Below are 144,179 nucleotides of genomic sequence, written 5' to 3'. Positions count from 1 at the left end.
TTGGAATGTGTGATGACCCTGTCTGGGCTTTGCACCCAGGTCCCTGGGAGCCAGGGGCAACCCTGAGAACCGGCAGCATCCTGCCCTCCCTTTCCAGGCGCAGTCCTGAGAGTGTGCTGACGGACTTTCACCTTAATAACAATCGTAAATCTTTCCATTGTTTTTTTTTTTTTTTTTTGACCGTGCAGCTGAAGTTTAGATGACCTCATTGAAAAGTGGGGGTTAGAAGCATCGGTTGCCACAGGAAGCAGCCCCTGCCCTTGTGGGGCACACCGCTCCAGAGGGTTGTTTGGGGATGGGATGGATCCAGAATGGCAACTGGCCGCTCCCCAGATCTTCCTTTGTGTACCCAGAGGTTGGGCCGAGCTATGGATGAGTAGGCTGTGAATCAAGAAACCACGAAGAGCATTTCCAGAACAAACCCTTGGCCTGTGAATGCTCCATATGGTTTGCTCTACAAGGACCCGTGAACCTGTGATTTCTCTTCTTTCCACTTTTATTTTATTTTTTTTAATGTTTATGTATTTTTGAGACAGAGAGAGACAGAGCATGAACGGGGGAGGGTCAGAGAGAGAGAGAGAGAGAGAGAGAGACACAGAATCTGAAGCAGGCTCCAGGCTCTGAGCTGTCAGCCCAGAGCCCGACGCGGGGCTCGAACTCACGGACCACGAGATCGTGACCTGAGCCGAAGTCGGACGCTCAACCGACTGAGCCACCCAGGCGCCCTGACTTCTTTCCACTTTTAGATTAGCGTCTGTGTCGTGGGCCTCATCCGCCGGTTGACCCGCCAGTTGACCCGCCTTCCACAGCCTGTGTAGAGCTGGGTGCCATGCTCTCTGGGAGCTGAGTGGCAAAAGATCATGCAACCTGGTGTTTGTGGCTTATTATATACTCTCTGGCTTCCTGAGTAAAAATTCGAGAGATATGCATTCAGCCTTCAAACACATGGATAAATACTTAAAGCCAAAGGCTTGATGTGTTAATAGTATAATTTTAGGTACCAGCTGCAGGTTGGCGGTGCTCGGGGGGTGGGAATTTGGGGACGGGGCAATTTTCCTGGGTTCTTATTAAATCACAGCATTTTGAGAGCCCCTTTTCCTTCTGCAGACAATGGTATGCCTGTTTGGGGAACTGCGCATGTGCATCCCAGTTATCCTACCCAGTTCTCAGACCCTCGGCCCATCGCACCACGGAAATAAAGTACCCGAGCCAAAGAAACCCCAAACAGATGCCTGTAGATAAAACCAAAGCTAGGAGCACTATGTACAGCCCACATATTGTTGTAGTCCTAAAAATAGATTTTGTGGCTTTTGGTTTAGTTGCTCACTCCTTACCCTGTTTCCTGTTGGTTTGACACTGACCAGGCAAGGTGGCCTGCAGACTTGCCTTGGCTCTTTCGGGTGAGTGGCGTCTTTATTTCTGAAAAATAAAACACCTCCTCCAAAAACTCAAGTCAGTCAACATCCCTTCAGATGTTGGGAGGCTCATGGGAGTGTTCCAGGCACTGGAATTGGAGGAAGGTGTTACAAGGACACAGGCCCAGATTGGACCACGTCCGGTCTGGAGATAAGGCCCCGTCCCCACAGATTGTTGTGGGAGGCTGGCGTGTAGGAGGCTGTTGGCTCCTGATGTTTCACAGGAAACTTCCAGAAGGGAGCTGGGACGTGTGGACTCCTAAAGCCCCCGGCCGGCTTCATTTGCTTTGTTTCTGAAACACACTGACCGGTATCCGGATGCGCCTAGCTCGTGTTCAGGGCTGCGTGCTAAAACTTCATTAGCTCTTTTCAGAGCCCTTTTCCTATTAGTATAGAGGTTCCCCTTCACACTGCCAGTTTCCTTGAAAGGTTTGTCAGCTGCTCCTGATAGAATCACTTCAAATTAAAATGCTTCGTTCCAGGGGATATTTTATTTACAGCCAAGCAACTGTAACTAGTGGCCCTCCCCCCGCCAGGCTGCAGTGACTGTAAAGAATCGCCCGATTCAAAACTGGCCCCCGCGGTTCGTAGCTGTTGGTCAGCTTCCTGCCCGGCACAGACGCCCTGTGTCGGTGCACCTTAACTAGTGCTTGAGCCTGATTGCAAACCATCTGGCGAGTCTCGTTAAGGGAATAGTTCTTTCTGTCCCGTATCTCCTATCTAGTAGTCTCGTGTGGCCAGAATATGTACCATCCCAAGCCCTAAGATCAAAGTGTGTCTGTGGGTCCACATTTCATTTTCAGAGGCATGGGACTTTATAGCTGTAAAGGACTGCCTTATGACTTCACTGCTGAAGTCTGCGTTTACCACTCTGCAAGTTCTAAAACCATGAGATCACGACGTGAGCCGAATTCGGACGCTTAACCGACTGAGCCGCCCAGGCACCCCGAGTTCTGAAACTTTATGGGCTGAGCTCAAAGTTACGGGTCCCAATATCAGCTGTAGCCCCTGTCCTCAAGAAGCTCACAGTCTCCCAGGAGTGACAGGCAGGTCACCAACTGGCTCTAATGTAATAAGTACCATGATAGCGGCAAGAACAAAGTGTGCAATGAGAACCCAAAGGAAGGAAGCATGACTTCTGCTTGGGAGGGGAGAGGGTCAGGAAAGGCTGCTCAGAGGAGGTGATATCTGAGCTGGGTCAGATGGGAAAGCTATTCCAAGCAGGGAGAAGTGTGTCGGGAAAGGCATGCTCCCATTTGATATATTTGGGGAACCTTAGGTAAGAGATGAGAGGCCTCCCATGGATGGTGGTTTTCTAGGGAATGGACTAAATAAAGAGCATCTAGCTGTCGAAAGGTTCATCCCAACTGTGATCTATGAGGCCGCAGCCCCTTCCTGGTCAGCATTTATAGATAGTCAAGTGTGTGTAACTGCGCACGGCTTCTCCTTGGGCGCCGAAGGTTGGTATGTAGCCGCCTTCCTTTAAATAGTGGCAACAGTGTGGCAGCCAAGGACGGCAGCTTTGTGGGAGAGAGGAGTTAAATCTGAGAAGATTTATTTTGGTCCCATTACCGGCGGTCCTTTCCTGAGTGAGGCTTAACAAGAGGCTAACTCCTAACGAATTCCTGAGTATCACCGAAGTGTTGGGGGTTGGGTTGAAAAGCCAAAGGAGATGAAAAGAAAGAAAGAAATCAAAGGGTCCTTCAAAAGAAAAGAGGTAGACAGTAATGGCTATAGGATTTGGAATCGCTTCTTTTCTGATTGGCAGCTTGGAACCACACCTTAGCTGTTATAGGGTAGTCCCCCTTAATGCTATTCTTGCTCCTAGACTCTATTCCCACAGGGGGGGGGGCGGGGCTATGTTGGGGAAGAAAGAAAATATTTGATGTCTGATTCACAGGCATGCTGACTGGCCCGTGCATTGTGGCAGAGAAGCAGCGGCTTTATTTTGAAAAAATGTCGATCTTTTCTCTCCTGTTTTTTTAAACTAGAGAAAATCGTGTAACCGTGGTCACTGATGGCCTGCCTTTCACGTGGCTTTATTTTCCACACCTCATAGGCCGGCTGTTTCCTTACCCTAGTGGGAAGCAGAACGTCAACCCCCAACTTGGGGGGTGTGGAGACTCGAGGACCAGCATCCTCCGGGGGCCCCAGCACCCACGATGAGATGGCAGAGGCCACTGTGCTGACCGGCTGGGTTGTTGTTACTGCCCCGTGTCTGCCTACGTTGGACGAGCCGAGAATCTAAACACACAAAGACTGGGAAAGGCCATGGAGAAAAGCACTGAGCCCAACCCCCTCCTTGCGCAAATGGGAAAGCCAGTGTCCAGAGAGGGACAGGGAGTTGCTTATGGTCACACAGCTCATGGAGGCAGAGCCAGAGGAGAAGTCAGGGTTCTCTCAGTCCGGTCCCACAGTCCCTCTCAAGAGCCTGGGCAAGAGCATCAGATTCTTCTCCTGGAGGGGCCGGCCAGATGCTGGAATTGCTGCCGATAGGGAGGGGTGTGGAGAAGAGGAGCAGCCCTTCTTGCCGCTCCCCGCCCTCCAGGTAACTGGCCTCAGTTCTTTGCAGTCACATTTCCCTAGCAGAGAGATTGCTGCCTATTTCATATGCATTGTAAGTAGACAATCAATACACTTCCTCAGTTACAGAGGCGATTCAGGTGGACAAAGGCTTATTATTGATCCAAGCCCTCCTTTGCCACAAGTTTTGTCCTCAGACTTGCATCGTGGGAGGAGGGGGTCTTCTCAGTTTAGGTCTCACCTCCTCCAGGAAGCATTTCCCGATTTCCAAGACGGAGCTGAACAGGCTCTCCCCACCCTAGCCCTTATTACACAGTATGTCATTATTTACATAACCGTCTCCCTCGCTGAACTGTGAGATTCTTGAAGACGGGGACCGCGTCCTGTCCGTGTCTCCAATGCATAGTACAGGATCTGGCCCAAAGTAGACAGTCAATGTTTCTTGAGCGACCAAGGACTTAGCTGCCCGTGGTTACAAAGGGTGACTCTTGTTTCCTCCTCTGGCTTAGAAAAGCAGCCACTCCAGGGGGAGAAAAAGGAAATCCAAATGAGCTCTTTGTTACTTGTTGGCCATAGCGCTTCCTGGGACTCTGCTGGCTCAAATCGTGAATAGCCTTCTCTGTGGCGGTGTGTCTGCCAGGGGGCACCCCGGTACAATCCTACGGTGCGTTTCTTTTGGGTGCCTGTAATTGTAGCTTCCAGAAAACGGACAGGGGTGGTTCACATGGCCCAATTCTTCTGTCCTTCATGGAACGTTACAGGCGAGAGAGGCATCTTCCAAGGCGGAGGTGGGGGGCAGGGCAGGGGTGGGTTGGTAATGAGGAAGCCAGAGCTTTAGGCCAGAATATAGTTCCTCTTTTAACTAAATGACATAGTGGTTCTCTGACCTCCTAGTGAGCCCCACAGGTTTGCATGTAACGGTATTCCGCTTCCTAAAAGCCATGTACCTGCGGGATCCTGGGTCACTGGAGGCGGTGTTCTTGCCTTAGACTCGTTTACTTCAGGGAAGTGAGCAAAGCATCTCCTTTTTGCACCGTAGCAAGGCTGTAGGAGGAGGGACAGCTGATGATAGGTCCCAGGAGACAAGTAGCTTGCTTTCAAATTCTTACTCATCTATGTCTGTCATTCTTAACACTTACTGCACTTCAAAGCCTTTTACAAAAAATCGAAAGTTAATCTAAGATTCTAGATAAGAAATAATAAAAACTGATACCAGAGCTAGAGGACAAAAATGGTACTCAGGCCCTACACAGACCATTTACATTGGAATCTCGAGGGTCAGGCCTGGGCATCAGTTCTTAAAAGACTCTCCAGATGATTCTAATGTGCAGCCCGATTTGAGAACCACCTGCCTAAGTAGAAAGTGATAATGTGTTCACTCCTGAGTCTCAGTTACTTTCTAGAGGGTTCTAAAAAGAGGTCATCCTTTAAGTTGGGACTCTCAGCATTTCCCCCAACTCTGTGAAGGTTTGAGATACTACAGATTGTGAGAGAGATGCTAACTGTGCCCTTGCCTGGCGCTTTGACTCAGTCTGAGTTTTGTCTGACTCGACATCAAACGTGGGTAAAGGTAAAAGTATCTGGCTGGGGCAATTCTCTTCTCATTATGCCTTATAAGGCCACTGGGCACTGATGGGTTTGCCTTTGACTCCACGGGTTAGTCAGAGCATCTGGTTCTTCCTCACAGATTACGGAGTTTCACATGCACTTAAAAACGATTTCCAAAGTACGTTCAGAATAGTACGGCAAAAGCAGTTTTATGGCAAATTTTAAGTGATTTTAAACTGTGGGTGAGTTTATATTTGTTGCCTGCCCTCCATTCATGCATTTCTTTGATCTGAAAGTATGCTGGGCACATGGTGGAAACAGATCTTTGGCTTTGGGGCTTTTGAGGTTTGGGGCTTACAGAGAGAGAGCTCTTGGTAGTGGGGGGGGCGGGGGGGGGCGCTGTGTTGACATCACCCTGAGGCAGCCCGTCAGTGTATGCCGTGCAGTCAAACAGGTCAGGGAGTGCAAAAACGATCCAGCCAACCAAGTGTCGGACGGAAAGGCTATTTGATTGACTGAGCTGGCGGAGTCACTCAGGAAGGCTGAACCACAGCACTGTAGCCTGGGAAGCCAGACAACCAGCTGATGCTGAAAGCATCTGTTTAGCAATTACTGGAGCCTGGTTGGCTCAAGCCATCGGAACCAGATTTGACTAGCGTCATCGAGGGCCCTGAGGCACCATGAGAATGGCTGAATCTTCTCCCTCATCATACTGCAGTGCTTCAAATCGCTGGCGCTGTGCAGCTCGTTACCCCAACGTTTCCTCTTGGCCGGAGGTCCTGATGATTCTGAACGACAAATAATGCCGTAATGAGCACAGCCGCTAAGACACAAGCTTTGGTGCCAGATGGCCTGGGTTTGAATTCTGGCTCCACCGCTTCCTGGCTACGCGGTTTGAACAAGTCAGGTTAAAATCTGCCGGTGGGGGCCACTCCCTTCACCCTGTGTTATAGCTGAAGAGCGAGATCACGTAAGCATCGCGTGCCGTGCCTGGTATAGAAGTGGTCAATAAATGATGGTTACTGTGGTTATCAATCACCGTCATCATCCTGGTAGCTGCTAAGAAATAGCCCTGGGTCTTCAGCCACACCTCAGCAGGCCACGCCCTCTTCCTCCTTGCCATTCCAGCCCCTTTCCTTCAGTCATGCTGCAGCTTGTCACTTTCACCCACAGGGAGTGTGGGTACAAAATGGACCCGAGAACTAAAATGCCCCGGAGCCTGGCCTTCTGGTGACACTACCCCGTGCATCCCGGTGCTGATGCTGAACTTCTTGTCAGCACTAGCTCCGAGGTCCTATTGTAGGGACTGCTGTGAAGCCAGGTCTTCCCCGGCTTCCACCTAAACCTGGATCTACACCCTCAGACAGGCATCGGTGTACATCTGGTGGCATTTACCTGAAATGTTACCGTTGTGTCTAGACAGGACTCCAGAGGGCTTGCCTTGTATCCCTGAGTCTTTTCAGTGTTCAGGAATGTGAGATATGTGTGTGATTTCAAATATTGACCCAGGCTTCATAAAATTCGGAGAATTATTTAGTGTCACGGAAAACCAGATGTCCGTGCGTGACATTTGGATTAACCATGTAATTGTTTCCTTCAGCTGGTGCATAAAAAAACGAGAGTCCAGCTTTGAATGAACAGAAGCACAGACGAAACCCATGTTTGCACCTGCCATTGGAGCAAATTTTGGCTGGTTACTTTGAAACTAAATGAAGATATGCAACAATGGCTCACCCAAATTTGGGAGAATCCTCGTTTGGCCTTTATGTAATGAGTTCTGTAAAAGGACCAGCCATATGGTGCCTTGCCGTGAGAAGAGCCCCTCTTGATAGCTTTGGATTCTGGAACCCATTTCTTACAATGCAACTGACTTTCTGTGCCTTGGGCAAGCCATTGCCTGTGACTGGGTCTCAGTTTCCAGGGGAGTCCGGCCTCAAAGCTTCCCCTTCAGATTGGATATTTGACTATTCTAGTGACTTCAAGAGAAACAGCTGAATATATGGGCAAACTTACGTCTCGACCTTCAGCCTTTGAAAACAAAACAAAACAGAGCACACTGTAGCTAATGGCACATGGTTGGAAATAGCGGACTCCATGTCAGGGTTGGGTCCTGCGCTAGCTCCTGCACGTGCCCACTCTTGCTTAGATCTGCGTGGTGCCGGGCACTGGCTGACCACACAAGACCATTCCATCTCTGCACTGGGTGTGCGAGTCCTTCCTCTTGACTGTGCTCTCTTGACGGATGAAAACCTTTGTATTATACTATTACTACGACTACGGATAGCGCCTATTAAGGACTGACTGGGTACTGTATGTCAGGCACTGTGTTGTGTACCTTATGTAGGTTTTCTTTCAATACTTCTAACACCCGATGGAATAGGTACTACTGTCCTCTTTTACAGAGAGGACGGAGGACTTAGTGAAGGTAACACACAGCTACTTGTGGGCCCGTATGAGGATCTAGGTCCGTTGGGTCCAAATCTGAGGCCCCTAATGACTATTGTATGTACTGATTTTTGCATCTTGGGTAGAACTAGGACATCGTCATCATCTTCATAACTGTAATAGTCTTTCTTATATGCTGTGAGGTAGGTACGGTTATCTTCCTTTTTATACAGGAAGACATGGAGGCTCGGAGGGGTGTGGTCACCTGCTCAACTCGCATACCTAGAAGCATCCACGCTGAAATGAACCAGAGGGCTGAGTGCTTCCAAAGCTGTGCCCTTTCTCCTATAATATGCTGCCCTTTGGGGTTAGAACAATTCTTAAAGGGCCTTGTGAATTCGATTTCCGTATTCTGCTCCAAGAAATTGTAGTTCCCTGCTTTAGTCAATAGTCTTACCAGCACAGCCTGAGCCTTTACCGTGCAGCATCCGCCCCCTGCAGCCCCGAGAAGCACACAGTGCTTACTGACAGTTACGAGCCCAAAGCAGATAATTTTGCCTTTTCAGACACAAGGAAGTAAATCAAACAATACTTAAAATAGAGCAGAGGGAAAGAGGGAAGAAAAGAAGTAGAAAGAAATGCATCCCCCCCATCCTCCTTAGCTAATGTCCACAAAGTCTCCTTGTCTATAATACATAGTCCTTGCTTTTCATCTCCTTGTGCACCAGTAATCCAAGTTCCCCGTGGTGTCCAAAGGCCACTTGTATTTAACTGTTAGCCACCTTGATGTGCCTGTCTCTGGCTTTCAACAGCGGCTTCCTCAGTTTCCCTAGCCTTAGGAACGCTTACCTTTTTGCCTAACCAATGGAGGATTGCCATCAAGTGGTGCATCCTGGGAATTGCATGACTTAAAAAACAAAAAGTCCTGTATTTCTTTTTCCCCCTTTCTAAAGGCAGACACCATCCATTTCTCAATCCTAGTTAAGGGATTATCCATGCCCTTTCTCCTTCTTTTTTTTCTTAGTCTTTTGTCAATTTTGCTACTCATTAGCTCTTATACAAGAAGCAGAGCAGGAGAAACAAATGCAGGGAAACACAAATCACTGGTGGATTTCAGTACACACACCCCCTTTATTCAGTAACCCCCCCCCCCCCCATCGTAAGTAGTTTGCAAGCAGAGAAGCTCTAGGAGCTTCTGATGGGGTTGGGCTCATTCAAAACACCCCTGTTCCTTGGTATTGATGACTCAGAAATGATTACATCTGCGGAGCAGTGTGAATTGTAGGTTCTACAAGAGGCTAATACAAAAGACAATTCACAATGGATTATGTATAAATAGCTGATAATCAAAAGGCAAAAAATCAACTTTCCCAGTGGTCAATGAATTGTAAATTAAATCTGACAATGGAAATTATTTTTACATAAAATTGGATGAGAAATGTTAAAATAAAACTTTGCAGGGTTGAAGAGGAGTCATAAATTACTCACAGCCTTTCTGGAGAACATGCTGGCAATGTGATCAGAGGAATTAAAAACATTTATATGCATTGGCTCTATAGCTTTGCTACTAGGAATTTCACCAAAAGAAACAATCAGATAACAAATATTTATACATCAGGATATTTCTTAAAGCATTACTCTTGATACTTTTGTGAATTGAATCACAGACCAGAATATTACTTAGCTATTTATCAAAAACCACGTTCTTAAGGAATATTTAAGGACTGTAGGTTATACAAAAATGCTTATTAGGTATAATATTTTTTTAAAAATCCTCTCACGATGCAAAATCAACCATATCCCCGTGTTGTAAAATATCTCAATTTTGAAAAAGAAAAAAAATGCACAGAAAAATGGCCGGATGTAAATACACCATAGAAGCAGCAGTCATCTCTAAGACTGAGGATTACTGATGATTTCTTTTTCCTTCTGTGTACTTTTCTATATTATCTGAGTTTTCTTCGAAGGCTACCTACTGATTTTATAATTAGAAAGAAATCCGGTAGATATTTAAAAAACACAAAGTTTGGGGAATGGTCATTCAACTCAAACTCATGGTCACCACAAGAAGCTCCTGAGAAGCCTGTACATTCCCAGCTTACAGAGTTAGAGCTCAAAAGGACCTTGGAGTGCGTCCAGTGTCAACCCCACCAATGACACCAAGACCCCCTCAGTGGCTGCTTGGTACACGTAGTGAACAGCCTCTCCTTAAACAATGTGCCTGAGGAACTCAGGTCACCGCCTCTGTCACACTTCAGAGTATAACACTGGTGATAATTCCTTCTGTGCATCTAGTGATTTAGGGTCTAGGAGGCTTTCAAAGTTACCATTTTATCTCACAACCCGGGGAGGTGGCGGGGAGGGGCCGCAAGTGCAATTATCTGCATTTTCCAGATGAGCATCCTGAGTTGCAGGGACTCCCCCTGATAAAGTGACTTGTTGCATCACTGGTCGGTAGCAGGGACAAGACGGAAAGCCAGGTGTCCTGACTGCCATCGGGCCTGGTCCATCCCTCCACGGTACCCAGCGTTGCATTTCATACAAGTGTCTCCTTTGGTTGAGTTTGCGTGGGCCTTGCTAGAACTCAAACCCATCCCCCATGCTACCTCATATATAGTCTCTTGGGCCCCGCAAAATGTGTTTGGGTGTGGGCTGCATGCTCCCAGAGTAGGGCACACGTGGCACGAGCACAGAGAGGTTGGGGAAACCAGTGACACGCCCTCGCGGCACATCCTGGCGGTCTCCGCTCAGGAACCTGAGACCGTATTTGTGAAACGTTGTTTTCATAAACTGCTAGTTGTTCAATAAGGCATAACACAGCCAGTAGAAGATAGTTATTTGCTCTACAAGATCGTTTTTGCAATACTGCTTCAATGTCACAGCAGTTACTGCTTTTCGTTCTGTTCCTTAAGAGATGGGACACAGTAGATTAACCGTTGAGATCAGAATGCGGAGGTCCCCTTATTGCCGTCGGGAGGCTGGTTCCATCGTTTCCCCACAGTCCTGCATCCTGCCCTGGTCAAGCATTTTTACACTTCCACCGCAAGGTCTAGTCACAGAGCCGTCTGGATTTGTCAACGTCACGAGAAAGCAACAGGCAGGAAGACGACTTTCTTTGACCTTGGGAGGGTGTCTGTGACCTGGGAAAGCACGCCGGTATTCAGTCCATTTTAGCTGACTCCGTGTACACAGATGGTGGCCGTCCCATCCCACGGGCTGCAAGGAAGGGTGAGCAAGACACGGTGGAGTTACCACTCTGGCTGGGGAGGCAAGAGAAACATACGAGGAGAGGAGAGCAAGCTGGAAAAGCCAGTATAGATGCGGTCCTCAGTGTGCAATGAGGCCTCCAGGAGAGCTAAACTCGCTGAGGCAGCCGGGTCAGGTCGGAACAGACCTAGCTCAGTGGGTTTGAGAACAGGACAGGCACTGGCCATGGGAGCCAACACTGAGGCCCTGCTGGCATCTTGCCTGGTGCAAAGGGGCCTACTTCCAGGAACTCCCGTCTCGGGACTCAGCAGGAGGCTCCAGCAGGCCTCCCGTGCCTAATCCGCTGGCTGCCACAGCTGGCACTTCCCTGGCCCAGGTCTGGGGTCTTCACTCTACCCTCAGGGGACAGGGCACGTTCCAGCCGGAGAAATTCCCAAACAGCTGTGCCTGCCCCTTCCGCTGGTTTGACCGTTTTCCCAGAATTGACCTCAGGGATTCACTGAAATGATTCGGAGAAACAATTGGCTGATTGAATCAGAGAGTTAGTCAAACTGGTGTTTAGGCTGAATTCGTTATGGAAGATAGTCTTGGAGGGTCGAGCCTGTGCCATAGTTCTTGACCATCTCGCCCACCATGTTGCTAAAGGTGGAAGGAGCTGGGAGCCACAGGGAGGGCGAACACGCAGATAAGAAGACCCAGCTGCTAGCTGTTGTCTCACTCCCCATGAGCCCAGCTCTGCTCAACAAGTTGTCATGACAGCAACGCATCTCTCCTCTTGAAAGCGCCAGCAAGAGTTTTCTAGCAGATGTCAGGATATGTAAGGGGCCAAGTGACTTGCAGAGAAGGAACTCTGAGGCCCAGACACGGATCGAGAGATTGGCTTTGGAGCCATTTTCTCCACTATGTTCCTCAGTTTGTTCGGCTTCCTGGAGCCCAGGTTATCCTCAGTCTGATTCTTCTGCTTGGCTGCCCTCAGAGTCTAGCTCTTTGACCTTTGCCAAGTGGCACCTCCATTCTGGGGTATTCAGTGTTCCCATCTGTAAAAGGAGAGGGTCGAGTCAGATGAGCTCTGTGGTACCTTCCAGCTCAGCTATTCACTCCGTGGATTTAGGTTTGTCCTCATTTGGTCCAAACTGCATTTCAAGAGTCTAGTCTCCTTTTCATATTCTTAAACGCAACCCTTCCTGTGTTCTTTGCCCCCCACCAATCTGAACATATGGGTCCTTACTGCTTTTTTCAGAGTCTTCTGTTTTTCTCTTCTAATTTTTTTAAATTTAGGTTTATTTATTTATTTAGCGAGAGAAAGAGGTTTATTTATTTATTTAGCGAGGGAAAGAGTGAGAGTGGAAGGGGCAGAGAGAGAGAGGGAGAGAGATCAAGAAGGCCGCACGCTCAGCATGGAGCGCCACGCAGGGCTTGATCCCGTGACCACGAGGTCATGACCTGAGCGGAAATCCAGAGTCAAGACACTTAACTGGCTGAGCCACCCAGGTGCCCCTGCTTTTATTTTCAAGAAGGGCAAGAAGGAGTCTTGTATTTACCTAAGATACTCAGACCCATCACCTGATACCAGTGTTCTATCTTAGGTTTGCTCAATCATTCCTTCATTTATATATTCATTTATTCATTCTCTCGCTCAGCAATATCAACAGCGTGCCTACTTCGCGGCTGGCGCTGGGCCGGGCACCGTGCATGCGTAAGAACGTGCAACACAATCAGTACTGTGAGAAGGGAGGTGGTTTTCAGTGAACATGCTGGAATCTGCACTATTGCCCACCACGTGTGCTGGGGGACCCTGCAACCCACAGCGTGTCGTTAGGAATACAGTCAGCTATTTTATTTAAGACTATTGCAAACACTCTTCCTATTTAATTAATTTATAGGCTGAGCAAACTAGAATCGAGATTGCTCAAAGGATGTTTAACCTAAAGAATAAGAAAAGGTATGCAAATAAGCTAATAGAAGCTACACGTGTGTGTTTTCATTCCCGTGGTGAAACGTGATGCATCGTATCCCACTTAGGAGACTGCATATCAGACCTCGTATTAATGGGGTTATAATTCTGTCCGAGGATTGAATGGGTCAGATGTGGAGTCAGATACCGTCAGTTGCCTTCTCGTCTAATTCCCACGCCTTTCCCATTTCAAAGAAGGGAAACTGAGGTCATATGTGACGTTTAATATGGTGTGTGGTTGATCGGAGCATAGTTGAAATGCTTCAAAGCCTTCTTTTCAGGGAGATGGTGAGTGGTGTTCAATCCTGGATAGCAGGAAAACCCACGGGACCCTCACTGTCTGGTTCTGACTGCTCCTTCTCTGCTGTGTCCTCAGGCCCAAGCCCAGCCATACCCAAATTCCATTTGGACTTCCATAGAATGCCGTCAACGGGGGAAGAAACCATGAGCTTGTGTGCTCAGACCTTTTCAACCTGCCTGGCCCCGAATGCATGATTAACTGCCTGAATTCCTTGTCACAGACTGGATTCTACCACTTGCTATCTTACCCTTTGTTTCGGAACTTCCTGGAGTCTTTACATGTTCTTGACCTCTGCTTTGGCCTCTTGCCCAAGAGGTCCTCTAACAAATGTCTTACTTATGGAGCCCACCTCCTAGCCTGCCTTACTTCTGCTGCCTTGAGGCCAACCCCTTTCAAGTGTGACAATGACCGTTTGGGGCATGCACAGTCCTCCCTTCTGGGAAACTGAAGCACCGAATGACAGCTGTGTATGAGGAGTGGCTCAGCTGACAGCTGATTCAAGACACTGGCAAGATCTCATTATATTTTGTTCTTGTATTTACATCTTTCAAGTGTATTTGAAGAATCAAGAAAACAATACGATTTGGCTTCCCAAATTGAAATGATAATGAAATTGCCCTTTTATTTAGTTACTTTTTATTGTTCTCGTCTTTACTCAGGCCTCTCCTTATTTCCACCACCCTTCACCATCTCCCCACCAACGTTCTCTCTGGAAACACTATACCCAATAGAGCTGATCTCTTCCCACATACTGTATCTCTCAAGGTCTTTCTGTCACTGTTCTTTCTGCTGTCATTTATAGAAGACATAGCTAATGATGGCATCCGGGTTTGGTTGGAAGGGCCAACATGGCATATTCCTTCATACAGATTGTGCTTTGGTTTGCAGTTGCTTTTGCTCCTGTCCCTATGCTTTTCAGGCAGCCTTTTGCCTTTGCTTGTGAAGAGACAGTCCATAGGAATGTGGTCAAACTAGTCAGTGCAGTGTCACTCGGTCCACTGGGCATCCAGGGAAAAGTGGAGCTTCACCCTTATCTTGGGAGCCCATGTGGGGAAAGAGATGTCTTCGGAAAGGGGAAAGGGCCATGAGGCTTCAAAAGAGGGAGTGACTTGACTTTCAGCTGCTTTTCACCACCTGTGAGCACCTCACATCACCTCCCATTTTTAAATCCTATCTTCTCTTGACTTGATTGACATGGTGCTATTTTATGCTCTGTTGTTGTTCTTTTGTAGATTTTCCTTGTCTATACCTCTAACTGGGATTTCTCAGAGACTCAGTTCTCCACCTTTTGTCTTTCTGCCTACATTCATTTCCAGATCTCATTGATCATCAGCTGCTTTGAGGGAAACCTTAGTGTCTCCAGCCCAGGCCGGTGTCCCGAGTTCCGGTTCAAAGTTCGCATGGTCATTCCTATGGGCATGTGATGCCAACCTTCCAATACCGCCAATCTAAAACCAAACTCATCGTCACACCCTTTCTTTTTGTTAATGAAGTGCCACTCTTTTTCAAGATAGAAACCTCTGTATCTTCTTGGACTATTCCATCACCACCTATCTTGCTGCCAGCTGCATATCTAAGCAATTGGTAGGTTTTCTTGATTCTTCTGAGGCTTGACTATATTGGGGCTCGCAGTAACCTTAGGGGTTACCTAGTATGGAGTTTTCATCATCTCAGAGTTAGAGGGTCAGTAGTAAGGCTGAGACTAGAACTCAGGTTTAAAGATTCAAAATATAATTTATTGTCAAATTGCCTTGCATACAACATGATACTCTACATGGAAAACCCGAAAGACTCCACCAAAAGACTGCTAGAACTGATACATGAATTCAGCAAAGTCACAGAGTACAAAATCAATGTATAGAAATCGATTGCATTTTTATACACCAATCATGAAGCAACAAAAAGAGAAATAAAGAGACTTATCCCATCTACAATTACACCAAGAACCATAAAATACCTAGGAATAAACCTAACCAAAGATCTAAAAAATCTGTATGCTGAAAACTGTAGAAAACTTATGAAGGAAGTTGAAGAAGACACACACAAAAATGGAAAAACATTCCATGTTCATGGATTGGAACAATGAATATTGTTAAAATGTCAATACTCCCCAAAGCAATCTACACATTCAATGCAATCCCAATCAAAGTGCACTGACATTCTTCTCAAAGATAGAACAAACAATCCTAAGATTTGTATGGAACCACAAAAGACCCCAAATAGGCAAAGTAATGAAGAAAACCAAAGCGGGAGGCATCACAATCCCAGACTTTAGCCTCTACTACAAAGCTGTAATCATCAAAATAGTATGGTACTGGCACAAAAACAGACACATAGACCAGTGAAATAGAATAGAGAACCCAGAATTGGACCCATAAATGTATGGACAACAATCTTTGACAAAGCAGGAAAGAGTATCCAATGGAAAAAAGACAGTCTCTTTAGCAAATGGTGCTGGGAAAACTGGACAGCAACATGCAGAAGAATGAAACTAGATCACTTTCTTACACCATACACAAAAATAAAGTCAAAATGGATGAAAAACCTAAATGTGAGACAGGAAACCATCAAAACCCTCGAGGAGAAAGCAGGCAACAACCTCTTTGACCTCAGCCGCAATTTCTTACTTGACACATCTCCAAAGGCAAGGAAATTAAAAGCAAAAATGAACTATTGGGACCTCGTCAAGATAAAGAGCTTCTGCATGCAAAGGAAACAATCAACAAAATTAAAAAGACAGCCAACGGAATGAGAGAAGATATTTGCAAATGACATATCTGATAAAGGGCTAGTATCCAAAATATATAAAGAACTTATCAAACTCAACACCCAAAAAACAAATAATCCAGTGAAGAACTGGGTATAAGACATGAATAGACACTTTTCCAAAGAAGACCTCGAGATGGTCAACAGACACTTGAAACGATGGTCAGTGTCACTCATCATCAGGGAAATACAAATCAAAACCACACTGAGATATCACCTCACACTGGTCAGAGTGGCTAAAATGAACAAATCAGGAAACTGTAGACGCTGGCGAGGATGTGGAGAAATGGGAACCCTCTTGCACTGTTGGTGGGAATGCAAAGTGGTGCAGCCACTCTGGAAGACAGTGTAGAGGTTCCTTAAAAAATTAAAAATAGAACTACCTTATGACCCAGCAATAGCACTACTAGGAATTTACCCAAGGGATACAGGAGTGCTGATGAATAGGGGCACTTGTACCCCAATGTTTATAGCAGCGTTTTCAACAGTAGCCAAATTATGGAAAGAGCCTAAATGTCCATCAACTGATGACTGGATAAAGAAGGTGTGGTTTATATATACGATGGAATACTACTCGGCAATGAGAAAGACTGAAATTATTTCATTTGCAGCAATGTGGATAGAAATGGAGGGTATTATGCCAAGTCTTTTACTTTTTTGACATACTTACTACCCTAAAGCACAGGTTGACCTTGGGTAAATAGTTTTCTCTCTCTATGCCTCATCTATGAAATGAAAATAATAATACCTTAAGATATTGTTAGAATTACATGAAAGATATTTAAGTGAAATATATGTCAGTCAGCACTTAGTATTGGCTTGAGTCTGTTACCCCTGTTCCAGAGCCACTGCTGACATTCTTCTAGAAGCTTTCACACTCTGTTAAATCTTATCTAGTCTTTCTAATATGGAACGTTTAGAAGCAAAACTCTGTTCCTGCTCTGAGTCCTATTATCTTAACCATTTAAGGAATTCATTTCTAACTAGAGTTTTGTTTGTTTGGGGACCTTTTATCATTAGAGCAATTTAAGGGATACAAGATGAAAAAGAAACCATTTGTTTTCAAGGAACTTCCAGCTGCGTTGGGAAGACAGGTGTGTCCAACAATTAATTATAAAACCAAACGCTAGTTGAAGAGTTAAAGTAGAGGTAGGAAGATCCAGCTGTGAAGGTAAGGAAGGTTTTGGACCCTGAACATTTCTCATTCATTGTGTTTTCTGGTTCAGAATCCCCATATTGGAATGCTAGTATGGGGTATGTGCATAAGGATTCAGGCAAATTGAACCAGAGTTTCAACACATTCTGAAAGAGAGAGTTTCTATAGATGTTAATACCTTGGATTAGAACAAAGAAAGATAAAACAGAGAACCCATTAGTAAGTACTTATAGGATAGCGCCTGGGTGGCGCAGTCGGTTAAGCGTCCGACTTCAGCCAGGTCACGATCTCGCGGTCCGTGAGTTCGAGCCCCGCGTCGGGCTCTGGGCTGATGGCTCAGAGCCTGGAGCCTGTTTCCGATTCTGTGTCTCCCTCTCTCTCTGCCCCTCGCCCGTTCATGCTCTGTCTCTCTCTGTCCCAAAAATAAATAAACGTTGAAAAAAAAATTAAAAAAAAAAAAAAGATAGTAAGTACTTATAGGATAACTTCCAGAATTCTCCTTTGTTAACTTGGATGGGGAAGTGAAACAGAGACCCTAGTTAGTCTAGACACCTGCCATATGAGAAAGTGTGTGCTGATTGGTTTACTTGTGGGGGTGGGGGGTACTAGCATCATCTTACATAGCCTATTTAACAACCAGCTCTTATTTTTCATTAAATAAAATATCTAGGTCATGTATTGTCAATGAGCAGTATTCCCTTTATAAGCCCTAGTTATATGTGCAGATGTACTAGAGGAACCCTAAGAAGCTGGCGAATGCATTGGGAGAATAGATTTCTGGAACTACAGGGGTGTCTAAAGGAGTGGAGATCATCTTGGAACTACTGAGAAAGGGGCTGGAATAGCTGCCATCCGTCTGGATGAGGGGGAAAGGGAGAGGACAGAGGGAGGAAAGCCAGAGGGAGGAGGTTGCCAAGGAACCCATGGGTCTCATTTCCCTGCTGATTGCTTCACCTAAAGGGCTTAAAATCTTACGAACTGCTTTCTAAGCCAAAGCAGTGTCATTCAAAATCACCTCCAGGGATCGCCTTTCAATGTCTAGAGCTGACAGTAGAAGAGATATCCAATACCTATGAGGAAACTGAGGCCCAGAGAGTAAAGGGAATTGTCCAACTTTCTCCAGTGATTCAGCCTGTAATGGCACAATCAACACTATTTACCTGGCTTTTGTGTGTGGAGAGGGCACAGGTGAATCATTCATATACCTAAATAAATGAAGACATTTGTGTACTTAAGACAGAGAACCAAAGGCTCGATTTTTCTCTTTTAGAGAATGCCTCAACTGGAGTTGCAAGCCCACTTTGCCTGACCTTTATAGCTCTGATAAAGGCAACCTTGATTCATGATGCATGAGCCCAGGTCTTGAAACCGATAAGAAATGGTTTGTCCGTTGAACATGCAAACAAATTACTTTCCAAGGGCTGAAATTTAAACTGACATTAAGCTCCGAGAACATCTATATTTAATTATACATAAAGGCCAGAAAACAATTTGTAATCTTAAAATAGTAAAATTAAAAGAGAAGTCCCACCTATGCAAATAATTTACTGCATGCAATACTACCCTTTAGTTTTGCTGTCATCTGTCTATATTAGCAGAACTGGCTTCCCCAATAATTCCAGGGCAGCCCTGAAATATGAGCTTGGACTGTAAATCAGCAGTCAGAGCAGCTCCCAGGGCAGGCTGGTGCTGTAGAGCCAGGGAGTGTGCTGGCTTCTAACAAAGTTTGCCCCTCTAGAGGAGGAAATAGAATGAAATACAATCTATAATATTGTATTTCTCTTAGGATGGGACTTAGGGGCCAAAATGTCGTGGGAGGAACACAGGCCAGAAAGCACAGAGATACGGGTCCTAAATTTGACCCGGGGCAGAATCAGACTGTTCTCCACTCTGGCCCTCAGGTCCCTCATCTATAAAGTGAGAGGCTTGGATCCAGTGATCAAGTTGGAAGAAGAGGGAGAGAATGTGAAATGAAAAGCATGAATCAAATAAAAATGGCTTGGTGATTTCTAAATACTCCTCAACACCCCTTTACCCGCCCCCCCCCCACACACACTAGTTTTCCCCTTGGATTGAATATAGCCTGGGATTGTGGGAAAAGTACTAGACTAGGGGTCAAGATATCTGGATTCTCATCCCAGCTGTTTCTTGAACTCTGTGTTCTGGGCAAAGCTCTTTCTCTCTCTGTCTCTCAGTTTCTCCGTCTGCTAAGTGAGAGATTTTGGTCCTCATTGGCTCCCCACCAGCCGTGTGCACTCGTGATTCATCCGTGACTGACTAGGATTTCCCTTGGGGCAGGGCACTGTGGTCCTGCGTGTTTTAAATAGCTTCCCAGGGGATTCTGCTGTGCACCCCCATCTCCATGGGCCCTCACAGCTCTGCCGTTTTGGGCGATGAGTGGGAATGTTTTGGGTCCTTCTCAGGTCCTTCTACGGGGATTAGCCCAATGGTATATTCGGCTCACTCCTTCCCAGTAGAGTCTTTTCAAAGGATGGGAAGTTTGTACCGGGCAGGAGGGGAAGAGGCACAAAGGCACACTCTGTGGAGTCACCACATGACAAGGCGCCGAGACGCTGCTCTTAACCTCTCGGTCGTTGCCACGTGGGTCTTTCTTGAACTGTACAGGAACCTGATTAAATGACTTGATTCCTGGCTTTTCAAAAATCCCGTCTCCCGTGGGTTGCATGCTGCTTATCAAGATGTGCTGAGGAAGCTGGCGCCAGCTTGAATTCTTTGTACCCAGGAGGCTGGGGCTGGCTTGATTCAGAGGTGAGTATGGTGGAGGAGGGAAGGCAGGCCGTTGCCTGTTTTTCACACGTGGAGCCTTACAGACCACATGTGCTTGCGACGTGGAAATGAGGCACGCACCTCAGGTGGAGGGTGGCTCCACCTGAATTTCAGAAAGTGCCTAGCACAGAGAGCTCGACAAAGCGCAGCTCGGCCGTTCTTGACGTACAAATCCGTAACCCTGCCTTCCCTGGCATCCTGTTCTCCAAGCTGAGGGGGCTGGGCTGATCGGTTGGACTCAGGGTCCCGAGGAGGTGTCCCAAGAGCTGTCCCAGAGGCAAGGAAGGTGTGGGAGGAGGCGAGCAGGCAGGCCTCAGACCGTGTAAAGCACCCCTTAGGGCCTCAGGGCTTTGCACGGCTCCTGTTCACACTGTATTCTAGGTCAGTGGGCCCCAAACTTTTCGATTATCGGGACTCCTTTATGCTCTTAAAAATCGCTCTTTGGGGCGATTTTGGGACCCCCACCCCAAAGAGCTTTTATTTATATGGGATGTATCTATTTTTACTGTATTTGAATTTAAAACTGGGAAAATCAAGGGGCGCCTGGGTGGCGCAGTCGGTTAAGCGTCCGACTTCAGCCAGGTCACGATCTCGCGGTCCGGGAGTTCGAGCCCCGCGTCAGGCTCTGGGCTGATGGCTCGGAGCCTGGAGCCTGTTTCCGATTCTGTGTCTCCCTCTCTCTCTGCCCCTCGCCCGTTCATGCTCTGTCTCTCTCTGTCCCAAAAATAAATAAACGTTGAAAAAAAAAATTTTTTTTAAAACTGGGAAAATCGCCAAACCATGTACATACTTATGGAAAGTGACAAGAATACACCTATTACCTACTAACATGACTTCTTTTTAAATGAAAATTAACTGATTTCCAAAGCAAAAAAAAAAAAAAATTAGTGGCAATGTTTTATATTTTGTAAATCTTTTTGTATGCCTGGCTTCATAGAAGACAGATGGATTCTCATATCAGATTCTGCATTCGGGCCGTTTTAATATGTTATTTTGGCTGAAGTATGTGAAGAAGATCCGGCTTCACACAAACATATTTGGAAAGGGAGGGCCTGGGGGACCTCTGGGGGTGGGTCTTGGGGACCGCCAGTGTCCCCATGCCACGCTTTTGAGAACTGCTGCTCTGCATGAATGATGTTCCTGGGCTTGTGCAGTGCCCACCCTGTGGAGCAATACATGGCTGCTCTGCTCCTTTCCCCTCTGCCTTCATCTCATCCCCTCCTCAAACAGAGCAACTCAGTTTTTCTGTGTTTTAGGTGACGGAGGTATTGGAGGGTTTTGTTTGAAAAGAGGGTTCTGTTTCTAAGTGTTTGAAACCCGCCACCTAAATGTTAGGTTACTGAAGACCCAAGGATTTGGGAGTTGATCGGGGTCATTGAGATCCTTTCCCTTGGCCTCCTCTTCCCTGAGAATACAAACTCCCAGACTTTGAGGTGGGGGTGGGGGGGGGGCTTTGGGATCATGCCTCTGCTCTTCCCAGGCAGTAGTATGCCATCTTGATAGTGACAGTCTCAGCTCAGGAAAATGGCATCATATGGCTTGAAAGATTTAATGCCACCTCGGCATGGAGCTGACCTGCCCAGGGAGTGGGATGCAGGCTGGAGGAGAAGTGGATTTCACTGTTTGCCGAGATGTCTGATCCGCTGGGGGAGAGAGACAGGCCCTAAGGGCAAGTTTCAGTGATATACTTATGTGTTGTCATCTTCAGAGCTAGGCATTCATCATCATTATTTATTTCCCAGATTTATGTCTGATCTTTATGCCAGGGGACAGGAGCCAGTGCCAAATATCACAGGACCTAAGTGCCCTCACAAGCCATTGACACCTCTTCCAATTTCTTGTCTAATAGAGAAGGCTGTGCTGTTCTTTCCCTTACTGCCAGAATCATTATTGATTTCATGTCATTTCTTTCGTAAAATCATCTCCTGAGTCTGGCAGGGCTTGGCTTATAGCCGAGAATGTTCTCCGCCCACTTCTCTGCTGGGCAAGATGCTGTAAGTCCCACTGATGTGGGTCAGAAGACAGTTCCACAGCCATCCTGCCAACCTGCCCACTTTCCCTTTAGGCTGTGAGCGCGCGCAGAGGTACTCCCAGAGCTGGGGGTGGGGGGTTGTGGTTCCCTCTGTCCTCATTTGCTTTGTTTCTCCCACCAGCCTAAGCATTAATTAAGAGGCCCAGCCCCAAATGCCCGACGTTAGGGTCAATCATTTGGGCTAATTGGGTGTCTCCAATTTAATGGAACTCGCCTCCGGAATGAGAAATAAAACTGAATCTCTGGGCGAAATTGGAACCCTTGTCATTTGCCGGTGGGAACGTAAAATGGTGCAGCTGCTATGGAAAACGTTTTGGCAGTCCCTCAAAAAGTTAAGCATATAGTTACTACATGCTCCAGCAGTTCCCCACTTCGGCGTATATATACACATACCTAAGGGAAATGAAAACATATGTGCACACAAACACTTGTAAATGAATGTTCATAGCAACATTAATCACGATAATGAAAAAGTAGAGTCAACACAGATACTCATCAGCCGATGAACGGATAAACAAAATGTGATGTCTTCACACAATGGGCCATTGTTCAGCCATAAAAAGGTTTGAAGTATTGGTGTATGCTACAATAGGGATGGGCCTCCAGAACTTTATGTAGGTGAAAAAGCCAGACTAAAAGTGCCACGTATTGTGCGGTTCCACTCACATGAATTATCCACATAGGCCAATCCAGAGAGACCAAAAGCAGGTTGGTGGTTGCCAGAGCTGAGGGAAGTGGGGAAGAAAGTGTGACCACTTAATGGGTATGGGTTTCCTTTTAAGGGGATGAAAATGTTTTGGAACTACATACAGGTGGCGGTTGCAGGACATGTGAATGTACCAATTTCCACCGACTTGCATACTTTAAAATGGTCAATTTTATGTTATGTGAATTTCATGCCAATAAAAACAATGCAAAACAAACCAAAAAAACCCACCTGGATCCCTGGCTGCTGCCCTCTCTTGGGCTGGCTTCACTCCCCTGAACGTTTGTGGGATCAGGAACCCAATCCTGGGCTGTGAACCCCTCCCGAGTGGAAAATGGGCTTACCGTAACTTATGAGTCCTGTGGAGCTGCTGTGTATGATGCATGGTCTTCCACACGGCTGTCCCCGCTGTTTGCTCATAGAAGGCGGGGACCACGTCTTGCTCGTCCTTGTATTCCAAGTGCCTTAGCACCTTCTTGGCACACCAGAGACATTCAGTAGATGTTTGTTGACGGACCAATTGGATGTGTTTGCTTCGTCTTCTTATTCCTCTCCATGTACCCCAGTGATGCTAGTTATAGACCCACCATAGCAGGTGCTCAGGACAGGTCTGTAGACTTGTCCAGTGGGTGGCGATGAAATTGTTTAGATGCACCTTATTTGTCTTTTTTTTTTTTTTTGAACTTTGGATATCCATGCAATGGAATACTCTTTGGCCATGAGAAGGAATGCAGTACTGACGTATGCTACAACATGGAGGAACCTGGAAAACGTGATGCTAAGTCAAAGAAACCAACATAAAAGACAACGTGTGAAATGATTTCATTTACTTGAAAGGTCCAAAATGGGAAAATCCGTAGAGATAAAGTAGATCAGTGATGGGCAGGGCCTGGAAGGGATAGGGATTTATGGCGGTGACAGCCAAAGGATACTGGCTTTCGTTTCGAGGTGATGAAAATGTTCTAAAATTGTGGTGATGACAGTACAGATCTGTGACTCTACTAACAACCACTGATTTGTGCACTTTAAGTAGGTTGTGTGGTATGTGAATTGCATCTCAACAAAGCTGTTAAAAATTGAGATATATGTTGGAGGAGTGAAGAATAAAATTTGAATTGAAGACAGATGTGCTCTTGTTTGGGGAGAAATCTCTATCTGAGATCTAAAATAACTTTCCTGATATATTCAGAGGGCTTCTCCAGAGAAAGATTCTTTTACATTGGGCTTCCCTTACAGCAGCAACTCATGTGGGTTTCCAGATCATTACGTACCTGATGAGGGGCTGAGGGCAGAGTAGCCAAAAGCCAGAGTGTGAAGGGCAACCACCAACTGTTGGGAGTTAGAGATTGATCAGAACGTCTGTCAGCGGGAAACCAGGATTCAGTTTACACAAACCTGGCTGCCTGGTGATTTCTCCACTGCCTATAGGATAGACACTGCCCACCTCCCCACCCCCATTTTGATCAGGAGGAATGAGCAAGCAGCCTAATTGATGTGTCATTTGGACAATTAGCAATTCAGCAAGCCCAGCTTCAAACAAGCAGTTCCAGATTCTTCCTCCTACTCCTGGGGACCAGCCCTACTACTTCAGTGCCGATCAGCCTACTTGATGGAAGAGACATCAATATGCTGCTACAGGGCTCCCATAGTGGGGCTGAGGGGAGTTGTGTGTGCAGATGTGAAATGCCTCGTGCCACGTACAGACTTCACTGTCCCCCTTGCCTTTAGGCACCAAGAAACTCCTACGGCATCATCCCACTTAACTGACAGCTTGGATGCCATGGTCAGTGGCTCCTTAGATCCCGGGCAGGGAGCCTCAGCAGCCTGAGGTGGCACCACCAGTTCGTGTGTGTGTGTGTGTGTGTGTGTGTGTGTGTAGCAGTTACAAAGCTGTCTGCGGTTATGAGGAAATTGATAGGCTATTCTGATGGCTCCCTGTGTGCCTCAGGTTCCAAGGCCAAGGACAGTCTAAAGGTGCTCCTGGGAAGCCAAGAACCAGGTGCTGGACAAAGGTTTGTTGGACGTGGGTTTGCAGATGTGCGCTCACCCGATTTGACTTACAACGGCAAAAAAATGAGCACATGACGACTCACTTGGAAGTTGGAGGGACCTCCTTTCTCTTTGGCATGTGGCCAACAGGGAAAGGAGGGGGCCAAAACATAGTTGAGGTGAAAAGCACATAGGCTTTGGATTCAGATCAACCAAGTCCCATTGTCTGAATAACTACAGGACCCGTGGCAGGTGGCTTCCTGTCTCGGAGGCTCAGTTTCCTCACCTGTACAAGAAGATAGGAAAGATCATCTCACAAAACTATTGTTCTCATTAAACAACAAAGCCCAGTCCTCATGCCTGGATCTCCTGCTGCTGGTTCCCAACTGGCCTGTTTACTCCCATCCCTCTAGCCCACCCCTTGCCACCTGCTTGATGTCCTAGGGGAGCAGCATAGCCATGGTGGCATGAACCGTGCGACCTTGGGTAAGTCCCTTCGCTCTCAGGGCCTATATAAAATGCAGAGGTTGGGTTTGATGTTCCCTAAGGGTACCTTCCAGCTCTGACAGGCTTTTAAGCTATGTCAAGGTCAAATTGTTGAGCGACCTGGCCCACCATGCTTGAGGATGGACTCCACCGTTCAGCGAACACAGTTCTCTCCCAAGGCAACAATTCTCCTCTTACTACCGTAATTACGTGAGCCTGCTTGGAATGAGGCATGTAGTATAGCTTCTTCCTGTTTTTATTTCCCCCCTTGGTTATCATGGACTTTCTGGATTCTGTCTCCATTTAATTCAATCACACATCCTATAGATAAAAAAAATACAGGCATAAGAGCAAGAAACAGCCCTCACTTCTGCTCTAGAGAGAGAGGCCTGATCTGTTTGCCAACTTCCTTTTCCCTGCGGGCCCCTAGCCCACCCACTGCTACCTGATTTATGTCGTAGGGGAGCAGCACGGCCATGGCGAAGATTTACACCGGGGTTTCATCTTCAAATGAGCTATTACCTCTCTTCCTTGTGTATTCAAGTGCTTGGCAGTCATAGCCTGCAAGTTTATCCTGGAATTCAAAATGAAAAACGGTCCCATGAGAAGCTTAAAGAGAGGCGCGCAAGGAATCACTTCAGGGCAGTTTACAGGCCTGCACAGTAACTTGTGCAGCCGGCTCACAGCGCAAGTGCTGTTGGCACAGACAGCTTGGATGCGGTCGCTCTTCCCTCATCAGTGTCTGGAGGAGGCGTAGCACACAGCGCATGGGGGAAGGCACAAGGTACAGGGGTAGGGCATGTTGGATATTCCCACCTCAGCGCCCTCACTTACTAGCCGTGCGACCCTGAGCAAATTATTCCCTGGGCCTCGCCTGAGTCACCTGTAAAATGAGAAGGATGCCTAGTACATTTTAGTAGCTAATGAGCTGGGGTGCTGGCACCCTACAACTCTGGATTTGAGTTGTTGGTTGTGCGAGCCCCTCGGAGGCTCCAGTATCTATGCAGTGAGTACAGACTTTCGTTCAGGATAAAATGAGATAATTCCTGCAAAGTGCATGGTGTCTGGCATATAGTAAGCACTCATTAAATCGTAGCTAATAGTGTGATTGTTATCGTTGGCCACTGAGGAATAATTTCCAATAATTTAGAAAAGAGCCCCTGTGTACTCGTCCCGATGATTTGGCAAACTTGTCTGCATTTTGTATTCTTTGGGGCAGAAGCGCACAGGGTCTTTCTGGCACCTGGTTTTGAAACTGCGGGTAAGACATCAAACTAAGAATCTTGCAATCACGGGAGATCTGTTTCCTCTTGAAAACAAAGGGTTTGCCCTAACCGTGGTTCTACACCGTCACCTTGAAACACGTCCAAAGCCCACGAAAATGTTGAGTGGCTCACAAGTTTTCAAAAAGCAACGTATCGGGGTGCCTGGGTGGCTCAGTCGGTTGAGCGTCCGACTTCGGCTCAGGTCATGATCTCACAGTTTGTGAGTTCAAGCCCCGCGTCGGGCTCTGTGCTGACGGCTCCGAGCCTGGAGCCTGCTTCAGATTCTGTATCTCCCTCTCTCTCTCTGCCCCATCCCCACTCATGCTCTGTCTCTCTCTGTCTTAAAAATAAATAAAACATTAAAAAAAAAAAAAGAAAAAAAAAGCAACATATCCATTAACAGCGGGTTAAAAGCTGTGCTTACTTTCGTTTTTCATTTTCATTTCAGTTAGCTAACATACGGTGTTCTATTAGTTTCACGTGTACAGTATAGTGATTCAGCCCTTTGATACGACACTGCGAGCTCATCACAACAAATACACTCCTTAATCTCCGTCACTTATTTCACCCATTCCCCTACACGCCTCCCCTCTCGTAACCATCATTTGGTTCTCTGTAGTTAAGAGTCTGTTTCTCTCTCTCTCTCTCTCTCTCTCTCTCTCTCTCTCTCCTTTTCCCCTTAGCTCATTTGTTTTGTTTCTTAAATTCCACCTATGGGTGAAATCATATGGCGTTTGTCTTTCTCTGACTGACTTCGCCTACTTGGTGCACGTTTTCAACAATGAAGTCCATTGCACAGATGTTTCATTTGCTTGATCCCAGACACCTAGATCTTTAGGAGCATCTGGATAACGAGGGGGGCACTTTTCGCCAAAATTGTGGGTTACGTTACATTCGGCAGGTTTCATTGAGCCCCTGGTTTGGGTCCTCTCTTAGGTATTACTGGAGATCACAAGGAGATCACAGTTTTGTTGAGAAAAATGAGCCTGTAGGTTTGAAGCAATCAAAGGACAGTGGAGGAGCTGGGATTGAAACGGTTCTGTCGGCTCCCGAGCCCGCGTGCCCTCCACTCCATCACATCACCCCTTCACGGACCTGCCACTTCACTGGGGCTGGCTTGACGGAAGTTTCCGACCAAATCCAGTGGCTCCTGCCATGCTTTGACTTCAGCAGACACGGAAGCTCCTTGCCTAGAGTGGCTGGCATGTTGGTCCAGAATGGTCCAGAATATACCATTCTGTGTGTCTGTACTGTCTGATCCTGTCAGTGACTTGGCTGAGTATTTCCTGAGAATGATCTCGACGTTTAGTTTAGGACTGGCTAGGTCAGTACGTGGTAGGGACTTTTTCGTGCTGTGTGTTTCAAACTTGTTAAAATGCGAGCACAGCAGTTACATCTCGCATTCGCAGCTCACCCTGCTTGTTCTGTGTCGGCGTAAGATACGTGGGGGTGCAATGGAGCTTAACGTAAGGGGGATGGTGGAAATCCTCCCGGCTGAGTTGAGCCAGTGCTGAAATAGCATTCGTTGTGGACCTTCTAGACCCCAAACTCTAAAATATGGAAACAGAATGAGAAAAAATAAGCAACACACACACATTTATATTTATATTATAAGTGAGACTTTTTCAGGCCCTTATTAACAGAAAGCAAGCTCTGTTATACCCCCGAAATCTCGACAAGGAACTCTTTCGAGAGTGGATGCACAAGGTCCATCTTTCCTTCAAGGAAGAAGTATATATATGATCAAATTGAGGAAATGCGTGGCTGGAACCTTCCATACAAATGCAGGTGTTTGCCTCTGAGGAACTCTAAAAGGTAGTCGAAAATCGCCGTCAACTTTGAGTTGATGGAGTCGGCCTGCGTCTCTGTGCCTTAGTCTATAATTCACCCAGTGCCCCCACATCATGAGTAGGAATGCTTTGCAGGAGGAAGAAGAAGCCAGATTTTCTTTGATGGCCCTCCTTTTTTTGTTTTTGTTTTTATTTTTTTGTTTTATTTTGCTTTGTTTGCGCGGTGGCAAAATACCCCTTTCACTGCTTTTTGAAAGACGAAATTGTCAAGTAGGTGCTTCAAAGATTCTTTCAGAAAGAATATATCGTGACATAGCCAAGGACAAACCAGAGTTACACCCATTTCTCCCCAAAACAGGAATCCCTCGGTCTCCACATTCTTAATTAGATCAGCACTAGAGGGCACTCTTATGATGCCAAAATGGGAGAATTTTACTACAAACCGGTGGGCGGAGGTGGGGGTGATGTGAGGGGGCCGGTCCAGTAACTAACTGCAGACAACAGACAGTTTAGAGAAGACGTCCTAACAGAAAATTGACTGGCTTGCCAACAGATGAGAAAACACTATTTGAAAAGCATTGTGGAGCAGTCTTCCTCATCAGATCCACTTTGTTTCCCCAATGTGGTCGGTGTTTTTGGCAATACAAGACTCAGGTATTAGGCATTATTTCTCAAACGGGGAGAACATAAGGATCCCCGACTGTTGCCACGTGATGTAGTAGAAGCCTGTTTAGGCAGAAAACAGAACGTGAGAGAGAAGCTTAGGAAAATGTGTTTACAATTGAACAGCTACTGAACAAGAAGTTAACATCCTTGAGGGGTTTTATGGCTGTTTTCCCATTTTTTGCAGCCGTTGCTCTTTGAGATGTGCTCAGGGTTGTGTGGTTGTGTCTCCAGGTGCAGGTGCCTGTTTGCCGGCTGCCCCCAGGCAGTTCTCGGATGGAGGCGGGGTGGGTAGTGTGTGTCCCCCCACCTGGGGAAAGGACCCATAGACTTGGGTCCTGGTCTTAGCTCTGCCACAGCTGTGTTCTGTGATCTGTGATGAGTCCCTTCCCCAGCAACACTAATGGTCCCTAAAGATCACCAAAAAACATCTCTCAGTGACTCGGTGTCTCTGGTTGATGATTGCAGAAAAGAAGTTTCAATTTCATTTGTTTATCAGCCACTTGAGATCTAAATCTAACCTTGGGATAGAAGGTGATTTATGCTCTCGGTAGAGATGGCACTCGAAGGATTTTCCAGCCCAAGGGGCTGATATACGCATGTTAGTTACTTTTTTTTTTTTTTTAGGTTTAGTGCCCAGTCCAAATATAACCTCAGAGGGTTACCACATTTAAGCCGTCTCTAGCCGTCCCCCCAAATTGGCTTATTACACCCTAATTAGGTGACTCATGTCTTCCACACGGGGCACTGACCAGAATCTCTCTGGCCTGCCTCATGCAGTTTCCTGAGAAGCCAGGGGTAGGTCTGGCAATCTAATGGGAGGAAGGGCCACTGAAGACAAACTCGTCCACTCTGCCTTTGGTCCCAGAATTTCTCAGAGCAACTCAAGAGTATTTCTCCCTAGGCCTCCGTTTGTAAGAACCCAGGCTCTACTTCAGAGAAATTCCTTATAAAGTCTTAAAATGTTGTCATGAACAGGAGCCTTTGGGAACACACCGAATCCAACACCTTCACTGTGTAGAGAGGGAAACCGAGAGCCATCTTCCCCACGGGAGGATGGGCTTGCCCAGGGTCACACAGCAGAGTTGTCATGGGCACCTCAGTCTTTTGACTTTTAGTCCAGGCATCTTTCTAACCTTGTGCTGTGTGCATCTTTCCCTACACACACCGACTCCAGGGAATAAGAAATCAGCAGCTATTAACCAAAGAGTTTTTGACATAGCTAGAATAGCTCTGTGTCATATATTATATATATATTGTATTTCGGTGGTATAAATGGAAGGGACAAATCCTTATCAAAAATGTGTCCTCTCTAAATGTCATAAGACTGGAGACTGAACCATCAGAAGGTCATTTCTGTGGGTCTAGAAGACTCAGTATTCTTAATACTGTTGCCCAAAGGCAAGGGTAGGATTGAATCCCTTGTCAACTGGCAGAGAAAATAGGCCAGGAAGATGGGTCTGGAAGCCGGGTTTAGTATCTTGGGGGAAGGAGACGCTGTGGAAGGAGCAGTGAAGACAAACTCAGGAAACCTCCTCTAGTCCTCAGAGTAGCCCTGTGACACACACATTGGCCTTTCTACACAAGTTGCTTTTAGGTGCTTTCTGCTCTGATTGGTCAGTGCCCAAGCCATGTCGTGTGTTCAGTATGCTGAATGTCATTACTGGCGTGGGCACGATACTTGTCCCCATTTTGTAGATGAAGGAGTCAAGGCTGAGAGCTTAAGGCACCTTGGCAGAGTCATGCAGGTAGTAAATGAAAGAGCCCAGACTAGAACCAGAACTAGACGCCTGGGTTTATTCCATGGCCCCACACTACCTCTCAGGCTTGTGCGTGAGCCGAAGGCTGACGCCAAGCATTTTAAGACCAATAAAGAAGACAGGGAGCTTTTGCCTAGGGCCTTAAGAAGCATTCAGGCCTTTCCTCTGGCTTCTCCATTTCCCCCCACCAGTTTGAGCAGGAATTCTTCGCCTGGGGCTTTCTGGGCATTGGGACCCCTATGCATTTAGAGGACCCGATTTAGCATGCAGAATAAGCTTTTTTCACTAGGAGATACTGAATTTGGCCTTCAAAGACTACATGACGAAGTGGCCTGTGGCACAAAAGGAGGTGGTGGGTAATTGAGCGATGGTATGCCAGATCAGACCAGGATGAAGTTGGAGGGGCATCCTAAGTGGGAACAAGGTGGGAAGTCAAGGGCACCACAACTCCAACTCGGGGCGTGGAAGTTGGCAAGAGGGTGAGGAAACCAATCCGGTGTTAGAAACCAGAGAGGCCGAATGGGCCGTTTGCTTGGCAGCTCTGGAGTAATGATAGGTAATTGGTTCCCACGGGGCGTATTATCTGCCGCAGATCTGAAATCAGACCGGAGCAATGTTGGTATGGGTTTTTTAAAACCATCCTTTGAGAAATCTGAGCATCTTTATCTGGGAGCGTGTGGATCTTTCTGCTGATTGACAGTAATCACCAACAGCCCAGGCTCCCGGCCGATGAAGAAGCTGCATGAGGAGAAAGAGAAATGGTGGGGGGGGGGGGGGGCGGGATGGGGGCATCGATTGTGCATCGGTTAGATTTCCATTTAAGTTTCCTTGCATAACTTTTCCATCCTAAAGAACCAGCCGTTGTGTATTTCAAATAAACAAAGCAGTTTCCCCGGAAAGAAAGAGGATCAGCTGCATTTGAGCTCGGCTATTATTGTTTGGGCTATATTCTCATTGACACATAAGCTCAGAATGTTGGGCTCTGGGCTCTCTGAACTCCTAATGGCGTGTTGTACTGAGAAAGTGACTAGAGATTGCTGTACTCTTAACTAACTTGGCCCCAAGGCAAAAGGCCAAACTACTAGAGAATTATAGGAGTATTTGCCCAAGATCAAATGAGTCATTGGTAAAACCAGGATTTAGAAACCAGGGATCCTGACTTTCAGGCAAGGGCTCTCCCATATTTACATCATTGCAGCTTTTCTAGGTCTTAATTTGGATCCCTAATATCAAAGTGACTCGATAGCAGCTTTTTGTATGTGTGTGTGTTTCTGAGGCCCGAAGCAACTGCCCTGAGAATATAAATCCCGGGGAGTAGGTGTTATCATGGGAGGTTTCTGCTTAGCATGAATCACTGTCTGGAGTTTTGGGGCCCCCAAGTCTGCCCCATCTTTCCAATGATATCTGTGTATTACCTTCATTTTCGCCTCTTCTTTCCCTGCTAATTTGACATTTACTCAGTAGCTGTCACTTGAGGAAGATTTAGTCACATCTTCTCAAACCCCAGCCCAGAGGATGGTTACTCTAGATGCTTCTCCATCCAGTGTCTGGGTCTCGGGCATAAAGACCACAGCTCCTTTTATCCACCAACTGTTGCTGCTTTCCCAGGACGGGACTTGCTGAGGGGTGAGGAGTGTGATCTCAGAGTGTCACCAGTGCTGGCTGTTACAGAACACTAGAGCATCCAGTGACAAGAGCTCTATGACACTGCAATATTACAAAGCTGCCATTGAGGCACTTCTTGTTTTTACAGCATCGCAAAGCGCATGCACGTGGGGTTCTGTGGACAGCAAATGGCCCAGCTGAAATGAAGTCTGTCTCACAGCCTTTTGATGGCGCTTCGCACAAGAATTCGTGAACGCAAACAACGTCTTCTCCAATCAAAAAGGCAGTTCTAGTACAGTTGTTGAATCCAATACCATTGGATATGTTCTCAATACATAAGTCAAGACATAAATAAAATGAGGAAAATTTCTTTTCTAGGACTAATAACACACAGTATATTTCTGTGGAAGCCTTCTCCAAGAACTTGGCTTAAAAAAATCTTCCACGAGGTTGTAAATTACATGAAGGCAGGGATTTGTGTCTGTTCTATTCACTGCTGTGTCCTCAATACCTAGCAATAATGCCTATCACATAGTAAATATTAAACGTTTGGTGGGATGATTTTTTATTAAATGTATTTGACATACAGCATTGTATAAATTCGATGTGTACAATGTGTTAATTTAATACGTTTATATGTATTGTAATGATTGCCACTATAGTGATATTTAGCACCTCTGTCACGTTGTACCATTACCTTTTCTTTTTATTAAAGACTCCTTTTAAAAGATTCCATTTGAGAACCTTCCCAAAGTGTGTGTGTGTGTGTGAATGTAAAATGGGTTCGTAAAGTTAATTCACTTTTTCTAATCAGTATGTTTTCCCTTTTTTCTTTTTTTACATATTCTTTCCATGGCCTTTGATTCACTTCTGATGACTGCCCTCCCTTTTGATTGATGCACCTGTAACATCTTCCTGGATTACCATTGAATATTCCATCTCTGGCAATCTGGATTCCCAGGTAAGGCAATGAACTCCCAAAAGTCTTCTCAGTGCAGTCACCAGGCAAACTTTCATAGGCAGTTGGGAAATGTATGTAGAAATTTTTTTTAAGCTCAAGAGATAATAGTCCCCCTGAGTGATGGTAAATTTGGTCCAGTCCCCAGATAAATCAATTCTGTACATACTTCTAGTATTTGAGGATTTCTATTAGTGCCGCAGAATAGAAAATGATGGTTTGGGAATGTGCTACCTATTTGACTTTAGAATTTTCTAGTACTAAGAATCAACATACAGCTTTATGTTTCCTTATTGTTGATTGCTTTTCTTTTAATTTTTCACCCAAAGTCGTGTTGTTTTTTGTTCATGAGGCTGAGTTCAGTGGAAGAGGTCCTAGCCTCCCTTAACTGTGTAGGGAAGCTAAGTCATGGGGTAGGTCAGAATACTCTAGATTGCCTCTTTCTTGCGACTGGAATGGAAGAGGAGCACATCGGGCCTTGGATGGTAAGTCAGCTAACGGGGGTGTCTTGTTTAACAGAGCTTTTGTCAAGCTCACCAAGTACATCACTTTTGTTTCCCATAATGTTAGCTTCTCCAGCGGTCTTAACAACTCACAGAACCGGGGAAGGGGGGGCTTAGCCACACCGGGAACCCACGAGAAGAGTCTTATATTGCTTCCCAAATGATGATGCAAAGGCTCTGCTCCTAGTCCTGCAATTCGAAGTTTCTATTAACTCACTTCTAAAGCCTCCAGACATTCCATGTGAAGAAGCACTTCTCCCAAGAAAGTGTACAGGCTGTATAACTTGTTTTTGGACACAAATGTGTTATTACATTGTAATATCCCTTGTTCTGGCTTAATTCACAGCGAAAAGCTAATTGAGTTCCCCTTGAACCCTCAGATTAGCAAATGACCTGTGCGCAAATTCCCTGCTAACATCAGAAATTCATGTAGTGGAATTAGTGTTTTGTGACTCTTAAGACATATATTAAGAAAACAGCTAAGCATTTTGTTTGTTAGTTTTGCATGGAGAAACATTGCTTACTTTGGGGGATGTCTTGCGTTTGGGTGGAAGGGTCTAGAGTGATGATTTAGCTTATCACTTGGTGTGTGCTTTGCATTTTCATCTGTTGGAAGAGCATCGGCAAAGGCTAATCGTTCTTTTCTTTTCCTTTTGTTATTTGTGTTACATATAGTCCTGATAATATGAAAAAACTCCCTGTAAGTTCCTCATGGGTCTCTTCAGTCAGGTGTTTCCATTTTAGTGATGCCATAACATTTGCTTTGGTTTGGTTTTTGGTTTATTGACTTTTTGTGTTTTGCTTAGATTGCCATCATTTTTGTGAGGGGGCGTGGAATGAACATGACCCAGTGGTCGATCTATCATTCTCAGCCCATAGCCCTCCAGAGGTCAGGCTCTCACGCTGCCCTGCCCCTGTGAGCCCCCTGATTTATAATCCCCCACTCCTTGAGAGGAACGAACGGGGAGCAAAGCGGAGGAGCCATCCATGAGCTGTTTCCTTGCGGTTTGGGAAGCTGGAAAAATACACTATCAAAGCAAACTGGGACACTTTTGTTGTTTTAACTCCTCTCTTACCACGCTCTTGCTAGCACCTGGTTTTACTGTTCCTTTAACAGGTGGAGGATTTTTCAGATTCTAGATGCAGCAAGGTAAGTGACGATGTATTTTTAGTTCAACTGACCCCAAGTAAGCTAGAACGAACAGACTCTGCAGTCGCTTCTTCCTTTGATTTCAATACGATGAATAGTTAGGTTTTGGCTTTTGGACAAATGCTTTCCAGGGCTCTTTTCTTGTTGTTGTTTAAAACAGCTGAAACTACCCAGGCATGTAGTCTCGGGTTTGAAAGCTGACCTAGCGCAGAAGTGGGATGAATGTTCAGGGCCAGCACCCTAGACAGTTGAACAGTTGGTCATTAGCTCCTTTCTCCTTTTGCTGAAATAGGACGACACACTAGAGTGTCTTGTTAAGAACGCCCCACCATCCACAGAGTGGTTTTCACAGTGCTTCAGGCACGCCTGCCTGTCGCTGGGCTGGTGGTGGTTTAGGGAACAGCTGGGTCAGCATTTCATTGAAGGGAAATCAATTATTTGAAAATATCAGGGTGTTTAAAGTGTGTAAATGTATGGACTTGCAAGGTAGAATAATCCCACAGGCGAGGGGCCTTTATGACAGGGACTCTGCAGCAGAGCGAATCTAATCAAACGTGGAAAGTTCCTAACTGGGGGGGAGGGTGGATTATCGAGAATGCTCTAAGACAGCACCTGTGCAGTACCATCATATCGCCACGAGTGCTGAAGAGGCTGGTGGGAATCATAAGCTATCTTGTAAATGTGTGCTCTGGTTGCCTGTGTTTGGACTATCGTAGGCTTATTGGCACCAGAAATATTTACCAGTGTTTTTGCTTTCTCTTCCTATCCACCTGAATGCCATCCTATGCCCTCTGGCCAAACAGGTTAAGGAGCAAAGGTAGCCTTGAGATTCCTCCACTGGGGTAGATTCTCATTCAAACAGAATAGATGGGCCATTTCTTAAGTGCCCAGCTCGCTTTCGGGAGCTGGACTTCCATATTCCCGTGAGGGCCTCAGTGGATTTGCTTGACAGACGAGAACAGTAAATTCGGTCTTTAATTCCATAGGCAGCTTATAATTGGTTGGGGTAAATTGTATAGACACACATAGACCCCTCATCACATAACATTAGTATGGGAGGGCGTTTAAAGATTATAGCCTGGATGTGTCATGGTGGCAAGGGCATTAGATTCTGCCACTACTGGTGGGGTGACTTTGCTCAAGTCCCATCTCTGCTGTGAGCCTTGATTTCCCCATCTGTAAAATGAAAGAGTGGAGGACCATTAAAATAACGGTCAGTAACATACAGACTAGTATCCCAGCCATTGCTCTTATGGGGGAAATGTTGAGAATGTTGTTTTAGTTTTGCTTTAAAATTTACTACATGAGGGAACCATGTATCTATACCGGTTTTGCTAGGTAACAAAGTGAATGCTCTGTTTTTATTATGGTGCTGATCAGTTATTATCAGAGCAATTTATACCTGCTCTGAGTTTGTGAGAAAGGGAGAGAGGTACAGATGGGGCGATGGAGGAGAAGCAGCTTTGGTAAATGTCGCTGGGGACATTTCTGGTGCTTCTGGGCTGAATGACGTATGAAAACTATTTGCAAGGCTAACATATTTTTCAACCACTAGTAAAATAATAAAGCAACAATTCATTTGGTAATCCCCCTCCCGCACATGCAGTTTTAGAAATATACAAGATTATGATGAGCTCTGCCTCATAATTAACAATTTGCATAAATGCTCGCTATTATTTAGTTGTCTGAATGGATTCTGTAATCCAGAGAAAGAAGGGAACAATCAGTGGAAGCCAGCCCAAATGCCTTGTATTATTGTTATGCACAGGCACAATTAACACTGATACTAATTGTTTCAGACCAGAACCTCATTTGTTTTTCTATAGACAGCAAAAACATTAATTGCCAGAGTGTCACTCTCTCTCTCTCTCTCTCTTTCCTATAGCCAGCCATGTTATAAGGTCTGCAGTGGCTGAAGCAAATGACTTGGCTGGATTTTCAGTGCATCATTTGGTGATGGAGTTTCCAAGTTTCTGTTTAAGTTAGCAATCAGTGGCTCGGACAACCAAAGACTATTTGTTATAATATTGCTAACAATAGGCCTGTATGAATTTAAAGAATAAAAGGGTGCTGGCACACCAGCCAGTTCTGCTGCTGCATTTACATTCCACTCATGATTCCGTATCTTTAAAATGATTGGCATCAGACATGCATAGGAGAATCACAGGAAGTCAAGGCTGGAGGAGGCCTTTAGATCACCCCATCAAATTCCCTCACTTTTCAAATGAGTTTGATTGTCAATAATTTGAATGTCAGCAACCACCACCAAATCAATGATGCCACACTTTTTTAAAAAATTTCAAACCATTGGGAGCTATTACAGCAAATACATTTGAATTATAACGAGATGTTTTAGAATCATATAGCCTCAACTTATTTTCTAGGAAGCAGAGTCAGATATTTTTAAAAATATGCCTTCATAAGGTTGCCCGAAACATAGCCGTGATGTTGATGGTGTATGTGGTAAAGGAGATGTCCTGTGCAAAGCACTTGGCAGTAGGAAACGGTCAGTCAATATCAGCTCTTTCACCTTCGTGCGCAGATTACCCAGCTCGCATCAGCACAGTGGAAGTGTGACTTCAGTGTTCTGAGAGTCCGTCTGTCCTCGGGTCTGACTCTGGTGCTGCCATTTTCTTGCAGTGTGACCCTGAGTGATTTATTTAACCTCTGGAGGCTTTCAGTTGCCTCACATGTAAAATGTAGCCACTTTATAGATCTGTTGCAAAAATTAAATTGAGACCAGGCATATCAAGTGTTTAGCCTTGTTCCTGTCACTTTATAAACCACCAGTGAGTGGTAGCGGCTCTTACTGCTGTTATCTGGCACGCCCAGGACAGTCTTATTCGGTACTAATAGTTAATCTTAGGGTAGTTGGGGGTACGTGCATATACACCTATACACGTCCGCCTGTGGGCGCACAGAGTCCACAAGAATGACATTGGAAGACTGCTCTCCTAAAGGTTACTTGTGACCACGGTGACTCAAAATCCAATGGCCTCTTCTCTGGCCTCAGTCTTCCTGAAGTCTTGGAGGTTCTGGTGCTTTTGCACATCGTCTTTTGCTTGAAAGCATTCCTAATTTATCTTGGTTCACCTCCTGTCTTCTTCTCAACACTTTATAAGTTTCCTTTGTTGCGATCTCCTTTAAACGCGCTCGCGCACACACACGCACACACGCACATACACACACAGCCTCTCCCTCCCCCTCGGCCCTTTAAATGGAGCAATTCCCAAGCCTGTCATTGATCTGCTTCTCTTCTCTTTCTGTGTTCTCATTCTGGGTAACTTCATCTCCTCACATAGCTTCACCTTTCACCTCTACACTAATGATTCCCAAATTGACCCCTCCAATCCTTAACTCATTCCGGAGCTCCGGGCTAACTCCAATTTCCAATTGCCTGCTGAGCATCTCCAGGGCAGGATATCCTAGGAGGCTGAAGTGTAGTCTGGCTTTTGTCATCCTGCCTCAAGAATACAGACGGGGGGTGGGGTGGGGGATCTAGCTTCAAGAAGTATTAAGAGTTGAAAACAAGGAAGAAGTGTTGGACATTAGCCTAAGCAGAAGTAAAAGTGGTCTAGGTTAGGAAAGTGGTTCAAAATGAATTTTCCAGGGAAAGCATGACAAGTAAACTGTGAATTTATGTTATTATGAACTTGAAGATGTAAATAGGCAGTTCAGACTTTAAAAGGTATGTGTTTTCTAGGGAGAAGGGGACAGCTTCCCTAATGAAAACTGAGTTCAATTTTGAGGTGCTGGAAGGTGGGCATGTTTGAGGGAAATGTTAATTAAAAGTATCTTTCTAGGGACAATCTTTATGGTCGATCTTGCTTCAGTGTTTTGTTACACAAACATGCATGCCAAGAGGAAGGATGACATTCAACCTGAAGGACGAGAATATGGGGAGTCTTGTGAGCACATGCATGCATAGATACATACACACATGCTGGGTCAGACGTGCCTGAGATTTTTGAATGTTTGAAAATAATTCTGTCAGAGGGTAGATCAATTTTTTTTTCTTTGATTCATTCTGTAAACATTTGCTGAATACCTAGTAGATGAATAGCCCATGCTCTCTGTGGACCAATGGGGCTGTGAATATAGAACATATAAAGGACCTGTCCTTAAGTGCCTCATACATTTTTCTTTAGTTATATTCAAGTACGTTGAGAGTCTCATTTGGTCTAGAAATACCTGCAGCATGTGACAAACTGTGCAATGAGTATAACGTTGCAGATAATCTTAATGACCAAAGAGGAACTTAAGGGAAATAGGACAGCGTTAAAGCAGGAAAGGAATGTGTATAAATTCGAATTAGAAATTGATTGCTTCCTTTAAATTTAGCAAATATTGAATTACTTTGGGATTTTACATTTCCAGTTAGCTTTCAGAGTTTCGGGCCAGAGTAAGAATGATTATATCTAGGGGCGCCTGGGTGGCGCAGTCGGTTAAGCGTCCGACTTCAGCCAGGTCACGATCTCGCGGTCCGTGAGTTCGAGCCCCGCGTCAGGCTCTGGGCTGATGGCTCAGAGCCTGGAGCCTCTTTCCGATTCTGTGTCTCCCTCTCTCTCTGCCCCTCCCCCATTCATGCTCTGTCTCTCTCTGTCCCAAAAATAAATAAACGTTGAAAAAAAGAATGATTATATCTAACTCTAAAACTTAATTAGAGCAGAGGGATAGACAAGTCCTGGTTAATGCGTATAGTATTGTTTGTGATTCTTTGTAGGAGACATCTTTGTAAATGAGCTATTCTTACAGCAGCTACTGACCCAGCCTATAGCTTTAACACAGGGAACAGTAGTCCTTTTGAAGAAGGGTGACCCCATTCCCCGAATTAAGTACCATCCCTCCAGTTGAGTGACTGCCCTGTGGAGTCTCCAGAGGCCATCTTGTCCTCCAAATTGTCATGGTCTCTGGCATCGGGTGAGCTCTTTGCCTTCGTGGGGGTACGCCAGCCTCCTCTTTGGAAATTTAGCATGGCCCTTTATTTGCAAGTCTGAATCCAAGTGTTCTTGGTCCCAGTGGTCAATTTCAAAGTCCCCTTCATGATCACTCGTGGTTCCCAAAGATCCCTCATGGCATTTGTAATCCTGAAAACCTACTTTGATGCCCCAGAGCTCCTGCTATGGGGATGTAGATGGCACCGCTGCCTTTCATTATGCCAGCATCTCCTTCGGGACTCTCATGGCACAAAAGCTCTCATAATAACACTGCACGTATTGACCGGGGTTTATTTTTTGCCCTAAATTAGTTAGAGCCATCGATATACTTCTCTTGTGGTTGAAAGTAGGAATAAGAAAACCGTACTTGAATTCATAGTCTTAGATGTCTTTGTTCTCATGGTTTGCATCAACCATAGTCTGACTTCTTTCACCTTGATCAGATTTACTCATTCTGTATGCATCTACTGAGCACTTACATGTTTCAGGCACTGTTCCAGGCACTGGGGACAGATGGACAGTGTCCCTGTTCTCGTATTTCTTAAGGGGTGTGTGCACCTACATTGGAGGGAAACTGAAAATAAACAAGCATACAAGTAAATGAGCAAGCTCACCTCAGAGAAGGGTAAGCACCATGAAGAAAATATACCAATGGCTGAAGGATGGGTGGGGAGCGAACAGGGTGAATTTTGCTCTTTGCTTGTGTGACGGTTTTGTACAGACTTCACTAACACTTTGTCCAGGGGCTTTGGTTTCCTCTGTTTTGTAGTAGATTTGGTACCAGTTCTAATTTTGCTGCTTCTGGCTTCTCTGTCATTGGGGCCACCTTCCCTTATCTAGTCCTATAATAAAACCCAATATACCCTCTTATTAAACTTCTGTTCCATACTTTTCTTGTCCTTGTCAGCATTAGAATTTGGCAGGTTCACCATCTCCTCTGTCACACGATGTCATTGGACTTACTGATCCCTCAGGGATATTGTACTTGTTCACTCAAGGCAAACTACCTGTTGAAAGAGAAACATAAGCTTCGAAAGTTAGTAGCTGTGGTGGCATTTGCCTTCGTCCACTCCTGTAGAGGGAAGAGCCGAGACTGATGGAACACCCGAGTGCCAGTCTTCACCACTACAGATGAGCTGTATGACCTTAAACAGATCACGTCTTCTCTCTGAGTCTGTTTTTTTCATCTGTAAAACCGGCGTTCAAAGTAGATGATCCCTATGGTTCTTTCTAGCTCTAAAGTGGTACCATTAGTTGTTTTCAGAGACATAGGCCAAGATTTCTTTCCAACATTCTGTTTCGTTTTGTAAAGTGGATACATAGGAACATTTTCTAGTATAATCAGAATTGCTGAGATTAAGCATAAGTTTTCCGGCAAAAGCCAGCTTTACAATTCTTGTAAATGTCACAAGAAGTTAAAACGTTGCTTCTTGTTTTAACCTCTGCCAGCTAGGGCAGCAATTCAACACCAGGGATGCAACTGGCAGCTTCTTATATGTGACTATCTGAAAGTTCAGTCTTTTCAGCTTACCCATAGGAAATCTTCAAAAAGAACCAAATATCACTAACACGAAGGAAGGCATTCTAAGTTGGCTTCAAAATGACACGACACAGGTGTTATCCACAAGTGAGTTAGGTGCCGAGAAGATCGCCTTTGCTCTGAGAAGGCCACTCAGGGTGGTTCCAGCCATCATTGGGCCATCTCCCTCAGCACCTTGCTGAAGCAGTTAGGGACTGAGGTATGAATTAGAAGAAGCCTTGCCTTCCCTAACTTCCCCACACCTTTCCTCCATTGGCTACCCCACACTTTGTGGGAGAAGATGGGGAAGCAGGAAGGGTGGGTTTGGAGAAGGTGGAACAGAAAGTCACCAACATCCGAAGTATCCTTGGAACTCCCTTCTATGTTGTCACTCTCTTTCACTTAGTATTCAGACGCTTGGCCGTGTTCTAAACACAACTCCATTTTATGAATACCATCTTTTAAAAATCCGGAGAGGGGCGCCTGGGTAGCTCAGTCAGTTGAGCGTCCAACTTTGGCTCAGGTCATGATCTCACGGCTCATGAGTTTGAGCCCCACATTGGGCTGTGTGCTGACAGCTCAGAGCCTGGAGCCTGCTTCATATTCTGTGTCTCCCTCTCTCTCTCTGCCCCTCTCCCACTCACTCTCTCTCTCTCAAAAATAAATAAAAACATTAAAAAAATTTTTTAAACTCCAGAGAAAAGCTGGCCATGATTTTGTAGCAAGGGAGTGTGAAGGAGAAGACGATCCAAGAGGGTTGGGAAACTCCAGGAAGCACCCGTGTAATTTCCAGCTTATGAAAACAGGTGAGGAAGACAGCAGCACAGGGAGTTCCTTCATGGCTCAAATTTAAAAGGCAATAATACTGTGCGGCTGAGAAAACAGATGCCTACCGAGACAATGACTTCCCTAAGTACACACGGTTAGTTAGCGGCAGACTCGAGACAAGAACCAGGTCGATCGCATCCTGTCTGGTCCCTTGATTGGTAATTGCCTTTGCCAACTGCTGTCTGTTGCTTGCTGGCTGCCTTCTGCTGTTTAATCCTTGGTACTCGTTCTGTTCACAGCACTTGTAATCCATTATTCCCGAGGAATTTTATCAATGAAGGTGAGCAAAACCCCTTTAGCACATTTTGCTCCGGAAGGTTTGGGGTCAGCTGATAGTATAAGGTCACATAGAGGAGAGAGTGGCTGGATTACAAATGGAGCCTAAAACTGAAGCTTCGCTTGAAGTAAATGAAGAAAGGGAGGTTGTGGCTGTAGGCTGGGGATCCACAGTGCAATGTATGCGTCATCACTTTAACGCTCCTTCTTGATCGCTGCTGAAGCTCATTCTCCGTCAGAAGATGTAAATCTTTTATTTTAGGTTCTCAGTTCTTTGCATCCTTTTCCAGGTATATTTGTTGCCTCTGCCTTATCTTTCTATTTCAGTATTCTAGATTTTTTTTTCATCTGCAATATCTTCCATTAGTCTGGTCTCACTGTCTTTTCCAGGGCATTTGTGGTACAGCTATATATCACAGGAGATCTTACGAGCACGTAAAATGGAGAACGCTATTTCACAAGTTAGAAATTACCAGATTATTTCTGTTCCCCTTCCAGAGTTGAAATATTTCCTACTTGGCAAATGGCCCTTCTTTGAAATCCTAAAATTGCACTAGGAAAAAAAAATGACTGTCACCGTGGCACCATGGGGCTTCCTGTCCCTTCGCTTGCATTGGCTTACCGTCCAATTTGCTCCATTGATTTTCCAGACGCTCAGAATTGCCTCATCAGCCAGACACTGGAATTATAAGGGGCTTCATCAAGGCCTTATGTGGTTTGAAAACTTTTCAAACTTTCATACGTTTGGCCGTGGGTATGCTAGAAACCATGTGTGAACGGCATTTGGCAACACATTGGTCTTTCTTCTCACGGCTTCTACAATTTCCGACTTGATTTCTGCTTGCCACAGGGCACAGTTTACCTTCTCTTCTCTGGGAGCTCTTGTTCATTTGTCAGGAGCTCTAAAAGAAGGCTGCTCATGTACAGTCGTGGAATGTCAGCGTCCTCCCAAACTGACATAAATGGGCCTTTAAATGGCCTTTACTGATTGTTTCTATATTAAAATGTAAATGCACAGAAGACTTTATGAAGAGCCGGTGCGTAGCCTTCCCCCCATTTTTTTCAGATGAACTGATTTGACAATGTCAGAGATGATGCATGAGGCAAAATAAAGAGTCTCTTAAGCCCGTTGCAGCTTGTTTGCATGCAAAAGCATAAAAGCTACAGGGAAGAAATGAACATTATGCGATGCTCTAGGCAGGAGCCATTTTCTGACTCACAGACACCTTTCGGATGATAGCCTACTTTCTGAACCCATGCAGAGGAGAGGGGTCACTGTGATCCTCGTCTGCACAAACAGCCTTTCTTGACTAATTAATGAGAGTTACTTTCTGGTTGCATAGGAAACACAGAGGATTTTCTGAAATTCATAAGGGTGAAATCAACTAAGAGAGCCTCAAAAAATTAATTACTGATAATTGTGAATGCTGGTATCTTTTATGAGAAAATTAAAGAGGATTGGAGGATGGGAGCTGTTTGATGAAGAGCCTCTGAAAATGATACAGTGTTACATAGTCGAAGCACCATGCGATTTCACAGTCCGTGATCATAAAATCTAATGTTAAGCCATCCACCAGGAAAGTTCCCCAAGCTTCATTGGTTCCTTTTTATATGAGCGCCTTCAGTGTCTCTTTCACAATGCTAGTAAAATATTTATAAATAAAATAATACTCCTGAGCCTGGTTTGAAATTCTATACACATGAACTATAGTTTAATGTGAGCACCTGAGCACTGCATTTCTAATCTGAGTGCAAAGTGAAAGCAGACTAGCTGGGGGGGGGGGGGGGTCCTCTATTTCAACCCTCTGTCCCACAGCACTCTAAAAGCACAGGATCTCTGGTGTCCCCTTCCACAAGATCTCAGAGTCCCCCTTCTCATGGAAGAGGTATTTCAGATCTTGACAATAGGTACTCTAGTTCACAATTTTTCATAGCCTGCAATCATGGGTTGGTTGGCACTGAATCATATTGAGACTGAAGAAAACAGGTGAGATGGCCTTCAGTAGATTCGAGGATCCCAGGAGGGAAACTCCAACTTGAGTGATTATCTTGTGCTGTGGTTGAAGATTTACTATTAATTAACTAATGCAATCACTACAGATGTATTATTGAGCATCTACGATGACCCAGCACTATCCTTGGTGCTAAGGATTCGGAGCACTTACGGTCTAGTGGTGGGTCTAGACCATCCAAAACAAAAAAGCATGTCCATATGTGATAGATGTTATGAAAGAAATTAGCAGACTGCTAGATGAAGAATGTGTAGCCTTTGGAATAAACTCGGTGGGGACAAATTTTATCCTTTGTGGGCGTATATGATTTTTGGAAACATCAAAAACGACATGGGATTGATAAAGCTTTGGGCCCCAAATGAGGGTACACGTGTAGTACAATATTTTCGAGTGCCAATGAAATATATTCTATGCTGAGTAATGATGAGCAGTTTTGTGGGTTTTTTTAGTTTTTTGTTAATGTTTACTTATTTTTGAGAGAGCGAGAAACAGAGCGTGAGTTGGGGAGGAGCAGAGAAAGAGGGAGACACAGAATCTGAAGCACAGTCCAGGCTCTGAGCTGTTAGCGCAGAGCCCGACGCAGGGCTCAAACCCATAAACCGTGAGATCATGACCTGAGCCGAAGTCGGACGCTTAACCGACTGAGCCACCCAGGCGCCCCAGCACATCTGTGTTTTTAAATGCGGTGAAAAGATCAAAACAATGGATGTGTCCTTCGGTGTACATTTAGGCATCTGTAGCCACCAGTGGCACTGTCTCTATTTCCCTGACTCTCTTTAAATCTGGGCAATCCTTGTCATCACTGGCAAATGTACTTTAACTATTATGTTGGTAAGATTATCACAGGATCGGGGGTGGGACATAAATATTTAGAGATATCCCAAGCTACGTAATACAGCTATAACAGGTGGGATTTGATGATGACAGCTTATAATTTGGTCCCTTCGTTTTATTAGTCCAAAAAGTGTGAAATTTCATGTATGCTATTTTGAATCAAAGAAACCTATAGAATGCTGATACAGCATTTTGATGAGATACAACAGTTTGAGTGTAGGAAAAGAGAAAACGTTTCTAAGCAGCACGGTTAAGATGGAGGTGAATGGACAAGGGAAGCCATGATAGGGAAACTGAAAACCCTTTGTGTGCTTCTCCCCGTGCTCCGTGCTTTCTACCGCTTCCCTTTAGTGATCCCAGCATGTTCCAGAAATGTCGATTATGTCCCCGGTAAAGGAGAGCTAGTAAAGACGGTTTTGTAAACTGGGAAGAAGCCAATGATTGCCCTTTAATTGCATCTTTGGGGTGATTTTAGTCCCCTGCTTTGAGAAGGACTGATCTGCTCATTGGGTACTCGAGCAACTTCCCTGCCAGACATCGTGCCGGGCACTGGGGATACAGAGGTGAATCAGAGAGAGATCCTGCCTTTGTGGTACTCACAGTTGAACTGGGGAGACAAGGAAACGTGATGGAATATGGTACATGCTAATGTAAAGGTACACAGTTGGTTCCTCAAAGAGTCTGCACTAGATGGAGGTTGTGGGGTCAGGAGCTGCTGAGGGAGCTATTCTACGAGTTGCTATAGCAAGTGATGGAGCAGGTATCCTCATTTTCTTTGCCTCAAGTAGATCTCGTTGCAGCCTTGGCATCGTCCACATGCATACATATTAAATCTGTTTGCCAATTTGTAAAGGCAGATAGAGTGGTGCCATCTAGCTTCCAAACAAGTAGGTTTTAGGAGGAATATTCTAGAGTTTCTCTCGGAATGTGGAACCACACTGGGTCAGAATAACTCTCAGCTGACTTGTTGTGAGGAGCCAGCCTCGATTTTCTTTCTTTCTTTCTTTTTTTTCTTTTTGCAACACCAGCTCCATTTCTAGCAGCAACTGGAGCCAAAACCACAGATTCATTGCCTGTAGTTCTGTTTACTTAAGGCAGTAAATAGGCCCTGAGCAGAGGCTTAAGCTAGCCCTGTCTTCTGGGAGCTTATGATCTGAAACAGACAACAAACTGGAAAGAATATCCATCACACCTGATATGCTCATTTCCCTTCTCATATAAATTCAAAGGAAACAAAAAGTGGCATGTCACATTCTGCAGGATTTGTAAAACCTCTGGAGAGTGTTCACTCTCTTTTTGTGACTTTTCAAGTTGAAAACTCTTTTGTATATAATATGCAATAGATTATAGGGTTATTTTCTAAATTGGGGGTGAGAAAGCAAGCAATATTCTTTCTTTCTTTCTTTCTTTCTTTCTTTCTTTCTTTCTTTCTTTCCTTCTTTCTTTCTGACCATCAGCAAGTTACATTGGAAAGCATGGATCAAATTAAAAGTGGATTCTCAATTTGCCATGGGAAGATATGTGCAGTATTTCAACTACTCTAAGGTCAGGGTCAACTTGGGGGTAGAAGAGGTATCATGAAAATTAATTTAATAAACTAGCCTTGACATATTTCCTAGTTGTAATAACCCCACAGGTGAAAGCAACATCTGTGGAATAATAAAGGTGCTTGGTTCAACCTTTTTAGCAAAAGGAGATATTACAAAACATGACTGAAGCTTGGAGCGGAGACAATGCAGTAAAGTAACGACAGGAGCGAAGTCTTTATGTTATGAGGATGTGACCAGTTGTGAGAAAATGGTGCAAAAGTAGGACACGTGCCAAACTAAGATTTCCCAAAACTTGTGTGTAGGTGCAAGAGACAGAGCCTGAGAGAGGAGCAGAAATGTAGAGCTAAAGAAAGAAAGACCAATGAAGCAGCAAGAGGCTGAGCCAGAGACGGACAGAGACCGAGAACTGAAAAGCAGCCAACCTAGGGTCACATTTCACCTCTGCTGTGAAATTCAATGTGAGGCCTCAGTTAAGTCACTTCTCCCTGGGCCTTCGTTTCTCCATCTCGCCAAGGATGACTCTGTAGAACTTACCAACTCTCTAGTTCTACCCTCGGGTGCTAAAGGGCAGGCAGGTGGGTAGGCAGGAAATATACATAGGCAGGCGTGCAAACAGACCGACTGGCTGCATTCATGCACTGGCTAGCTGAAAACTAGGAGAAGACCGAAACTTATGGTGGGCCAGTGGACCGTGAGTCACAAAGAACACCAGCCGGAGCCACAAAATCATGTCATCCCTTTTGATATTGCCATGGTGAGCTGAGGAATTGGCAGCTTTCCTTAACGTGGCGCTGGCCCAGCTTTCTGGGGGCCACCACTGAGTCATTTTCTGCCTGGATCGGCCATCTTTTTCTTTCCTAGGCTCCCACAAGTAGCTTTTGAGGATCCGTAAATGACCTCCGATGACCAAATGGAAGGAGAAGTCAGACGTCAGGCTTTGTACACGGGACCATTACCTCGGCTTGGAACCTTCCATCAGAGGGAGGGGTGGAAAGTGGCTCGAGGGTGAAGAAACTCAAATAGCCTGCCTTGCATTTGCTGGCCCAGCGTTCTGTCTGGATACCTGTCTGTGTTTCTAAAGCTCTATGGATGATTTTGAGCACACTGTGTTCCCCAGGCTTCCAAATTGTACCACTTTTAAACTTTTGTGAATTTTACTTGCAGGGTCAGGGAACTGATGAGAATAATTAGTACTTGTCAGGCTTCCAGCCAGCGAATGACTTTAGTGAGGAGCTAACAATGTACCCAGCAGACAGACTGATTGCAGCTAAGAGGTGAGGCTTCAGGCGGGTTTTAGTATCTGGTCTCCCCGCCTCCCCCTCCTGCCTTTCATGAGTTTCTGCAAGAAACAAAACACTGTGATTCTCTTGCTTTGCTTACAATTGACCGTCTGCCCCTACAATAATAGCCCAAGAATTCAGCTTGAGGGTACATGGCCAGATAGTAGGTCCCCCTCCGGGTGAATTTGATGTTGATGCTAAGAAGTTTCTGTGGCATCTAGGACACCATTTTGTACTTTTCCCCATTTTCACATTCTGATCCTAGCATATGTTAGAAGAAAAGCAACTCCATCAAAAATATACTTCCTCGGTGCAAGCTTATCAGGATAACAATCTATATCGGACCCATCAGTATAGTGTTTTGCTAACCAGCTTTTGCCACGACTAGAGCTGCCACTTTTGCGGGCCAAGTGAGTCCTGAGAGGAAAGGCCGGGGTGAGCGTGGTGTGTGAGGAAGATGGTGAAGAGGCCAGGCCAGCTGCAGACCAGTTTGCTCTTATACCATCTGGGCGATGGCGCTGGCTGAGTCATGTGGAGCCTGCTTGACGGGGATGCTAAAAGGGGACAGCCTCGGCTCCCATGTACATCTCCAGCCCTCAGCTCTTCCCTGGGCTCCAGATTCGCATGACCAACATCCCACACCACACCTCCACTGGGAAGCTTAATCGGTATCTGGTGGTTCACCTGCTGCAAAACAAACTCCTGACTTTTCCCAAGGACTCGTCCCTCTCTCGGTCTTTCCCATCTCGGTAAATGCCACCTCTGGGCTTCCAGTTGCTCTGGTCAAAATGCTCAGAGGATCTTTCACGTTTCCCTTTCTCTCCCAGGCCACACCTAATCCGTTAGCAAATTCTGTCTACACCGCCTTCCTGACACAGCTGGGATCTGACCACCTGGGCTGCTGAAAAAGGCTCCTGGCTGGTTCCCCTGCTTCCACCGCCTGGTTCACTACAGGCTGCTCTCCTCCCAATAAGCAAGCTGATGATCCTTTTAAAATGCTAATTCAGATCGTGTCACTCCTCTGTTCCAAACTCTGGTGTGATGCCCATCTCATGAAGGATCCAAGATGGACGCCTCCCCCAAGGCCTGCAAGGCCTTGCACAGTCTGGCCCCTGTTCCTGGTCAGACCTCGTATTTTATTCCTCTGCTCGGCGCCCCTTCCTCTCCAATCACACTGATCTCCTCGCTTTCCTTTATGTATACCAGACCAGCTGCCACCTCAGGGTCTTCGCTCCTCTCTTGGCCTGGAAAGCTCTTCCCCTAGATATTGGCAGGGCTTGCTCCTTAAATCAGGTCTTTCCTCAAATGTCACAGCACTAAGATTGCCAAGAAGTGCGATTCTTAAAAAGAGGTCACTGGACTTGGCCAGCAGGCAACCGCTGCTGATCTTTAAGAGGACGGCTGTGTCCGGTCCTGGAAGAGGAGACAGGTTGTTCTCTAACCATCTGCGTCCCTTATTAGCCTGTGTGCTTCCTGAGTTCCGTGCTGCCGTCTCATTCACCTTTGTGTCACCAGCATCAGGCACAGTGCCTGGCACCCAGTTGGTTTCCAGTGAGCATGTGTGGAGTGAGGGCACAAGTCTTATTTTTAAACGGTTGGTTATATGAAAACACATTACATTACATTGCTGAAAACGTTGGGACAGCTGCCTCAGGGTTGTTGTTTTTGTTTTGTTTCTTTTTTTTAACTATTTACTCGCTCACTTCCTTTTGAAAATTCCCCTTTTAGAGGCACTGGAAGGGTTATTTCAATTCATAAGCAATTCTTGGGGTTGAACAAAATCTCAATGACGACAGGAGTGTTTACAGAGTTAACTAACGCTCGGCTGGTGGTTCAAAAAATTATTTAATGTGGATTCTCCCAAAAATATAAATTGGGTCCAACCTTCATTTCCTTTATCTCCCCTCCTTTATTTAGCAGTGGTGCTAATGTTCAAAACAGGCATGGGAATGGCTTTTCTTCTAACACAGTCCTCCCTCTTTCAGGCTCTGACCTCTGAGATCCTTCCCTAAACACCACTTAAAGAAGGTTGGCCTTCCCCGAAACCCTTTGTTCCTAGAGCTGGCTCTCCTTTGCTGTCTGAGAATTATGTATGGTCTCTCCTGCAGCGTGGGCTAACAGAGCCCTCTAGGTCAGTGGCTGAGAAGTCTTCGTGCCTGTAAGGGGAGGAAAGACAGTGTCACAAGTGTGGCCAAAGAGAGGTAGTTCCTCTGCCACCCTTTGAAGGTCGTTTCATGCTTCTGCAAAAGAGGATTTTTCTGTGACTCCCTCTGCTGTATATCAAACGCATACTAAACAGTTATATACCATCCGGATTCATTCAGCAAACATTTGCTGAGGGCCGCTTGGCCTGGATGTAAAAGAGACGGGGGAAATGCAGAGATGAAACACGCTTCGCATACCCACACAAAGCCCACGGTCCGCAAAAGTGGAAATAAAGCTAAACATGTGGACAAATCTTATGATTCAATGTGATAAAATCAGAGCTGAACAAAGTGGAGCCAAGAGGAAAAGATCGGTTTTGCCTGGGGCTGTGGAGAAGACGACGCAACAGAAAAGGTAACAAGTGTAGGTTTTCAAAGAGAAGCAGGAGTTTGCTGGGAGGAGAAGGTGCGAGAAACACAGCCCAAACAGAGGAAAGGCCCAGCTTTTTAAGGGCCCGGAAGCAAGGACAAGCACGGAGGATCTGGGAAGGGCGGTGCCGTGACGTTGAGCGAATGCGTGAGGCTGGCTTTCATCATGAAGGGTCTCGGACACCATGCTGAGCTGCAGATCTGATTTGGTAGGCGGCCCGAAGCCATCTAAGGTGCGCAAGCAGGGAGGGGTGAGATGGCTGTTGTGTCCGAAGATAATACCGGCACAGATGTGGAAGGTGGGAGGGAACGGGCCGACGCCACGATAGCCAGTACATACTCCCATCGCCCCACTGACCACACCGAGACAGCTATTAGCAGGAAAGGGAACATAACACTGAGCATGGGATGGGAGCTCCTTGTTCCAAGGCGAAAGCCCTCGGTAGGAGACTGTTTGTAATCATGCTTAAAATTACTTCATTATTGGAACCCGTGTTTGATCTGTGATTAGGAGCTGGATTAAGAAATCAAGTAATCAGCCCTTGAAATTGTAACCATAAATTGTTCTGTAAACAACCAGCTTCCCCTGCCTCCCCCCCAGCCCACGTAACAAACCTGAAAACAGATGCTTTTCCTGTTTGTTACCTCCCATGGGTATTGGCCAGTGCTTTAGAGCCGCGCACGAGTCAGAGGGCCATGCCCGCCGGCCGCAATGCCCCTTTCCCCCCTCACATGTGGATCACTCATGTTGTACCTTGTCAGACGGAGGCAAGACACCCGGGGAGAGTGGAACCATTAAAAAAACACAAAAAACAACACGCAACTTAACATTCGTTCAGCGAAGGGGAAGAAGATGACTTTTAACAGAACGGAGAAGAAAATGCCTGGAGTTCAAGATGAAGAACAGTTAAAGAGACAATCCTCAGAGACTGTTGCCGTTCGAATGATTTGTGGGAAGTCGTTTTTGTCCTGGAGGGTTTTATTCTAGGCCAAAGGCAATCCAATACCACGGCCCGTAGAGATACGTATTTCCATAAAAACAACCTTAGGGCTTATTGACATTTTCTTGTCTGGGACTGCACTGTGCTTAACCTAACAGACATGTGATAAGTTATTGTGAAGTGTAAGTTAAGATCCGGATTTCGCTTTGGAAAGACTGGCAGCAAGCCGACAATGACGGCGGGTGACGCTGTGCAGGAAAATTTCAACTGCTGCTTAATTCTGTCTTCATAATGCCTGGAGACAACGAGACGGGAACAGCTTGAGGTGTTCCTCCGGTCGTTTTTAACCCGGGCCTCAAGAGGTACCAAGCTTCACTTTTCTCTTTTGTCATCATCTCCGACTCAAGACACTTAGGAGTCAGAACGTGGAAGGGTCTTTAAGGATCTTAGCAAACCCTCCCATTTTACAAAATGAGGACTCGGAAGTTAGGCGACTTACCCATTGTCCTCGGCTAGTCGTCAGCGGAAACCGAGCCATGGTCCGGTCTGTAACCCGGGGTTTGCTTTACTAGATGAGAGCAGGCCTTCATCTGCCCCTTGGGAACAACTCCAGCAGCCCAGGAGGTAATAACACTGGCTCTTTGCCAAAAACTCACTTTGACAATTTGGCATAACAATTCCACTGATTAGAGCTAACACTTGCAGAGTACTTTACAGTTTGGACAGGGCTTTGTACCATGACCTCTTGAGTATCACTGCTAGTGTTATCGGTGGCCTTGCTGGTAGCATTTTAAATGATAGTGTGTTGTAGACTGGGATCCATTTTCTGAAGAGTTTAAATTCTTTTTTTTTTTTTTTTTTTTTTTTTTAAGGAGGACTGGGGAAGGTTTTCATTGATGTTTTCGTCATTTCCAAAAAGATTTGTGAATAAAAATTAAAACAGCCCGTGTGTGACGTGAAGTTACCTCAAAATTGGGATGGATTGGAGGCACAGTGACTCATCCTAGGAGACAAGGTGGTGGGAGATTCTAGGTCAGGAATAAATGCTGTTAATGGATTTCCAGATACTTCTCTTAAATTCTCAGAACACCGTGAGAAGAAACTGTGGTCCCTGGACAAAACAGAAGAAAGAAATAGAGAAAGTGAAGGCAAGAGGTTGAGAAAGGGAGAAGGGAAGAGACAGAGGAGAAACCTTTGTTTGAGACTGGAACTAACACAAGTCGTGTCTCTTTTTTTCCAAACTCATGCATTCACTCGTGTAAACAAACAGCTGATACCTGAACAATAAAGCACCGGAATCTCTCAGAGCTTGCTGCTTGCAAGTTAGTGTCTTGGGAAACTGAACACTCTTCCCATTTCTTAGGGAAGTTGCTGATCTGGGGTTTTACATCAGAGTCAGCAAATTATAGCCCCGGGGACAAATCCAGTTCATTGCATGTTTTTGCATGGCCTGTGAGTTAGGAATGGTTTTTATTTCAAATGGCTGAAAAAAATTACGAACAGTATTTTGTGACGCTTCAAAATTATGTGAAATTCAAATTTCAGCGTCTGTAAAGAAAGTTTCGGCGGAACACGGCCTCGCATTTATTTACATGTTGCCTGTGGCTGCTTTTGTGCTGCAACGGTCGAGTCTGCAAATTGAAAATACTTACTTTCTGGCCCTTTGCGTACAGAGTTCCACCTCCTGCTTTAAACAGAAGTAGCTTCGTGGTCTGAAAGAGTTAAATAACTTCCTCTGAGCCCCAGCTCTTAACCAGAGGGGAGTTGAGACACTGGGATATTCTGGCTCAATACAACTTAATTCAATGACTTGCACTCTTAATCACCATATTTTAGAATCAAATTAGAAAAATGGAATCCTAGGCTCACAGTCTAATGATAAATTGTATGCTGTAGAGGTATATCAGATGTTTGAATTTTCGAAAATGTAATATTAAGTTTCCTGATAATTCCAAATGAGGTTAACAGGAAATTTTATCATTTGCCCTTTGTAATGACCTGCTTCATATAACCAGCAGCAAGCAATTTGGGGTCTGCAGGCTGTTTGAGGACACATTTTGTATTGATTAGCTGTAGCTTAAGCCTGTTGGCCAGGCCGTGGAGACAGGCCGTTATTTGCTCGTACCGACTTCTGGCCCATTACTCATCTAGTCACTGTGGTACCTTTCCCCAAAATGCCATACAGAGCCAGACTTTCCAAGGGCATTTTTATAGTAATGAAATTCAAGCGGGAATTTCGATGCTCACCTAAAGCTCTATTCTGGATCTCATCACTAAGGGTGGAGGAGGGTTGATCCTGGCTTGGAACACAGGCTCAGGAGATCAATGAAGGGGCTGAGGATCGGCCCTGGAAGGTCAGAAAGGCACCTTTTTCACATTGGGACATTCGGCCTACTAATCATTTCTCATGCAGTTAAAAGACATATTTTTGCATTGACCAGCTGTCATTTAAGCCCATGTAGTTAAGGCAGTTTTCTGCTTTCTGCCTCTTTCCTGAGCACCTGTATTAGCTGCAGCTTAGATCTAAGAGAAAGTGGTGTCTTCTCCCAGCTAAAGAGGGTCAGAGGCCTTTCGGCTTTGCGTTCCCACCACTGCCTCTTTAAACTCCATTTCTGTAATGAGTACTGTACTCTGGCATTTCCCCCACTCGTTTCTTGTATTTCTAATCAATAGTTTCGTACAATTATGACCTTACATTTCCAATTACATTTTATTTTGGAGCTCTTGCCATTTTTCATGGGTTTCTACAGTTCTCTTGCTTTGGGCGCGTGTGAAGTCAAGCAGAAAGGTTTCCCCACCACATCCCTTGGTGTTTATGCTCTGCTAACGTCATCAGAGCCAGATTCAATTTGTGTTTCAGGAGGCTTCTCCGAAATCAAAACAGAGCTCTCTGCTGACGGATTGGTTGCTAGACTGAAGATTCATATGAGGATTATCAGGAAGGCTGACTGGTGTCTTCCATTTGGGCACATTACAAACACTGCAGCCTTCGCTGTGGGCCTTTGTATGACCACCAGTTTAAATTGCACACGTTTCACCCGAATACTCTAGATACCGTTGTTTAGTTGATAACCTTGAATGATTTCCAGTCAGCCGTTCCTTCTCCCAAAGGGGTGTCACTTAGGATGAAATTCATTCAGAGAAGTATTGATCTCTCAGCCATCACACTGCATTGATTCCCGCCTCCCCCAACAGAAGAGTGTCCTTCATGGGCCTGGAGTGTTCATATTGCCTCCAGGTACGATTGTTTATTCAGCAAAGGCCTTCATTAAACCAAGCAACACTATAAGGTAATGAGGCTTGCTCTAACAAACATAGCAGAACTTACACATCCAAATGAGCCCGGCTGCCTGGCTCTCCCTTTTCATCATCCTGCTTCTTTTCAGGAGAAAGTAGTAAGTCTAAGTGTCCATTCAAACCTCTCCTACTCTCCCTTAGTGCTGAGTTCCCCCGAGAGACCTGTCCCCAACGCCTAGTCCAGATAACCTGCAGGAGAGATGACAGGCGGAAAGGGAGCATCCCGGCAGCAGGGCAACGAAGCCCGAGGCTGGCAGAGAAGGAGGGACCCCGAAAACAGTGGGTACGACACGTGGCTTCTACTGGCATATAATGGATGCAGAAAACCACATTATTGTGAATTAATTATTCCTTTAATGCTCCTAAACGTACCACGACTGAACGGCAAGGCGCAAGGAAGAGGGCTCATTTGAGGGTCCTAGAATTTAATATTACAACTCAGTAATTTCCTTGAGAGTAGGGAGTACATAATAAGTATTTTTGTATCACTTAGAGCGTGGCCCGTAGCAGGTGGTAAGTGAGTTGTTGTAGAAACAATAGTAGATTGGAGCGGTGGTGAACTTGTACAGTAAGGCCTAGACTGTTATAATGAGTGTAATTACAAAATAATTGAATTGTTATAACCTGTCATTTCCCATTTACCGCCATCATTATTCTGCGAAACCAGGTAGTGAGACTGCCTTGTTTTACCCTGCTTTTCATGTATGGGAACTGAGGCATATGAATCAATTGAGGGGCTGGTACGATGGCTTGGAATGAGAACTTCAGTTCTCCAACTCTCCACCCGGTGCTCCTCTCAACGATCTGGATGAAATCAGGGGCTAGCATCATTCATGGCCGCTATTTACAAAGGTCTAATGAATACCTCTCACTCCCTAATGAGATACTTCTCTTGGCTCCATAGACAAGCAGAGCCAAACAAGTGATGTCAGAATGCCAGAGTGAATTATTGGGCTTGTGTCAACCCAGGCAGGGATGAAAAATCACCCCGGTGAACTTAATCCAGGAGCAATCAAAGGGCCAAAGTTTTAATTAGCGAGAGTTGTGATTTACATTCTCATCTGGCATCCGAAAACTCTACATTAGTCTTCAAACTCCTGCACTCTCCTGGTTGTTGTCTGACGCTGGTTAGGATGGTTAATGTGCTTTTAAATAACATTATGTTTAATGGACCTTTGAAGGCACTGACGTATGGATCTATTTCCTTATGCATCATTTCTAATCAAAAGGAGAATGACGCCAAGGCACTATAGTGAATAAAAGAAGGGAACAGATTTATTTTTAAGAAACGTAGCAGAGTGAATATATGGAAAAATGGTGCTGATTTCTTCATCATAGTCAAGCACAGCCAACAGCTGTAGCACGTTCTGTTGGCTCTGCTCAGTGAGGAGACATCTTTGTTCTTTGGAGGTGGATTAGGTTCTGGGGGTCAGTCTAAATGTCATCAGAAGGTAATTATGCGCTGCTAATTGGGTGATCAAGTGGGGTCCTGTGGTTGGGGCCAAAAGTGAGGCGTGACTACACAGTCACGAATGAGATTTCTCATGTATTTCATAACTGTCTGTGGACAGAGTTCCTAGGGAAGAACTCAGGAAATGTGAATGCCAGCAGCATCCTTGGAATCTGTTTACAGCCTCTTCAGGTGACAACTTTAGGAGGACCGGCATGCATTGGGTCTAATACAGGCCCTGCTTGGCTTGCTAACAATCTGTTCCGAGACTCTGTCACACCGCCTACGCTGACTCCTCATTTGCCAATACCCCTGATCCTGGTTCTTTTACAGAAATCTAATTAATACCTATTCCTTGGTAATGAGTTACTCCTTTTGACTCCGTAGACAAGCAGGGCCAAATTGTGATGTCAGAATTCCCTAGGTGAATCATTGAGCTTGTGACAATCTGGGCTGGAATGAAAACTCACCCCAGGACGTTTAATCCAGGAACAATTAAAGAACTAAAGAATTAATTGATGTGGGTTTTCATTTGTTAAGGTCTTGAAAGAGGGAGGCTTTCTGTTTGCTCTGGTGCCTTTTTTGTGTCCTCTTTGATTACAAGTGAATATGCCGTGGGGGAAAGATATCTGTTTCCTATGGGCCAGAAAGAAAAAAGTGGTGTCCGAGCCTGCAGAGAGCATCACATCATTGGACTTGCAGTTCAGGTGATGAGCCAGTGCCTGCCCTTGAGGAACTGACGGGAGATCTAGAAGGGGTACTGCAAAAGAAGGAGCAGATGATGATATCTGGTGATAGACTTTGACAAGAGAGCAATGCCCCAGGAATCCTGAACAAACAATTAGAAAGAGGCTCAAGGGAAATCAGGAGAAGTGCTTCTTTGCAGCCTTTGGCCAAGTCTCCCTACCTCCCCAAAGAATGTCAACAGCAGATACAACTGCTGATAATGGGGCAAGATCCAGGCAGATGAGGCGTGCTAGGGAAGGAAAGTCACGGAAAGCCCCACGCCCACTGACACAAGACAATTCACTGGGAGCAAGCGTTTCTGCTGTCCAGTGACTGGGTGGTCTGGAGAACCATTGGCCCAAGGCCCGTGTCTAAATGCATGTCTCTTAAGTTTTCCACCCTTTTCCCTGGTATCAGCTTGGGTCACCAGGAAGGCTGCACCTACACCACATTACCTGGGTTGCCTCCAGGTTGCTGCCTCTGGCTTTCCTGCTAATGTGGTGTCCTCAGCTGCTAAACAGGGGTGAGCTTTACTGTATGGAAACTATACTCCATTCAAGCTGACTTTTTAAAAAGCCTATATAAGATACCATCCTGTGGAAAACGCTTCTGGACGTCCGGAAAAATTTGTGCTTCTTAGACTTGGCACCAGGAATAAGTCTGACTATGCTGACAAAACGATACCCTTTCCTTTGATCACAAGTTGAGAAGGCTGTTACCCGGCGTGTGTCCCTTATGGCCTTGGTTGCTAGGAAACTTGGAACTAATCTAGCACTGAATTTTGGGAACCCTCCTTCTGTCTGAGAATGAGTCCCTCTCTTTTTGAAGTATTTTTATGGATCTTGGTTTTTCACCACGGTCGTATTGTAGATGTCCTTTACGATATGCCAGCTGGAACTTGAGGTCGCAGTGGGTCATAAATTACGAAAAATTTTGCCATGGCCTCACGTGTGATGGTTGAACACCAGCCTGCATTCTTCTTGGCCCATGCCCCGAGCTCTGACTTTGTGCTCCCTGGAATAAACTCTGTTTCTGTTAGGCACAGCCTCCATTTTCATACTGGATTTGATGCTTTCCCCCATATAAACCTTTAATCCTAATTTCTATATGCCTCCAAATAGAAAAAGCGGGTGAGGGGCATAGAGCAGCGTGCACCTTCCTTTTGCTGTTGTTGTTGTTTTCCTTATCTCTGGAACCAGTTGTATAAAACTGCCAAGAAGGAAATTTCCTCTTAAAACAGAACCTTCCAGGGGCGCCTGGGTGGCTCAGTCGGTTGAGCTTCCGACTTCGGCTCAGGTCATGATCTCACGGTCCGTGAGTTCGAGCCCCGCGTCGGGCTCTGTGCTGACAGCTCGGAGCCTGGAGCCTGCTTCGGATTCTGTGTCCCCTCTCTCTCTGACCCTCCCCCGTTCATGCTCTGTCTCTCTCTGTCTCAAAAATAAATAAACATTAAAAAAACAAAAAACAAACAACAGAACCTTCCAGCATGGAGTTTGCTGACCTGTGGCAATAACCAGTACTAGGATTGTTTTAGTTGGTGCCTTACTTGACTTTCAGTTTATGGCTGTCACTTGACAGAATGAAAAATTCACTCTGCTCTGTCTGCTCAGTTTTTGAAGGCGATAGCCTGTTCCAGAGGAGGTGTTCTCCAGGAAACAAAGACTCTGTCCTGTGCCCAGAAACCAAAACTGGTCAGGGCCCGGGCCTCCCAATAGTTGGCTTCCTATAGTCCATGGTATCACATAGGCCATGAATAACCTTTCTCTAGAACCATGGGCAGTTGGAAAATGTGCCTCGACAAGCTCTGGCTGAGTTTTGACATCCTGGAAAGCAAGCAGTAAAGGACACGCCCCTTCATTTAAACAAAACTCCTACCCAGGCTTGCCAGGGATGAGTAGAGCAAAAGCTCCTAAGAGAAAGTCGAAGAAAACAATAACAGAACTTTGTGAGAGTAAGGGGGTCTCACTCTCCCTCCCTCCCTTCATCTCCTTCTTGAGTTTCTGGAACTCTGATGCTGAACTGCCCTTCCATTAGCCCTAGACAAGCTGAGAATGTCAAAAGTAACTTTCGGTTAACCGCACTGAAAACAAAAGAAGGAAAACATAATTAGCCTAGAGTAGACAGGTCGCAAAACCCGTAATTCTAAGAATCCAAGGAGAATCATTGAACAGTTTTTCAAAATGCACACTTCTTTTGCCCCTAAGCCACAAATGATTGTTTATATCCCTTTTAGGCAGCTAGCCGGGTGCCTTTCCTCCAAATACTGGCTTTCCATTAGGTAAATGCTGTCTTGTTTCCCTTTAAGGGTCAACTCTGCTTTCCCTGGTTGGAATCTTCTGTGCAACTGCCAGGACTCTCCCTTTCCAGTTGCAGTCTGAAGAACCGGTCTTCTTCACAGGGGCATGATGATTAACTTGCCAAGATGACATTCTTGAGCCTCAGTGAAGGTTCTAGCCCTTCACAGCTTACATCATCTGCCTAGGTCACATAGAGTCACATTTTACAACTCATCACTGGGGGTTCCTGTCCCATATATCCCCCATTGAGGGGGATCTGGAAATGGTTTAATATGGTTTAACATTCATGGCATCCCTTCAAAGACAGTGTCAATAGCAGAGCGAAGGCAGCCATTTTCTCACAAAGGTTGAGGGACATAAGGAACAGTGCAGGCTCTTCCCACAGGACCTACTCCCTGACACTGATGAGGACATTTTCCACGAGGACTTTATTCTTTACTTAATTTAGACTTTCACAGTACTAAGTTTCGTTTCTTCCTTTCATGTTTTTATCACTGTAGTTTTATACCTCTCTACTCCTCCGTTTCTCCATTTCCCCTAAGCCAAGAGGTGCTCCCTGCCAGTGAGATCTTGCACTGTGGTTTCAGTGTTTGCTATAGAGAAATGTATGGACCCCTAGTTCATACAGGTTTAAAGAATTTATTATATAAGAAGTTGATAGTTTAGTGGCTAGGGAGAACCAGAGAGCAGTTATTTCAAAGCACAGAGCCTACCTTACAAAGAGGTGGCAGAGACGATACCATGACTCTCGGGAAGCCTTGGCCTTCCCAAGTGCAAAACAAGTGAAGTTGGCATATGGCTGACCCGCATTCTGATTATTACAGAGCCAAGATTTTCTTGAAGTTTTGAAGCTAAGAAGAGAACAATAGGCCCCATTTCTGATTTTGTACATAATAGCAGAAGCAAATAACAGGAACAGTAATGAAAAGCAGACTAATTGCTTCTTTGGGAGATGATAACTAATTGTTTCTTTGGGAGGTGTATTTGCATAAACTTGAGGACAGTTGCTTTATCTAGTTCAGACACCAAAATGATTTCTTCTTTTATTGATTTTTGTTGCAACAAATAAGGCCAGACTGAAAAAAAAAATGTATATCTAAAGCCTATAATTAAGGATTTGTTTGGTACAAGATGCTTCTTCCTTCAGCATACTTCGGATCATTTGTTCCAGGAATTGATGAGAACAGGTTGCATGTGATCAAGAAGGTTTGCTCTCTATCAGACACTCCTGGCATTAGAAAGGACAGCGTGACTGATGAAACACCACAAGTCATCCGAAAAGTGCACTAGGGGAAAGCAACATGTAGCAGTTGGAAACCCAAGGCAAACAAATGTCTTAGAATCAGCAAATGAGTCTCTTAATGATTGTAACACTCGTGCCCCTAGGTCCAGTGTCTTCTTCGGCTTGCACGAGCCCACTTTGGCCACTCTAGCTTGTCCTTAATCTTCTTCCCAGGCTCTGCTCTTCTCATTCAACACGCTCTTCCTGCGTAATCTCTTCTCCGCTGAGGTTTTCACCTACCACTACTATACTGAAGACTCCCACATCTCTGGAGACCGTTCTGCAGCTAAGATCATCTATACCCAGCTAAGCTCTACATCCATGTATTCCAAGCGTCAACCAGATTCGTAGCCTGGGGGTCTCACCAGCACACAAAACTCAACATAACCCAAAATGAACCTGGTATCTCCTTCATACTCTCCCCCAACGAAAAAAGGCTGACCACCTTTCTTGTAGTATTTATTTTGGCAGTTGGAGCCACAACTTATTCATGTTACTTCATCTTTGGCCCAAAGCCTTTCTGTGTTCTGTACTCTGTGGGGGCTCTGGCCCTGTCTGCTAGGTGCCAGCCAAGTTCTGTCATTAACTTCATGTTACATCCTTGGGTACTTCCATCGGATACATCCCTTCTTTTCTCAGGACCTTACTTTACTCTCTCAAAGTGCTCTTCTAAACTCCCTATTTCTGAGTCTTTCCCTTGACTGGGGTGAGGTATAGTTAATAGAGCCTCAGCTAACTGTCTTGGGTTAGAAAGGACTGTTACTAAAAACTCATATTCATGGGAAGAAGGATATGCATATAAATTATACAAGGCTTAGCATTTAACAGTGATTAGTGGGTGATACACAAACAAGATATATTTTGTTTCCATGAATTGTCAGAGTTTTAATCTTCCACAAACATACACAGTAAAATATTGCTCAGTTTTCCAAATCTTAACAGAAAAATTCCGACTATTGGGTTTTATTCAGAAAAGAAAACTAGTGGTGTCTACACATCATAGAATGGATAACGTTTGCAACAGAGACCCGACTTTGAAGTAGCATGCACTCAAACAAATATCTGAATGACTGATGCTTGAGCAGTTTAGAAATAAAAATATTTTCAAACTTTTAACTGTCCCTCTAAATATAAACGAAGAGAAAAGTGTAAGAACCTTTGGTTTACAGGCTCAGTACTAGTAAGAGATACAACGGAGCACAGTTGAGAGAACTTTTCTTTCTTGACTACCCCAGAAAGCATGATCAACACCATTGTTGACATGGCCCTTCTACTTGCTAAGGACACAGCTGCACTTTTACATCTTGAATATATTCACTTGCTTAGAAAGCACGTAAGATGCCAAGTTCAGCCCCAGGAATACCTTGGAATGCTCCTGCCTTTGGACACTGACATGTAGCTAGAACATTGGAACCCCATAGCCCCAGTGTTAATATATGAGGCCTTGGTTAGTCAGGACCAACGCTGCCTCAATGGCCCAACTTGTCCAAGATCCTCTGGCTATTACAGAGACAGAAAATGAGCTCAGCCCTGACTGATTCCCATGCCCGTGCTCTTTCCACAACTTCACAGTTGCCCTCTGTTAGTTTGGCAACACCTTTCTCCAAAGTTGCTGATTCCCACTGCTTTGACCCTACTTCAGTCTCATATCTGTGGGCACTGGAGCTCAGAAAAGGCACTGTGACCGACTGTCATGTTTTTAGGCATGCAGTGCGGTCTGTCATAAGTCAATTGAACAAACAAACAAACAAACAAACAAACAAAAAACCCAAAGCCACATGACTGCTACTGAACCTCTAACCTGACATGTGTTAGTCAGTTCAATTCAGCAAACATGTTAGAAGCCAAATTGACCAGGATGGTTGTTGGGCAACAGGTATTGAAAACCTTGTATATGACAGATGTTATAAGAAACTTTGTGAACATATATGAATACAATTTGTTTGTATCCTCAAAGAATTTGACATATAATGTGCAGGCAGAATGGACATTCCTGAAAATCCATCAGAACGTACTTAGCAGGAAGTAAAAGCAAAGTGATTATTCACGAGAGAAAAGGAAATGAATACATGATCAGTCCCTCCCCCCTCCAACACCCTTGGTTCATATCACTCTGCAGTATGAGGTCAGAATCTCACTGCCCAATAAATGAGCTCACTGGCTTTCTTTCTTTCTTTTTTTTTTTTTTTTTTCTTCCTGTGTACAAATTCCTGCCACCGCAGCTGGCCTCTTTGGCTTTTCCTAAAAAGTTCACTGAGACTTCTCTGGCCTTCTCTGGGGACTCCCTGATGTCTAATGTTCAGCAAGTAGGCTCCAGTTGTGAATTTTTAATGATGCCAGATCATTTTCAGTAAATAGAACTTCAAGCTCAATTGATGCTGTCAGGAAGGGGAAGCTTCTCCAGAGAAGGGTGTCGGCAGCCCTTTTGTGTCCTCCTCTTTCCCGGCTCGGGAGCAGTAGATGGGGGCACTTGATTCAAGCAGATTCTAATTGCGCTGTCTGGAAAGTAGGGACAACGCATGCGGCTGACTGTTCTCTCTCCCTTGCCACTAAGTGTGGCTGTCTCTCGCGTCTTTCGAGAGTGGCTCCCAGAGTGTGCTGCACAGACCGGCAGCCTCGCCCGGGAACTCGTTGGAAGTGTAAATTCTCAGGCTCCAGGCTAGAGCTGCTGAAGCAGGAACTCTGGGGGTGGGGCCCAGCCGGCTACCTTCTACAAGTTCTCCCGGTGATTCCTGATGTAGGATGAAGTCTAAGAGCCACCGTCGGATAGTAAGGATAGGCATAAGTTCAGTCCATTTTGTGAAAATTCTCATAACCCAAAGTTTCTTTTCTGATTTATGCCTCTTTAGCACAGACAGAAAATCATAATTTTCCTAACGGTGACTCAGCTGTACATCTACCTTCCCCGATTCTCCCAGACATAGGCAGTCACTCCCTGATTTATTTCCCTAGCACCTTTTCCACACTTGACTTCTCCGACTTGGGGTCATGTATCTGTTAACACACTCACCTTCTCCACTAGCCTGGGCCACGTGAGGGCGGGAACCTTGTCACAGTCATCATTGTATCCCCACGGCCCAACACGATGAAGGGCACCCAGGAGATGTTCTTGGAGTGAATAAATTGTTTAACGTTTTATAATTTTCAAAATCATGGGATGGCCTTAAGAAGTCAGACTGTCGGACAAGGAAACTGAGGCCCAGAGAAGTTAAGTGATTCAGCGGGTGGATTACAGACCCAGGACTAAAGGCAAAAGATTACCCCACTTTGGGAAAGGTAATGGTCAGAGCCCCCTAAATACTGCCCTCATGAACTCAACTCCACTTAGGAAGTCTGGGATACTTTGGTTCTTCAAGGGCAAAACCCTTAATTTGCTCGCAGACAGGCTTCCCCTACCCCCAACTGTGGTGATGTCACTAGTGAGCCACAGTGCAGAGACTGAGAATGGGAAAGGGAGTCGTGGTGAAAAATAGGAATAGATTTTAGCATTATCAGAGGTATATCCCCAACTTTCGGTTAGTCCTTGGTAAAGGGGAGCCAAAAGATGTGAGCTGCAAGTGAAACCAAGGTTTCACGCACAGTTTTCCTCATCTGTCAGCGGCACGGAATGTACTTTGTGAGGTGTTTTCGTTTTGGGAATGGGTTGATAAGGATTGTCACTCACCTCACCTCTTGGTGCCCAGCTTACCTTATCACATAAGCAATCTGGCTGGGCGAGGAGGATGGGGAGAAGCAGGCTATGGTCATGGGATGAGGAAGATCACTGGCGCCCACAAGGGTCAGGGTCTGCCTTTTCCCACGTTAACCTTAGCATTGAACTCTACCTAACTAAGTCAACCGGCTCAGGCTGTTTTCTTTGGGCCCCTGGGAGGTAAGACTTCGTAACACACATGTAAATCCCCGTAAACTGAGGCGGACATAAGCAGACGATGGCAGGGGCTGTCTGCCACGCGAAACATCCACCTGTCAGTCACAACGGATCGCTGTCCCATCAGCCCTTGATGCTTATACTCACAGTTTTGACTTCCATTTTGGAGCAATGACTGTACATCTACCCCTGTCTTTCTTCTTAAGCTACCGTGCCATTTCTCTAATTGCTTGCTGGACACTGTCGACACATCAGCACCCTGACTCAGTATGTCCCAAACGGAATCTATCATCTCTCGTCCGGATTCCCTTCCCAACCAATCTGTCTCTTTCACTGGAACCTTGGCTTTCTCAGCCATTCAACTTCCAGACCTTTCATGTAGACTATATTCTCATTCCCTAGATGTAGTCAGTCCCCAAGTTCTGTCATTTCTTTTGATATGCCATGCCTGGTTTCCTTCTTTCCACCCCCATCACTACCGTCACGGTCCAGGCTCCCATCATATTTCGGGAGTCCATCACCCCAAACCTTGCAGTACCAAGAGCTAAGATTTTCCGCTTCTCAATCCCCTATCCGATGGAGGAGCCTAGAGCTCGCTGTAAATGTAACAGCTGGAAGACAAGTTCCAGCGGCCTCCAATAGTCTGTAACCCAGGTCCAAGCTCTTGGGAAAGATGCAAGTGAATAGCCAGTTTAATTGAGAAAATAATATTCATGTTCTTTCTTGATCCCAGTGAGGCATTCAGGGTTGTGACTGGCTTTCCTGGACAGAAACAGCAGGTGCCAAGAGGTGAGAAGGGCAAAATAGCAACAATAATCAATAAGCGTATTGCTCTAGTCCCTGATGCCCCTGGGGTGAGTTGTGAGAGTGGAAAGTTAATGGAAGGGGAGAGGGCAAGATAACGTGAGTGTCCCGCTGCCTTTTCCAAAAGCTCTGCAATTACAAAGCAATTGTGAGTGTTTGTGTGAATGGTTTACCTGATCAGTTTAATTCCCTCTGCCTTATAGAGGAGAATCCTGAGACAGCAAGAAGTTATATGCCTTGCTGGCGGTCAGGATTAGAAGTTGAGATATTTTGAATAAGCGCTTTGAACAGATGAGGTTGCTTCTTAGAGATCGCAGTTAACACTGAACTTCCTAGCAATAAAGATGAGCTTTTCTCTTCCCTAAAAACCTGTCATTATCCACACTTAAGCAAAGAAAACTAGGGAAGGAAGCTAACTGAACGCACAGGTTAGTGACCTGAACTCTCTTTGCCTGATGATTAACAGAATTATAGATAATAGGAACGGGACCCTTAAAGGGGTAGGGACACTAATTTAGACACTCTCGGTAGAAGAAAATGAAAAAAGTTTGGAGCAAAGAAAGAAAACCACTCAGGACATAACCTAGAAAGATAGAAAAATGAAATAAAGAAGACTCATCAGCTCTAATTAAAGGGAATCAATATTTGAAGAGCTGTCTTGCTCAGTAACAGAACAAGGGCAAAAATACTTCGGAAATGTGAGCCTCTTAGAAAATAGAAAAGCAGATTTTCATGGGGAAGCAATCATGGGGAAGCAATCATGATTTCAAAGCCTTTCAAAAGACGACCACTTGGTGGGTATGTGGTAGAGGGGACTCAAGCACCTGTTGGGGAAGCAGATCCAATGAGCTTCTATCCCTGGTACAATCTATATATTTTAAGTGCATTTCTTCATCCTGTGAGCTTTAAGGAGCCTAGGGTCATCTCTAGGGAGCAAAGAGTAGCTACCATTTCCCCACACAGACTTGAAGTAACCCCTCAACAACAGCTTGGGTTTCATCTCAGTTACTGCTTACAATAACACACACTGGAAAACATTAAGAGCTATATATACAAATGCAGTAGGGTTCTCCTTATTCACCCAATCACCCAAGCAAGCTTGCTGGAGAATCCTTTCCAAGCTCACGTGTCTTTGTGGTCCACGTGATGATCAACCATCAGTCCAAGTCTAACTAGACCAGAGTCCAACTAGAATACAGTTCTCCTAGACCATTCTTCTTTAGGAATGGAAATGGAAAATATGTGACATGTGTCACCACTGCCTCTCTTACAAACCAGTGCCAGACATTGATAATCGATCACGGCACTCCTTTCTACGGAGCCCAAAGGCGACTTTTGTTCATTTGTTCAACAGATACTTTGAGTGCCCTCTTAAGAGCTAGTTGGAGAGACAGATACACAATAAAATGTAAGCATATGCTACGTGCCAAACAAAAGACAAGTAGCCTGACTCTTCTGAAACACAGTTTCAATTTCCTAAGACCCTGAGAATTAATTTTTTAAATTTCAGTGCTGAATTGTAGTTAGAACAGCACAACTATTTTTCACGGGTCTGAGATGAATTCATTCCAAAAGGAGCCTACAAAGTACTATAGGAAATGCAGAAGTTTCTGTATTCCACCCATCAAGAAAGGGAGTGGAGTGTGTTTGAAACTGCTAGGTTCTTCTCCCTCAAGTACCTCTCTGATCTAAGAGAAAAATCCAGATTGGAGTGGATCTGATTGCCGTTTTGGGTTAAGTACACTGGATGCCATTTCAGCATCAAATTATTCAATCAGAAACACTTTGAAAATGCTGGAGAGTTGGGTTAGTCAGAGTTTTCCCACCTGAATACAATGTGCATAATACTGCAGATTTTTTTTTCACATTTCTGGTGTTGGAGACATTTGTGGAGCCTGTGGAAAATGGCTTGCTTGATAGATGGAGACCGACAGCTGGCCAGGCAGACAGAAGGAGTGCTGGCTCTCATTAACTTTTCCTATCAGGAGCTCACCTGGAATAGTTTTCATAGGCCTTTGATAGCGCTGGGTGTGAGGGAGGGAGGAAGGGATCTTCTCAGAAGAGGATAGCGCCTCAGAAGGAGTGGAAGAAGCCTGGACTCATACTCTCAGGGATTTCAGGCCACAGCCTTTAAGATTGCAACTCAAAGAGGAGAGCAAAGTGAAGAGGTCTGACAAGTGGTCTAGAGATAAAATAATGACAAGCAGGAGTAGGTCTGTTTCAGATCTGCGGGTTGGAAACTAGCTCAGATTCCTTGCAGCCCTCCTCCATCTCATATGCCCCAAATTATCATCTGTGCATCCTAAAAGCGGAGAGGGTTTGTTCCTGTAAGTCCCTGGGATTGCTGGATGTTCCAGTGGCCGGCGTTCTTTGCAGCATCTTAATCTTGGGGTCCTTGACCTGTGTTTTTCCAGATCTCCGAGGCTCCCAGTCTGCAGCTGCAGGATTTTCTCTTTCTCTCTCATGGGGCACTTCTGGAAAACTCCGGATCCTTCAGTCTCAAGGTTTCAGAGTTACAGCATCTTGTCCAGACTTGGGTACTGAGCCTGGAATTTGGGGGCAGACCGATGACTCTTTTCCCTCAATGTCCACCAAGCCTTTCTATACAACAGTCCTTAGTATATCTACAAAATAAACTCCTGAGATCCAAGCCTGCCACAAATTCTGCTTAGTCCCTACCGCACTTTCAGATACACTTTACCACTGTGAATGGATCTGCTCGTTGCCCGGAACACACATTTTGAGTTATTTGGTGACTTTTACCCCCGAGTCTTGGTGCCATACCTTCCGTGCATGATTTTTCTCTAGGTTTTTGGCTTTATTCCCTTTGGATCTTCACTTACAGGACGTGGCAGTAGGTCAGAGGGGTCCTTATTCCTATCTCTTCAAGGGGTACTGCTCCAAGACCACTCCCATCTAGAGCGGCAGTTAACAATAAGAAGGCTGTCAGTGCCAGCCACCAGCTTTCCCTGAAGTCCTGTCGGTGCCTTGCGTCGAGCTTCAACGGGGTCACTTGTCACAGAGATTATAAAGGACTTTCATGCCCAAGGCACAAACATGGGAATTTAGCGGTGAGAATGGGCGCTCTTGTATTGAAAGGATCGTGGATGCCTGAACTTGATGACTCGGAGTGTTAAATGACCACCTAGTCTGAGCCCCTTAGCTTGCAAGATCAAAAAATCCCTTGTTCCGGGATGCTGCCAGTGAAATTTCCCACTGGCTTCTGTTTCAGTGAGGGGCTAGGAGGAGGAAGGCTGGCGGCCAGTGACCAGGATGTAGAAGTGAGGAAAACTGAGCCCTGCTTGAATTTCACAACACGTAGCCTATTACATACATTGTTTGTATCAGACCGTGCCGACCTGCTGGAAGAGACAGTTTTGAGTTCTTCTGAATTTGCCCAATTGTTTGGTATTCTCTCTTAGTTTCTGAGCTTGCCTCTGGATGAGGAAGGTAGCCGGTATGGTCCCAGGTACAGCTAAGGAGTTCTTTGCTAGGACGTCATTATAGATACTCAAGGGCACGGCAGAGTCGGCAGACCCCACTCAGAATGTAGCCACATTCCGGTGACCCCGTGAGCAGCACAAAGAAACCTCCTCCAGGATAGAATGTGTGCTCACCCTCTCTAGAATGTCTGCCCCCTCCAGCAGGAGGAGAGGAGCTCACCTTGATGTCTCACACTCCCAAGAACTGTTTTTTGGACCTACTGGACACTGAATCCTATCTGTTGGGGCTTTTGTTGTCTGATTAGCCCTTGTCTGTGCCCACATACGTGACCTTTGCAGTCAGCCGGAACCTGTGATTAACTCTGGGTCCAGTCACATCCATGTAGCCGTTTAAAGCTGATGGGTGTAGGGCAGAATATCTTTTCTGACCCTTACCCTACCCCACATATAAGTACTTGTAGGTCCTTGAGGTACTTAAAAGATTCAGAAGCATCTGGAAAGGTCTTTGACATCCTCTGAGACAATATTCTGTGCCTTTGGAAGGCTCGATTATCCTCCTTGAACGCCGAGATATGCGTTTTTCTTTTTTACCTTCACTTCTCATAAAAGGTTATGCTGACGTAGATCTGACTAACAAAAAAAAAAAATCTTTCTGATGAAATCAGGATAAATAATTCCGCACATCATCAAGTGGAGAGAAAAGGCTTTGAATTGGTTTCCATGGAAATCTGAAGACGAAGTAAAGTAATAATTTCAAGGCAGAACAGCTGAATTGAAGATAATGGTAAAAATAGTTTGATAAAGAAAATAGAATAAAGTAATCAAGAAGACTCCAATCAATTATTCCTTTTTGTTTACCTTCAAGTGATTAATTTGTCTGCGTTTATTAACCTGATGAGATTAAGCAGACCTTCCTAGTGATTTATTTCGTAATTGTTTCCAAGGTTTGACATAAGCTGTGGAGTTATTGAAGGTGGAGATTTAAATTCAATTACTCATGAAGCAGGTGGTGCTTCTCCTGAAAGAATATCTGAATTCACGGCCTTCCCATGTTAACATTATGAGTGAAAATTATTAATTCATCTGATAGTATCTCCCAAAGACTTTTAAAAGTCATTTGGCATCCACATACTTCACTAAAAGTCAGCAGCTTCAGAACTGAACTTGTAATACAGACACTCCAGAGACTGGAAATAAAGGATTTTATGTTAAAGACTAGTTATTTTTCCACATTTTTTTACTGGAGCCTCCCTTGGGGCCTGGGCTATGGTGCTATCATTAATGGAATCCACCAGCTCAAGCTTTGAATGCCAAAAGGATAGCTTTCTTTGAACTTGACCAGTGGGTTCCACTCTCTTTACCTTTGAAGGGCACCACTGGATAAGATCATGCTTTATTTTGACAGGAGAGAGAGAGAGAGAGAGAGAGAATACTTGAAAGTGTTTAAATGAAATGACTAATTGCTTTTTGTCTCTGCGGTCACTGTTGTATATATTTTTCTATTCTTTCTGTGGGTATAGTAAGGATAGACGGGGTTCTCCAAACACTAATCCAGGCGCCAACTCTCCATCATCCACAAAGGCCCGGAACGCATCTAAGAGTGGGAAGTAAGTGAAAAGTGTCCCTGTGCATCTAACAAAACTATCACAAAGCCTTGCGCTGTCCTCATTTTGTCGTTCATTCATATTCATTCAACAAAGATTTGTGGAATGCCTTCCATGTGCCTCACACTGGGCTGGTCACTGGGGAATTTAAATGAGTCAAGAATGTGTCAAGAGTATTGGGTATATGGAGGACTATAAAGAAGCGGGAGGAGAGGGTGGGGAAAGTCAGGCTGAGTGTGAAGGCCAAGGACTTCAAGCACTGCAAGATTTGGACTATGTGTTTCATAAATTGAAGAAAGAAGCAGCAACAGCCCTGATTAATCATTTTATGAGTTGCAAAATCCATGAAAATCTGTCTTTGATCCATACCTTAAGGTTTAGGGTTGAGGTAGAAAAATCTGGAAAGCCATTCCATGAATGTCCTAGTTTAAATACATTGACATTGTAACCATATCACTGATTTTTATGGCGTGTATATTCTGTTCCTAGTAACCAGCATGTACCATGTCCTACATGAAACTGTCTTTGTGGCATTGCCGAAACTTGTATTGGCCGAATATTTGTGATATTAGACTGACCTCTTTGGGTTAATTCCAGAAAACAACATTGGCTGGTTCAGCCAATTGGATTCAGCAGAGCATGGCAGTCTGAAACAATGTGATCCCATGATGATGACATACCTCCCGTTAGGTGCTTCCCCTTGGGAGTGGTGCGGCCCTTTGGTGAATGACTTGGGTTCTCTGTAGGCTACGTCTCTCAGTGGTATAGGGCATTGTGCCAGACAGAAATAGAGCCCAGAAGGAGTACCCAGGCTGCATCTAGGAGAAGATGAAAGATGCCTTCATCGTGCTAAAAGCTGTAATCTAGCAATAAGATATGTCAGCACAAGAGCATGGCTTCGCCATGAAAGGTGACTTTGTAATGGTCATATATTTTATGTATTCGGTGTTGGACCATAAATGCTGCACTTTGAATATGATATTATATTCAATTCCCCAAGTGAAAGATCTGCTGGCTGCCTTTTTCCCCCTTTCTTCTCCTCCTGAATACCATTTCAGGTTTGCATAGAAAGTTGAATGTGGGCTATCTTGGAGAATATAAAAAGCAGTGTCGAAGGCTAAATCTCCGAGCACTTATAACTCGTTTCAGTTATTTATCGCCAAACAGCACAATCAAAATGCTGTATAAATTATGAAGGAAGGGAATTGGTGCACACAGTCCCAAGCAGATGAATGTTTCCAAATTAGTCCCAATTCATCGTCAGCGTGCACTCTCAGTGAACAGATATGGCATTGGAGAATCGCTTTTAGCGCCGTGCTTGCAGAAATGGCGGGCCCCGTCCGCGCACCTTGTACGCACCTGTCACACTGACAACTGCAGGGCCCGAGCTGCATTTATTAGACCCTGATGTATTGTAATGGATGCTTGTGATGGCTGTTGCACTTTGAAAGGGGCACCGTTTTGTTCCTTTTGGCTTTGCAGGAGCCTAGTCTCTTACCTTTTGAGTGAAGAATCTCAGTATGAGCCACGAAAGGAGCATTGGTCGAACTGAGTTAAGATGACATAGAGAATGCATACCTAATACCATGCCCAGCTTGTGAACCGTAGGAGGTCCGCATAAATACATCCTTAAGTAGACAATGTGATCCTATATCACGCTTTCTGTATTTGGACACATCCCAAGCTTCTGCCACGATGAGGCCCTCCCTCTTTGCACATCTTAAGCTAGGTGCCTTTTATTTGCTTTGTACGTGACTCACAGATTGAGATAGTTCCTTTTAATTCTTGATTACTTTTGTTGATTATTAATTAAAACGAAAAAAAAGATATCCAGTATCCAGTATCCTCCTCGTGGGTGTGTGTGCCGAGTCCCTTTCTCTTTGTTATATCCCATAAGCTTTCAGGAGGTTTTTAAATTTTTTTCCTCTGCACATCTTCTCCTCAGGATATGTTTTGTTAACACGAGCAGTCTCAATATGGTGAGACTATCGGGGCCACTTTCCATACTGTCTACAACAGTGTCTATCACTGTTAGGCACATGGGTTGTAGTTCAGAGAGGCTAACTTCCCATGTGTTTCCTTGGTTTGGGAGCGTGTGGCGGTGTGAGGTGTGGGTAGGTCGATTTCTGCACCTCAGGGCTTTTCCACGGTGCGCTGTCACAACAGCGGCCATCCAGGGGGCTGTTCTGCTGACTTTCTCATGTTACTTGCCCTAATGGGAGTGAACTCTGGAGCCGTGTTTAAGTTTCTATGCTATGTTGAGGCCAAAAACAGGCTGTAAGGCAGAAGGAATGTCTTTCTCTTCTCTGAAAAGAATCTAGGTCCCCTGTTTTTGAAAGAAACGAAATTTGTGGCTACAAAAACTAGTAGCTAATATGTGTCGAGTGAGTGCTCTCTGAGCCAACCTCTGTACCAAGCATTTAGCAATTTTGTCTCATTAATTCCTACCCGCAAACAGCTTACGAGATAGGCAGTATTATTATTATTTCCATTTTATACATAAGGAAATTGGAGAGGATATTGTGTGCTTCCATAGGGTCTCCACGTGGGCAGTTTTGTCAAAAGCCTACTTTAACACAATAATGGAAAAACATCAAGCATTTACTTTGTGCCATTGTGCTAAACCCTGGGGCCTCCGTGGTCAAATACGAGACACAATATGTACTTTCAAGGTACTCACAGTCTCCTTGTAGAGAGAGGAAAGGGGAGATGACAAGATGGTATTTACAGCAAAGCAGTCACAAGGTGCTGTTGGAGCACAGTCACCCCCAACCAGTGCCAGGGTTGAAGTGGGAAAGACGTCACGTGAGGATATCAATGAAGGCTTCTGAGAAGGCTTCTGAACCCTTTCATTTTCTCCACTTACTCCTTAGGTAGCAAGGCTAGGTCAGAAGAGCAAAATGCAGGGGCGCCTGGGTGGCTCAGTCTGTTGGGCATCCGACTTCGGCTCAGGTCATGATCTCGTGGTTCACGGGTTCGAGCCCCTCGTCGGGCTCTGTGCTGATGGCTCAGAGCCTGAAGTCTGCTTTGTGGATTCTATCTCCCTCTCTCTCTGCCCCCCCCCAACTCATACTCTGTCTGTCAAAAATAAATAAAACATTAAAAAAAACTTTTTAATTAAAAAAAAACAAGAAGAGCAAAATGCATAGTAGTCACTAAGGTAGACAGAATCCTCTCACGCTGATAAGAATAAGTTGGAGCTGTGAATTAGGTCAAAGCTAAAACCAAATGGCCATTCCTGCCCTTTTGGGGGGACTTCAGTCCATTTGAGACCAACTCAGATGCAGTGAAGCAGGCAGAGTAGCTTAAGAAACCTACAGCTTGAAAGTTGTGTCGGTTCTGCTTGCTCTGTTTCATTCCCTGGATCTGAAGCTGGGTAGCCAGCCCCCTGTTTCAGAGAGGAACAGATGGAATGGAAATATCTGAGCAGCAGAGCCAGACTACCCTGGCAGTGACTTTCAGGGAGAAGCATGCAGTTTCTTCTATGCCAATCGTGAGCCAAGTTGACAAGGCAGAAGAAAAATCAGTGCAGAGCCATACTTCTGACGTCAGGAAGCGTAGGTTTCGCAGAGGTTGACCCATGACTAGCCAGGCTACATGTAACCTCACACTTGGTTCCCTTTGGTAAAGTGAATCTGTTTTTCTGTTGAACCCATCATGCCAGAGTTAACCCATGTGTTGACCTAGCTAGGGTTGACTTGCTAGGGTTGTTCCTAGCAAGTACTTAAACGGTCAAGGCTGAGCATACAGGGCAGCGGCAAGGAGACGTTACGAATTTTCATTTTGCATCAGAACATGTTTTAAGGAGACTGACTCTTTTGCTGAACAGATAAGGACACTGAGACTCAAGAAAGGTTCAGCCGCTTTCCTAGAGACATGTATCTAGTTAGTAGCAGAGGTAAGCCTGGAATCCCGGTCTTCTAATATTTGTCCCATGCTCTTTCTACTACAAAATGTGCTACAGTTTTTCTCCCAGATAGCCAGGGACTTCAGCTAGTCACACCAAAGGAGGCTTGGAGCCTGGTCTCAGGATGTCCAGCTGAGTTCTGTGCCCTTCATGTACCATGAAACCTGTGTGGGTGGGCTCAGCCACTGTGAACATGGGGACTTTGGGGAAAAATTAGAATCATTACAATTTTTTAAAAATGTAGCAGTACTGATGATAAAAAGAAATAGCATGCACTTTTCAAACATTTTCCTTTTTCTCTAAACTAACATCATTCTGGTTGTGTTTGGATGTCACCCATTCTCAACATTATTATTGAATGATCTCGAGCCTTTAACACCACTTCATCAAGGAAGCAATAAAGTGAACTTGTAGATCACTACAGCTATTCTCCCGCAAATCAGCCAACCAAGGTTAGGGTGTGTGTGTGTGTGTGTGTGTGTAACATTCAGAGGCATCAATTTAAAAATTAGATCACAGGCAGTTGCAGACAACGATGGAAGTTAATCACCCTCTCAGCCTGAAATGTTTGCCACGTAGGCTCAGGCTGTGGAATGGCAAGGACCAAGTTCAATTTTCAAATACTAGTGGAGGCCATGAATATTAAAGGACCAGGGCGGAGAACCCAAGCACAGCGCTTGGCAAATGATACCATAAATGTTGAATTAAGTACCGTAAATGTTAGCTTAAATGAGTTAAGCCAAGGGAGCGCCTGGGTCACCGAGTTGGTTAAGTGTCCGACTCTTGGTTTCAGCTCAGGTGGTGATTTCACAGCCCGGGAGTTCAAGCCCCGCATCGGACTCCACGATCAGACTCCCTGCTGACAGCGCAGAGCCTGCTTGGGATTCTCTTTCTTTCTCTCTCTGCCCTTTCCCTGCTTGCACTGTCTCTGTCTCTCTCAAAATAAATAAATAAACTTCAAAAAAAAAAAAAGTAAGCCAACGATGGAGGGATGTTAAAATGGAGAAAAAGGAGTACAGAAAGGAATAGGAGGACCAAGTCAACTTTGCTCACTTTACAAATCTTCCCGGAGCCCTACCCCAGTAGCAGATGCCACAGAAAAACTGACTCCAACTGGTCTTTGCCAAAACTGTCCCATAATGAGCAGACCTGTTTATTCAGCAGTCGCTAGATGAGAGCAGATAGGAGAGCTAGATAGGAGCATAATAGCTTCATAAATAAACTAAACACACCAACATTCCTTTGGTTTTGGTTGGCAGGAGCCAAATGAAAAACTTTGCTGCATTAGAAAGAAGAGGTGAGGTCTTGCTTGGTCTGTATGGACTCAGCATGGTCCTGTTACATGTTCAGATTCAGCAGTTTATATGTCCATCCCTGGAGTCCAAACCCTGCACACTGTGAGCCTATGATTATGTCATTTCCTCTCATTGAGAGCCATGCATTTTTTTAACGTTTATTTATTTTTGAGACAGAGAGAGACAGCATGAACAGGGGAGGGGCAGAGAGAGAGGGAGACACAGAATCTGAAACAGTCTCCAGGCTCTGAGCTGTCAGCACAGAGCCCGACGCGGGGCTCGAACCCACGGACCGTGAGATCATGACCTGAGCCGAAGTCGGACGCTCAACCGACCGAGCCACCCAGGCGCCCCTAGAGAGCCATGCATTTTTTAAGACCGTAGTCTGTGACTATTCCTAAAACCCCGTTTTGCATCTGTATATTAAAGTGTGTGTGTGTGCGCACATTGACTTCAAAATGTTGTGTGCTATATGAACATAACAATCAGATGGTCAAGTATCAACTTGTCAAATAATCACTGTAGTTTTATGTGATGATGATGTCAGTAGTGCCTTAGTTTAGCAATAAGACTAAGTGTAACATCACAAAGGCTTGTGACTTAGACTAAGTCTAAAATCACAAAGCATTAAGCTGATTGATACCTCTCTCTGTCTTGGTTTCTGTCTCTCTCTGCAATTGCTCCTCTGTAGAAAAAGACAAATGACAAAAACACAAACTGATGTCAGAATGCATTCCTAAAAATGGCTTTTAGTAGAATGTGCCCAAGAATCAGTTCATTTGTAGCCTAATTGCCTTTTCCTCCAATATTCTCCATCCAGGATAGTATGAGATGTTTGGTCATAACAAAAAAGTCAAATCTGTTCCAGAAAGCACATTCATTAATAGGGCAGGAAAGTAGCCTAGGACACTTGAAAAAGACTTTCAATAACAAAGGGTAAATAACACATCATCTGGACATACTTTGAGGTTTAACCTGTAGCTAACAGCTGCAGCACAGGGCTGTTCAAAGCTGTCTTTAAATAAATTAATCATGCAGCCTTGTGTGTATTTGAAAAGACATCAGCTTTGGAATCAAATAGACCTGGATTTGAATCCTGGCTCTACCACTGATTAACTTTGTACCTATCTCATTGGGCCATTGTGACGATGAAATGTCATAATCTAAGTAAGTGTCTCCCAGTACCTGGCAGATGACAAGTGCTTAATAATGTCACCTAGTGATTATGCTCGCTTCAGCTGCCAACCTATTGCAGCTGGGAACACAGTGACCTGGCCAGTATGATTCTGGCCAAATGAGAGTTCTGGGTGCTGCAGCTTACCTGGTTATCTGCCTTGCCAGCTTGGGAAAGGTGAAAACAGAAGCCCCAGCACCGCTGGCATCACATAAATAATTCTTGTAGATTAGGTTAGTCAAGAAAGTGATAGATCCAGGAAGAAACAGATCAGCCATGGAAACATTTTCTAGCAGGTACATGCATCTCTGTGATGGTTAAGATGAAGAGTATAATTACTAACATAATAAAGGACCCCCAGATCTGACTGTCCATACTGGTCATGGTTCTACAGCTTAATCAAGAAGGATGAGTCTGCTAATGGAGCTTTGGAAAGCAGGAGCCATCTTTCTCCCCTTCTTACCTGCCATACAAAATCATGGAGCCAACATGTTGCTCTCTAGAACACAGGTCCTTGATAACTTTTCTTTTTCCTGAAACACACATGGTTGAAAACTTTCACTTGCATTCCTCTGGCACAGCTCAGAGTTATGTCCAGTTCCCAGGTGCTGGCTAGAATCCCATTCCTGCTGTCCCACTCAAGAAAGCCTAGGAAAGCAAGGAAGAGTGATGTTAAACAGGACTCCCCATTTTCCTCCAAGTAATAAATCTGTCTCTGTCTTTCTTTCTTCTGCCCTCCTTTCTTTCCTCCTCTCTCCTCCTATCTGTCTGTCCATCCATCCATCAGTGGTACATCTGACTTTTCACCCCAATATTGTTAGTCCTCAAACCAGCTCTTTCTGAGCTGACGGAATTACAAAGGCTAAATAAATGTCATCTTCTGATGCCTCCAGGCCATATCTGTGTTTTTCAGAAAACTAACCTATTAAATATGGCCAACTATGGTTTCCAGGGCTAAGAAAGTATGGGAACATGGGACAAAACTGATGTGTTATCCAAATTATTATTATGAATCCAACAGGGGCTAAAAATAAGGAGTGTAGAAGAATTTAGGTGTAGAGCAGAACTTTTTAATTTGATGAAATTCAATTTATCATTTTTTTTCTTTTCTGGATTATGCTTTTGGTATCATATCTAAGAAATCTTTGCCTAACCCAAAGTTGCGAAGGTTTGCATCTGTTTTCTTCTAGAGGTTTTGTGTAGTTTTAGGTGTTACTTTTAGGGCAGTTATTCAATTTGACTTAAGTTTTGTTTTGCACATGGATATCCAGTCATTCCAGTACCATTTCACTAGAAGAATATCTTTTCCATTGGCCTACTTTGGCATGTTTATTGAAAATCAGTTATATATATGGGTGTACTTCTAGATTCTCAACTCATTGATGTTTATCCTTATGCCAATTCCATATTGTTTTGATTACTCTAGCTTTATGATAAGTCTTGAAATCAGATTATGTGAGTTCTCCAACTTCATTCCTCCTTTCCAAAGTGGTTTTGGATATTCTGGGTCCTTTGCATTTTCATATGAATTTTAGAATCAGCCTACAAATGTATAGGAAAAGAAATAAAGCCTGCTGGAATTTTGGAAACGATTGTGCTGAATTTATATATCAAGCATTGGGAGAGGTGGTTTAAGATGGCAGTGTAGGAAAACCATGAGTTCTCCTCCTCCCATGGACACACCAAATCTATAGCTACATATAGAAAAATCATTTGAAAAAGACCTGAAAACAAGCTGAATAGCTCCTTCACAACAGAGGATTAAAAGGCCAAAATGAGATGAGTAGGTGAGACAGAGACCTGGTCTCACCAAAAACCCCACCCCTGGCATGGCAACCCACAAACAGGTGGGATTTCACAAAAACCAAGTGCATCCCTCAGGAGGGAGGGGTTCAAACCCCATATCTGGCAAATGTAACCCTTAGGACCTGCACCAGAGAGACAAGCTCCCAAAACATCTGGCTTTGAAAACCAACAGGGCTTATGTCCAGGAGACCCAAAAGGATGGAGAGGAAAACAGACTGCTCTTAAAGGGCTCAGGTACAGACCCAGTTTCCCAGAAACCCATGGCAAAAGCAGCAGGTTGAAAAATGCCTAGACCATGTGTGAAGGAGTTTACTGGCTAATTTTAGAGTGTCTGTTGAAGGTACAAGGATGTGTTGGAACTCTCTCTGGGGATGGAGTCACTTGAAGGTGCCATATCTGCACTTTCCTTCTACCTTGCTAGTGCTGCATGCCCTGGACCATTGTGCCCCATGGCCCTGCCTCACCAAACCTGTTGGGTGGGCTTGCCACAGTCACATGCTGCCCTGTAGCCCAGCCAAACCCAGTAAGTGCCTGCAGTCCATAAAGGGGATGCTCCTTGAACACCTGGCTCTGGTGGCCAGGGGGCTTGCACTTCTAGGCTTCCAGGGGACTGCAGACAGCATACTGAGACACACTCCTTATTTTACTATGACCACTTTTTCAAGACTGGGAGAAAATGGTGTTTTGCTTAATACATAGGACAAGCACAGAGTCCAAAAAAATGAGGAAACAGAGGAATATGTTCCAAATGAAAGAAGATAAAACCTCAGGGGGAAAAAAACTAATGAAAGGGAGAAAAGTAATTTACCTAATAAAGAGCTCAAAGTAATGGTTATAAAGATTTTCACCGGTCTTAGAAGAATGGATGAACACAGAGAACTTCAACAGAGAGATAGAAAATATGATAAATCACCAGACAGAAGTCACAGAGCTGAAGAATACAATAATTGAAAGGAAAAGTATACTAGAGGGACTCAATAGCAGACTAAATGAAATAGGAGAAAAAATCAGTGACCTGGAAGACATGGGAGTAGAAGTCACTCAAACAGGGCCACAATAAGAAAAAAGAATTAAAAAAAATGAAGATAGCTTAAGAGACCTATGAGACAACATCAAGTGGAACAATATTCACATAATAGGGGTCCCAGAAGGAAATGAGAAAGAAAGGGACAGAAAACTTATTTGAAGAAATAATGGTTGAAAACCTCCCTAACTTGGGGACAGAAAAAAACATCCAGATCCAGGAAGCTTAGCTCCAAATAAGATGAAGCCCAAGACAGCCACACCAAGACACTTTATAATTAAAATGTCAAAAGTTAAACATAAAAAGAGAATCTTAAAAGTAGCAAGAGAAAAAGAACCTGTTATGTACAAGGACCCCCCCCCCCATAAGACTGTGAGCTGATTTTTCAGCAGAAACTTTGCAGGCCAGAAACAAGTGGCATAATATATTCAAAGAGGCAAAAGCAAAAGACCTCCAACCAAGGATGCCTGGCAAGACTATCATTCACCATTGAAGGAGAGAGAAGGTTTTCCAGACCAAAATAAATGAATAAATAAATAAATAAACAAACAAAAACTAAAGGAGTTCACTACCACTAAATCAAACTTACAAGAAATGTAAAAAGACCTCTTTAAGTTGAAAAGAAAGGCACTAATTAGTAATAAGAAAACATACAGAAATAAAAATGTATCTGGCAAAGGCAAATATGTATTAAAGGTAGTAGACTAATCACTTATAAAGCCAGATGAAGGCTAAAAGACAAAACTAGCAAAAATAACTAAACTATGGGGCGCCTGGGTGGCTCAGTTGGTTGAGCGTCCGACTTCGGCTCAGGTCACGATCTCGCGGTCCGTGAGTTCGAGCCCCGCGTCGGGCTCTGTGCTGACAGCTCAGAGCCTGGAGCCTGTTTCAGATTCTGTGTCTCCCTCTCTCTCTGCCCCTCCCCCGTTCATGCTCTGTCTCTCTCTGTCTCAAAAATAAATAAATGTTAAAAAAATAAAATAAAATAAATAACTAACTACAACAATTAATTAAGGGACAGATAAAATAAAAGATGTAAAATGTGACATCATTGTGTCACATGTGTATGAGGGGAGTAAAAAGGTAAAGTCTTAGAATGTGTTCAAACTTAACTTGCCATCAGTCTATGTTGCTAGATATATAGGCTGATATATGTAAGCTTCATGGTAACCACAAAGCAAAAACCTGTAGTAGATACACAAAATATAATGAGAATGAAATCTAAACATAACACTAAAGAAAGGCATCAACTACAAGGAAGGAGAGGAAGAGAAGAAGAAAGGAACAGAAAGGAACTACAAAACAGCCAGTAAACAATTAACAAAATGGCAATAAGTACATGCCTATCTATAAGTACATTAAATGTAAATGGACTAAATTCTTTACTCAAAAGACATAGAGTAGCTGAATGAATTAAAAAAAAAAAAAAAACAAGACCTATCTACATGCTGCCTACCTCAGATAGAAGAGCACACATAGAATGAAGTGAAGGGAGAAAGATGTTTCATGCAAATGGAAACCAAAAGAAATCTGGGGTAGCTATACTTAGACAAAATAGACTTCAAAAAAATGTAATAAAAGACAAAGATGGGCATGGCATAATGATAAATGGGTCAATCCAGCAAGAAGATATAACAGTTGTAAATATTTTTGCACCCAAAATAAGAGAACTTAAAAATATAAAGCAAGTATTAACTAACCTAAAGGGAGAAATCAACAGCAATACAACAATAGTAGAGGACTTTAACACCTGACTTGTATCAATGGCTAGATCATCCAGATGGAAAATCAATAAAGAAACATCAACCTTAAAGGACACATAAGACACATTAGACCAGATGAACTTAACAGGTATATACAGAACATTCCAGCCCAAAGCAGCAGAATACACATTCTTCTCAAGTACACATGAAACATTCTCCTGGATAGAACATATGTTAAGTGATAAAACAAGTCTCAATAAGTTCAAGAAGATTAAAATTATATCAAATATCTTTCCAGACCACAATGGTATAAATCTGGAAATCAGTCACAAAAAGAAAACTAGAAAAATCACAAATGTGTAGAGATTAAACATGGTACTAAACAACCAATGGATCAGTCAAAGGAGAAACCAAAAAACCCCGAGACAAATGAAAATGCAACATACCAAAGTCAATGGGATGCAGCAAAAGCTGTTCTAAGAGGGAAGTCCATAGAAATACAGGCCTACGTCAAGAAACATGAAAAATCTCAAGTAAACAATCTAATGGAACTAGAAAAAGAGGAACAAAGCACAGGTTTGGTAGAAGGAAGGAAATAATAAAGACCTGAGTGGAAATAAATGAAATAGATACTAAAAAGACAATAGGAAAGAGCAATGAAACTGAAAGCTGGCTCTTGAAAAGATAAACAAAATTAATAAATCTTTAGCTAGAGTCATAAGAAGAAAGGGAGAGGGCTCAAATAAATAAAATCAGCAATGAAAGAGAAGTTACAACTGATACTAAAGAAATACAAAGGATCATAAAAGACTACTATGAACAGTTATATGCCAACAAATTGGACAACATAGAAGAAATGGATAAATTCCTAGAAACATACAATATTCCAAGACTGAGTCATGAAGAAAGCAGATTTATTACTAGCAAGGAGAATGAGAATGTAGGACCAGGTGGTTTCACTGGCGAATTACACCAAACATTCAAGAAAGCTTAAACCTTATTCTCAAACTCTTCCAAAAAAATTGAAGAGGAAGGAATGCTTCCAAACATTTCACAGAGATAGAACAAACAATACTTAAATTTGTATGGAACCATAAAAGATCCCAAATAACCAAAACAACTTTGAGAAAGAATAATAAAGCAGGAGGCATCACAGTCCCTGATCTCAAACTGTATTACAGAACTATGGTAATCAAAGCAGTATAGTACTGGCATAAAAACAGATCAATAGAACAGAGAGCCTAGATATAAATCTGTGCATATATGGCCAATTAATTTACAACAAAAAAGGCAAGAATATACATTTGGGAAAAGCATAGTTTCTTCCGCCAGTGGTGCTGGGAAAACTGGACAGCCACATGCAGAAGAATGAAACTGGACCACTATCTTACACCGTACACAAAAATTAATTCAAAATGGATTAAAGACTTGAATGTGAAACTAGAAACCACAAAACTCCTAGAAGGAAACATAGGCAGTAAGCTTCTTGACATTGCTTTTTGTGACTCTTTTTTGGATCTGACTCTAAAGGCAATTGAAACAAGTGCAAAAATAAACAAATTGGGACTACATCAAACTAAAAAGATTCTGCACGGTGAAGGAAACAAGAGAAGATAGTTGCAAATCATCCATCTGATAAAGGGTTAATATTCAAAATATATAAAGAATTCATACAACTCAACTACAAAAAGCAATCCAACTAATAAAGGGGCAGAAGATCTGAATAGGCATTTTTCCAAAGAAGATACTCAATGGCCATCAGGCACACGAAAAGATGCCCAACATCTCTAATCATTAGGGAAATGCAAATCAAAACTACAATGAGACATCAATTCACATGTGACAGAATAGCTATTACCAAAAAGATAAGAAAGAACAAGTGTTGGCAAGGATATGGGGAAAAGGGAACTCATGTGCACTGTTAGTGGGAATGTAAATTGGTGAAGCCACTGTGGATGACAGTATGGAGGTTCCTATAAAAACTAAAAATAGGAGATGCCTGGGTGGCTCAGTAGGTAAAGTGTCTGCCTTTGGCTCAGGTCCTGATCTCACAGTTCGTGGGTTCAAGCCCCACATCTGGAGCCTCTATCCCCCGATATCTCTGCCCCTCCCCTGCTCTCTCTCTCTCTCTCTGTCTCTCTCTCTCTCTCAAAATAAATAAAGTTAAAAAAAACAAAACAACTAAAAATAGAACTACCATATGATCCAGTAATTCCATCACTGGGTCTCTAACTGAAGAAAATAAAAGCTCTAATTTGAAAAGATACATGAAAAGATACCCCTATTTTTATTGCAGCATTATTCACAATAGCCACGATATGGAAACAAAGTGTCAATTGATGAATGAATGGATGGATAAAGAAGATGTGATATATATGTATATATAATGGGATATATAATGGAATACTAATCAGTCATCAAAAAGAATGAAATCTTGCCAATCAAAACAACATGGATGGACCTTGAGGGTGTGATGCTAGGTGAAATAAGTCAGAAAGAGAAAGTCCAATGCCATATGATTTTACTTATATGTGGAATCAAAAAATAAATAAATAAAACAAAGCAAATGAACAAACAAAACAAAGTAAAACTCATAGATGCAGAGAACATATTTGTTGCTGCTAGAGGGAAAGGGGTTTTACAGGTGGACCAAATGGGAGGAGAGGTTCAAGAGGTACAACCTTCCAGTCATAAAATAAATGAGACATGGGGATGTAATGTACAGCATGACGATTGTAGTCAATAATATCATATTACACATTACGTAACTTCATATGATGATGGAAGCAGGGTGACTAGACTTATTGTGGTGATTATTTGCAGTGTATACAAATATCAAATCATTGTGGTGTGCACTTGAAACTAATACAATGTTATATGTCATTTATACCTCAATTAAAATAATTGGGGAGAAACTGACATCTTAACAATATTGAATCTTCCAAGTCATGAACACAGAGTATTTCTCCATTTATTTAGATCTTTTATTTCACTCAGCAGTGTTTATAGTTTTCAGTGCATATGTCTTTCATCTACATCTTTTGTCAGATGTATTCCTAAGTATTTCATATTTTTGATGCTCTGGTAAATAGTATTGTTTTTTTTCAATTTCTAATTGTTCATTTTTCATATATACAAATACAGCTGATTTTTGTTGTATTATAGGATTATATTTATTAATCCCATGTCCTGTTAACTTGCTAATATGCTCACTTATTAGTTCCAGGAGGTTTTTGGAGATTCTTCTGAATTTTCAACATATATGGTTATGGCATCTGTAAATAAAAACAGTTTTATTCTTTTCCAATATGGATGCCATTTTTTTTCTTGCCTTATTGCACTGGCTAGAACCTCTAGTGCAGTGTTGAATAGGTATGATTTTTTTGTTGTGTAAATAATCTCCATCAATTCAACTTTGTAAAAAAGACTTTCATTTAACAATGGAGAGATAGTTGAACAATGGTAGTGTTCTCTAAAGATGCTGTTTTGGGGACAAATGATTAATCTCTGCCTTTATCACATGGCCAAAGCTAGTTTCCCACAGCATTGCACAAAAATTGCATCAGAAAAAAGAGTAGATGCTATTCATGGAGAGGAGGTATAGAACAAAAAGCAAAAAACAAAATGAAAAATAAACCCTAAAGTTCATAGGATCTCATACACTCTTCCCATTATTCTCATTCTCTCATCTGTACTTTCTTTCTCTCTCCCCTCTCTCTTCTCTCCCCTCTGCCCCCTCCTCCCTTCATGAGTTCTTGAAGAGCAAGAGTGTAGTACAATGGTTACAATTGCACACTCTGGAGCCCAGTCGCTGCTTTAAAATCCCAGCACTTCCATGGGCAAGTTAATTTCTCTGTGTATCCGTTTCTTCACTTGTAAAAGAGGATACTAACAGTGCCTACTTGATAGGATTTTTTTGAGGATTAAATTCTCCATTCATTCAAACGTTTTGTTGAGTACTTACTAGGTACCAGGTACTGTCATAGGCTCTGAGGATACAGCAAATACCAGTACAAACAAAATTCCCTGCCTTTATGCCCATTCTGGTGGAAGAATACTATTATTAAACAAATAAATAAAATATACAATATTTTAAAAGGGAGTAAGTCCTAAGTGGGGAAAGGAGCATGGCAGGGGGACAGGGAGTGGTGCATACTGGAAATGCATAAATTTAAATAAAGGGAAGACCTTCCTTAAAGATGACATCTGAGGAAAGATTTCATTTATTTAAATAAAGTAATACATGTAAAGGAAGTAGAACCATCCCTCACATATTGCAAACATGTAATAATGTTTTTATTGCCTACCAGTTATTGAGTGCCCTCTATGTTTCAGACACTTTGCAAGGTGCTTTTCATAACATGTTCAATCATTACCATAGGCCTATAAAACAAAGGTTATTACTAGCTCTTTTTATTGACAAGGAAATCTGAGATGACATTGGATTGTTCTAGGTCATGTAGTTGACAGGTGATGGGGCCAAGACTCTGAGCATGTCTGCACTTGTCCCATGAGGCCAAGTTCATCCATCCTTTCTGGAGATGGCCTTTGTACTTCAAGACTGAGGTAAACCTAGGTTCGCAAAGATTGGAAGGCTGGTCCTGCTGCTGGAGGCCTTAGTCAAAGGGAATAGTACTGAGTAGGTAGAAGGTTCTGTGGGGTTACAAAGTGTGAAATCTCACCTTCTCTGTAGTACTCCAACTTGAAGATAAGGATGATCTTGCCTGGAACCCCGCCACCAGCACTTGGCTCTGACAATTTCATTACTGTGTGTGTTGTGTAATAGGTGGGGAGGACAGAAATAAAATTCCATCATTGGTCAGCGGTTATGACTTCATTATATGACATATTTGGGTTTTCAGGACGGTTGCTTACTAAAGATTAAATGAAAAAGAAAAATGAGGCAGACAGAACTCAGCTCAGTGATGATGAAACTCTAAATTTTGTCTGGAAGAATGCTGGTGATGCCGTAAAATTCAGACCACCATCTGTTGGTGCTTACTTGAAGTAACATTTGTACTGGATGATTAAGATGTCACATGCATTTGAAGCACAAATTATCAGTCACAATGCCTAGCATCCCTGGAAAGATCATGGGTAGTGAACACGGTCCAAGAGGAACATCACGTTGCTCAGAGGATATGTTTATGTGATATCACAAGCCACTGTTTGAGTCACTGCAGTGGGGCTGAACATGGCAGGAGATAGGGATAATTGAAAAAACTAGCTGTTTGAATTGACTGGATAATTTAGTCAAAATGATCAATTGGCTAGTCCTGTGTGGTCTGGCAGACCTGATGTGTGTTTGTCCATCACTGTCTGCAAAGCTCCGATTGAACTGGGGGATACATATGAGGGGGGAGGGAAGCAAGTCTGAGTAAGCCTGAAATTCCTAATAATAAAAATATCATTACTTGTATAGTATTTTATAGTGCACTAAGAGTGTTCTCACCCATGACCTCATGTAATTTTACCAACAACCCTATGAGGCAGAAATTATGTCTCCGGCTTACAGATGAGAAAACTGAGGCTGAGAGAAATGACATATTTTGCCCAAAACCACACAGATAGTAAGCAGCAGAGCCACGATCGAAACCAGGGCCCATTTTTCTCTAAATCCTATATTATTTTCCCTACTTCATAGAGCTCAAGAGCAGGCTACTCTGAATTTAGAGTCAAATAATTTTAGGAACCTGACCAAAAAAACAAAACACAACAGAAACCGTCAAAACATACTTTACGTGCAGGTAAAGAACTGACAGAATGTCGTAAAGACGGCCGTAAAGTCGTAAAGACTGCCAACGGTAACAAGGGCCAGGAATTTGAAAACAATCAGCACCATTTATTGAGTGCTTGCTACGCACCACCATTTTAAGTGCTTTAAATGCATGCATTTTCTCGTTTAATCTGGGAACCACCCCCATGACCTTGGTTCAGTAACTGATCACGTGCTTAGATGGCATGGATCGTACCCAATTTGGAAGGTTCCTTACAGGGTGGATGCCCAGACACCTCAGCAGAAACAATCTCTTACTGTGGCTGGATTGTGGAGCTGAGCCAGGGTGGTGATTCTCCAAGCCTTGGAACATGAAGAGTTTTGCTTTGGAGGCATCACAGATCATAAATGGACGGAGGTAGGAGTGCTGGCTTTGCCTCGCTCGCCAGCAGTGTCTGTCTCATCATCGCTGGGGAGGAGAGGTGTGGTCCCCAGGCTTTAATGGGATGCTCTGTCCAGCCTCTGCATGTTTGCCTCTATTTCCCCTATTCATGACTGTGGAAACTTGTGTTTTGTGCCTTCACGTTAGCACCAGGGCACCTGCTTCAGCTGTGATCTTTGTCAGAAAATAGTATGCTGCCACTCCCCACCCGCACGACTCTCCCTGGACCACTCCTCTTCCTTCTGTGAAGTGCAGATAATCCTTGTCATTTTGCCCAGCATTGCCAAGAGGGTGTGAAAACAAGCAATAGCATGTCTCTAAAGGCCTTGCAGAAAATAACTAGTTACACATACACTTTCCAGTGCTTTTCAGGAATTTGGAGAAAAAGTATGACTCCACATAAGGCAAGTGGACAGGTTCATGTCTTCCCCTGAGAAAGTTTACCCCCTTTACCCCAGGTCTGCAGTGGTTCCCCCTAATACTCATTTCTCCACTCTCCTTTAGCATTTCTATTTTAGGGACTACTTAGACATATCCAGCTTTGTCTTTGTGCACATGTTACGTTTGGAGACCGTGGGTTCCTTTACCTGAGTATCTGGGTCTCTTTCACCCACCTGCTGGCAAGAAGGAAATGCACGGTATTATGGATGGCTGTTTATTTTTTCTTCTTTCTTGTGATATGGAAGTCGGTGTTATCATTCGTTTACAAATGCCCACAATGCCTACAAGGCATGTGCTGACACAGGAGCACCCGACTTCCCGTCCTGCAAATGCCTCCTGGGGGAGAACCTGCCTGTCCAGCATTCCTATTTTGGCTTCTAACGGATGAAACAAAGGCTAACAGAGGTCTAAAGAAGCTACGCGCACTCATAGAGCCATTGCAGTGTACTTACCGTGCCCATCCTCTGTGTAGACCAGTGGTGTTTCCGTCTATGCTCTGAAGAAAGACCTCAGAGTCTGATGAAAGTGGGGGTAATGGGGAGCCTAACGTGGTAAATAAGGGGACTCCAGGCCTCCTCTCCACCTCTTTCTGAGTGACTCCACTGTAATATGTTATATATATTGAGGTCTGACCGGATTGCATTGTATAGAGCCCTGCTCAGAATGAGTTTGATAAGCACTGATATAAAGTCCGCCGGAGAATACTCAGGGTGCGTAGCGTCGGAGAGCAGCAGCCTTTAGCCACCACGGCCCGGCTCCCCAAGGACAGGCAGGGCAGCTCTGACTGTTGGGCAGTCTGCCAGCCCCCTTTCTCAATTCTCCAAGCTCTTAAAAACAAAAAAGAAGAGGAAGAGGAAGAGAAGGAGGAAGGGGATGGGGGAGAAGAAGGAGAAGTAAAGAAAAAAAAGAAATCTTTTCCCCCGTGTGTCCAAATTGCTCTGAACAGATGAAAAGGAACCAGGCTGACAGGTGCCTGTCCCCTGAGACTGCAGCCCAAACCCAGGCCGAACCTGAAATACTCCGATGGAAAATAGTGTGCAGGTTTTGAGTGATGTTCCCCCAGTGGCTCTTGCTCTGGAGACTAAATGAACACACACTATTTCCACCCCATTTCCTTAAACTGGCCTCTGTGCTAGGCGTAATGAAACCTGTTGAAAAAGAAAGGACCATTAGCTTGGGGAGAAAATTATTTTAGTTGCGTAAGGCATCCTGTCTCTGAAAAATAGTCAGGCGGGATGTTCAGGCCAAAGTCTGTGTCGTTCATTTGAATGCCATTAGAAGGCCCATGGGTTTCCTGATATTTCTTCATTGTACGTATTTTATATAATCCTATACACAACTTTGTTATAATTTTTAAACTCTCTCTCTGGTGCCTTACGTTCACTGACCAGTTCAACCCTATCACCACTGTACTGTGTCACCATCAGCCCCAACCCTCCCCTCAAGTTATCCTTGTCTCCTTTAGTTTATACTATTGTGTCAATCTCCAGTGACCTCTGTCCTTCAACTCCACCTGTCTAAATCCTAGTTTATTGGCAAGAGCTCCATCTTTTGAATTAGATAGATATGGGTTTATATCTGAGCTCTCGCACCTTGGACAAGTTACTTAATTTCTTCAAGCCTGTTTCCTCATCTGGAAAAAGGGGGTAATAATTGGACCCCACCCTCCTACTAGAGATTCAGTGAGGTCACTTATGCAAATCTTCTGGCCCATATTGCTGCTCATTAAATGACATTATTGTTATGCCTCATCTTGCAAAACACTATTAATCTGCCACTCCTTCCTTTGTGCCTCTCCTGATGCAGCCCGAGAGCATCCTTCCCTTTTCTTGAACTGTATCCATTTAGCATTTAACCAGGCACTAATACGTGTTCATTAAGTCAGTCAGCAAATGTTTATTGTATGCCTGGTATGTGATGGGCACAGTTCCAGACGCAGGGGTAGGGTGGGAGTAGAGAGGTACACGTGAGAGGAGGGGAGAGGGTGGGGCTGGAGGAGGCACAAATTCAGTTACTGCTTTTAAGCACTTTATTTTCTAGTAGAGAAGATGCTCACATACACAGGTAAGTAGAATCCAAGGAACGAAGTGGTATACTATTCAAGGAAGGTGCAACTGGACACGTGGCTGGGGCACTGTGGATGCTGGGCAGTGAAAGAGAAAGTTCTGGAAATAGCAGCCCTCATTCTTATTGTTAACTTTCCCTGTTGGCTGATCTCTCCTGCTAACTTATCCCTGTGTCTCCCTAAGGAAGAGTGGAGGTAATTCTTTTATCTTCCATAGAGCATCCCAGAGTACATCATGGGTTCTCAGTACATGCATTGCTATGAGACACTTCTGTAAACTGTTCATAGTAAATGGAATAAAGTGTTTTCAACACGCCCCAGGAAAGACCACCTATTCGTCTGTTTCATGGAATTGCAAGAGGAGAAAGGGAGTGCACTGTAACTCAATATGTGAAAGTGTTAAAATGACTGAGCCCGGTTTTTAAATTTTTTTTAATTTTATTTATTTTGAGAGAGACAGAGTGCGCATGAGTGGGGGAGGGGCAGAAGGAGACGGAGAGAGAGAGAGTCCCAAGCATCACCATGAGATCATGACCTGAGCCAAAACCAAGAGTCGGACACTTAACCAACTGAGGCACCCAGGCACCCTAGCCTAGTGTTTTAAATGAATAGATAAAAAAATAAATTCTTCTCCTTGAACCTTAAAGATCATCGGGCTTATTTTAAACAAAGAACAGTTGTGTTGGGGATTTGGGTATTAAACTGAGCATAGGGCTCATTGCACATCCCCCACCCCCCAGCCCATGATATTACAGACAGGCTCAGGAACCACTTCCCGGATGCCCTTAACCCCACAAGCCGCTTTATTTTAACCCACTACTGGTCCCTGACTTTCCAAACCTAGTGTCTGGGAAATTGTGCCTGATGGTGCCTGTGGTCAATGTCAGAACCATCTCATTTCTAACCATCTGGCCATAGCAGATACTGCCAGGCCTGTTGGAAGTCAGATCCCAACCCCCCATCTCAGCACGTGATCCCCTTCCTCCTCTTGATCTTCCTCTCCCCCTCACCGCACAGTAGTCCTTAAGTTCCTTAACTGAGTCTCTCAGTGAATAGTATATCCTCTCTTTAAGGCAGATTCCAATGACTTGGAATTTGTCCTAATCGAGACTGAGGTAGATTTGACAAGCAGCAGTGGAGAATAAAACACAGAGGGTGGAAAGACTGGGGGTCTAGCCTCAGATCTGATCCTCACTGACTCTGCCACCTTGAAAAAAATCACCCTCTGAAGCTCCATTTTCTGTGCCGTTCAATGAAGGGACTGGTTTTGCTGACTAAAGTAGAAACAAATAGCTGGGCAACTCCCCATCACCACTATCCACACAAATAATGGAAACAAGAGATCCTTCCCAGGTAATTCACTACCACAGCATTTTAAGGGTGGTGACCTGGGAAGATGAGTTTTAAAGTGGGGGGGGGGAGTAATTCACATCTCCCAAGCTAGTGTTTATAATGGTCTATTAAGAACACATTTAAACGAAATGGCCTAATTCTGTAGTCTTCTACCCAGGACAACAGGCCAGTTCCACCAAAGTGGTTTTCAAATAGGGCCATAAGCAAACCTCTTTCAGGGAAACCCAGAGCCACTTTGCACAAAGCAGAAAAGTGGAGTTTTCTCCTAACACATTTAAAAATGGTCACTTCACCATTGCCAAACTTCATTACCACTCCTCAGAGCTAAAGCTTCGAGATTAATGATCCTAATCCCAAAGAGAAGGCAATGAATGTTAAAAGAAAAAAAATCACCAACACATGCCATTTTCTACTCTGCATTCTTTGAGAATTAATGTCAATAATACTATTACAACATTTTTCAAAATAAAGGATGGAGTTTTCCAATTGTCTAGTAAAAAAAAAAAAAAAAAACTTCCAAGACCGAATCCCCAGAGGAAGAAAAAAAAAAAAACCCGAGTTTAAATCATTAACACCACAAATCTCTGATAATTGTGGAGTGTTTGCAAGTGCCTTAATCAGGATGGTATGTCTGAGTGGCCCGTTTTAATTTGATCACACTGATTAAGTTTCTGTAAGCTAATACATGTCGCATCTCCAATTCAATTAAATGAGAGTCTCCTGCCATTACTAGCTATTACCAAAATGCCTTGATGGGTGAAGACTAGGCTTGGTATTTTCAGTTGCTACTGACTTTCTGATTATATAATCCTGTATTAAATGAAATCAATGAAAGCTCAAATGAAACTCAGCAAACTTAAGGAGCAAATATGTTTTCCCCATACTTGGGGTATATTTTCACCTTGAGGCGTGGAGTGCATTAGTTGGAACTCATTGATTACCGTTAGTGATAAATTTTACAGGGCTCTCTCCCCTCATACACCAGTTCCTAGAACAGTCTATCCTGTTCGAAGGCACTGTAAATGTGGGTGATGAATAGGCATTCTCTCTATTATATATGTATTTTACTTGTGCCTCCTTGGGCTATAGATAAGAGTTATCTTATGTAAATGCAATTGCTTTGTGAATGTAAATGCCTATTGGGTCATCGATCACCCAGGAGATGGAGGAAACAGAACAATGAGGGGAGGTGTGAAAGAAACTATCTAGGGACCCGAATGAAGAAAATTGCTAAGTGCGGAAGGGATTGAATCTATGAAGCTGGAGACTCTGTGGAGGGGGCTGGGGTGGAAAGAATAGCTTGGAAGCTCCTAGGGGAGGCGCGTTGGAGCAGCCCCCTGGCTTGTGCCTAAGAGAGCCCTCCAAAGGTCTTGCTTTCTTGAGGTCCTGAAGACCGATGGCTGCAAGAGAAATGGGCACACTTCTTGTGGGTTTGGAGCAAGAGGCACTGAAAAGAAAAGCTCCACTAATTCACCGGGATCAGGGCACTATGGCTGCCTGTCTTCCGCCTGTCCTCCAAAGCCTTCCCGCTCTCAGCAACTCACAGAGGCTTGGAGAGTCTTATCTGAAAATAGCCCCTTGGGGGTGACAGTCACTTGTCTCACTCTGGAGGAAGAGGGCACTTGAATAGCCCTAGCAGCACCCTCGAGTCTTTGGGTGGGATCGGCAGGCAGGCAAGTCTGGCAGCGATCACTGGGAGCCCTCTGGGTGGGAGCGCCCCTGCAATTTGTTCACAATATGTTAGGTCCCTTTTATGGATTCTGGATTTCAAAACCTTCTGCAAGCCAAATGTGTGAGTCACAGAGTAATAGAGCCCTCTAAATCAATTTGTAAGACATCATGAAGATAAACAAAGGGGGAAAGGCTTTCTATTCTTGAGCCACTTTTTTTCCCCCTAAGCCGCCTACTTCCAAAAAGAATTTGAAGTGACTTCCAAAAGGCTTTCTTACTCATGCCTAGGAGTATTGAAGCACTGTTTCTTAAAGTTGAGTGTGTGTGTATCGTATAAACAGACAAGAATTATTATATAAGGACATGAATATATCTGGGATCTCTTGATTTATACAACAGGGAAACCTTGGGGGAATCATTAAGCGAGTGCGGTGTTGGGGCACTTACTCTGTTCTTCCCTGGGTATCTTTGGGATCCCCCCCTCAGTATCTGCAGTCTCCAAACAGTGCCCTTTCTCCCGTGGAAAATTTCCCTGTGTACCCCATACCTGGAAGGATATTTATTTACCTTCTAATAAAGCACGTGCTAATAAATACGAGCTAGTGATTGTAGGAAGCTTAATATGTCAGTTACCTTAACGCACAGAGGATTTCCTGCAATGATAGAGATTTGGAGACAGAAACCGTGCTGTAAGAGCGGGCCCCAAACCCTAAAGAGCATACAGCCTAGTTCCAGACCCTCCAAAAAAATCACATGTGTAAAAATTCAGGGGAAAAAGTCATGTGCTGACTCTGAGTGCACTTGGGGCTCGGAGAAGGGAAAGAGCAAGGTCATTTGGATGGAGCCCCATGCAACGTAACAGACTCTCGGTGGTGCCCAAATGGTGAAGGACGGCTGTGAGAGGATAGGAGACATCACCTCTGATAGCCCTTCATCCCTGACACCCCTGACGTCACCTCTTCCTTTTTATTCTATGGTGTCCCCCCTCTGTGCTTTTTGCTCTCCCTTTATCCTTTCTTGTCCTGACTGCCCCTTGGCTTCCCTTTCTTCCCCTCCATCTTCTCTACCTCTCAAGACTTCTACTTCCCTGATTCTGTTTTTCTGAGGAGTTCCGTTTGCTCCCCTATCTCTCAATCTCCCTCAGTCAGTTGGCTGATCAGCTTAAATAAGGCCTAGAGGGGAGCAATGGGACCCAGGAACCCCGAATATGGGTACCCGTAAAGGTTAAGCCTGGGGGGTGGAGGGACAGATGGATCCTCAACACCTCTTTGAGAAATCACTTTTCCTTCGGATTCCCCTGCCAGAGGGGCCAAATGCTCCTAAGTAGGCAGGCTCTTTGCCAAACTGTCTTTGGCACCCATCTCTCTGCCTCCCCCCACCCTTGACCTTAGCCTTGCCCCTCTACCATCTGTTCAACCACTGTTAGGAAATGAATGAAGATAAGAAGTTAGGTGCAGGAAGCTTCAGGCGGGGGTGGGGACAAGAAGAGAGTGCTTTGTAAATATTAAAAACAAGTTTTGCCGAGAGCTTCAAGAGGACAAGAAAGCCTTCCTACCACAGGTATGGGGACACATGAAGAATCCAGGCCACATGTCTGACCAGAAAGAGAGGGCCTCTCGAAAAACAAAAACAAAAACACAACAACCACCTACATAAGGCATTCTATAGCCTTGTGTTTGAGGTTTGAATCCCAGCTCTACCTCTTACTACCTTTGGGAGAGTTGCCCAACTTTTCTGTGCCTCAGTTTCTTCATCCATAGAAAGAGGGTGGTATTACTATCATCTGCCTCATAAGTGGTGATAATAGTTAAATGAAGTACCACATGTTAATTGCTTAGACTCGTGCCTGCTACAGAGTAAAGGGTCAGTGTGCCCTTGCTGTAATTGAGTATGGGAGCTCGATCCATGGGTCCGACTTACACCTTTTGTGCAAAATGTTTTTCTGAACACCTAAAGAAACTGACCCAAGCTTGGCTAGGGAGCCGCTCTAAGCCATTCCCAATATCAAGGGCAGTGGCACCTGTCCCCTTCCCCCCCAGAACCACACAGTTTGAATGTGTACTGCTCCTGGGTCTCAGTAGATAAGGACCAACCAGAAACTGCCCGTAACCTAGCCAAACCTGACTCTGGATGGACAGCTCCCTCACTATGGTCATAAAGATCATCCACGCCCCTCAGCTCAGCTGATTCCAACATTTGATTTCAGAATGATCAATGCAATCAGTTTTTTTATTTTTATTTATTAAAAAATTTTTTTTACTGTTGATTTTTTATTTTTGAGACAGAGACAGAGCCTGAACAGGGGAGGGGCAGAGAGAGAGAGGGAGACCCAGAATCTGAAGCAGGCTCCAGGCTCGGAGCTGTCAGCACAGAGCCCGACGCGGGGCTCGAACCCACGGACCGCGAGATGGTGACCTGAGCCGAAGTCGGACGCTTAACCGACTGAGCCACCCAGGCGCCCCTGCAATTAGTTTTTAAAGGTGGATAGCTCCAGAGACTTGGTCTTCCTAGGCCATTTAACACTGAAAAGCGTACCTAGAAAGGAAGAAAGAAATGCTTTTGCGCAAAAATATGGAGAGCAAATTTAAAATGTAAGCAGGTATAGGACGCTTGGATTTCTCTATCGTAAGTCTTCAACTTGTAGCTCTGCCTATTATTTGCCTCTGCCTTTTGTGGCTGGCTGACGATTCCACAAAGGAGGTGGATTGTTTTTTTTACCTCGTTTTTCTCGATTCTTTCTCATGTCTTTAACCTGGTGGCACGCGAAAACACAGCTCCAGCCTCCAACCCGAGACGAAATCAGAAGGCTCGGGCCATTGGTTTGTCTTAGAACCAGAGACTTGGTCTGGTCAATGGAGGTTTCCTTGTGAATGGCAAACAGCTAACTGGCACGGCCATTACGGTCCTGGAGCCTCGGGAGGGGTTCTCAGAAGGAACGAATGTTTCCTTAAAAGATCTCAAAATGTGTGTGGGGTAACACATATTTTATCATAGTTATTCTGGCTCTGTAAGTGCAATGAAAATGTTAGCCTTGGCATATCAATCGTGTTTTACAGATGACTGTAATTTCCTGAATGTCAAAACTCCAAATTTTTCTACTAAGCAAACTTTTCAGTGGCAAAACAGATTGCCTCCATAATGTATCACTGTGGGCAGGAAAAATGAAATCTTTATGCACTGTATTATGAATCAATGAGGCATTGAGATTCTTGGAAGGGTGAGTGGACTCTGGAAAATGAAAAACTGCCGCTATTCCGTCTCTACGAACCACTGCTCAGGGGACGGAGGCTTCAGCGGCATTCAGCGTGTGGGCCACAGAAATATCTGCTTCAAGTTGAAACCAGTTAGTGTCTTCGCCTGCATCTTGATGGGGTGGATGTCACAGTAAATACAGTGTGCGTCGTGCCATTTAACAAACCCTCCCAACGTGACTCCCTTTGCTTCTGGGATAACGGCTCTGTGGGGTTATTGGTAAAGGGAGCCGAAGAGGATTGCACATTTCAGTAAGAGAAAAATAATATTAAGATCAAGTAATTGTGGGATGCATACCCAGGTGTCCCGTGCAGTGCTAAGCACTCTGCATGGAACATCTCGCTGAGAAATCACAACACTGTGAAATGGGTGCTTACAGATGAGGAAACCCAGACTTAGAGTGCTTAAGTGATTTGCACGAGGTTATATAATCTGGGGCTGGCTTCCAGAACTCTCTGACTCCAGAGACGGAGCTCTTAACTACAAGGCATTTATCAATGGCTGGCTGTTTCTCAAGACCTAGCCCTGCCCTCTTCCCGCGGTGCCCACAGCCTTGGAGGGAAGAGAACACTTAGACAGGAATACCTTACCTTACAACGTCAGATGAACAGGGTCCCGGAGGGTCCACATAACCCTTGTTGGAGGGTCAGAGGAAAGCATGGCTGCGTCGGCTGTGGGCATCAGGAGGAAGGAAGCCTGGAGAAGACAGCCCTCCAGCCCTATCTGAAGAGACAGGGAGCGAGGACAGGTGACGGGGGTGCCTGGTGGGGGCAGCATAGGCAACGGCGTGAGGCACAGGGACAGGACTTTGGTGTGTCGAGTGTGGGGTCAGGGTGCGGGAGGGGGCGGCGATACGATGGAAGATACGACTGGACCAGTAACTTAGCCGTAAAGTGTGGACATTATTCAACTGAAAAGCAGTCTGCTAATTTTCTCTGCAAAGCCTGTGCTTTACCCTTTCTATTTTTGCTTCCCATTTACTTTTAAACCAGCAATTCCTGACAGGTCCTCAGCCCCAGCAAAATTATAAGGCAGCCAAGTTTGCCCTCGGTGTCCTCAGTTTTTGTTCTTAGCCTCCTTCTCCTTCCTCAGAGCTCGGTGCCGGTCTCTATACGTGCTCTGCACAGCCCTCCCGCCTTCTCAATGCAGGACCTGATGATCGAACCCTGCCCCACCTAAATGTCTGCTAAATACCTTAATGGCTTATGACCCTCTAGCCTTAGCCCCTGCTCCCCGCCACACACAGAGAGGGCAGATCCTTAAGCCAAAGGAGTGAACTGTACATTGTGGTTTCCTGGCCAACTGTGAGAAGGAGAGGGTGTGCTCCCCAGCACCCCTGAAAATCTTGCCACCCCGCAGGCTGGCCCCGGTTGCACGCCTGGCAGGATGTTGCAGAAGGCGACATTCCTTTCACTCTCGAATAAATGAGCAGAGTGGCACAGGGTAACAAAACGAGTCCGGATGTCTAGACGGGAGTTTCAGACATATGTAACTTGATCACTTACCGGCTGGGTGACCTTTCACCTCTGCGCACTAATATCTGCATCTGTGCAATGGGCTGGCCTGCTGCGAGGCTCTAACGAGAGAAGGAGAAAATGTGCCTTGTTAAAAAATCTTTGTTGTGGAGAACTTTTTTAGAAGAGGACAAAGAGGGTGTTATGCCTTCAAAACAGTTTGGCATAATAGCTCTTTAATCCTTGAAAATGAGCTGAGAAATAGAAATATTTCACATTATTTGAGAACCTCAAAGGGGACTCACTTGTGGCCTCAACTATGCTTTTACACTGAAGATGCGGCAACACTCGCGTCTCCAGGAGGTATCTGCCCATGTTTCAACTGTCAACACATTCTTCCCAGCATGCAGAAGGTGAAGGTCGATGTGTTCTGGCCCACACGTTCCTCGTAACACCGTGACTCGTGAAACGTTAAATGGAAAGGGCTGGGGTAGGGGAACAACAGGATTTCAAAAATAGCTTTAGGGAAATCAAATCTTGTTCTAACTTGGTGTGTTCCTGACTGATTCATGACTCCGAAAAGGAGAAGTTTGATCAAAACTGTCGCCAAATGGCCTCATGTTTTTAAGCTTATTTATGTATTTTGAGAGAGAAAGAGAGAGAGATCGAGCAGGAGGAGGGGCAGAGACAGAGGGGGAGAGAGAGAGAGAATCCCAAGCAGGCTCTCCACCGTCAGCACGGAGCCTGACGTGGGGATCGAACCCACGAGCCGTGAGATGACCTGAGCCAAAACCAAGAGCCGGTCGCTTCAGTGACTGAGCCACCCAGGCCCCCCCCCCCCAAATGGCCTCATTTCAAATACCTGTGCTTTCTTCGAACAGAAAGGATCAGGCATCCTGATCGTGACTTTCCCCTGCACCCGGTGGCCAGTCACCTTACCAGATGGGGTTTCAGGAGGGCCTCCCTCCCCTTAGCGCTAGCCCTGCTAGAGAGGACATGGCATGGCTCCTCGGGATGCCTCTCTAAAATGGACATCCTTCCGGTTGATGCCACGGGGCAGACGCCTTGATGAGAAGGAGTTTCTCTAAGCACTTTCTTTCTGGATCTAAGATTTTGAGCAGTCGAAGCAGAGAGGGTCTGGCAGGGAAAGGCTAGAGGAAGGGGAGGTGCAAGACGGGGGATGGAGAAGGACAAAAGTGGGACGAAAGCAAAAGTGCGATTTCAGGGTTCGGCAGGGAAGTGTTTGAGGGGAAGGGGCCTTGTCTACGCTTCAGTGGCTTCGTGTGTGTGTGTGTGTGTGTGTGTGTGTGACAGTCTCTCCCAGCTGGGGAAGGCCGACACTGGGGCCTGAGGAGCTGCACGTAGGAGAGGGCAAAAAGGAGCCTCCTGGCCAATTCCGAGGCTTCACGGTAGACCTTCCATAATTGACCCCACCAGCCCGTGTTCCCGTAAGGTGCTGGGCCCAGTGCTGAGACAGACGAGAGATGCCAGCTAGGATTGACCTGCACGGAATACACAGCCTGGTTGAAAAGAGAACACAAGAGAAATGGACTGTTCAGCTATCCACTGGGGGCTTAACGGGCAGCAGAGAAGAGTGAAGAAAACACCAAATTGGGAGTTCGGAGACCTGGGTTCTGGTCGTAGACCCACTGTTGACTAGGAAGTCACTTCCTTTGAAGTTCAAGTTCCTCATCTGGAAAACGGTGGTTCTGGTTTTTGTCCCGTATGCCTAAAGGAATTGTGTGAGGAACTAAAAATATCAGAACGGTGAGCCATTCATCATGTCACCTGAAACTTCCGATTGTTATTAACCAGCCCCCCCTCCTTCCTTCCTGCTTTCAGTGATACCCGTGATTCTCTTCAGATGACCTTTCTAAAAAATCACTATGGGAAGGGGAATATCATTTAGAGCAATCATCTGTGGCCTTAAATCCAACTTCCTGTGAGTCACTATCTCAGAGAGTTAACCTCAATGCCGGAGAGAAAAGCCAAACCAGGAGGGAAAGCTGTGTACGTGACTCATGCAATGTGTAAGTGACTCTGACTCCCCACCGTCACGTCTACAGAGTGAAGGATTAACGGAAGGGTCCGAGGGTGGTGCCACCCTCAAGAATTTGCCTTAGGTTGGCAAACCCAAGTCAGACATCTCTCGTAGTCTGAGCATTGACTTTGAGTCCTTCTTTGTGGCTTTCAGACCTTGCAGTAGAAAGTAACTGAGCATCTGCCAGAGGGCCTGCCTTTTCCTGAAGCTGATTCCTGTTTGTCAGTCACCTTGAGCATGGTATGTTGAAAGCTGGGGAAGGAGTCGGACATGTGGTTTTGGATCGCGACTCTGCCACAGACCGGCCAGGTGACCCCAGACGAGCCCGTATCATTTATCTCTGGGCCTGGGTGTTCCCGATGGTGAAACGGTTGGACCAAGCGACCTGTCCAAGAGGCCTGCCAAGCCCCGCTATTCTGTGCCAGATATGGGTCTGTTGCCTCCATCTGTGCGTGACTTCCAGTGGCTCCCTTTACAGGGGCTTTGCCTCTCAGCAGGTGGGCTGGTTTACACACGTGGGACATGGCCCTCGCCCATGTGGAGGGCAGCACAGAGCTCAGCCTATACGTGGAGGCAGGGACCGAGGACTCAGGCTCCCTGCTCGGTGAACTTCCCACCGTGACTAGAAGATGGCCTGACTCCTTCTCAGAAAAACAGGTCCCCATTTTGCACGAGATGGCGCTTGCGAAGTGCCATTTAAGAAAAAACAAAAACAAAAACAGAGCTTCTACTCTGTCAAAAATTGGGGGACGTTGACACTTTTACCAGCCAAACTGGAACCATGACTCATATATGACAACATATACAGCTGTTTGGTTTCACAAGCTTTTAAGTTTTCCCACTCCGTCACATTGTGGATGGGTACAAAAATATCTTGCTCTAGGACCCAAGACATTCCAGTGTGATAATCACTTGTAACCTGCAGGAGCTGGGGAGCGATGTGGAGGGCACTTGGTCCCCTGGCCCCCCAGGGTACATTCTCTTTTTGCCTGAAAGCGGAAATACAGCTAGCGGTCCAAAGTCTCTTGCCGCCACCACGGAAAACAAACCCACGACAGGCACCAACCTAACAAACTGTTTCCTTCAAAATAACTCCTTCTACTCAGGCAGGATCTTGGTGTCTTCGTTACCCCTTCCTGGAGCCACTCCAAAGTCACATCAGATTCTTTGTCAGGTAGAGAGGTTGGGGGGTGGGGGTTGGTGAGTTATTTTTCCATTCCCAATGTTATCATTATAAAGAAACAAGGCCATGCCTGGTACTGTAGAGAACACTTATTTCCACAATAATTGTGCCTTTTGCAGCCTGAGTACCTGCAGAAAAAAACTCTCCCAGGGGACGGGAGGCACGTCCCTGCCAGTCCTGGAAATTCTGAATGACTCCGATTCTTTACAGTTGAAATGGTTAAGGAGATTTGCTCCCCCCGCCCCCCAAAAGCGAGGGTTTGTACTTCATCTCTCTCGGCACCTTAAAACAATATTAGAGCTCATTAAAATCAACCCGGGGCTCAAGAAGGGCAGCTTTCATTTAGGGGGAAACTTTCCCCCTGTGCTGTTCTGGAAAATAGCACAATGCTGAGAGCAGCCATTTATCTTGACTAGTTTTCCTCTAACGATCTCTCCAAAGCACACTCGAGGTGCCTGCCTCCCAGACAGCACGTGTACGGCAGGCGCAGGCGAACGAGTGCAGCCGGTTACAGCCTGCTCAAAATGACCCTAAATGATATTTAGTGACCGTCTACCCGGTGAAAAAGCCCCGTTACTTGACTCCTTGTCCTCGTGGAGGCCCCTAAAGAAACGATGCAACGTGTGTCTGGATTTCTCACAATCTGGGAATGGCGAGGGAGCTGGCGGTAGAAAGGTCACCAGCTGCAGCCCCGGCCCCCACTTCTCATGCGCCCAGCTCCCTTCCTAAGGCGCAGTCTTGGGCCCACAGACCCCACGAAATCAGCACCTCCTTTCCCATCCTGGCATATTCGACTACCTCCTACTCTACGCTTCCTGCTCTGGCCGGGTCAGTTGTGCCCGTGCCTGTGCCTCTGGAGGCTGAGCTCAGTGCCCGGGCCCGAGTGAGGTTGTCAAAGCCAGGGAGAGCCCACAGGCGGGACACTCGGACCGCGCTGGCAGGCAGGATGCAGAGACCAAAGAGGGCATCAACCAGGGCAGTGGGCAAGAGTTTGGGCTCAGGGGATGCCTGGATGGCTCAGTCGGTCACGCGTCTGTCTCTTGATTTCAGTTCGGGTCATGATCTCATGGTTGTGAGATCAAGCCCCACATTGGGCTCTGTGCTGGGTGTGAAGCCTGGCTGGGATTCCCTCTTTTCTCTCTTCCCCTGCCCCCACCCCCACATGATCTCTCCCTCTCTCTCTCTCTCTCCCATTCTCTCTCTCTCTCTAAAAAAAAAAAAAAAAAAAAAAAAGAGTTTGGGCTCAGGAGTCACGCAGACCTGCCAGACAGTCACTAACTAGCTCTGTGATTTCTGTATAGTTAAATAACATCTTTTAGCTGAATACCCTTACCTGTATACTAACAGCAACAACGATAATAATAGTAACAACTTGATCGCTAGCTAGATAGCTAGCTAGACATCCTCGTTTTCATCTTCATTCAGACCCTACAGTTTTCCCTCAGGCTATGCATGAGAAATAGGGGAGCACAGAGAGGTTAAGTTATATGCCCAGGCCCACACAGCTACTAATTGCAGAGCTGGAATTTGAATTTGAATTTGAATTTGAATTTGAACCCAGACAGTCTGGCTGTGGATAGAATAACACTGTCCAGCAGAAATACAATGTCAGTCCCATTTGTCATGTTAAACCTTCTAGTAGCCACGTTGAAAGTGAGAAGATACAGTGAAATTAAATGTAATATATATCCTAATTGACCCAATGTATCAAAAATAGATCGTTTCCACAATGCAATCACTATAAATACCAATTCATTACTGGGATATTTTCTCTTGCCCTCAGTCCTGGTAATCTTTAGTCTGCTTGAAAACACTAAAAGTGCTACTTTGTTTGGGCTAGCCACGTTTCAAGAGGCTCAGCAGTCACAGGTGGCTACAATGGACGGACCCTCTTCATCATTTCACAAACTGTGCCCACGGTGAAGGAAGGCGTTGGCACCCGTGTGGTGGGGTGCCGCGAGAAATCATCTAGCGTAGGGCCTGGCACACTGCGGGCCCCCTTTGAGTCAGAGCACTTATTAGTATCCCCTCTGCTGTGCTGCTTGCTCGTGTCAGAATGTCTCCAGTCCTCCACACATCACACCTGCTTAAATTCTTTCGCTCCCTTAGGGCTCAGTCAGCTTTCTCCTCCTCCGCCTCCTCCTACACAAAGCCTTCCTTGATGACTATCACATACGATAAACTGTCCTGACTCATTTTGCACCTAGGCTCTGTATGACACAATTAGTGCCTCGCTGTGTTCTGCCCTTCTCCCCCCCGCCCCCCGCACTGAATGGTGCTTCTGTCTCCCCAACTACATGTTAAGTTCTTTGAGAGCAGAAGCCCATATACATATGGCTTCCTTGCTACTGCTCTCACAGCTTCCCTTGTGGCAACTTCTCAGTCGCCCAGAGATGGTACACTCACTGTGGCTCAAGTAAGCATATGCCTTGCAATGCAAGGCCAAGCTCCCCACCTCCAGGGCTAAAAGAACACCGTATCGCCAACTTGTGCGTGCCTGTTCCTGAATTGAATGTCATGATGGTACCATGTTTTCTTATATTTTTTTTAATGTTGGTTTATTTTTGAGACAGAGACAGAGCATGAGCAGCAGAGGGGGAGAGAGAGAGAGAGAGGGAGACACAGAATCCGAAGCAGGCTCCAGGCTCCGAGCCGTCAGCACAGAGCCTGACACGGGGCTCGAACTCACGAGCCGTGAGATCATGACCTGAGCTGAGGTCAGACGCTCAACCGACTGAGCCACCCAGGCGCCTCATGATGGTACCATTTTTATGACTTCCTGGTTGAGACCTCGGACCTGTGCTCTGTAGTGGACGTGCTTCCCAGCAAAAAAAGCAGGTCAGGAACAATAGAGCCTGAGGACAAGAGATACCGAAGGTGCTCATCTGAGGTGCACGACAGTAACCATGCCGGTCTCAGTGGCGCATTTAGACATTTCCCCAGCCTCCTCCTGTCGTCCAGGGGTTGACGCTTGCCCTGGCTCACCTCTGCCCACCCTTCTGAAGGAAGGAAGAGAGCCGACCCCTCTTGCCGGCTGCCTGGGATGGCGGCCCTCAGGCCATGACAGTCGACACAAGGATGCCACTTAGAAACACTCAGGGAGCTGAGAAGTAGCAGGCGGGCAGGGAAGGCAGGACGCGTGAGCTTGTTAATCAGGGGCAGAACCGGTCTCCACGTGTCGTGGGCAGCACACAACCCTTCACGGGGCGTGACACGCCGAACGAGTTTTTCTCTGAAACTTCTTGGCACCTCAGCAACACACTGAGTATTAATGAGCCGAGACTCACAAAATAACTTCAGAATGCAAAACATTTCAGGGCGCAGTGTAAGCTGCAGAACTTCTCATGCCGCCGCGCAATTGAGTGGACGCTGGGTGAAGGCTGGTAACCACGGGTCATAAAACCCGGAATTTCACATCTTGTTAAAGAACTCATTTTTCTCACTATTTGCAGAAGTCCTTAGATTTATGTACTTGGGAGCCTACTGGGCTTTGGGAAGGAAGAGAGCTAGATTTCTCTTAAAAAGAAGTAAATATCACCAGGACTTACCGCGCGAAGAATTTCACGTTGGGTTTGAATTTACAGACATTAGAAATCGTCTTTTCTTCCTTTTCAACAAAGCAGAAAACATCGTCTTGCTGCTTTGTGAAAGGAAGAGGAGAAGAACGGCTTAGCAAAACATCCTTCTGTTTAATAAAAGTCCCATTTGTGCTCGGGCGAGCGTGCCCTCACAACAGACACACGTGGATGAAGACCTGGCCCTAGCCTGGGGCCACAGGGCAGAAGGTCCTGCTCGGCTAAACCGGGCCAGCTCCCCTCACCAGGCTGACCCTTCTGGAAGGCAGGAAACATGGGAGCGGGAAAAAAACAGAGATTTACCAAAAAAAAAAATAATACTAAACACAAGGAAGACACGTTAAAAAGAGGCTTCAGTTAGCCAAAGGAAAGAGATCATTTAATAGAGGTGTTAAGTAAGCTATTCCTTTACATACATAGACCTGCTCCTTTGGGTGGTGTGTGAAGAATAAACAAGAAATCCTGTGCAAGCGAACTGAGTAGATTGGTGGGTGAGACCTTCAATTTCTTCCAAGTTGGTATTACACCCAGCAGGTGCTGAGGACTCTACTCAACCCATTCAAAGAAGCAGTGGAAGACGTGGTCGTCTTAGCCATCAGTGGGCTCCTAAGGGGGTCTTGCTCCCTCCCTGCCACGGGTTGTCCAGGAGGGTCTGGCCTTGTCATGAGCCCACAGCTTCAATTTGAAGGGCAAAGGCAGGGGCGCCTGGGTGGCGCAGTCGGTTAGGCGTCCGACTTCAGCCAGGTCACGATCTCGCGGTCCGTGAGTTCGAGCCCCGCGTCGGGCTCTGTGCTGACGGCTCAGAGCCTGGAGCCTGTTTCCGATTCTGTGTCTCCCTCTCTCTCTGCCCCTCCCCCGTTCATGCTCTGTCTCTCTCTGTCCCAAAAATAAATAAACTTTAAAAAAAAAAAAAAAAAAAATGAAGGGCAAAGGCAGACGTTCAGTGTCCAGATCACTTAGGTCTCCCTAGTGTCGGGAAGAAAATCAGATAAAATCATGACGACTGAGCCACAGGAGGGTCTCGACAAACGTACCAGAAACGACACATTTAAACGAGCGTCCACATAGTTCAAAGTACTCCCCTCTTGAAATCCCACTTTTTTCACGGCCACTGCTGATCACAGCGTTTATGGAACTCCTCTTTGGGGACTGCCAGCATGAGTCACCCAAGAAAAGCAGTTAAAATGGCAAGTCCAGGTCTTGAGGGATCCAATCCCGTCAGAGGCTTATGTGCCTTTGATTCAATTAACTCCACTTTGATTTACTCTGTGCTCACATATTAATGTTGTTTTGTCTGAACGCCATTCCCCTCGCTTCGACCGAGCCATTTACATGCAGTAGGAGGATCCATGCGGTTGGTTTCAGCATCATTAACCGAGGAAGGAGATCAGACCTTCAACGTTGATGACTCATTGTCATATATAACTCCTACTGTTTGCACAGTGTACTGAGGGCCACCAACCACGGCTCACATTGTGCTACCACTCGTCATTACTCCGGGAACATGATGTGCAAAGGCTGAACTTAAAAAAAAAAAAAACAAGTATGAAATTAAGCTACAGGTATAATAAAACGTCCACTCCTATTGATTTGGGCTAAGAATTTGTTTCCTTTCTTAAATTAACTTTTTATTGATCACTCCTGTGACCTTAACTTGTACAGTTTTGTTGGCCTTCTTCCATAAGAGAAATAGATTTGATATTTATTTTTCCATTGAGTGGTGCAAGAAGACCCTCGTTCATGAACCAGAGGCCTAAAAGGGAAACAGATGTTCACGGCATGAGCCTCATAGCTTTGCTCAGGCAGAGTTCCCTGGGATTTCCCAGGACAGAAATGGGCATCCTTTAGGCTTGTCCACAGAGTGCAGCGAGGGTCTCAGGCTTGCTCTTGGGCACCCACTTGGCTTGCCCATACTCTGGGCAGCCCCTGGGATCTCTGACTTGAAATCTCTGAAGACACATGCCTAAGATAGTGGATCACGGACTCAGGCGTGCTTGTGCCCCAGAATTTCCTGGAGGGCTTCTTAAGACACACACTGCCATGGGACCCCTGGGTGACTCAGTCGGTTAAGTGTCTGACTCTTGGATTTGGCCCAGACAATGATCTCACAGTTTGTGGGTTCAAGCCCCGTGTCAGGCTCGGCACTGAAAATGCCGAGCCTGCTTGGGATTCTCTCTCTCCCTCTCTCTCTCTGCCCCTCCCCTGCTTGCTCACTCTCTGTCTCTCTCTGTCTCTCTCTCAAAATAAATAAATAAACTTAAAAAAAAAAAAAAAAAAGACCGAGACTGCCAGGTCCCAGCCCCTGAGTTTCTGCATTCAGGGCTCAAGAATGTGCATTTCTCACAAGATCCTAAGTGGTGCTGATGCTGCTGGTTCTGGAACCACAACGTCAGTTTGTTGACAGAAGCGGAAGCCCTGGGTTTGGGTCCCAGCACTAGGATGTGAAGACCCCAGGTTCTGGAGAGAAATGGGCTCGGTCTGAGCACCCCTGATTGACTTGCTACGTGACACCGGGGCAAATCACCTCTCTCTTAGTTTCTTCATCCTCACCATGAGAATAACAATATCCGATTCATGGTCTAGATGGGTGTTGATGTGTAAGCAGCAGGCCCAAGCGCCCCCCAGCTCCTGGCTGTGCAGTTGGTATAAGAAGTGCCCTCTCTCAGCAGCAAACATCTCCTCCTCGTGAGGGTCATCCCGGGCCTGGTTTATCGTGCCATCGGGGAAACTGACTGATTGCCACGGCCTGTCAGCAACTTGTGTCTTGTGGGCAAATCCGTGCTGCTCTCAGGGCCTCGATTTCCCCACCTCTAAAGTGAAGTGTGTGACTGAGATGATTTGCCATCTCAAAGGTTTCTTCTTGCTCTGGCCAAGTCTAGGATTCTGTGACTTAGAATCAGGCCCTTATTGCAGGATAATCTGTTCAAATAAAAATGAAAAAATGGTACCCGTTTCTATCCACTTACTTACTTTTAACATCCTTTAACTTTCCAGCTTTCTGTAACATTGGTCTGCGGCACACAAAGTCAGGGACAACGGCTAAATGTAACTGGATGGCCTTAACATGTTCCATCACAGGTACAAAGTGGTATATCTGTTATTTAATACTGACATCTAGTGGCTTTTCCTTATCAAAGAAAAAGATGCCTTTCCTATTAGCTCATCCTAAGCTCTGCTGCTTCTGCTGCATCCATTCGACAATCCTTTATTAAACACTTCTTTTATGTTAAACATTGTGCCGGACCCAGAGGAGCTTACACTGATGAATGATACCCAACCCCTGCTCTCCCAGAGCTCACAGTGCAGCGGGGGAAGCAGACAAATCACTGGACGATCCCAGCACGTAGGGATAAATGCTACAGCGGGCACAGCTTGAACAGAGGAATACCGGGGCAGTTCACTCTGCCCAGGAAGGTTGAGGAAGGTTTCACGGAGGAAGCAAGCTTACAGTTGAGTTTTTTTTTTTTAATTTTTTTAACGTTTATTTATTTTTGAGACAGAGAGAGACAGAGCATGAACAGGGGAGGAGCAGAGAGAGAGAGGGAGACACAGAATCTGAAAACAGGCTCCAGGCTCCGAGCTGTCAGCACAGAGCCCGACGCGGGGCTCGAACTCACAGACTGCGAGTTCATGCCCTGAGCCGAAGTCGGACACTTAACCGACCAAGCCACCCAGGCGCCCCTACAGTTGAGTTTCGAAGGCGTTTTCCGGGTAACTTAAACAACACACAGGCCAGGGGCACCTGGGTGACTCAGTGGGTTAAGCGTCCCAACTTCAGCTCAGGTCATGATCTGGCAGTTTGTGGGTTCGAGCCCTGCATCGGGCTCTGTGCTGATGGTGCAGAGCCTGCTTTGGATTCTCTCCCTCTCCCTCTTTCTCCGCCCCTCCCCCACTTCCATGTGCTGTCTCTCTCACTCTCTCCCTCTCAAAAGTAAATAAATAAACTTAAAAAAAATACACAGGCCATTCAAAAGAGTGGGCCTTCCGTCCCCAAAGGAAAGGGGCCTGTCGGGTCATTGCCTGGGACCGATTTGGAAAACGAAACTACTTTTCCATACCTGGAGCATACAGAAAAGAGCAGGATTTTTCAGCTACCGACATTGGGAACTGGGTAACTTTTTGTCTGCACTGTAGGAGGTGTAGCAGGATCCCTAGACTCAATCCACTAGATGCCAGTAGCACATGCCCCCCCCCCAAAAGCTGCAACAACCAGAGTGTCTCCAGAGATTGCCAAATGTGCCAGACTCGGTGGGGGGGATGCAAAATCACTGATGGTTGAGAAAGGCTTGTGTAGAGGGAGCTTGATAGAAATAGGGCTGGAGAGAAAGAAAGGTGGCTGCCAGCCCCCACGAGGCTGTGTGGGAGGAGCTTGGATCTGATGTGTTAGGTGTCAGGGATTAAGAGGTCTTAGGGAATGACAGGTCAGACGTGTGCCATATGGGTGGGGGGTGGGCTAGGCGTGAGACCAGAGGCAGGGAGGTGGGCCAGGACCCTGCTGCAGTGACCCAGTAGAGAAATGATAAGGGCCTGAGCCCAGGCAGTGGTAGAAAGGATGACTCGAATGTTCCTACGAGCTAGAATCAGCAGGACTTGGGGAATGTTCCCATGATGGTGGTGAGCAAGACAGGAGAGTCTGGGGTGGCCCCCAGGTTTCACGCTTTCTCGGTCGCTGTTGTTTCCACCGCTGCTTAGCAATGACAGCAAAGAGCTGGCCTAGACTCATAGAGGGTGGCAAACCTTTCATGTTGTTGCCTGTTCTGTACGGCATCACGGGCACACGGACGTACCAAAGAGTGGTTATTTAAATTCACCTGGGTAACCGATGGGACGTCCTGACTCCAATTTAAAGATGTGATACCTGTTCATCTTAATTAAGTGACACATTTCGTCGCAAGATATTTCTGTCCCATTACCACTAACCGAAACAGGTTGAGTGTGATTTTCCTGGGGCTGAGCCATTTTAAATGGCTCAGTCATTTAAAATTAAATTGGTCCCTTCAGCGGCACCCTTCCAGTTAACGTCCACGTGAAGGGAGATTTCCAGCAGCTACCACAGATCTGCTGTCGCCTGCATCTTGTCCTGTTTTGACCCATGTCTGCATACAGGCATTGCCAGAAGGAATAAGGAGATAGGGTGAAGATATTGGGGGTATGATCAGAAGAAATTAAACAGGGCCACAAGTAAAGGCCAGGATCAAGGTCCAGGATAAAGCAGATTGGATCTCAAAATGGTGTATGTGTAACAACAAATGAAAGAGTTCAGTTGACTGTGTGTCGGCAGTGAGGCGACATTAGAAGACGTGGTGTGGAGAATGAGGGAGGTGACAGACTGTCCCGATGTGTCACTCGTCAGACTGTGCCTGGAGGGCGCATTCCGATCAAGTGGAACATATTCAGAAGAAACAAGCGGACACGGGGGCAACTTGAGGCAGTGTCCAGAGTAGATGAAAACCATATTTAGCATAAAGAAGAGAAACCTCGAGGTACCTCGGGGGTATTTAAGTGCTGTCTTCGAGGCGTTGAAGCCACACGTGTGGAATTAAAAATCGATCCCTAAGTAGGCTGTCACGGTTTGAAACTAGTACTTTTTGGTGGCACTGCCACATCTTTATGTTAAGGCCACATCACCGTCGGAGCACTGTAACTGTCCGCTCAGCTCTCTTGTTGGATGCCCCAGGGCACGTGAGGCCGGCCGTCAAAAACCCAGGGATGTCCTTAACCCTCCTCTTTCCTCTCCCCTGCATTCATTTTGACACCGTGGTTTGCTAACTCTACCCCCTAAAAATGCCCCTAGTGTGTCCTCCTTCTTTTGTCTTGTTCTGTGCAGTGACCTCAGCTAGCTTCCCTAATTCCATCTCCACACTCTGTGCCTGGCGAGCTTTCTAAAACACGGATCTCGTCGTGTCGTTCCCCTGCTTAAACCCCTTTAGAGCCCTCTCTGGCATCTCCAGAAGTCTAAATCCTTTCTCGGGGGACCCGAGGGCTTCCGCAGCCAGGTGGGTGGCTACCTGTCCATATCCCAAGCCCTGCCATTCCCCGCTGAATTCCCAGCCAGGGGGTCTCGGGGCACTTCCTCCGCACACAACAGGCTAGTTTGTGCTCCTGCTCATCTTTGTGCGTCCACACGCCACTCCTCTCTTCTTGCCTCATCTAATTCTTGTTTTTCTGGCCCTCTGCTCGCTCCAGCCATTAACGACACATGATATTGACGTGCCAGGTCTCGGCGCTGTCGGCCTCCCTGGTGCCTGTCCCAGCGCCAGGCCCACGCGAGGTGCTGGAACTGAAGTGACCGGCAGAAGACCGCCACTCGTGTTTCTGTGCCTCTTGGCCTCCCCAGTCACGTTCCCCGTGGGTTGGGCTGTCACATCCTCAGGTGCCCTAGGTGGGGAGACTGTTTCTCGGTATTTCCCCGACAGCTCTCCACTCAGAGTAATGAGCCTCCTGGATTCTTTGCCCAACCAAAGCTCCCAGGTGTTATCCTCACCTGCCTTCCCACCTCCAACACACTCGGGAGGCTGCCGGCCAGCCCTTCAGCAGATCAGCCTTTTCAGCCCTGGGATCGTGCTCTCAAGCAGCCCCGAGTGTCTCCAGGGGACGCGGTCTGGAAGCCCAGGCCTGTTTTCCCTGGAAGAAGCTGGCTGTTGGGAAACCACTGAATCTCCCGAGCTATTGTCTTCTGAGCATCGACAGCTGTTACCACCAGGGCAGTGTGTGCACGTGTGTGTGTGTGTGTGTGTGTGTGGTGCATGTGGGCTCATCTGATTTCTCTGTGGCTATGACGATCCCTGCAGTGTAGAGACTGAGGCTTCCCACATTGGACTGCCCTCATCTCATATGGGCACGAGGAGACACACATCCGTAAAGGGAGAGACTCTGGATGTCTCTGTCTGCCTTTCTGTGGCGCCTCCTCTCTCTTCCTATGTGAGGATGCTGCTTCCAAAACCGTGGTTGTGACATTAACCCCGGTGGTTGGGATCTATCTGTTCTGAAAGTGTTTTTAGGACGAAGAGCCTCAGACTTGCATGGGGTGGGGGGCGGGGGGGTTCACTCCCGGATTTACCAGAAGATGTCACTGTAGGCTTAAACCAGTACAAAAAGTCAGGGCAGGAGGACTGTCAGCTAAGCATGAAGGTGACTCTGTTATGGGGGTCTGAAATACCCAGCAGCCCCCATTGTAATGTGTGCCTGGTAAAGCTGGTTCAAAGATTAATCCAAATGTGTCACTGGACTTCATAAGCTTCTGTTTTTTCCAAATAATGAGACTGCCGCTAAGCTGTTGCCTCCAGCGTAGCATAGAGGCTCAGTAAATATGTATTGGATGAAGGAGTGAATGAACACCAGAACAAAGGGCGGAAGGAGAAAGCCCGTGGGAAGAGTCACCTTTCTTAGTAAAGGCTGCGGGACAACAAAAGCTGCTGGCCGTAAAGCAGTGGGACTTCACAGACATGAATTTTAGTGGTGCTAGCAAAGTCAGGTCCTAGGAAGAGCAATGAGGTAGGTGAAGGAAGTCGAGGCCTCTTTCCATTTTCACTCCCAGATGCTTCTCCTGTGCCCCCATGCTTATTTATTCCAGAAAAATATGTAAAATAATTTAAAAGACACTTTCTGTGATACTTGCAAGGTGCTTAGATCACCCAGAGATTTTGGCCACGATAAGGCATGGCCTTCCCAGTCCCCAGCTCTCTCCCTCCAATTCCCTGGAAGTTCTAGAAGAGCAGCCCAGAGCCCCCGTTCTGGAAAACATAGTTTAAGCAGAAATACAAACAAGGAATCACCATTCCGTATCAAAAGCGTTTTAACAAAGGTTAGGTGTGGACGTGCTAGCTGAGGGTGGATGTCCCATGGTGCCACAGAGGAAGAGGTGAGGGCTGGCAGCAAGGGGTGGGGCAAGTTTTCAGCAACGGCTGAAACCGAGGTAGTAGCCTGCATATATGCCACTGGCAGCTACCGTGTCTATTTCAGTCGGTGACTAACCGCAATGTTTATTTCTGGAGGCCCTGGGCTGCTCTGCCTCCCTGTACATTCCACTTCCGTAAGGAAGGAGCCATGATGTTAGGACAACAGCCAAAATCAAAGCATCATAGTGGCACCCTTTCAATGCGGTTTTATTGTTTAATAAGGTATCCTGTTTAGACTGCATATTGGGGGAATGCTTTCGTATATTTAGTAAGAAAGATTAGAATTTCAGCTCACTTATCAACTCCATTATTGCTTCGATAAAATCACCTGTGGGGCACCTGAGTGGCTTCGTCGGTTAAGAGTCCGCCTTCAGCTCAGGTTATGATCTCGTGGTTCGTGGGTTCAAGTCCCGCGTCGGGCTCTCTGCTGACAGCGTGGAGCCTGGAGCCTGCTTCAGATTCTGTGTCTCCCTCTCTCTTTGCTCCTCCCCTGCTTGTGTGCTCTCTCTCTGTCTCTCTGTCTCTCTGAAAAATAAATAAAACATTAAAAAAATCACTTGCTTCCACTGGTGTCCATTTTGTGATCAGTTGATGCAGGTTTAAGGGTGGGGGGTATGAAATAAAATGGTTGCCTACTTAGCAAATGAGGTCTTTGGGAAGATTCTGTCATTGATTGGGGCAAGCCAAGCAGGGGGAGCGGGCAGAGGGAGTGAAGAATGACAGGGATGATGTCCTAGGCCTAAACTTTTCCTACTTGTTTTAGCTGCAGTACCAGCAAATCGGGCAAAAGAATTAGCTTCCCGGCCAGGCTCGTAGGGCTCAGACAGTGGTCTACAGCACAGCGCACGGGACAAATGCTGCCAGATCACCATCATTCCCTTTTTGCCTTCCTTACTGACCGGTGAACATCACGTCCGCCATGCATCTCCCTGACTCCACCTATGTCACCCGCATCTCTCACTATTGTTCTCTGTGCTTTGTCTGTAGAAACTTCCACTACATCACCATCCTCCGAGACCCAGTGTCCCGGTACTTGAGCGAGTGGAGGCATGTCCAGAGAGGGGCCACATGGAAAGCATCCCTGCATGTCTGTGATGGAAGGCCCCCAACCTCAGAAGAGCTGCCCAGCTGCTACACTGGCGATGACTGGTCTGGCTGCCCCCTAAAAGAGTTCATGGACTGTCCCTATAATCTAGCCAACAACCGCCAAGTGCGCATGCTCTCCGACCTGACCCTAGTAGGCTGCTACAACCTGTCTGTCATGCCTGAGAAGCAGAGGAACAAGGTCCTCCTGGAAAGTGCCAAATCGAATCTGAAGCACATGGCGTTCTTCGGCCTCACTGAGTTTCAGCGAAAGACCCAGTATCTGTTTGAGAAGACCTTCAACATGAACTTTATTTCGCCATTTACCCAATACAATACCACCAGGGCCTCTAGTGTTGAGATCAATGAGGAAATCCAAAAGCGGATTGAGGGACTAAATTTTCTGGATATGGAATTGTACAGCTACGCCAAAGATCTCTTTTTGCAAAGGTATCAGTTTATGAGGCAGAAGGAGCATCAGGAAGCTAGGCAGAAGCGTCAGGAACAACGCAAATTTCTGAAGGGGAGGTTCCTTCAGACCCATTTCCAGAGTCAGGGTCAGAGTCAGAATCCGAGTCAGAACCCAAATCTGAATGCCAATCAGAATGTGACTCAGAATCTGATTCAGAACCTGACTCAGAATTCGAGTCAGAATTCGAGCCACAAGGAGAACCGTGAAAGCCAGAAGCAGAGCGCAGGCCAAGAGCAGAGCGATGGCAACACCAGCAATGGCACCAACGACTACATAGGCAGCGTAGAGAAATGGCGTTAAGTGGCTCCCAACGGCCTTTGCGCACTTGTCCCAAAGCGCCAGTAGGAGTATGGCAGATCTTAAAACGTGAGAGTTTCCAAACACATCTCGCTTCCTTAAGTTTGGAAGTTAAAGGAAAAGTTAAGATGTTGCCTTTACAGTTGCCTTTCAATTAAATGTTATACTGTGCGTGGGTAAAACAACTCTCGGTATGTAATTAAATTGTCTCTTTTTGGTTTGTTGGAGTATTTATAAAATCCAAAAACCAAACCAGACTTGCCAGAAATTGCTGTTTCTATATTTTAAGAAGTGCTTAAATTAGTCAGAGACAAAATGAAAACATAAAATGTGGCCATTCAACTTGTGGCTAAGAAACGGACTCCAAATTATTCGTGATACACTGTTAAAGCTCAATCTTGGAGGCAGACATTTGTTTCCAGGGGTAGGCATGAATATAAACAGAAAAAAAAAAAACTACAATTAACCACGAAACCTTTTAGTTTCTTCTGATTTTACCAAGGAATCTATTTAAATGGAATAAGAACTGATGGTAAATCTTACCAAACAATAGAAACGAAGATTTTTCTGTCTGAAACATGGGTAGTTTTATGTAAAAATATTGGCTTTTCAAGTAGAACAGGATTCGTATCTTGTTATTTAAGAGATGTTTAGAATTTTCAACTTTTTCTACCTTCTACTGTCTAAAGGTTTTAAACAGGGTGTATCTCATAGTAAACAAAAACCCTTTTCTCCCAAATGGAATACCAGTGTAAAGATCTAATTTTCAGACACTTTCTGGGCACTGTAATTTCAACAATTCTGGAATCCTTTTGGCTCTGCTTCTCATTCATTTTAAGGCTTCTCCGAGTTGTGCTCATTCCAAAACAACCCATTTATAGAATCCTTCTTCATCATATAAACGGCGTGTTGCTGAGTTTCTTGTGATACATAATCCTGGATTAGAGTCAGGACTTTCTTTCTATAGAATTGTCTTATCAATGTCTGTGTAGTGAGGTCCTTATCAAGAAACTCTTGAACAGGATAACGTGTCTAAAAATATTGCTGAAGTTATTCTCGATCAGATAGAAGTGAACGGGAATGTGAGTGAATTGTTGCTGACTTTTTGTACAATTTTTTTGTACCGTTTCCAGTTGGGCTGGCTACTTCTAGCCCATTTGTTCTTTTTGTGTGTGCGTGTTGACAGATTGTAGACAATTACAAGAGGGGGGAAATGGTAGAATAAGCATTAGGATAGCCAGTTATTCAGTAACACCAAAAGCTGTACCTTGATGCTTTGGCTAACCCCCTACTAGGTTCTGTTTTTAGAAAGAACAAACAGCAAGAGTGCTCTGCAGTGAGGTTAAGTAGCAGGAGCATATGCATTGAGGAGAGTGATTTCATATTGTTAAGTCTCTGCACAAATACTTTTAAGGTATCGGTTATGAATCGAGCAGAGCAAGAAGGAGCACGTCCCCCACTGTGCTGGCAAGCATCAGGATTCTGGGAAATTTCCATTTTATGGGTTTTGCTATGCTTTTGTAAGGACTTAACCCTCACCCCCTGCTGTGAATCTAGCAAGACACTTGGAAGTGGCATTTATGTTTTCAGGAGCGACATGTTTAGAAGTGCGATGATAAAGTCACATCTTGTACAATCTGCTGCTTATCTGCATGATCTAGTTTCATCTGTAATACTATGGCCACGAGCCGGACAAGAAGCTGAGTATTTGGGTTTGAAAATAAATGTGCTTGACGCTGAGCTTGTATCACTGTATCTAAAGTTTCTTTTGTCCAACAGTGTTGCAGTCCTGGGAATTTGGAGAACTGAAAAACCGAAAGGAATTTGTTTAAAACCCAGACACGCCTTGAAATCCACGTGTTTTTGAGTGAAACTATTTTGTGTACGTTGTGTTTTTAAAATAAAGATCCTGTAGATCACTGTGGTTATTTCAATTTTGTTTAGTTTCGATTCACAGTGTTTGCTCTTAAAACTGATAGGTACTGCTGAAAAGCAGGACGAAGCCAGAGCCAGTGGAAAAGCTTGTTACAGAAAAAAACATTTTGTGTTATATTGTCGTGGTGTGCATGGCTTGTGAAGATTAAGTGCATTTTCTCTGTCTATACCGATTATTGTATATAAGGGATGTGATAAATACACATTTTTGTCATTATCATATAAATCCCATGATTTCAACTGTAAACATCTGTCCAATGGTGTAGCTTTACAGACCATTTGCTGATTTTGTGTAATTTAACAATAGATATGAAATAAAGTTTAAATTACAGACTCTGAGTAATTTCGTGATTTCAAGTTTGCGACACCACGGACAGAATTCTCTTTTCTCAAGGAGTTTCCTTTTTCCCTCTCGGCCACTAGGTGTTGGACATGAGATAACCCATTCTGATCTATCACACTAAAAATGGCCTTAGCTCTGGGGGCTTCCTTCTGGAAGTCCACCCTGTCTCCTCTTCTGAGTGAGGCAAAGTTGTCCAGGAAAGACAAGGTTTGCTATGTCTCTCAGTGTGGACCACGATAGCAAAATACCATAAACTGGGTGGCTTATCAACAACAAAACCTTATTTTCCCACAGCTCTGGAGGCCGAAAGTCTGAGATCAGGATGCCGGCATGGTCAGGTGAGTGGCAAAATGTAGCTAGCTTGTTCTCTGGCCTCTTCTTATAAGGGCACTAATCCCATTCGTGAGGGCTCCATTCTCCTGACCCAATCACCTCCCAAAGGCCCCCACCTCTAGATACCATCAGAGTGGGGTTAAGATTTCAACATAGGAATTTGGGGAGACTCACACGTTCAGTCCTTTATGCAAATGAAACACGTATGAGTTTTCACATAAGTGTTATTAGATACTTGCATGTTTACAAGCATGCAAAAAGGAAAAAAAACGGGCCCTTTATTTCTTATCTATCCCATGTCTGCAGGATAGAGGTTAAAGGTAAGCAGTTAAGTATTGGTTTTTAAGGTTATGAATATAATATGATCTAATTTTGTGCAGGGTACGTATTTTTCAGAACAAATTTATGGTTCGGGTTACAGAACCATTTACAGATTTACCCTTTCCCTTCTCCAAAGAGAATTTAGGTATCAGTTGCATGGATTAGAGGGGAAGGAAGCTATAAATCTGGAGGCTTTAACTATTTAGCTTGCAAACTATACATACTTAGAAAATTTTGCCCATTGGCTATCTGTTGAGCAAGCATCGGGTGGCCGATCGTCCTGATTGTGTAAGTTCCTTGGGTGGAACTGTGAACAGGAACACAGAGGCCAAGAATTTGAAATAGGAAATAAAAGCTGCTTCCCTTTTCCCTTGAGGAGGGTACTCTTGGAGAGCAGGGCACTCTTACTGAAGTGGGGAAAAAGGAAAACCCTGCACCATCTATGCCTCAGGGCACAAGATCAGGGTTGGCTTAGAAGGAAATGGACTATTGAGTTTGCCCAGAGAGGAACCATAATGAAGAAAAAACTGGTTGGCCCAGTTCCTAAGGACGGAGGGTTCTCAATAGGAGTTATAACCATGTCCAAATGGACTATGTTTGTGGAGGAGGGGAGGCAACGGGTGGAAGGTCTGAAAGAGCCTTCACACGTGGGCGGATGATTTCCTTCTGCGAGGGGTGGAAAGAAGCACGAAGGCATCACACGACAGGCTTGAGATCTCCACCGTCTCCCCATGTCTGAGATGCAGAAAAGCAACAGAGTGGTCTGGGGGCGGGGGGTTGCCGTGCAGCCCACGGCTCTGCTGCCCTGTCCTAAGGAAGAGTCCCCCCTCTCTCATCTTCACTAGGGATTCCACTAAGCAAACGAACAAAAACTGGGTGTTCTGTAAAAAGCATGACAAGACGCAGTGTATGGGGACCCCAAGTGTCATCCAGTGGGACAGCGGAATAAGACAATCCTAATCTGTCAAACGGCAAGAATGAGGCGACCTGACAGGTTTAAACATCAAAGGAATCACATCAACACCCGAAAAATCCCAAAGTAAATTTATAATACATCAATCACACCTTCACAAGTGTGCAAAGCCCTCATAACTGCGGGAGAAAAGTATCCTCAGGACAAAGCAAATCAGCTGTTTCTCAGGGCCAGGGACACTTGTGACTGGCAAGAGCCGGCATCCCCAAACTGTGAACCTGGGGCCAAATGTCACCTGCCGCCTGCTTCTGTAAATAAAATTTGATTGGGGCTCAGCCACGCCCATTTCTTTCCACATCTCCTCTGGCTGCTCTCACATGACAGACGCAGCCATACGTCTCTTCTTGCCCTTGAGAGAAAAAACTGGGCAACCCCTGTGCTAAAGAACAATGAAATGTCCTAAACAGTGAAATCCTGACAGAGTTTATAATGAGCCCAGGGTCTGAGAGAATCGAGGGGTGTGATAAAAATGACACACTGCCCAGTAACACAACATGGCAAACAACACTTATCGAATACCTATTACACGAAAGTCACTGCATTAAGCTCGAGAACAGAGAAGATTCTGATCTTTTCTCTCAGGATTCTCTCAAATACTCTGTTAGTATAGTTAAAAGCTTAATTAGTTCTTCAGTATGTGTGTTCAATCACATCCTTGTAACGAATTAAAACAATAAAGGTATGTAAAGTAAAAAGTGAAATTACCTACACAACTCTCACTCGCTCAAAATAACTAGTGTAATTATGTGATTTCTTCCAGATCTCCTTGTCTTATTACCATTCAAATCTAATGTCTCTCTCTCCCCATCTCTCTGTCTTTATGTGTCTCTGTCTCTCTGGCTGGCTGGCTGTCTCTCTCTCTCTCTCTCACACACACACACACATAATATTGATAACAAGGGGCGCCTGGGTGGCGCAGTCGGTTAAGCGTCCGACTTCAGCCAGGTCACGATCTCGCGGTCTGTGAGTTCGAGCCCCGCGTCAGGCTCTGGGCTGATGGCTCGGAGCCTGGAGCCTGTTTCCGATTCTGTGTCTCCTTCTCTCTCTGCCCCTCCCCCGTTCATGCTCTGTCTCTCTCTGTCCCAAAAATAAATAAACGTTGAAAAAAAAAAATTAAAAAAAAAAAAATGAAACCACAACATTCTCATTATTCAATTACCCCCCCCTTTTTTTTAAGTTCAACAGCGTATCATGCTTTTCCCTCCAAACCTGGAATACGGTGGATGGTTACCCCTAAGCACCCAAAACGATTGCTGCTGGTGTTGTAGGTTGACAGCATAGGTTCCGGATCCATGCTGCCTGGATTTGAATCCCAGCCCCACCACTTAACTAGCTTTGTGACCTTGGGGAAGTCCCTAACCTCTCTATGCCTCAGTTTCCTGCCCTATAAATGGATCAAATAATAGCTCCCACTTCAGAGGGCTGTTGTGGGCATCAAATGAGGTGATATTTGTAAAGCGATTAGGACAGCGCCTGACGCAGAATAAGCCTTTTATGTGTTGGCTAGTATTAGCATTATCGTGACTAATGGCATTAGCATGAAGGCTAGATGTCTGAGAATGCCCATGTTTTTAATAGCTGAACACTGACTCTGAGATCAAGAATTGAAAATATTGGCAAGAAAATAAGCACAAAGTAGTGTATGTCCCATTGTGACTCATTTTTAAAACTTTTCCAAAAATATAAAATACAGGGGCGCCTGGGTGGCACAGTCGGTTAAGCGTCCGACTTCAGCCAGGTCACGATCTCGCGGTCCGTGAGTTCGAGCCCCGCGTCAGGCTCTTGGCTGATGGCTCGGAGCCTGGAGCCTGCTTCCGATTCTGTGTCTCCCTCTCTCTCTGCCCCTCCCCCGTTCATGCTCTGTCTCTCTCTGTCCCAAAAATAAATAAACGTTGAAAAAAAAATTTTTTTTAAATATAAAATACATATCTCACAATTGTCACATAATTAAATATATAAAGAACCATCCTAAGGTTTGCTTCTGAGTTCTGAATAGAGCTCCCGACAGGAGCATTCTGAAAGATCTAATCCACAAAAGGCCAAGTGAGTCACTGCCGCTCTCTCGAGCAACGCAAATGAATTATCTGATGTCCCCGGATCATTTGGGACCTACTTCATTACACTTAGTTAGGCAAGGATGACTCACCACCAGCCCCCTTCTTTCCCCACCCACCTCTCCACCCAACACCGCTGTAGCGTGGGCCTCTTTTCATGAGATATGAGAGGCCCCCCGAAGTCTAGCTGCCTCCCTCCCAGGTCTAGGTGGGCCCCTAGAACTCCCACGCTCCAAGTCTACTCTGGGTGACAGCAGCCTGTCCAGAAGACCCTGTTAAAATGCGTATATGCCACCTGGGAGGGAGGAGGGAGAGGAAACCCACTAAAAGTTAGCAATACTAGTTTATAAGATTAGCAGTCACGAAGGGCCCACGCAAGTCTTGTAAATTAAGGTAGCTGGCTTCTCTTTAAAAAAGGAAGAGGAAAAAGAATACTTTGCTCCTATTCCCATTTGAATTGCTAAATTTTGATCTTGTTGCCTTCAGGGCAGGACAAGGTTCAATAATCCTCATCAAATCTCATTAAGTTGCATAAATGCTATTCTCATTATGCCTGGTTAAATCTTGTGACTTCACTAATGTAGGTAGGATTCAATGATGCCTAACTGGGCCTAAGAAAAGTTTAACAGTTTTTGTGACTTGAAAATGCGCTCCTGGATTTCACGTGACTTAGGAGACCCTGAGCGGAAAGGTCAAGTCTTAAATGAGAGGGCTATACCATAACTTAATGGGGCCCAACCAGCCGGCTGGAGCCAACCCTAACCAGCTTTTTCACAGGTTAATTCAAATGCAAGAGTGGTTTTTTTCTCAGACCCCAGAGAGGGCTTGCGTCCCTGAAACTAGCTAGAACAGGATCAAGGTGCTTGGGGTTATATGGTAAAGACTTCACGAATTTAATCGAAGAGCTAGATTTAGGCTTTGCAACCCTGAACTGCTGGGAAGGGAGTTTAAGTAAGGACGCTCAGCACCGACCAGTACAGATAAATAGATGTATCAAGGTCAGATTTCCATACACTGCACACCTGGATGGTGGCGGTGTCTTCCTATTCTCCTGTCCTCAGCTTGTTTCTTGACCGCCGCACTCATCTTCCTGAAACTGCGTCTCAAAACTTCACCATGGACCTGTGGTCTCAGAAAGTGTTTGTGATGTGTTTGCTTAAGGGTGCAGATTCCCTGGCCCAGACTCTGCCAAGTTGCCGAATCAGAATCTCAGGGGCAAAGCAAGGGAATTCTGCCTTTTGGTGAGATTCTAAGATGATTCGAAGATGAATCGAATATGGTTAGGTAAATGCGAGAGCTACTGTCCTAAATCATAGGTCTGATCACTGCACTGCCCTCCTCAGAAAGTAGCGGGGGCCCACCGCTATCTGCGGATCAAGTCCACACTCAGCTAAATGCTCGAGACTCTCCATAATCCCACCTCAACTCTTCCTATGCTCACCTCACCGCTCGCCCGCTCGCCCGCCCGTTGACCGCCACCCTACTTGAATTTGAACCTTTGCTCCAGGCTAAAGCTCTTTACTCCTCATCCCAGGCACGAGACTTCCCAAATGAATTCAAATAGGAGTTTTTGAAGTATCATTGACTCTAAAAGGCTATACGTAACATCTTACATAGGCTGATTGCCATGTTAATAGAGTCCTAATGAGCTCTAATAAGCCCGGGGTCAAAAGCAAGTAGCAACCAATTAGAGCAAGCCAGTTGAACAAGTGAGAGTTTCCACCCCGAATGTGTCTGGACAGAGCAGAGGAAGCCACCCCCAGATAGACGCAAGTTCAAGCTGGTGGTACCTCTGTGAGGCATGAAGACAAGTAGGTCGTTCACGTCGTGCCGGAAGCTCTGCTCTCTCATTCCCTACTTGATTCCCCCTGCCCTGAAGCACTGTGCCCCACGTCGTGGCTAGGCCAGCCCCAGGCTCTGCAAGCAAGCCCGCCCTGAGTCTGGAGGCATTTGTTTAACCAGCTTCAGCTTGCTGACCCAGTGTCTGGCTTCTGACAACTTGATTTCTTTTACTCTGGTCCATTCATTTGACTAACCTGCATTGAGCACTTTACTGTGAGTTAGGCCCAGTGTAGTAGGAAGCTGGGAGGGGAGGTCAGAGAAGACTGTTATCAAGAAAATGATCTCCGGGGTCGCCTGGTCTGCTCGGTCAATGGAACATGCGACTCTTCATCTCAGGGTCATGAGTTTGAGCCCCACTCTGGGCATAGAGATTACTTTAAAAAAATTAAAAAAATAAAATAAAAAAGATTCCCAGCTGAGTCCATTTCCCAGGCCCGAGAGACCGTTCTGGACCTCTGTGAGTGAAACCCCGGGTAGAGCTGCCTGTCTCCAGCTGTCTTTAATCTCCAACCACCTCCTGCTCACAGAAGCTCCACAGAGGAAGGCTCTCCCGGCTCAGCTGGAGGCTACTTAGCTGGTCCTGCTCTTGGATGGAAATTTCTGAACGTTTATAACAGCTCCACTCCACTAAGGGAGAACGAGTTCTTAGGTGGGAGACTTCAACGCCTCTGGCCAGATTAGGAGCTCAGGATCTATACCATCCATTAAACACCTACGGCATGCCAACAGCTCTTTTTGGCCCTCCGTATATTAATAACAGTAACACCAAAAACGACCGCAACAATGGTGCAGTAGTAGCTAATATCTTTGAAAGGGTATTCTGTGTCAGATGCTCTACTAAATCCTTTATACGCATAACCTCATTTTATCTCCACAGCTACCCTGTGAGGCAGGAATAATTACTTCCCACAGTTTACAGAGGAGGAGGCTGAGGCTCAGGAGAGCTTAATTAACGTGCCCAGTACTTAGAGGCGGGAGCCCAAATCAAACCTAGTTGGAACTCCAGAGCTCGATCTCTTTGCTTTATTCATTATTTAAAACATTTCATTATGGGAAGGTTCAAACCTCTCCACAAATAGAGAGAACAGCATAATGAACCCTCCGTGTCCCTATCACTCGGCTTCAGTAATTATCAGCTCCTGGCCAATCTTGTTTAATCTATGTCCTCGCTTACTTTCCCTACAAACTGTAATATTTTGAAGCAGTTCCCCAATATCATCTGTAAATGTTTCTGTAAAAGCAATTCCCAGACATCATCTGGAGAAGAAGCTTCTTCTCATTTTTCCAAAAACACAGGCAAGCACGTTTTAGTAGTTCCCCATTATACAGAGAAGTAAACTGAGGTTTAGAGAGATGTGTCCCCAGGCACACAACTACTGAATGGCAGGTCTTGGTTTCCCATCCAGGTCTGTCTGCAAGCCCTTTGGAGCCCTTGCAGACTCTAGATGGAGTTCTCTTCCATAGCAGAAGCTTCCTCCAGGACAGCAGCCGGGAATAGAGGGCCTTGAGCTCCTGATGCAGATAAGCCAGGAAGCCATTTCCGGCTTCTCTAAAATTTGAGTAGGATCCATGCCCAACATGGGGCTTGAACCCATGAACCTGAGATCAAGAGTCAAGTGCTCTATGGACTGAGCCAGCCAGGTGCCCCTGGCTTCTCTGAAATTTAGTTAACAATGGTTTCTTTTCCAGTTACGAATAGTCACAAAGCAACTAGATTCCTTCTGGTTCTTTGGATTGTTCTGGACCCACAGATACCCAGCCTACTTTGCCTGGCCCCTTTGCCCTTGGAGAGGCAGCCTGAGATCCCCTCACCCTTGAACCCAGTATTACTAGACCCATAAATATTCTTCTAGCCTCACAAATGGAAGCGGCCAAACTTGGACCTTGGTCTCAGGTCTTTTGACCAAGAGTTCTGCGCTTTGATTTTCAGGGGCATAATTCCCAATTCAACTCTACGGCATTAGAATATATTCCTAATGTCCAACAAAATGGTTTTGGTCTCGCATCTGAGCCGGGCCCTCTGTACCTCATAGATTGTGCTTCCTATTAAAGACTATCATTCTAGGGGCACCTGGGTGGCTCAGTCGGTTGAGCGGCCAACTTCGGCTCAGGTCATGATCTCGAGGTCCGTGAGTTCGAGCCCCGCGAGTTCGAGCCCCGCGTCGGGCTCTGTGCTGACAGCTCAGAGCCTGGAGCCTGTTTCAGATTCTGTGTCTCCCTCTCCCTGACCCTCCCCCATTCATGCTCTGTCTCTCTCTGTCTCAAAAATAAATAAACGTTAAAAAAAAATTTTTTTTAAATAAAAAAAAAAGACTATCACTCTACACAATCTACACATACAGCGCACTTGTGTAAGTTGAAGCGAGCATGTGCTTTCCATACTTGATGGGTAAGATGCGCCTGGAATAGCAAAATTTCTTTTGAAATAATCTGAAAGCATTTTTAAAAACCTGTTTCAGATCTACCGCCACCAGGCAAACCCATATCATATTTCCACTCCTCCTTCCACCATTTTACAGGTTTTCTTTAAGGCCCAGAGAGGGCAAGTGACTTCCCTAGGCTCACACAGGTAATTCCTGGCAGAGATGAGATTCCATCTCAGGTCTGTCTGGATCTGGTGTGTCCAGCAATACCCTGAAGTTTTAATAAAAAAAAGAAATTTTAAGAACTTCCACGTTATTATTATTTTTTTTTTATTGTGCTCTGTTCTATTGCCTGTTGGCATTCAACCTAAAGCAGAATCTTTCCTGAGATTCCTACTATAATAATCACACTCCCTGGGTTCATGAGGGCTGAAGCCCTCATTAGCCGTGTGACCCAGGGTAAATGACTTCTTCTTTCCGAGCCTAGCTTCCCTCATTTCTAAAAAAAAAAGAAATCATAATAGTACTTACTCCATAGATTTGTGGTAATGATTCAATGAGTTAAACATGCAAAGCATTTTAAATTTTTTTTTCAACGTTTATTCATTTTTGGGACAGAGAGAGACAGAGCATGAATGGGGGAGGGGCAGAGAGAGAAGGAGACACAGAATCGGAAACAGGCTCCAGGCTCTGAGCCATCAGCCCAGAGCCTGACGCGGGGCTCGAACTCACAGACCGCGAGATCGTGACCTGGCTGAAGTCGGACGCTTAACCGACTGCGCCACCCAGGCGCCCCAAAACATGCAAAGCATTTTAGAGCAGAGTTCTGGTGCTTTGCAGTTGTGATTGGATTAATACAGGTAAACATTTCCAAAACTGAAGCAACTGATTCTTATTTTTAACTGATATGTTTTATTCATTAGGTAAATTTTTATGAAACACCTGCACCATTTCTCTTGGCAATGTTTTACATTCTTCCCCTGCCCCGTTCATTGTATTCTCATAAGTTACCCAGTAATTGGATTCACTGTCCTAAAAGGAAGTATTTCCATCCCTGCAGAAATGAGATTTCTATTTTTTTTTTGGCATCATATTTTTCTTCCACTCTCTGCTCATGAGGTCCAGTGTTGTATTTTACACATAGCGGACACTTCACTGGTAATACCTGTCTAAAGTTGGCAGATACCTTTTTTTAATAGATAAGAACAATGTCTATTTATCCTCAACAATACTAGGAATTACTATTCAGCAGATGCACATGATGTACTCAGCTTTGTACTCAGAATCCCTTGTCTGTTGAATATAGTAGAGGAAAACCACACATCAGCCAAATGCTCTACATTTTCCACGATGATCATGATTCCTATTATACTGTTCCATTGTCAGTCCATATGTTCCAGTTTTGTATCTGAAAACTATGGTATCTTCTCTACCAGTACTGCATTTTAGTATTATTTCAGGCATTTGATTGCCATCCCTGGTGTATAACCAACAAAATGGTATCTTTGTAAATAAAGCGCACTCTGTGAATGTCTTCGAGTGTCATTCCAGATTCTTTAGTCTGGCATTCACAACCTTTCATGACCTAGTCCCTGCTGATCTGCCTGGATCATCTCTCAACACTTGCCCCGCACGCTCCCTGCACCAGCCAAGAGGGGTTATTTGAGTTCTCCTGTCAGCAATCCTTTCACCGCTGGGCATTTGCACACGCTGTTCCCTTTGCCTTAGATGCTATTGCTTACCCCCCGCTCATTCTTACCTTCTCCGTTAGCACCGCATGCTCCCTACCCCGTAATGCAGCCACATAAAGGCACCCTCTCTGCAGAGTTAAGCCCTATTCTTCTTTCGGACTCTGCCTCAGTGTTACCACTTGCAGTGAGTCTTCCCTGAAGTCCTCCAGACTGAATTTAGTTACCTCTCTCCTGCACTCACCTCAGCCTCTGTGCCAACCCCCATTCCAGAGCTCAGCCAGGAACAGTAAATCACACTTTACCTGACTGCTTAGGATCTTGTCCTCTTTGATTTATACACACTTTCCAAAACTTGATATCAGGGCAGGCATATCTTTGGGCGGTAATGAGTTAGGCTGCCTGAGGTCATTGCTATCACTTATTCTTTTAGTTACCTAATTACCTCCCCCCCGTCACTCACTTAACAAACATTTACTGAGTATCTAACCTCCTACATGCCAGGGTCTGTGCTCATACTGGATATTTAGATATGAATAAAAGAGATATGACAGCTGCTTTTGTGGAGCTTATGATCGACTACTATTGGAGACTGACATTAATCCAAGTATCTTACCAGTCAACTAGAATGCCAAACCATGCTGAGTGCCATAAAGGAAATGTATAGAGCAAAATGATAAGGAGGAAACATTTAGGGTGGAACAACAAAGGCTATTCTGGGAGGTGACATTTCAAATACAACGTGAAGGATGAGAAGTGGCAGGGTGTCGAGAGAGGGGAAGCACATGTTAGTTACTCAATACATGTTTGTTGCATGAATGAACCAGTGACTGATGAATATTTAAAATGAATTCTGCTGCAAAGGCTTTTGTCACAAAGGATCACTTGTCATGGAAAGAATCACCCCCGATCCCCACATTCTCTGTCTTGGATTTTCCTCTAAGGTAGCCTTTGACTACTAGGGGTCTAACATCAGTCCTTTTGCTGGTAGTCCTTGGGATTAGAGCACATGCTTACAGCAGGGAGTGCCCTGACGTGGCCATCCACTCAACCCACTTACCAGGCCCCAATGCACATGACACAGCACCCTGGCTGCTGGCCCCTGGCCCCTGGCCTTGGAGGCCTCCCAACCTGGCAACTCTTCTGTAAGAGCACTATTCCAGCAATAAATAACCTTTTATGTGACTACTTAGGATGTTGTTTTATCTGGTTTATATACACTTTGGAAAAATTGAGAGCAGTAGACATATCCTTGGAGGTGATAAACTAAGATGTTTGTGGTCATTTGTATACACTGTTAGATACTGGATCCTTGGTGGGAAAAATAATCTGACAACACTTTGAACCTCTCTTGCAAGGCTTATATATTGCCTTGAATTTTATCTTTTGCATGCCTGCCTTATCTCCCTTACTGAACAATAAATATATTCTTTAGGGGAAAGCATGCTTTTTAGACATTTTCTGTCTTCCATCATTGACTTGCCCATAATGGACACTCATAATGGACACTGCATGTTTAGATTAAATTTTTTCCAATGAGGAAATTTATTGGGGTTTTCTTCATTGAATTATATTCTTGGAAAAACTTCACTAAGTTCAGGGGCAGTTTGTGGTGTCATAGGTTTTCTTTGTGTGTAGCCCATCTATACGTGCCTGTATCAGTCACAGGCTCAATCAGAGAAGCAGATCCATAAGGACATATGTCTGTCCATAAAGAGATTTCTTTGAGGGATCTGGCATTACACAATTGTGGGATGTAGTTAAGCTGTCTCTGGAAGGTAGTTGCCTTTGTGCCTGATAAGCTTGAAGTCCACGGGGCAAGCAGTTCGGAAGGGAAGATGGGTATAATAAAGTGGGGGAGGACAAGAACACTGTGGAACTTAAGAGGATGAACTGAAACCCATATCACTACTTGTTGCTTTGATCTTGATGTCATGAGTGTCCTGCAGAGGCTAAGACACTTTGTCACAGAGCTAAGCACACACATATCTGGTCTAGAAGTTGAAGAAGCTGAAGGAGGACACAAGGAAAATGGAGCCGTTGTAGGCCCAGCTGAACCCTCACACCAACAAAGTGAGCCAGCAGATAAGCAACACGATGGATGAGCCGCACCATGGTTTCTGCTCCCCTTTTGCCCTCCAAAAATCCCACAAGAACCTCTCTTGTGGACCACTGTAACCAAAACATGCAAGAAAGGGAATACTAGGAAATGTAGTTCAGCCTAGGCAAGTGGACTCATTATAAAGCCAACTCAACAGCCTTGACTTAGCCCTCAGTCTTTGGATCCTATAAGCTATCAAATGCTCCTTACTCCCTTACAGCAGTAAACAATGGCCTGTCTCTAACACCCCTGTTGGAGTGTGTCCGAGTTGCCTGTTTGACTAACTCAGCACCCATGTACTTTGATCCAAACATTGGTACTCCTTTAAATATAGCACATTGTCACTTCCCCCAGAGAGATATCATTTTACCAACCTAATAAGGTGATTTCCTTCCACAGTGTTTAAGCTGGTTTTAATTTATTTCTTGCTGTTATTTTTAATGAGGGCCCTTCACTGGGTTATTTTACTGATGAAGCAAAATGTGTCTGGCTATCTGCACCTTTTAATAGTTCTTTCGGGGCATACACAATATTATAGGGAAATTGTTCGAAAATCAAACATAGACTTGCTATTCAGAATAGGTGATACAGGTGATTGAAGGAAACAGTACTTTTGTGAAGAATTTCTTCTGGAAGTCCCTTCATCTGGCTTTCAAGGAATTTTTTTAAGTTTATCCATTTATTTGAGAGAGTGTGAGCAGGGAAGGGTCAGAGAGGGAGAGAGAATCCCAAGCAGGCTCCACACTGCCCACACAGCAGGGTCTGAACCCACGAAAGCATGAGATTATGACCTGAGCTGAAACCAAGAGCCAGACGCTTAACCGACTGAGCCACCCAGGTGCCCTCAGGATTTCTGGTTGAATCTTTACAGCTAGTTGAGGCATTGAGGCAGTCCTTGAAGGACATGTGCGCGGGCATGCGCGTGCAAGCACCCACACACACCCACACACACACACACACACACACACACAGAAACACAGAGGGTAAGGCTCTTTTGCATGGCCGTTCCTTTCCAATTTGGTGGCTGGCAAGAAGGAAAAGATAGGACAGGATGGTGATGGACCTTTTGCAAGGTTTCAGCAGAGATCTCGGCAAGTTGCCTACTGGCAGGGAATGTTGCAATTTACAGGCATGGCCACAAGATGGTGCAGTGACTGTGCGCATGGTGCCCACTGAGCGGGGAGCAGGGAGGAGAGAACAGAGGCCCTACAAATATTCAGCTCCTTATTCTTTCACATGGGGCCTAAGCAATGGGAAGATAGCGAACGTGGAAGGGAGCCAAGGAATTTGAATGTTTTCCCAAATATTATCCACAGTGTTTGAGAATGAAGAAATCCTATTTACAGCCAGACTTGGCTCTGAAATCCTAGTGATGGGTACCGGGTATGCAGTCTGTAAATCTGTCAGCTAATGATGAGTTCTTTGCTTTGTCAGTCATACAGCAAGCTAATAAACTGTGGCGTAAATTGGCACTTTTTATAGAACAGATTCTGTTGCCATTGGACGTGCTCGATGGTCTGTGGAGTACAATGGGACGTAGAAGTCTTATCCCTCTAACCATGAACTTTTCTCTTGAGGTCTGAATTATGAGATTCACTCAGTGTAAGCCACTTAAGTCTTGTACCAGGCAGTAAAATAGTAGCTTAAGCGTCTCAATTCAAGTAAGCGTTGCTGTCTCATCTGTTTGGGGCTTAATGGAGGTGGGTGGGTTCATAGTACCATTAGAAGCTTGATTCCTAAGAGTAGGTATGTGACCTGCAGGGCCTGGCTAAAATTTCATAAAAGATAGGATAGGAAAGTGAGGGTAAACTATCTTTAAGTGCCTTACGAAAGAATGCACAACTCAGCAGGTGACGCCTGGCTTGGCTTTAACTTATACACTGGCCAGAAAGATGAACTACACATTTTATTGAATTAAAACATAAAACTGAGTTTAATGATATAATTTAAAAAATTATTGGTTTTCTTCAGAAAAAAAAAAGGTATGTAAAGTTAGTTTTAAGATGCTATAAGAGAGAAAGGACAAGTGACACTCTGGAAGAAAATAGCTATCCATACGTGACAAAGGGCTTACATCTATAATGTACCTAAAACTCATATAAGCCAATAAGGAAAAGATAAACCAATAGCTAAGTGAATAAAAGTCTTTGAACAAGCAATTTACAGAAGAACTATAAATGGCCAATTAATATATGAAAAGGGGCCCAATCTCACTGGAAATGGGGAAATGCAAATCCACACAAAACATTATGGGTTTTTTTTGGCCTCTCAAATGGGGGCGGGGTGGGGAGGAGATAGTATCCGCGGTTGCGGATGGTGTTGGGAAAGACATACTGTTAAATCCTCTTGAGAGTAAATTGTGACAGCAATTCTGGATGGCAATTTGGCAACTTCTATCAAAACTTCTCAAGTGTGTCCCAAGAAATCGCACTTTTAGGATAATGGCTCCTCTACTATAGAAATGCTCTCCATAAGTGCTCAAATTTGTGTATATAAAGATGCCATCACAGTATTGTTTATGCTAGAAAAGGAGGAAAACAATCTAATTCTCTACCAGTTAGGCTGGTGGTTAAGTACGCTGGCCTATCAATACTACAGGGTATGTGGAACTACATTCCCGCTACCATGAATGGGACAGGACTACATGTTCTACCATGAGCCAATTTCTAGTCTATGTATTTCAGGAGTGTGTGGGTCTGGCGACGGTGGGGGGCGTGTGTGTAGATATACAGAAACAGATCTGGAAGGACATACCCCAACCTGACAATACTAATTAGCTAATTAGAGCTAGGGGGGGATTTAGATTGGTGATGTGAAGGAACACTACCGAATTTTGCTTTATGTACTCCTCTCTGTAGTCTTAATAATGAGCGGGTATTAACGCATTATGAAATTTAAAACTAAATTTATCTTAAAAGATATTACTCGGATTACAAAAATTATAATTTCTCTTCTCAAAGCTTCACAGGTGCCCAAATAATCCTCAATAACAAATCAAAAAGCTAAGACCGACATGAGATGGAGCTTAACAACTGTGTGCTCCTAATACCCCTTAATTTTGTTCTTTTCAGGCCCACAGAATTCGCTTTCGTTACCAGTTTTTCCCAGCCGTCACGAGGCAGTAGCTGTCAAATGGATGACGTGAGCGATCGGGTGAGGAGCAAATGGGATGGCTGGAAAAATCATGTTTTCCTTTCCTTCAGCCTCCTTTTGTTGCCTTAACTAATTGAAGTATGTTTTCCTCTTTACCTTTTGTATCATTTATATTTTAGGGCCTTCCAAATCACACTTATATGCAATCGTGCACTTTTTACTACTTGTCATTAGCGTTTTGTGAGCTGGTTCGATTTGGACTTTCGTAGAAGGATTTTTTTTTTTTTTTTTTTTTTTTTTTTTTGTAAAATGAATTCCAATTTGCTTTTCAGGGCTTTGGGGAGTTCTCACTTCAGCCAACTCTACCTCTTGCTCTCCCTCCTCTTCCTTCTTCCCAGGGACTGATAATGATGTAATCCATTCCTAGACGATAGAATTGCCCCCCCCCCCCCCCCCCCCCCCCCCCCCGCTTCCCTCTTGACCACCTGGGGCTTTCTATCATGGCTTTGATTTGTTAAAAACATTTGCCTTCTTATACTGTATTTTGTTTAATGTTCTTGATTTTGGAGGATCCTATATGCTCTGGTACCATGTAGCATCCATCAAGGCTCCGTCTACATTCAACTCCTTAACTATTTACCCTCAGAGGAAAAATTGCCAGGATGAATGATACTCATTCTGGCCGATTATTTTACCTTCTTTGCCGAGTGGTTGCCTTAAACACACTTCTCAGGCATATTTAGCTATTTGTGGCCTCGTGCTTTTTTCCAACAGGCCTACAGATTGCTAGCCACACATCACCATCAGATTCTGACCTGCAGTTGTATTTGTAAATGACTTTTCAGCCTTTTCCACTAGCTTCCCCGATCTGTGTATCTATAAATAACTCCTCTCAGATCCTCCTCATTTATTTGCTCTCCCACCTTAACTCTCTATGACCTCCTTTTTGTCTTATCCTCAAAGATCGTATTTGTCAAAGACTAGTGTTTTGTCTTTCTCTGCCCATCTTTCATACCTTTCTAGATCTATTTTCTTTTGCTTTTGGAGGTGGAGAGTAAAAACAGCTGTCACCTATCATCTATCATGGAATTTCTTATCTCTGGGTGAAAAATCTTCATTACTGTGTCTTCCTGTCATTGACAGGCATATTTGGTCTTCTACCCACTGAAGTATCGATGAAAATATTAAGTAATGGCAGCCTCAGGTCAGTTCCTTGAGAAACCAACACAGTGTGCTTCCCTGCCTCTTGTTCTTATTGAACTATCAAAAACGAGTCTGTCGATACTATCCTCCAGTGCCAATTGTATATGGTCTGAACCATAGTTTTCAAGCTAGTTAATGAGCGGGTCACGTCCGGGCGCAGCATCAAAAACCTTTGTGAGGTCAATACATAGTATGTTGTTTGCTACCCCAGATCCATTAGGCTTGTCGTCTGTTACCAGCACAAATTACATTGGGTCAGCAGGATGTTTTTCTCCATCATGTAGTGTTGACTGTTACTCATCATTCTGTGCTGTTCTTACATTTCTTTTTATTTTTATTGTGGCGCTATTTTTTTAATGTTGTCCTCTAAGGAAAATTAGGCTTATTTTACCATTCATGCCTATGACCTCCAGGAACTCTGGCTTCCAAGAAGTTCTCAATGTGGTATAGTAGCTCTTCAAGGCATCGAGATGATTCTTTAAACACTTTAAAATAAATGTCCTAACAGACCTTTTTTAATGTTCAGTATCAATTAAGATTGCTCAGTATCAGTCCTATGCACATGGAGATTTAGGTAGCCCATGATGCCTTCTGTGATCGTGTGTGTGTGTGTGTGTGTGCGTGTGTGTGCACGTAAAAGTGTCCTTTTACTTTAGTGTCATGTTTTCAACTACCTTCCCACAAGATCAAAGAACCACACTATTTCCTCTTCCTCTCGTACAATATGTAATATTTTCCCATACATCTGTTGCTAGCAGGATCTTGCTGTTCTTTGCTTTGACAATCCCCATTTTATCTTTAAATGTAGCTGTTTCAAATCTTTTGTGGGCAGGAGAAAGGTATTAAGAAATAAATCTACTTCCTAAGTGTTCACACAGGTAATTTCGTTACAATCCACTTATGCCAAGGACTGCAATTGTTAGCTCCTGGAAATAGTACTGAGAAAGCCCCTTCTAATCCTACAATGGAGCTTGGCATCTACGGTTTAAATGACTAATCCTCAGTTACATAAACCTCATGCTTTTTCTCTATAAGTACACTAAGTTTTTTGACATAAAGATATAATAGAAGCCTGTTCTCTAGCCTTTGCTGTTCAGATTTCCCTGTCCTTTGTATTATGATTCTGTTTTCATTAATGCAAATAAAGCATAAAAATTACAGAAGTAATGTTGTGAATGCATGCATACCTTCAGCCAGTCTTTATATTTTTGTAGACAACACAAACAAAAACCAAAAAAATAACCCAGCCCCCTCCCCCCCCCAAAAAAAAACCCTGTAAGTACCTCTTGCTGGAAGTTTTCTGTACTCATCTTTGCCGTCTATCAAAATTAGAGGGGAAAACATAATAATACTGTTACAACCAATAATATCTAACTGTTACTGAGGGCTTACTATGAACCAGGCTTTGCGCTAAGGTGTTTTACGCAATTAGCCCCTATCTTATACTTGGAGTAAATGGGAGTTCAGAGAAGTTAAGTGACTTGCCCAAGGTCATACAGGTAAGGAGTCACAGAGTTGGCTGGTCTTTAGCAGGATTGTAGTTAGGTAATCTAAGGATCTGAGCTTTTTTTGACACTGTATTGTCCATGAAATCAGCACCCATATTACAATTTATGGCAAATTATGTTAAATACAGATTTTAAATACACAGTGTCACTTCTATTATTAAAAACTATATGCCTATATTAGAAAATTCGGAAAAAATTCACACCTGAGTCCCACATTTTGTTATACATGCCCTTTTGATCTTTCTTTCGTTCATAATTTTTAATGATTTGTTTCTTTGAAATGGTGTAAGAATATTGTAGATGTAATTTTTGAAAACTTCAAAATTGTTATCTTTATAGCATAAACAATGTCCCTGCTGTATTAATTTTTAAAGGTTACTTGGTAATCCAATGAATGAATCAACCCAAATGAATGGGATGTACAGTTTATTTAGCCTTTTCCATATGATTTAGCATTTAGGCTATTTCTGTTTTCATTATTATAAACATAACTGTATTTAAAGTCCCTGTTCATGAAGCTCTGCTGTACTTCGAATGATTTCACAGAAATGAAATTACTGGATCAAAGAATGTGAACCTCCTTAAAGTTTTTGGTAAATGTTGTCACAGTGGATTTCCGAGCTGGTTTTACCAATCAGCAATCTCAGGGCAAGAGAAATGAGTATCAAGCAAGAAATATTTCCATAGTTGCCTGAAGGTGTGCCTGAATTATCACTATTTGATTCTGTAGAATCTTAGATGGTTAAAGCCCGAATCTTAGATGGAGAAGTATATATTACAAAATTTCTTTGTATAGACAGAAACACAGAGAGGTTGTGATTCACGAAAGTTCTCCATGGGAGTTAGGACAGCAGGAACTGAGACCGGAACACTCACCTTCCCAGTACACGTTTTTGTCCTCTACAATTCCATGTAATCCAATCCTAAATCCTGCCATTTCTGTCTTACAAGGATCCCATGAGTATTTATGTGCTTACAAGGCTTATGGAAAGGGGAAAGCCTAAGACGCAGACATGGATTACTGATGGTGGAGTGCCTGGCCCTGGTGAGGCAGATATTTTGGACAAGGAGGTCTTCTTGGTAATGGCTGGTCACTCCATGTAGACTGCCACCACCTTTGCTAACATACAAGGTGAACTGCATTCAGAAATGGTTGAGAGAGAAGCTTAACTCTGTTCTTCTGACATCAGGCTGACATTCAGTTCTCTTCATGGGCTTACTGTGGGCATCTAAGAAATAGAAAACCATGCTGCCCTCAGAGCTCTAACAGTGGAGTGGAGTGGAGAAAGCAAGAATCGTATTCATGACGACATTAAAGAGATGTTAGCATGTACACCACAAATAATTGCAATTAATAAGAGAATTTTAGGGTGGGGGATGTAGAGAAAGTTCTGCATAGGAGTTGAGTACAACGAGCCCGTCACACACGGGCAAGATGGGGATGGGCTGTAATGGAGGAGGCATTCTCCCTTTAATTAAGATGGTATGGGTGGCCTATGGTGAGGATCTACCCATGGTCAAGGAGACACTCAGGTTAGAGGGAAAGAGGACTCTAGAAACACTGGAGAACATCTGGTCCATGTGCCTCACTGACTAGATAAAACTAACCCAGCCTTGTCCTAAGTCGTCTGCAGATATCAAATCATTTTGTCTTTATCACAACCCTATAATCATCATCCCCATTTTACAGATGGGGAAATTCAGACACAGGGACATTGGATAACTAGCCCGGGGTCACACAGCTAGTAAGTGCTGCTGTGGTGTTTGAACCCAAGCAGTCCGGCAACAGAGTCCACACCCTTCCTGCCTCTACTGTGCTCCTCACATGTGGGTGAGAAAATCCAGGCCTGGAGAAGGGAAACGACCTACCTGCTTGAGGCTGTCCGGGAAGTTAATAGCAGAGTTGTAATTAATATACTTGTTAGTGAGCTTTCCCTTCTTCTCATCCTATCAGTGCCATTTGGTGGACTCGAGTAGCTAATGTGGAACCAAGGTGCTGGCAGGTCACCACCCGGAACGTACATTCTTCCTATAAAAGTGAAGGGGTTCGCCGTGCCACCCAAGGCTTCCTCATGACTCAGAAAGAACCCGAGTCATTTATCCGGGCGTGGCTGAGAGGCATGCCCCATCCCTGGCTAGAAAGGTCACATGGCCTCATTGGTGGCACAGGTAGAATGGCCGCTTGCTGCCACCGCTCTCCTGTCCCCGTCACCTTGTAAACAGACCCTTTCCTTCCTGCCACAGCATTGTGGCAGCATGCTTTCAAACATGAAGGGGCCATAGCTTTCTATTTCTTTATGATCTCCTCCCTAGACAGCTCCCTGGTTTGAGGATCTAGAATCTTACTGAGGAACAGGGGCAAGGACATAGAAAGAAGGACAATGGGAAGCAGTAGAGACTGTGTGAAGATTCCGGAGACAAGTGACTCTGACTTCTGAAACTTTTCCAGTAAACTCACTCACCAAATCAAGAGGTATTTCGCAGATTTAGGCCCCCTTTCCTCAGGCTTCTTCACTGATCTGCTACCAGCTTCCCAACTGGCTTCCCTAATCCAATCTCGATCTTCTAATTCGGTCCCCACTTGGGCCAAAGAGATCTTTCTCTAACACAGAACTGGGCTTGTCACCCACCCCCACCATCAGAAGTGCCTTGGGAACTGCCCGTTCCCTCAGGATGAGGCCAGAATATCTGAGCATGGCCTTCAAACCCTTGGGGGACTTGGGCCCTGCTTATTCCTCGAGCCTAGTTTCTCTTACTCCCCCGACATGTCTCTGCCACATGGAATATTCCACGGTTCCCCAAACTCAGCTTGCCTTTTTATGTCTCAAAGAGAGCCTCAGTGCAGCAGAATGAGTCTGGGCTTTGGAGGCAGCATGCCGGGGCTCCCCAGTTCCAGCTTTGCCACTTACACGACTATCTAAAGTATAAAGGCTCAATTTGCTCATCTTGAAAATGTGCATAATGTCTACTTTACAGGGTTGTGTGGGGATTTGAAATAATATATAGAAAGCACCTACTATAGGGCCTGCAACACAGCAGATGCTCTAAAGATAGGTGTCACAATGACGCTGGCCACGCCATTTGTGCCTCAGGGCCATTGGGCGTGCCGTTCCCTCTACAAGGCATACCCTAACCCCTTTTCTTGGTCAGTTCTAGCCACTGTTCACAATTCAGTGTAAACATCACTTTTTCCATGGCGTTTTCCTGAGCCCTTTCTCCTAGTCTCCTCGTTCATGGAAGCTTCTTTGTGCTTCCATAGCACCCTGGGCTGACCTGAGTGACACTACATTTCCTGTCAAGGTGTTAGTCATATGGTTCGTCCACTAAAATTTCAAATGCCCATACTCTAGGGGCTCTGAAAACTCATTCTGAACATCATCTTTCTCTTTTTTCATTTTCAAAAAATGAGTGTTTAAAAGCGCTCATATTTGAGTCCCCTCTTTCCCATTAACTGAATGTGAATATTCCTACTTCTTTACCTTCCTCTCCGTGAGCGTTCTCCCTCTACTTGGAACTGGCATTCGGCATCTCCCATACCTTATTTGATTCAATCTTCTTAAGAACTCTGCAAAAGTAGGTCAGTCCTCTTTACAAATGGGGAAACTGAGGCTCAGAGGATTTAATAACTTGTCCCAAGTCACAGCTGGATGCTTTATGTGGTGCCCTGCCTGGAAAAAAGGTGCATATACATCTCTCACACCTGTGTGTGGGGCAGTGGCAGTTGGTAGGAATAGGCCATTTGGAGGCAGGACCAAGAAGCATCAGCGATCCATCCTCCAGGCAAAGGTAGGCAAATATCCTCACTGTGTGAGTTGGCCCACCAAACCCACCTCTGTTGCCTCGTTGCCTCGTCTGTAAAATATGTATAATAATAGGACCACCCTCATAGACTTATCGAGAAAATGAATTCAGTCACTACATTTAAAATAATTATTATAGTTCCCGGCACACAGTAAGCACTCAGAGGAAGTGGGGCAATCTAATTAACAATATTATGACTGCTAATAGTTCCAACAGGAAATGATCCCATGGCAGCTTCAAGTTAAGTCAGGTAGGAGGTTTGGACACTAGGAGGGTTGTGACCTATGCAGGGGGTCAGAAGTTCTCAACGGTCACAGCAGGGAAAGAGTCCAAAAGCCAAGAAGGTGGTTGAAAATAGTGACAAGTCTTGAGATAACTTGCTTTGTCATTGCATCCTTTACAAAGAGGCCAAACCGGTCAGAGGTGAACCCCAGCCTTTGGAAGATAGTTGCAAAGCATTGGGAATGTCTTCGAAGTAAAACACATTCGCTGTGGAAAAATCAAAATCACAGAGATGCACAAAAAAGTGTAAAAACCAAATATATAACCCCCATTAATACTGTTATGCTTCTGTCTTTCTACATTTTTTCCTATGCATAGATATTCTTGGAACAAAATGGAAATCATGCTATAAATACAGGTTTTGTGGGGCGCCTGGGTGGCGCAGTCGGTTAAGCGTCCGACTTCAGCCAGGTCACGATCTCGCGGTCCGTGAGTTCGAGCCCCGAGTCGGGCTCTGGGCTGATGGCTCAGAGCCTGGAGCCTGTTTCCGATTCTGTGTCTCCCTCTCTCTCTGCCCCTCCCCCGTTCATGCTCTGTCTCTCTCTGTCCCAAAAATAAATAAACGTTAAAAAAAAAAATAAATAAATACAGGTTTTGTGACCTGTCTTTCTTAAATTAAAAATATACCTTGACTCTCTTTTCACGTCAGCAAGTATTCCTCCACAGTATAAACTGTTATACCTGTCATAACGTAATTCTGAGCCTATAACCGCAAAGGGTCATGATGGAAAGAACAGAGAGAGGCGCCCCAAGAACCTAGCACGTTCGTGTGGGGAGCTCGTGAACAGGCTCACTCTGAAAAAGGAAATGTTCAAAACCGTGGAGGACAGGATTCCGAGCATTGCGTCTGTGTCATCTGCAAATTTGATCATTTCGTCTTTGAGATATTTTTCCTGTCATCGATTGTGGCAGCCGTGATAATACGCATTGCAGACTTCCAACCACAGAGAACATAATCGGCCCGGGGCCCCGGCTACGGTGCTCTGAGATCCTTTGTCCGGTCTGACCTCTCTCCTTCGCTTCACAGGGTCAGACTTACATCGTGATCCAAGGCTGTTCCCAGCCTCTCCGGCTCTGCACCCCCATTTTCTCTCACAGGTGTTTCCTCTAATGAAATCTTTGCACATTGGATTTCCCGTCTCGGTATCTGTTTCTTGCAGGACCTGACTGACAAACTGATTAGCAGGGGAGCAGATGAGGCCTGGGGTCAGAGGCTTACTGTACGTGTGAGTAATCTTCCTGCAAGTTACCACTGAGCCATAGGACCAGGATACTGACCCGTGCCGATCCTGAAATACTCTGGGTGCTGATCCAACTGTACCTGGTCACAACTATCGGTCCAGCTAAGCTCCTGGGGCTGCCAGGAACTCAATCTGCCTCTCAGATACTGACAACTAAGACTTTACAGAAAATACTTTCTCTTTTAAATTGCAGGTGTACCGGCTCCCTTGTGGTCTCTGAAGCTAGCCGATTCTCCTCAAAGGCCAGCCTGATTGAGCAGCTACAGACCTACCCAGACGAGCAAATCAGTCCCTCCAGCTCTTTGGGCAAAGCCATTGCTTTCGATATCACCACTGCCCCTGCCAATAATTATAATAAAAGCCAACGTTCATTGATACTTAATTTGTGCCAAGCACCATGCCGAACACCAGGCACGCTTCATCATATTTGATTCTCATAACTACTTTATAAGGCAGATCTTATTTTTTTCCACTAAAGAAGTTAAGTGCTGAAAGTCACAAAACTCACAAACGGGGACATTTTAAATCAGGTCAATCTCATTTCAACCACTAGAATGAACATACCTGGAACACGTTCGAGAAAGTCTTTGCAGCCAGCCGTACGTGCAGGTCAGGACCTCGGGCACTAACTCACTTGACCTGATTGCTCAGTAGTGACCTTCCCTAGCCCCAAATCTCATCTGCGGTGGAAAGCAGAGCTGGATGGGGTGGACTTGGCTGAGGGGTTGGAAAGTTTGTAACTGAGAAGGCAGCAGGTGTACTCTAAGCCCAACGAGCCAGCTGGTAGAGAAGCAGGGATTAGAGGAAAGCCTGTCCATTTCACTCTTTACATTTGGGGACACCATGCTCATGAATGATCTAATTGAGCAGTCATGGCCGTGAAAAAGTAAACAATTTATTTAGGCAGGGATTTTTCCCCCCAAAAGACCGGAGTGATTTTACCCAGAGACAGAGTCCTCATTTGTTTCGTTAATACCACTTCATGGCATCGTGAGTGCCTTAATTGCTGCCATTCCTCCCGTGGCGGATGAAGTATCTGTTCTTTTCTGACCCGTGGGATACACAAGAATTAGCATAATAGCAGCGCCTCCGCCCCCGGCGGCAGCTCATCCAGCACCCGCCGAGGCTCACACGTACCATCATTTGAGTCAATTAGGTGCTTGTTAGTTCAGCGTGAGCGCCAGGGCTGTAAGGGATGGCTGTGTCGGGCGCTGGCTGCTAGGCTCCTGCCTCTCCCTTCCTCTCCGTTCCTTCAGTTCAGCGGTGTGGTCACTTAGCTTGCCATACTTCAGCGAGTGCCTTCCTGCTGATGGTGAAATCAAAGCTGCTTTCTCCTTCTCCTTCTCCTTCTCCTCCTCCTCCCCTGCCTCCTCCTCTCCCTCCTCCTCCCCTCCGTCCTCCTTCTTCATCATCACCCCTGTTTATCAAGTACCTACCATGTGGGGGTGGCATACATAACCTCAGTACTCAGAGCAGCCTCACGAGGGAGGTACAACCCCCATGTTACAGATCAGGAAATTGACTCTCAGAGCAGCGAATCATTTACCCAGGTTCATATATACCTAGTAAATGGCTAAGCTAGGGAAAAAACAACCAATGCCTATCTACAGATAGATCATGCTCTGTTCGGGATTTTAAGGCATGTAAAGATAAAACTGTGTTAGTTAATGTTATAAAAGAACATTTGGCAAATTACCAAGTCTAATAAAACCTAGGGCTAAAAGGCACATTGCTGATAAATGCCATGGTGGAGCAGAGGATGGTCAGGAGGAAGTTAAAGAGCAGCAGGCATGTCATGGAAGGCACCTGAAGAAGATGGAATTTTGACAAAGTTGGGAACGATGTGTAGGACCTGGACACACAGGGGGGGAAAGGAGTAGGTCCCAGGTGGGAAGGAGAGCAGAAGCCAAGGCATGTCGCTGACAAGGGACCCAAGGAAAGCGGTTGATTGGGAGCAGAGAGGCATGATACAGAGCAACGATTATCATTTTACCCTCCTTATTATTTCATGCAATTCAACTCAACAAACATTTACTTTGGGCCGATGTGTGCTAGGCACTGGCTTAGGCAGGTGGGATATTGCAAAGAGCAAAACAAATATAAATCTCTGTTTTCTTGGAGACCACATCCTATTCTAGGACCATCAAAGCATGTATCACCATGTCTATCTTGCTTATTTGTTCTCTTATTTCTTCTCCGATTCCCCCACTGTCCCAAGAATGTGTGCTCCATGATCCAGGGACCACAGAGAACGATTTTAGTTGCTTTTCTAACTTCCATTCTGCTGGCAACAGCTTCTGATTCACGATTCGGGGAGCAGTGCAAATAGGATTTTCAGCCACACGCTTGGACTGAATACGTTGAACTCATTACCTACTCCAGGCCCAGCCGCATTAATTTGCTCCCCCTCTTGAAGTTCTTCTGATTGTTTCAGAAATGGGAATATAATCCCGGCTTCAGCTCATCCAATTCTGGTAAACCTCAGGACGTTTGCTCTTCCATGAGTATGAAGATGTGAGGCTTGGGGCTGCTATAGCCGTTTATAGCCAGTAGGGAACCATCTGACCCTGCTCGAAGGCATCATGGAAAACCAGAAGATAAAACTGACACTGCAGAGGACAGAAAAGAGGGACAAAAAGAACCTTGGTGACCTGGTTGAATTGTTAGATCAAAACCTATTTGAGACTCACTCTGCCTCTGTACCTTTCAGGTATGTGGCCAGGTTGAGTTAGATTCTCTGCCATTGGCCACGCAAAGGTTTCAGACAGAGATTTTGTCTTCTTTTTTGTATTGCCAGTGTTTTCTCTAGAACAATACCTGACATGTAGTAAGAACTCAGTATTTGTTCAGTTGAGTCCTTGATGAACGAGTGAAAAACGAAGTGAAAGAGGAAGTGGCCCTTTCTTTCCTTGATGCTTTTAAAAATTAATAGATTTACTTTTTTAAAAATTTTGTAACATGCATTCATTTTTTTGAGAGACAGGGTGCAAGTGGGGGAGGGACAAAAAGAGAGGGGAACACAGAATCGGAAGCAGGCTCCAGGCTCCAAGCTGTCAGCACAGAGCCCGAGGAGGGACTCAAACCCCCGAAACCTGAGATCATGACCTGAGCCGAAGTCAGACGCTTAATCAACTGAGCCACCCAGGCACCCCAGATTTAATTTTTATGAAGCATATCACACTTGCAGACGTTCATGCGAAACATGAGCATATTTTAAAGGATATCCTAGAGAACACCCATGCAACTTTCACCCCAGTTAAAATGGAATGATAAAATATATTTAATCCATCTAAAATAACGGAGAAAGAAATACGGAACCGGTGTATAAAAAAAAAAAAAAAAACAGAAGAGCTGAGACCACTGGAAAGCACAAAACAATATGGCAGATAGAAATCTGAAGAGATCATTAATTATATCAAATGTAAGTGGGCTAAAAGCTCTAGCTAATAAGAAAGATGTTCAGGTTAGATTAGTAAAACGATCAACTAAATGTTGTTTATAAGAGCCACATCAGAAAGATAGAGACAGAAATGGTGAAATTAAGATATGGAATGATAGGCCATGAACATGCTAACAAGAAGAAATATGGTATAGCTAGCTTAGTATCTGTTAAAATAGACTTTGAGGCACAAAGTATTTCTAAAGATGAAGAAGGTCACTTCGTAATGACGATAAGCTTAATTCGCAAGAATAAAAAGAGAGTTGTAGATTTGTATCTCCTAACAGTGAGAACATCAGAATAGGGCCAATGTTTCAGAAACTCCCTCTGCTTCAATCACAGTCTCTCCTCACAGGGGGACCCACTGTGCTAGCTTTGTGCCAATTATTCCCTTGCTTAAGTTTCTACTAGTCCCCGTTGGGCATGAATCTCTGAAGTTTAGGGTGCCCGCCTTAAAAAAAAATCTTTATGTAAATGGAATTATACAGTATGCATTTATGAATGACATGGTTCCCTCTTTCTGTTTGTGAGACCGACCCATGTTGCTGCACGTACGGGTAGTTCATTCACTTTGACTGCCGTGCATCATTCCATTTTAAAATGTGCCGCAATTTCTTCACCCACATTATTATTCTCAGCAGCAGCAGCAGCACCGATGTCATTGCTAACAACAGTTGGGCTACTTCCAGTTTTGAGCTATTACAAACAACAATGCTAAGAACATTCCTGTGCACATCTCCTGGGACACAGGAGCACGGGTCTCCAGGGTATATACCCAGGAGTGGAATCACTGGGACCCAGGGCTGTGTCCACGTAGGTAACTGTTTCCTTTTTATGCTGATGTACCGATTTAGGTTTCCATCAGTGCAGGAGAGTTCCCACTGCTCCGCAGACTCACCAGCAGTCAGCACTGTAAGACTACTCCCTTCTTGCCAATCTCATGCACATCTAGTAGTCTATCGTTGTAGCTTTCATTACACTTCAGTTCAAATTAATTTCTCATTTTCGTTATAACCTGTTGTTTTGCCCCCTTAACGTGTTTCTTAATTTACAAATGTATTTTCCAATTATCTTTTGGTTATTGACTTCTGGCTTTATTGCATCGCTATGAGATAAAGTGAATTGTGTGGTTTTGAAGATTGAACATATGTTGAAGGTATAATTTTATATAAATGTTCTACGCATCCTTTGGAAAATGTGTATTTTATAATTTGGGGGGTGTTACAATCTCAACCCGTCTCTTAATATGATTTGCTATGCATGTTATTTAAGTCTTTTGTATTTTTTTTTTTTTTGGTCTGCTTGTTCCGTGTATTACTGAGAGAGAGATGTGCTTA

The 144,179-nt window shown here is 44.9% G+C and overlaps 1 protein-coding gene and 1 long non-coding RNA gene across 2 annotated transcripts; one reads left to right on the top strand and one right to left on the bottom strand.

The window, feature by feature from the left end:
- Positions 1-34,898: 34,898 nt before the first annotated feature.
- Positions 34,899-116,596, top strand: HS6ST2 (heparan sulfate 6-O-sulfotransferase 2). Its single transcript, XM_032592215.1, has 3 exons — positions 34,899-34,949; positions 70,387-70,473; positions 113,458-116,596. The coding sequence occupies exon 3, from the start codon at positions 113,645-113,647 to the stop codon at positions 114,323-114,325; it is 681 nt and encodes a 226-aa protein (XP_032448106.1). The 5' UTR covers positions 34,899-34,949; positions 70,387-70,473; positions 113,458-113,644; the 3' UTR covers positions 114,326-116,596.
- On the bottom strand, positions 95,470-98,251 carry LOC115507654. The gene is made up of 4 exons (XR_003966762.1): positions 98,079-98,251; positions 97,825-97,895; positions 96,910-97,042; positions 95,470-95,602 (listed from the first exon to the last, which is right to left on the bottom strand). It is a non-coding gene; the product is annotated as an uncharacterized LOC115507654 (long non-coding RNA).
- Positions 116,597-144,179: the final 27,583 nt, after the last annotated feature.

The sequence above is a fragment of the Lynx canadensis genome, chromosome X (assembly GCF_007474595.2).
Source record: "Lynx canadensis isolate LIC74 chromosome X, mLynCan4.pri.v2, whole genome shotgun sequence".
Classification (NCBI taxonomy): domain Eukaryota; kingdom Metazoa; phylum Chordata; class Mammalia; order Carnivora; family Felidae; genus Lynx; species Lynx canadensis.
Note: the sequence above shows the minus strand (reverse complement) of the source record. Positions and strands in the feature narration are given on the sequence as shown.

Excerpts from the sequence above, each read along its gene's own strand:
- HS6ST2 (XM_032592215.1), top strand. The coding sequence starts at position 113,645 with ATGGACTGTCCCTATAATCTAGCCAACAACCGCCAAGTGCGCATGCTC.